General features: G+C 46.0%; 1 protein-coding gene across 1 annotated transcript; it reads left to right on the top strand.

Moving 5' to 3' along the window:
- The first annotated feature begins 69,029 nt into the window (after positions 1–69,029).
- On the top strand, positions 69,030–132,254 carry LOC144148171 (cytochrome P450 2C20-like). Its single transcript, XM_077679752.1, has 9 exons — positions 69,030–69,180; positions 79,170–79,413; positions 84,954–85,078; positions 89,305–89,411; positions 90,561–90,862; positions 107,033–107,148; positions 114,616–114,874; positions 126,216–126,406; positions 131,235–132,254. The coding sequence occupies exons 2-9, from the start codon at positions 79,190–79,192 to the stop codon at positions 131,423–131,425; spliced, it is 1,515 nt and encodes a 504-aa protein (XP_077535878.1). The 5' UTR covers positions 69,030–69,180; positions 79,170–79,189; the 3' UTR covers positions 131,426–132,254.
- The last annotated feature ends 11,925 nt before the right edge of the window (positions 132,255–144,179 follow it).

Raw genomic sequence — 144,179 nt, 5'->3', positions numbered from 1 at the left:
GAGACATAAAACCGCTTGTGAAAATAACTCCCTACATTACAATAACAGATAAAAATCTGGTTACAATTATGAATTTATACCCTATGGGTTGAGGGCGGCCCTGAGCAAATGTAAACCTTCAGCCTCAGGCGCAGATAAGGTTACATACTTCATGATACAACACCTACCACCAGACACACTTGTGAACAGTCCTACACCTATAAAATAAAATATGGCTTTCGGGGAAAATTCCAAAATCTTGGAGGGAGGCCATAGTAGTGGCTTTCCTGAAGGAAGGAAAGGACCCTATCTCTCCTGTCAGTTATTGTCCCTTTGCCCTGACAAGCTGTCTCTACCACCTCCTCGAGAAGACGATAAACAGGAGGCTCGTGTACTTTGTTGAGTACAATGCTCTTCTCGAGAGCTGCCGGGCTGGCTTCAGGGCGGGGCGATCTACAAATGACCAACTAGTTGCGCTAGAATATTACATTAAATATGCCTACCTACATAAGCAGTACTGTATGACAATATTCTTTGATATTGAAAAGGCGCATGATACTGCTTGGCCGTATGGTATCCTAAGCGATTTAAATTCCTTTGGCATGTCGGGTAACATGTTAAACACGCTTGCCAGTTACTTGTCTGAAAGAACGTTCCGCGTGCGAGTTAGAACGGCACTCCCTAAGGTACGTGTTCAGGGCTTGGCCGTACGGTATCCTCAGCGATTTGAAGTCCTTTGGCATGTCGGGTAACATGTTGAACACGCTTGCCAGCTACTTGTCTGAAAGAACGTTCGGCGTGCGACTTAAAACTGCACTCCCTAGGGTACATGTGCAGGACAATGGCGTGCGACAAGGTGGAGTTTTGAGCTGCACCCTTTTTATTGGGAAAATAAATTCTGTTAGGAAGGCGCTGCAACAATCGATTTCATGTTCAATCTATGTAGACGACGTTCAACTCTCCTTTAAATCCTGTAACTTGTCTGTCTGTCAGCGCCAAGTCTAGCTTGGTTTCTACAAGCTAGCCGGCTGGGCAGATAACAATGGTTTTAAATTTAATCCAGGAAAGTACGCTTGTGTTCTGTTTTCGTAGAGGCGTGGAATTCTGCCGGATCCAGACATTCAACGCCACGGTGTCTCGATTCCTTTCGAAAAGGAACACAATTTCGTTTGTCTTATCTTTGACGAAAAGCTCACATTCATCCCACACATAAACAACTAAAACATAAATGCTTAAACAATGACTGTCGTTAAGGTTCTCTCGCACATTTTTTTGGTGCTGACAAACAACTTCTTTTACGTGCTTTTATCAGCCTAATAGGTTCACGATTAGATTATGGTAGGGTTATCTATGGGTCAACCACTAAGCATCCCTCAGAATCTTGGACCCTGTGCTTGATCTAGGGCTTCGCTTGTCGTGTGGTGCCTTCCGGACTACTCCAGTTGAAAGCCTGTATGTAAAGTGGAACAAATGAAGCCTAGATTTTAAGCGAGCTTATACGGACCTGCTTTATGTTTTTAAAATCTCATCAATGCCTCACCATCCTTTTACATCAGTTCCTTATGATACATCCATATCTCAACTCCTTTCAAATCGTCCATCAATCTCTCCTCCATTCCCTTTCAGAGTAAGGAAGCAGCGTCACAACTTGATGTCATGTTTTCAGACACCATCGAAACGTCCTCTACTGAAGTTCTAGTACTGTGGCAGCTTCTCCCGGTATCATGTGGTGTATGTTTCAGAAGTGTTGAGAAAAACAGAGTGACTAGAAGCGTGATTGTGCAACATTTCTTGTCTCTGCAGCACAAATTTAAGTGTGCTGAATTTTACACGGACGCTTCAAAAACTGCCACAACTGTTTCGTGTGCTGCGCATGGTGGCACCTTTAATGTCTTTAAAACTATGAACAGAAAAACATGTATCTTTACGGCAGAGGCCTATGGAATACTTCTTGTAGCTAAACATGTTGTTCTAAATCGAATTCCCAAATCTGTGCTTTATGCTGATTCTTTAAGTGTTGTGCGTACATTATCCTCACAGAAGTCCAAAAACCTTGTGGTCAATGTTCTCATTAGTACTATTAAGTTCGGTGTATGCGTTAAACCTTGCTGTGACCGTGTGCTGGGTGCCAGGGAACTTTGACATTCCAGGTAATGAGACCGCAGACCGAATACTGCCGCTGCTGCACTTACAACTACAGCTGGCATAACAACAATAAACTACAGCGACCTCAAGTCGTACATTAAACAACACCTTCGCACGACATGGCAAGCACACCGGAATGAACAGACCGACAACAAACTGCACGTTATAAAGCCACTCTTGGGAGCATACTCCACTGACACAGACAACAGACACAATGAAGTTACCATGGCTCGATTACGGATAGGCCACACGCATGCAACACATTCCTACCTGCTCACGGGATCTCAAAGACCCCTGTGTAGCAGGTGTGGAGGCGGCCTATCCGTGATCCATGGGCTACTTCAGTGCAAAGCACTCCACACAACAGGACACAAACACTTCCCACAAATATAAGACAACGCATCCCTTTCACCCACCATATTTTTAGGAGACGAGCCCATGTTTACCATCAAGCGTTTTTTTAAGTTTCTTACTGATGTCAATTTTTTGCATCTCATCTTGTATCATGCATTATAACAACCTGGCCCTTTACACAAGTCATCTTCATAGCTTGTTTTTACTTAATTTAGTTTTACTGAAATGATTCGCTTTTACTTTCATTTCACTCAAATGAACTAACCATCCTTTGGCGCTCTTTGCCCTCAGTCAGCCTTTCACCACAACAATCCAAACATCATCATCATTACGTGACATTTATTTACACAGCGATGATTCATGGGCGGCTCCATTTGGTTGTTTATGCGTTTTATACGGTAAACCCTGGTAGGCGTAGCTTGTCCGCCTGCTGTGTGGCGGCGGGCGACGGGCGTAGTTTCGAATTCGAATGAAGGGTAACATGTGCCGCAGCAAGTGTGTCCAAAGGTTCCGTTTGGATGGATCTTGGGTAGTGTTGTTAACACTCGGCCCGATCGAAGTTGTGGCGAGTCCATAGCAGCGGCAATTTCGCAACACTGATAAACACCAAAATGGCCGGCGTTGTAGACTTGCGTGCTTCAGGGGCGGTACTCTAACACCTGTTCTACTGACACCACTCTCGCCGTTTCTGGCGGCAAATGCTGGGTCCTGCCTTGCCTGACGCATGCGCTCAGCGTTTAGGGCAACTAGTGCTTATGTAGTAACACTACCCCTGCCCAGCCTGACGCATCAGCTTGGCGTTTTGGGCAACTAGTGCTTGTGTAGTAACTCTAGCCCTGCCTAGCCTTCATAGATAATCTGCGAACAGTTTTTACTAGGAACGCAATGTCGTAAGTCCAATTGTTCACAGGCGCCTTATCATCCATATTATGGTTTCGATGCTTGCTTTGTGGTATACGCAAGTGAATTCTGAGCTCTATGCTGCATGCCTGATTACCCTGACGTGTGCGCTCGGCGTCTCAGGCAGTCATGCCTAGGGGTTTTTGCCCACGGAGATAAAACCGTTGGGAAGTAGAGGTATGCAGGTTTGCTGTAGAATGGTATATTACGGGCACGAAAAGGAAAATGAAAGCGCGTTTATTGGCAACTGCCGAAGTTGCTGCTATTAGGACAGTTTCTACAAACAAAGATGTCGCAACTTCACCTTCAAACACATTTAAGCCGATGGGGGTGTCATTACTGTTATTTGGACAAAAATGAGCTAATAAAGGCGTTGCATGGTGGGTTTACTAGTAATGGGGGGCGTACAAGTACTGCTTGCCATGATGTACCAGATTCAGCATTTCATTTGCCGGGGTTATGGAGTCGGTAATACCTATATTCACTTTTTGGATATGATGAGTATCTTATGTTCAAATGTACATCGACTTTTTAAGGTTGGTATATGCACCCATATGTATCAACATTTTTTCAATTCCGTCCTAGTCACTGATAGAGGTCTTTTAAGTGCTGTGAATTTAATTATGTCGTCTTTCTGTGTGTTCCTTGTGTTTCCGTTTGTGCCTAGTGGTTTCAGTGGAGCTTCTCTGTACTGAACTGAGTACAGAAAGCAGCCTGTCAAATATTTTGGGAAATATATTTAACTATCTACATCTCCCACTTTTCCATTCACTAATTTCAGAGCACGATATTCTCAACTTTTTTTACATGCTGTAGTTCCTGTGAATGCGCCTTGCTGGAACAATTAAAAACTACCAATCTAAAAAATCTCACTGCAAGGTTGAACGGTCATTAAAGCAATAAAGCAAGGGTCTTCCGTATAAGATAAAATCTGTTTAATTGTTTTCTTGTGCTGTCCCGGTAACCATGCCTAGATAAGTCAAAACGAGGCAGGGAGATAATCTTGTGAGCTTCAAAAATGTTGCACTTAGATGTGGATCGCAGACAGAAGGGCAGAAATGTTATATCGAAAATGTCCCATAGTACCGCTCTGCTCACTCTACATGACATGTGTTGCAGTGATTGAGTGGGCTATGCCATGCCATCCGGTATGCCCAAGTGCATTCCAAACACTGGGGTGAGGTATATGACGTGATTTTCGCGAAAATTCAACACACGCTGAAGTTGGAAGGGAGAATATCTGTTGCGCACACTGACTATGTAGATGAGTATAAAACTCTTCGTGATGAGTGCAAGGGCAAGCGAGGAAGTCCACGAGCATGACCGCAAAGAGATACTCAGGTTAAACAAACGTCTTTCGAGGGGAGACTGAACAGCTGTGAACTTTTGTGCTCTGTATGGGTTATAGGCATGGACCCAGTCATGAACGTCGGAGTTCATGCGAGGCCGGAGAAGGCGAGTCACAATTCACAGTGAGTTCTTGCGGAGCACGAATACCAGGATGGCCAACATTGTACAGGTAGTCAAGAAAGCTGCGACCACAGATTTCGAGTACGAACGGTTGTGGTTTTCTATTCTGGAAGCTGTACACCAGCTGCAGTTCACCGAGCTTCACGCCTTCCGTCTTGGGCGTAATGCGTGCAGCGTGAAGGCTCAGAAGCTGAGTGCTATATGCCTTCTAAAAGCCTACGTTCCGTAGGCATTCAAAACTTCGCAATTGAAGTTCTTAAACTGAGGCGGTTTTATTTCAAAAGCTAGTAAAGCTTTTTTATACAAACTTCTTCGAGCCATTTTTACACCTGCTAAATGTTTTCCTTCGACCAATAGACGTGAGCGCATTGACGACAGTCTGTTGAACGATGCCCTTTTGTTGCCTACTAGTTTTCCTACTATGGGGATACATATACTGTCAGTTTTCGGCCCCTTTACTTTGAAATCGGATAACAAGCAGTATTCTTCGGCAGCATTTGTAACAGAGACGAAAGGTACGGTGTAATGGCTGGAAATTTCCCGCTGACTTTCCAAACGTAAATTGTCTATCACACTGCAGCCAATATGCCATATTCATATGTCTCTTTTACGTAACTTCGCAAGTACGTGGCACAGTATTCCCGTTTTTTCCAGGAAAGCTAGGTTTTCTTGTTAAAGGATTACCAGTGCTAAGGTATTTGGTGCCTAGCTACGGTGTTTACGTGAACATCTTTTTCTGGGAACTGAAGCCGCAAAAGCAACAAATGCCCTTCATGTCGTCAATCCAAAAGCAAATTCTATTCCTACCCTGTCGTAAAAGTCCTTATTATTCGGCGAATAGGCAAGAACTCGATTCGCTCAGGTTGTTCAGAGTTGTCACGCGGCCTTTGTTATTCAGCTGTCAAGTTCTGAAACATTTTTTTGCAAGCTTAACGATGTAAATTGTTTCTGTGGCCGACACCTCAGCCATATTTTTACCCTTCAGTGTATTCACCCAGCATCCTTCGCAAGCAGCATACACTATTGGGCAAAATGAAGCAAAACAGGGACCAAATACGGGATTTATTCTTCGCAGACAACCGTTATCTTCAAGTGGAGCACCTGTGGCAGAGTGCTTGCCGTGTGCACAAATGCGGAATTAATGTTCGTCCCCGGCGATCTGTACGGAGTAACGCGTAGCCGAGACCCATGCAAAAATGTCTCTTTGCTGCGTCGCTAACCCCCTCTGATGGCGTCGTAGTTTTTTATTTCGCGTATATATCTTTGGAAGATTTTAGATTTCCAAAACACAAGCATTGCATTCAGTGGGTTCCTCACATAATGCCACGGGCGATAATATCAATGTAACATATAGGGGAAGGTGCCCATGGATAACCTAACCGAGAAGCGTTTGAACATCGCGCGCGCGATGCTCAAACGCTTCTCGGTGAGGTTATGTTTATACGCTGTGTTGCATAGACTTCTTGCGAGCTAATAACAGCCAATTCGGTTAAACCTGGATATAACGAAGTTGATAAAAATTCGCAATTTTTCGTTAAATGCAGGTTTTTGTTACATGCAGGTTTCGACGTAAGGCTTCCGTTAATGAAGCAGAAACAAAAATAAAATAGTAGACATCACGAATAGTCAACTCTGCCCTTAAGAGTTTATTTCAAAGTGAAAAATGATTGCTTTGCGCCTTCTGCTTTACCACGAAGTTATGCAGTACACGGCACTGCAAAGAATCAACGCCATCTACCCCCGTATTTGCAAACGTAACTTATATATCAATTTTGCCTTTTGAGACTCTTCGGTGCCTTATCCCATTTAAAGGCCCACCTATGTTGAAAGGGCGCCTTTTCGCGAACTTGATGATCTTTGCCGCACTCAAACTTTTTGTGAGGGTGCTAGCTGAGATGCGGTATCAGAAAACAACCTTGATCTTTCTTGCTGGCGGAGACGGCATCTGAAATGGCGAGCTTGTCTGGATCAGACAAAACTCTTCATGTTCTGGCAGCAGAACGCATCACCGACAAACTGATATCTCAGAAAGCGCGGAGACGTGCGACTAGACACCGACAGGCGGGCCTATTACCTAATCGACCCCACACTCACACTGGAAACGAGCGGCAGTTTGCGGGGGGGGGCAAAGTTCGCTAAACTATTGCATGTCTCCAGCCAATTTTCCAGAAGAAGTGGAAAAAAAAACTCCCAGGCATTTCCCCGAGGTTGAACATGGTTAAGTGCGAATGCACGGGGTGATGCTATGAGGGGGAGTAAAGTTAAAATCCGTTGGCATTCGCCCGTGAGCGCGTGCGAGCCGACCCACGGAGGTCTGGCAGTTTATCGCTGCATATATAGGGGGTACGCCGCGCCGAACGCGCCGAGCCAGGTGGCTGAGAGAGGAAGCGAGCGCAAGGGGAGAGGGACAGCGGCGCACGGCAGCTGCAGCCGAGCGAGGGGGAGAGGAGAGAGTGTGACGTCACGGTGGAGAGATAGGCGCGCGGCAGCCGCTGGGGAGAGGAGGCGCGCTGTGACGTCATACCATGACGTCACGGCGCGAGGAGCGGTGCGGGGATCGGCGCGCACCCGCGCAGCCACGGCGAGGAGGCGGAGCGAGGGCGGTCACGTGGTGAAGTGACGTAACCGCGCCGTTGCTACCGACGCTCCTCTCCGCTCCACGCCGTTGCTAGGGAGAGGAGGACTGCGGACGCCGCCGCCGCCGCCGCCGCCGCCGGCGGTGGAAGGTTTGGGGTCGCTTATAAAGTGCATTCGCACTTAAAACAATGGCTCATCAGCGTATAGCCGGTATTGAATAGCGTGGAATGCATGCATGCAACCGTGCGAGTGCGCCGCCATATCTGTGGCCAAGCGTCTCTTGCCAAGGCGACATTGCGCGTCCGGCCCCCAGATCAGGCACCCTTCTTCTCCACCATGCCTTCATGGCGGCCAGGCAGGCCACGGGTCGTGAGTGACCTTGGGTTGCATTCAAGGCGTGTGCGAGTGATTCGTTAGTCAATTGTGCCGCGATAGGGTTGTTTACGCGAAAAGTCACGATTCCGCTCATGACTGTAACAACCTGATCTGCAATTGAACCCCAGCCTCCGCGCACACCTACGAGCGAGTGCGAGTCGGCCGTGGCTCAAAAGTAGTCCGTTTGACAGCAGGAACTGCATCATTACCAAACTGTTGCCCTCTGAACGCAAAGTAATACCTCGACGCCAAGTGCTGTTGAGTGCAGCACAGTACGATCTACCAATCGCCAGACACGTAGGAAGTAGCCTCCGCAGATCGGCTGATTGCCAGCCGCCCCGCTCGAACGTCAGACGTGAGTTGTTTTGCTGGGTGTGAAACATTTAGCGCACGAGAAAGCCAGCGATAAATCGGTGTACGCGTGAACCATTTCTAAAAAAAAAGTATTCGGTTTTTTGTACTCAACCACGGTAGAGGGCACCTACCAGACATAAAGTAGTCGACATCCACGGTGGCAGCCAAATGCAGCGTCAGACTCATGCTGCTTATACGCGCCGTTCGCCGCCGTGGTTTCATCCTCCGTGGATTCGAGCGCGACCACTTAATGTCAGTGCGAATATTATTATATCTGTTGACGCCACTACCGATAATCGGGCTGAAACGCAGCAGACGATGTGCGCTGGTGTTTTTTTTTCCCTTAGAGATGCGGGCGCAAAGCGCATGCGCTGGCACGGTGGCCACCGGCATGGCGGTTTTCAGTGTTGTCAGGCGGAGAAATCGCCCGCTAAACTTTTCATTGAATACCGCCCAATTCCTTACATCAAGTTTACTCGTAGCCGTGCCTTCGTATCATATAAAATACACCAATATAATGAGCTCTTTTAGTAATAGGATCATACTTATACCATACACATCTTAGACACTAAAATGACAGCGAAGGACCATAAATATGATCTTGGCGCTCTTTGGCATTGGCTGCCCTTGCGCCATAAAAATCCACATACTACTACTACTACTACAATTTTCATTTCCCCAACTGATGATCCTGAAATCATTAACACTATCCTTTCATGAAAACCTAGCAGTGCTGCTGGTCCAGATGGTATAAAAGCGTGGCCAAACAAGTTAATTGCCCCTTTCATAGCAGTACCTTTGACTCACGCATGCAGTCATGTGTTTCACGGCGGTATACATCCGTGTGAGCTTAAAATTGGTCGAGTAACCGTACTGCACAAGGGTGGGGCAAGAAATGATTTCAACAATTACCGGCCAATTTCCGTCGTAGCATTTTTTCAAAAGTTTTAAAATTATTAATTCTTAAAAGGTTCACTGATTACGTAAACCGCTTCCAAATATTACACCACGACAATTTGGCTCTGTAAAGGGAAACTCTACGGAGCTGGCCGTACTTACAATCAAGGAAAAGCTTATTGAAAACATCGAAAAAAAGCTTTACACTATTGGAATATTCCTGAATATTAAAAAGGCATTTGATTCCGTAAATCACCGTATATTATTGAAAAAGTTAGAAAGTTATGGAATAAGGGAAATTGCTTAAAGCCACATTGAAAATTATCTCAGTAATCGTCAACAGTATGTAATGCTCGGTTAATATGCATCACAATATCAAAATATTACAAAAGGTGTCAGACAATGTTCGATTTTAGGACCTCTGTTTTTTTTGCTATACGTAAATGACATATGCCATATGCCGCAAACGGAAGATATAATACTATATGCAGACGACACTAACGTGTTTTTTACTGGGGATAACATGGGGGATCTTGAAATAGTAGCGAACGATTGGCTCAAGGAACTCTCCGCTTGGCTATTGACAAATGATCTTGAGCGAAATATAAAAAAAAAGCCGTTACGTATTTTTAGAGCTAGAAACAGTGCTTTAGATAAGAATCTTGAACTCTATTTTTCAAATGAAGGTATTAAATCTGTGAACAGTGTCAAATTTCTCATCGTGTATTTTCATAATTTTCTTACGTGGAACGAACATACTAATCAACTATTCCTGAAGCTATCTAAGGTTGCTGGCGCTCTATAGAAAATCCGGGATAAAATTCGCAAGAGTTTCAGGCTAACTGTGTATTACGCAATGTTTCAATCGCAATTTAATTACTGCCTTTTAGTCTCGGGCTGAACAAATCATTCTAATATTTTAAAGCAAACTATAACGCACAAAAAAGCTATTCAGGCTCTAGAAAATCTAAGTTCCGGACACAGTGCCAGACAGTTCAGAGACGCACATCAAATACTGAATATACAACAGCTACATATCTACAACTGTGCATTATATGTATACAAGGAAATGCGCACAAATTGTCATGAATTTGAGGAAACATATCTCTCAATAAAAGATAGTTTTCAATTCAGAAAAATAAACTACAGGTTACCCCGTATTAAAACAAACTATGTGTTGATGAGCACGCGTTATCTCATTCCTAAATTCCTAAATGACAATGCAGATATCGGTGACATTATCAAAACATGTCCTCCAAATTCCTTTAAAAGAATATTACGTGAATGCTGTTTTGCAAGATCTCTATATTGACTTATTTCATAAGTAAATTTAGCTATTGGCATCCTGCGTTGTTTATGTACCTTTCTTTCTTGTATAAATAATTTCCTCTGAATTTCGGTTCTTTGTAAATTTATATATATGTTGTTCTGTGATGACAAGTTGTGTCATGCTCACACTGTTACGCGAAGTGATGCGACTGCTTGAAAATTTGTTGTTTTTTGTTTGCTCAGTTGCCACTTGTTCTGAATTTTTCATTTTCACGTCTTGTCATTTTGTGCTGCTGCTGATGTCTCAAAGAGAGCAGGGTACTTATGTGTACACATAAGTCAGGTACTTATGTGTACCTTTTGTCCCCCGTACCCTTAGTCTTTCTTTGTGAAAAGAAACGTTTTTGTGAAAGAAAGAAAGAAAGAAAGAAAGAAAGAAAGAAAGAAAGAACAAAACAAGCAAGGGAGTGCTCAAGGTGGCTCCAAATATACAAGGAAACTTGTTTTAAACAAAGTGGTACGGTAGTTAAAAAGGAGAAGGGGCAATCTTGGGTGTCGGATCCGAATCGAAGGCTTCCTGATGACGAGATGACCGGCCATGCCTAAACCATCGGCATTTTTCTGTCTAGGGTAATAAATGCGGGACCAGTGAAGGTTTTGGAGCTTTCGACTTCGAAGCTTGAAAGAGACATCTGCTCAGCTTGTATGGATTCGTCACACATGCTATTTACAAAGGTGCATTAATTAAATACAAAAGCGATGCAAAATTATTCGCAGGATGCTCATGAGAATCCGCTGCTCTGCTATTGAGGGTATTTCCCTTCGGGGTGTTCCGTGAACAAAGTCAGTGGACAGACACAAAATCTGAGTTATTATCAGCATATAAATGACCAGATAGATTAAAAAGCAGGAGTGAAATTTATTGCTTTCTATTTCTTTTCGGGTCAGTGGTAGCTCTGCCACATTGAAACTATTGCCTGTGGGAGAAGCCAATGTTATCGGATGAACTCTTTCTAACGAAATTCCGAGGCAACTGGAGATTGTCTTCGCCGCTACACAATGTCGTGTATGGTATGCCACCCACAAAAAAGGACTCTAGAAAAGTAACGTCCAGGCTAGAGTGTTCTTTTTTGGTTCGCTTTCCTGGCTACCCTGCACTACGGGTGCGAAGGGTGAAACCCACCGATCTCTCGGCTGTCGGTGACAGGCAAAGCCAATTTTTACGCGCCAAGCATATCTCAGAAGCCTGCGCACGAACGCTTTCTACTGCTGGCGATTGCGTCACTAACCACAGGCGGAGTTCTAATGGGTAGTTCATCCTGCGCAGACCGCTGTCCTAAGGCACATACAGCAGTGGAAACCACAGAAGAAGCAACGTAAACCTACTGACACCGCCCTTGCAGAAAAGTTGTAAGCGGAATAGCTCGCCAATCGCTTCCTTACACTTGCTACTCTTAACAGCACCCTTTCAAAGTATTTGCAGAGCCTCGGTAAGCTAATGACACCCCGTAGAAGTGCTAACCACTCCGGCAGTTTACCTGCATTTTTAGGAGAATCTGCTGTGATGCCCCGTGCTGTGGAATCATGATATGTACGTCAAACAACTTTTCAGGAAATCGTAACGCTCATAACGACAAGAATAATAGAAAATTACTGAAAGCAGCACCATGCTTATCCGTTATCACAAATTCAGTACACTCATCAACGCTAACTTTTTAACTATTGAATCGGTACGCAGACAATATGAAGAAAATAAACTTGCGTGAAAAAAGTTTCACTCATTTCCAACCGGTTTTACCTCTGCTGAAACAAGATTGATTGATTGTGGGGGTTTAACGCGCCGACGCAACGCAGGCGATGAGGCGCGCCGTAGTGGAGGGCTCCGGATTAATTTTGACCACCTGGGGATCTTTATCGTGCGCCGAAATCTCGTACACACGGGCGTTTTTGCTTTTCGCCTCCATCAGAAAAGCGGCCACCGCGGCCGGGAATCGAACCCGCGACCTCGTGCTCAGCAGCGCAACGCCTTAGCCACTGAGCCACCGCGGCGGGTTGCTGAAACAAGAGAGCTGTGGTTCTGATGCGTTGTCACGAACGCCAAAAGGCGCTCGCCCTCAGACGGTGGTGCTGTCTCCACGCAAATTCTACTTTTACCCACTTGAAATCCGAAGCTGAATGTCAGCGCGGGAGGCTCTGTTCCTTCTCCCTCCCCCAACGGAAAAAAGAACAACAACCTCCTGCGATACCACGGTGCGGAGTTTCGGTGGGTTGTGGAACCGATTTCCGCGAGGCGGCCGGCCGGTCTCGGAACCTGCTTCTATCCCTGGGCATGGAGTAAGAACTCGAGAGGAGAGGGGACGACGATTCATGGGGCGCCCAGATAACGTTACCATGAGCTTTGGCCTATGTTAAGCTAGCGGCATCAGTTGCGAGAGAAGAAACTGCCCAGCTGCGTATTAAATCTTACCGCCATATGTCGTCTACCAGATGTTGCTACCCTCACCTTCACCGGCGTAGCTACGAAGCTCTGTGACCCGCGTTCGTTTTCCTTACGGCATTATCTGGTAGCTCCCCCGTGCTTGTAGCAATAGGCGCTTTGACCTCCTATAGATATTTCTACTCAGTGCCCCTGCGTCACGCACGACCGACAGCAGACGGACAAAAGTGGCTCGACCAACAAGCACTCCGCTGGTAAAATGTTTGGAATAACGTCACATCGCACAAATGCAGCTCTCTTCGTTTTTAACATTCATTGCAATTTTTACACCTTGTTACGAAGTGACGCCCGGTCCCTGGTTTGCGCTTACATCCCCATTTGCATTTATATCCACGTGTCTCGAATCGGTTCGAAGCATTACAACAAATCGTTGCAAATTCATTCATGACAAGAAGGAAGCTTCCTAGGTCCTCGACGTGTATTATATTCTGGATCTTCATTTTCGCTCCTCTGTTCCTTGGATTTCTGATGTCAATTAAAAAATCCGTTAGTGTAACCCGCTGGTGTGCTACCGCGGAATACCTTCCGCGGGATAACTCACCACGCAGTAATTGACCACCAAAACGATGCAGCTATCCCCCTGGTCCTTAACCGCAATCGAGAATGTCGGGGAATTTTGCTTTTTCGTCCTATAAGGACTCGTTTTCATTTCCAACTGTGAATAACTTTTGTTTTCCGTATGATATTGCCGCGAACCATACATTGGGTTTGTTTATTTGTGTTTTGCTTTTACCGCCCGGCTGCGCCGGTCTGTGTTATCTCTGCGCCAAGGGAAGCGCGCGTTCCATTTTTTCTTTCTGTGCCGCATGTGTTATCTGTTGTGATAGGGAGAGCATTCCGATCTAACGTGAACAGCCCAGAATAATCTTCTTGGATCTACTATGTTCTCGATGCGAATCGACGTTTCGAGAACCACGCGCGCCAAAAGATAAAAAGCCTGCAGTGCGGACGCCGGGGCATTCGATTCGACGACAGTCGCGTGTGCAAGTTACTTTGTCGACCGCTGTTTCGCCGCCTCTGTATTCTTTTGAGTTGTTAGGGGAGCACAAGTTCGCTCCAATAAACGTGTTTCTCATTCAACACAACTGCATCGTCCTTGTCTTCGTGACATCTGGTGGAGGAGCTGGGTACGCACCCTTCATGCCCACTACAACCTCGAAAAGCCGCCAAGCCAGTCCAACAAGAGCCAGCCGCCTGCAAGATTTACCGCCCGAGTTCGGTTTGATGCCAGAAGGGCCCAAGAAAAGGAACGCTGCAACCAACACCATGGTGCAAGAAACAACGTCGCCAATCGTCCTGCAGCAGCCCCGGGAACCGCCATCGTTCCGAGGAGCCCCCGCAGAAGACCCAGAAGAATGGTTGGAGAAACTGGAGCGCGTCCGGAAATTCAACAGGTGGGACGACGCAGAAACGTTCCGGCACGTTTTCTTTTACTTGGAAGATTCGGCTCGCACTTGGTCCGAGAACCACGAGAGCTCCTTGACAAACTGGGCTCAGTTCAAAAGCGAGTTTACTAAGACCTTCACTACCGTCGTGCGGAAAGAAACAGCCGCCATTTTGCTGGACACGCGCACGCAACACCCCAACGAAGGTGTCGTGATCGTTGAGGAGATGAAGCAGCTATTTCGCCGCGCGGACCCCGAAATGACGGAAGAAAAGAAGTTGCGCTTCTTAATGCGCGGAGTGAAGGAGGAACTGTTTGCTGGACTTGTCCGAAATCCGCCCAAAACCGTCGCCGAATTCGTGACCGAAGCCAGCACCATTGAGAAAGCCCTCGAAATTCGTGCTAAGCAGTATGACCGCAACTTTGTTGGCGCGGCCAATGCGAACGACTTTGGCAGCACGCGGATCCCGGCCGACAGCCTACGCGAGACTATCCGCGCAATAGTGAGAGAGGAGCTGCGGAAACTTCTCCCAACGCCGCCGCAGCCCCAAGTCGCTTCCCTCACCGACGTGATTAGAGAAGAAGTGCAACAAGCGTTGGGAACTTCTACGCCATCCGAGGTACCCCGAGAGCCACAAGCTATGACATACTCCGCGGCTGTTCGTCGACCCCGCCCTGCTCCAACACGCCGTCAAGAGGCCCCGCCGTACCGCCACCCATTGTCACCCGCCCGACCCCCGGTAGCCCGAAACCAGACGCCGAGGAAGACGGACGTATGGCGAACTCCCGATAACCGTCCTCTGTGCTACCACTGCGGAGAGGCCGACCACATTTACCGTCGCTGCCCATACAAGAGAGTCGGACTGCGTGGTTTCTCCGTCGACGCACCTCGCCCTCTCCCTGGCCAACGACCACGTGAGATCGACGAGTATCTATCTGAAACCAGCCGTGACCCAGCGCGTTTCAACCGTTCGCCGTCGCCCTACCCCTACCAATCGCCGAACCGCCGTAGCAACGCTGACTTCGCCCGTGGAAGGTCCCCCAGCCGACGCGGGGGAAACTAAAGGCGGCAACTTCTGGAGGTGAAGTCGCTCTACGGCGAAAAACTAGAAACCCTCCAACGACGCAAGGACGCGCTGAAGACAGTGATTCACGACATGCCCTCATCCCGACGACCCGACCTAACCCTAACGAGACTCCCGAACACGACGACAGCTACACGGCGCCACGCGTACCCGACCTGACCGAGACGTCCGTTGAGAAGACGACGACAACGACGATGCACAGTGCCCGACAATCAACACGTACAAGCAGAGATACGACGCCCCGACGAACCCGGAACTCGAGGACGACTGCATCTGACGTCAAGGTGTCCATCGACGGCTTTGACGTAGTCGCCCTCGTAGACACGGGAGCTGACTATTCGGTAATGAGCGGACCATTTGCGTCTAAACTGAAGAAAGTTATCACCAGATGGGACGGTCCGCACATACGCACAGCAGGAGGCCACCTCGTGACGCCAAGTGGAACGTGCACATCGCGCGTCACCATAGACGGCACAACGTACCCTGCGGCGTTCGTCGTTCTGCCTAACTGCTCACGCGACGTGATTCTCGGAATGGACTTTTTGACGGACAACGGCGCAATAATTGATCTGCACACCAAGTCGATAACATTTTCCTCCAATCACTCCGCGACGCCGCAGCCGAACCCCGATCACCATGCTGCTGTCAGGATCGCCGACGATCACATCACCCTGCCACCCCGCGCAAGCTTGGTGATCGCCGTCTTCTGTGAGGATGCTGCTTCTGACATCGACGCCATCGTAGAGAGTGATCGAAGGTTGCTTTTCGACCGCGGTGTCTCCGTCGCAAGAGGCATTGCGCACTTTAAGCAACGCCAATCTCACGTTTTGGTCACTAATTTCACCGAAGAGTACCAGCATTTAAACAAGGGAGCTGCAATTGCGTTCCTCGAAGAAACGCAAGAAGCAAGTGATGTGATCGCAGTCGCCGACTTTGAACGCACACCCGTAGAAACATTCAAGCTCCCGCAGCCATTCGACGTGAATCCGGCGCTACCGCAAGAACAACGGAAAAAATTATTGGCTTTGCTGCGTCGCTATCGCGAATGTTTTTCGTCGAGCGCAAAACTACGTCAGACCCCTCTAGCGAAGCACCGAATAATAACCGAAGATGGAGCCCGACCTACCCGACAGTCACCGCACCGTGTCTCTTCACACGAACGGGAAGCCATCCGGACTCAAGTTGACGACATGCTGAGCGATGACATTATACAGCCATCGAAAAGCCCCTGGGCTGCGACCGTCGTACTCGTAAAGAAAAAAAAGACGGCACATTAAGGTTTTGCGTTGACTACCGGCGACTGAACAAAATCACGAAAAAGGACGTGTACCCTCTCCCCCGAATCGACGACGCCCTCGACCACCTCTGCCACGCGAAGTACTTCTCATCGATGGACCTGAAGACCGGCTACTGGCAAATTGAAGTGGACGAGAGAGACCGAGAGAAGACTGCATTTACAACCCCAGACGGGCTATACGAGTTCAAGGTGATGCCGTTTGGGCTGTGCACAGCACCAGCGACGTTTCAAAGAGTCATGGACACTGTGCTAGCTGGCCTTAAGTGGCACACCTGGCTCGTATACCTCGACGACGTAGTGGTATTCGCCCGGACTTTCGACGAACACCTTGCAAGGTTGGAGTCTGTACTCGAGGCCATTCGTACGTCGGGGTTGACGCTGAAGCCTGAAAAGTGCCGTTTCGCATACGGGGAACTGAAGTTCTTGGGCCACGTCGTCAACGCCGCCGGAGTCCTACCTGACCCGGCAAAAACTTCAGCCATTGCGAACTTCCCAAGGCCGAAACACAAGAAGGGCGTGCGGAAATTTCTCGGGCTGTGCGCATACTACCGGCGCTTCGTCGCAAACTTCGCACGCATTGCAGAACCACTCACGCGCTTGACGAAAGATAGCACCCCTTTCAGCTGGGAAAACGACCAAGAAAAAGCATTCGGCGAGCTGCAAAAACGCCTGCAAAGCCCGCCCGTGCTCGCTCATTTCGACGGAAATGCCGAAACGGAAATGCATACGGACGCCAGTGGTATACGCTTGGGTGCCGTCCTTGTCCAAAAGCAAAGCGGCTGCGAAACGGTAATCGCCTATGCTAGCCGTGGTCTGTCGAAGGAGGAGAAAAACTATTCTGCCTCTGAGAAAGAGTGCCTGGCTATTATATGGGCGATTTCAAAATTTCGCCCATACGTGTATGGAAGGCCATTCAAGGTTGTAACAGACCACCATGCGCTGTGTTAACTCACCAATTTGAAGGACCCCTCTGGCCGTCGTGGGCGGCGGAGCTTGCGCCTGCAGGAGTTCGACGTTACAGTCGTTTTTTAATCCGGCAGGAAACACTCCGACGCCGACTGCCTGTCCCGCGCCCCCGTCGACCCACCACCACAAGACTCTGATGAAGACAGCGCGTTCTTCGGGATCGTGACGGAGAGCGACCTAGCGCCCAGCAACGTGCCGACCCCGACTTACGCGTCATAATCGAGTACCTCGAGGGATGCAACGTTGCCGTTCCTAGGACCTTCAAACGCAGCTTACCAGCATTCAGCCTGAGAAACTCCGTCCTTGTGAAGAAGAATTTCAGCCCCGGAACAAGAGCGAATTACCTTCTCGTCATCCCCGCGGACCTTCGTGACGAAATTTTGGAAGCGTGCCACGACGACCCGTCTTCCGGACATCTGGGCACAGCCCGCACTATTGGAAAAATCAAGGCGAGGTACTACTGGCCCGGCCTTACCTCTGACGTCACCCACTACGTCCGGAGCTGCCGTGACTGCCAGCGACGAAAAACGCCGCCGACAAGACCCGCCGGACTTCTGCAACCGATCGCCGCCCCATCGAGACCATTTCAACAGATTGGAATGGACCTTTTAGGCCCGTTCCCTCACGATCACAGAACAAGTGGATTGTCGTAGCGACAGACTACATGACGCGCTACGCAGAGACCACCGCTCTTCCGAGGGGGACTGCCCAAGAAGTGGCGAAGTTCTTTATAAGCCAAGTTGTGCTGCGACATGGAGCCCCGGAAGTCCTAATCACAGACCGTGGAACGGCATTTACTGCGGAGCTGATGCAAGGAGTATTACGCTACAGCAACACGGATCACCGAAGAACGACGGCGTACCACCCCCAAACGAACGGACTAACAGAACGTCTGAACAAGACAATCGCAGATATGCTGTCAATGTACGTTGACGTTGAACATAAGACTTGGGACGAAGTGCTCCCGTATGTCACGTTTGCGTACAACACGGCTATCCAGGAGACGACACAGCTGACGCCGTTCGAGCTTGTCTACGGTAGAAGGCCGACTACGATGCTCGACGCCATGCTTCCGCACGTAGAAGACGACGACCTCAACGCCGACGTCCACGGATATCTTCAACGTGCGGAGGAGGCCCGCCAGCTCGCTCGAATTCGTATAACGCACCAGCACCTGGTGAATGCGGGCCGCTACAACCTCCGACGCCGAGACGCCGAGTACCAACCAGGGGATCGTGTGTGGGTTTGGACTCCCATCCGACGACGCGGACTCAGTGAGAAGCTCCTGCGACGGTATTTCGGACCCTACCAGATTCTACGACGTGTTGGCCAACTTACCTACGAAGTGATCCCCGATGGTGACTCCGGCACATCACGACGACGCACGCGGCCTGAAGTCGTCCACGTGGTTCACTTAAAACCTTTCTACGGACGATGACGAACTTTTATTTTCATTTGTTCGGACTGTCGCTTATCTTAGCATCGGGTCGATGCACTCTTAGAGGGGGGGGGGGGGTAATGCCGCGAACCATACATTGGGTTTGTTTATTTGTGTTTTGCTTTTAGCGCCCGGCTGCGCCGGTCTGTGTTATCTCTGCGCCAAGGGAAGCGCGTGTTCCATTCTTTCTGTGCCGCATGTGTTATCTGTTGTGATAGGGAGAGCATTCCGATCTAACGTGAACAGCCCAGAATAATCTTCTTGGATCTACTATGTTCTCGATGCGAATCGACGTTTCGGGAACCACGCGCGCCAAAAGATAAAAAGCCTGCAGTGCGGGCGCCGGGGCATTCGATTCGACGACACTCGCCTGTGCAAGTCACTTTGTTGACCGCTGCTTCGCCGCCTCTGTATTCTTTTGAGTTGTTAGGGGAGCACAAGTTCGCTCCAATAAACGTGTTTCTCATTCAACACAACTGCATCGTCCTTGTCTTCGTGACAATATCGCAAAGGTCTATGCAGAATCGATATCATGGTTAAAATATACAGTTGGCGCAATATTTTACAATTTAACTTGGAAGGAATGGTTTGTCACTTTCATTTTGGGAGCAGACATTGCCCTTGGGTTCCGTGACCGGCAACTATGCCTTGCGCCCCAGCTCGTCAAGTGGTTTGCTAGCATTACCTCGAAAGACCAAAACCTGATGAGACCAAAGCAATAAATAACCTGCCTGAACATACGTCTTCAGCGACAAAAAGTAGGTACCACATCTTGCTGTTAAATTCATTCGCTCAAACTCGCATGATGTCAGCCCAGGCGAGAGGGACGGGCAGCCACCATCCCCAGCCCGATAACGTCAATGTACTATATCAAGTCTTCATCATAAAACGAAAGTCGTCTGTTAAGTACTTCCTGTTCTCAGCCGTATAGCAACTCTTACTTTCTTTTAAAAATCTTTCATTTGTAAGTCTGCGCACGGCAATAGATGATAAATGGACAAACATTTCACAAACGGATCGGAAATCCTTTTCTTATGCTGCTGATAAGCAGGACGGGGGTTGGATTTCAGCTCGCGGCAACCGCTTTTGTGATGGAGGAGAAAAGCGAAAACCCCAGTTTGTACGAGATTTCGGCGCACGTTAAAGATCCCCAGGTAGGCAACATTATTCCGTGGCCTTCCACTACGGCGCGCCTTATCACCTGCGTTGTGTCGGTGAGTTAAACCCTAAAATCAACGAATCAATCAATGAATCAATCAATCAATCAATCAACCAATCAATCCATCGGGACATCCCCTACAAGTTCTCCGCTTTAGTGCTAACACTGTGAACTTCGACTACCTTGCTCGGTGCAGCCATAACATAGCTCGACTTGCACACCTCCATTGCTGCGATTGCTTATTAATTAACTTTGGAGCAATTTTATTACTCATCTGTAGTGTTGAGGCGGATATTATGAAATGTATTCTTTGTACAAACTACCCAATATGTAAAGGGGGAAGGCTCTTTGTGATATAGAAATATAAAAAAAAATTAAAAAACTTTTTTCAGGCATGTTCCTATCACAACATTTATTGGGTTGAGAAGTAAGTCATGTTGGGCTCTGTTGGCGAATCCAACCCCGTTTCGCTAGAGTCAACCAGGGGGTAAGAAAATCAGAACGCACGCCAACAATAAAGCTTATGCTTCATGCTAACCAATAAGATAGACCTAGTGATCACGTTGTGGCCCTCAAGATGAAAAGGTGCGATAGATACCTGTGCTGAGGCCAGTGTCAGTAACTTTGGTATGAAAGTTATAGAAGGAGCAATTAAGAGATTTCTAAAATGCGCATCCGCTAGTAACCTAAATATCGTAAGGACACGAACAACTGACCAAATCTCAGAGAGAGAAAGAAAACTTTCTTTTGTACATTCTGGGTTACTCAGGTTACAGCTGCATCTTGCCGGTGACCTCGGCCGCTCGTTCCGTTAGATTGTTTTGAGCCTGCAGGTATGAGCTGCCCAGCGCCTCCGCCCACTCCTCGCCAATGGGTATTAAGGAAAAAGAAACCCTGGGGCAATTCCACATGACATGAGTGATGGTGTCGTGTGCACCACATGCAGAGAAATTTGGTGAGGGGTACTGAGTAGGATAAATTAAATTCAGCCTGGCGCGGCATGGTAGTGTGTAGGCAGCCGATGAGGTGGTGCGGCAGGGCCTACATTTATTTACTGTTGCGTTGCGGCGACAACATGGGCCCGAGAATGAGGGAGCACCGTGTTGCGTCATGTTGCGTCATGTTGCGTCATCATCTGAAGAACTGATGATGATGGGGCGCTGGTGTTGATGATGATGCCGCTACATGGCTCCGGTCCTAGCGCGCAATGCAGGAAGGAATAAAAGGCTCATGAAAGCCCGCGAAAAATGCATGAAGAGCGGCAGAAGGAGCTATGTACAAATGAACGCGAAAAATCTACTGCGTGGCAAACAGCCGGGCGTGGTTTAGAACCATGTACAGTTATGTGCGTCCGTATTCCCATAAAGTTTGGTGGACAGTCCAAGGTCGGCAAAGCGTCCGGGGCAATTAGTATCGTCGGGTGGCCTGCAGTGGGAGTTCCGGTGCGGTCGCAGGCGGTGGTGAGGCGACAACCGTGCAGGAACAATTAGAACTGCTGTCGAGCGAAGTAAAACGCCTTCGAAATAGAGCCGACCAATCCCGGCACGCAGCCTGCACAGGCAGCCACGGTGCGCCCGGTCTACAGCATGACCCTACAGGCAGTAATGGCAAAACCAGCGGAGGCGTTGTGTGCACGTCGTACCTCAGCCCTTGACAGGCTGCACCAGACGGCTGGGTGCTGCGTGTTGCCGACGCTCGAGGCGCTTTTCAGGGGCGAGTGGGTTTACGTGGCAAAGCGCGGAAAACGCGTCGATGAGCCTTGGAAGTATAGTTACTCGCCGGTCTGGTGTGGCGAGTCGTGATTATTCTCCGTAGAGCTCGTGTCAGCCCAGCAGCGGCTTTGACGGCTCGCTGATAGTGGCGTGCCCGGGTTAGCCGAACGCGTGGCTTACAGTGTTTGGTTCCTGGCTTTTGGAGTCGAGGACGATGAGGATGATGTACGATGCTTGCTGGCTTGCTGGCTTGCTGCAATTGTCCTCTAACTGGCAGGTGGTGACAGGAGGTCCTGGTGTATCGCGTGATGACTTAAATGAAGGGGTCACAGGAACCCCCTCGCAGGTGGTCGCAATGCCTGTGTCAGCAGCGACTTCGATTGGCCCCACAAGGCGTGCGCCCAAACATGGTAAGCTAAGTGCCGAAGTCGCCCCTTGGACCACAGAGGGCGCTTTTGCGAAAGGTGGCTAACGGGGTTACTTCAAAGGCCATCCTGGTGGTCTAGCAGGGCGTGTCGGCAGCGCAGCTGCGCGGGTGGACAGAGTGCTGGGGGGGTGGAAGGTAGAATCTACCGCAGGGGTGCCGTCCGTGAGGTATAAAGCGGCCATCGTTGTTGTGGCGTCGATGCTACTCTGCGACACCGTCGCGGTAGTCGCGCTGTTGCGAGGCGGGAGGACCGCGACAACAGTGGAGCGATGCTCCGTATCTGGCGCGGGTAGTTTATGGAACCGACCGGAGCGTCCAAGAAGCAAGGACCTGGGCTGGTCATAAGGGCGTGCTCCAGGTTCCGGCCAGCTGGAGGCCAGCGCGGTAGGCAGCAGCTCACGGGTGAGGACATAACGGTGCTGCTGCAACGTGACACCGTAGAGGTCGAAACAACACTCCATCTGGCAAAGCCACACCTTGGGGTTCTCGGGGAAGAACGGCGAGCGAGGTGACAATGCCGCCGTACTAAGCGAGAGTGTCAGCTTTCCGGGAGGCAAGTGGTTGGGTGCAGCGGGCTTGCAGGGGGGTCAAGGTGGTGGACGGATGTTCTGTGAAGGCGGGTAGTGATGGAACGTAGCATCGTCCTCTGGCCACAGGCTCATCGCAAGGACACAGGGAAGACTGCGAGCCGTTGGACGCACTTCCCGTTACAACACTTGGCGTGTCGTGCGAGGAGGCAACGACGTGGAGCGATGCCGAGTCATTACGGCAAGCAGGGCTCGTGCCGACACGTGCCATGACAAGGATCTCAAGGTCATGGTATGGTTGCTCTGTATAGTCTATGATGTCGATGCGCAGATCATGTGGAAGCAGGGCAGTGGCAACGTGGTATCGCTCAGCCTGCGAGTCGGTGCGCCGTAGCTAGAAGTGCGCCGCCATTTCACGGAACCAGGCTCCGGAATGGCGGTGCTCGAAGGCAGGGTAGGGGGGGAGAATGAATGGGAAGCGGGGCTCCATGCTGCCGATGTCCGGGTCACTAAATATGCATGCGGCCAAGGAGGCGGTGCGGCAGGGCCTACATTTATTTACAGTTGCGTGTGGACGACGACATGGGCCCGATAATTAGGGAGCGCCCGTGGAGTGCTGCCGAGCAGCGCGGAGGCCATGATGTTCTGTGTTGCGTTATCAACTGAAGAAATTGATGATGAAGGGGTGCTGGCATTGATGATGATGCCGCTACAAGTGTATTAGTTTGCATAAGGCGCCACAGTCGCTCCTCGGCTTGAGTCAGTTCTGGGTGAGCAGGCGGGTATCGACGGCGGGTAGGCGGTAATGCCGAGTGATATCGTGGAAACTCAGTAGCCTGTCACGAGCCGAATGGGCTCCATGGAGCGGGACAAGGCTATGTCCTGCTCGGATGGTAAGCTCTCGAGCTGCTGTGTTGACCGCTTCATTGCCCCCAAGCCCTGTGTGGGCAGGAGTCCCGATCAGCTCCATCTGGTAGGTTGGGGGATTTTGAAGGAGACGTTTGAGCGCCAGGGGAGAAGGGAGAAATACCCCCCTTGGAATGTTTTTGATGGCCGTTTTCGAATGAGAAATTATAATTGCCGGGGTCGGCCGATGTGATATAGTCTGCGCAATGGACGCCTCTTCCGCCGATGCCGCGTGGCGCGTACGTATGGTGAGGGAATTGATGGAGGGTGCCATATGGTCGTATATAGCCGTCACTGCATACGCTTTGTGATGTCTGTAACCTGCGTCTACGTATACCGTATTTGGCTTGATGGGTTACTTTTAGCCAACGCCCGTGCACGCTCTTCTATTCGCTTCTGATTATGCACTGGATGCATATTGCGCGGGAGTAGGCGCACACGTTGCAAGCCATGATTTTTGGTGGGAATGGGGACACGAGCGTCAATTTTCTTGGGCATTTTATGCCTAGCCTGTTCTTAAAATGTTGGCGATAGGTGTTTCCGACAGGCGGAAGAACTGTTTAAGCAGGTGAGCTTCGATTACCTCTTCCGCGGTATTATGAACGCAAAGCTGTTCCAGACGGACAGTGGAAGTACTTGGAGGTATCTGGAGAGCACTTTTATAAATTGTCAGAATCGGACAATTGATTTTAGATATACCAGCAGACACTAGCACAGTAAAGAAATGATAGACGCAAGAAATTGGCTGGCGATTACAATACTTCCTTAAGGGATACTTGGGCGCAGCAGCAGTGCGCTGAAGCAGCACTCACTCGTGGGTTCTCTCGACAACAGCGATGATGAGCCTATGCGACGGCGGCGCGAAGTCGTCTCACGAAGGGACCGCGAACTACGTCTTAAGCGAACGCGCATCATAGTCATGCGCACGCGCCCTCATGTTTTCGCCAAGTGTCGCGCCGTCGAGCGCCTCGTGCAGCACAGCATACTGCATTCACCTGTCCCCCACCGTACTCGTCATGAGACCGCTGGCTGGCGCCTCTACGGCAAACCTATTTCACTTCCGAGTTTCGCGACATCCTCCTCCTTTGCTTTCTTTCATCGTTCGCTTTTTTTTTCCTCTCGTCGGTACAGCCATCCTTCGCTCGGTCACGACGACAGCGACGTGGCTCAGCCAATGAACGGGGGGCGACAAAGGGCTGCACCCTAAAAGGAAGCATGGGTATCCAACAACGCAATGGCATCGTTGGAGAAGTGCCTATCTACCCATGTGAAATGACGGCGAGGAAGAAAATGGACTACGCCTCTGTCGAAACGACAATAAAGGGAGAACGCGGAGCCCTCCACAATCGCGTCGAACACCCAACAAATTAACAGAAAGGTGAGTGGATCACATTGGTAGGGAGTAAGACGTAAGTCTGTGTGCTCTATGTGGGAACACCTGCTCTTTATTGTAAGATATCTTATGGGGGTGGTATCCTACGCTGTCTAGTACGTTGCTGATACAGGCATTGCATGGCTTCCATAGCGCTCAGCCATCGTCGTTGTTAGAGGCTGCGGTGCATTTTGTGTATACGGTTGCTTGCCAAATCACCCGTCAACCAATTCTTACCAGCTTTGAATGGCACAATCGGATAGACGTCGGCTTTTGAACGCCAGGAACTCAGGTTCAATCCCAAGAACCACAAACGTTTTAACTTCTCTTTATATCACCCACGCCAACATTAAACATTTCACCCATCATCGCCAACATTAAAGTAAGTAGGCTTTCCTCAAGTGCTTCTTGGGTGGACTATATACAACATAAGGGAGAAGCTGTAAGCTTCTTTTTAATAAGACTACAATACCAAAAAGGCGACACGTCCTCCAAGTCGACCATAATGATTTTGGATTCAGCACGTCGTAAGAACTGTTTTATTATGCTTGTTTTTTAAGAACTGATTAGTTAAGGTTGTTTTGTTTTTCTGACCAACTTTTTCCTGGTAATATATTTCCTTTTCTTTTTTTGGTGTCTCCATTTCGAACACGCTGTTCCCTCAAGCCAAGACCCTTCTAGAAAAACAAAAGGTGTTCAGACGCGTGCGCATGAACCAGCGCCGAAATGTTGTGTACACGTATTATTCCCTTACAAAACGTGAGGCAGCAATGCAACTTCCACAGTGGCGATGCGACACAAATTTTGTCTGGGGCAGCATTAAACTAAGGACAGTTTTCGGGAGATGTATTTTGGAGACAATGGCGATGCGAATTATTTCACGCTGCACAAAATGCCTGTAAAATAGATACCGTGTCTTATATGGTTCATTATTTTTTCAGGCTCGTTTTTCTTCCTAGTGTCGCCTCCTATCCTAATTGCTATTGTATTCTTCTTTTTTGAAGATCAAAGGGTAGGTGAGTTGGTAAAATTAATAATACGGCAAGACGTAAATTTTAAAAAAGTTACCCTAATAGTACATGCAGTAACTACTTCATTCTTTAACAAAAATGAGTGTAGATGCTAGTTCGTAGCACCATGCCGGTTATGCATATTATTGTATACTTCGTCAACTTTTCAGCGCACGTATGAATGGGCGAGCACGTAAGCGACCACCGTATCTGTATGATAAAAGCATTGTGTTGTGCGATCGAAACCCTAACGTAATTGCGTTTTTTTATGAAACGGAGTAATATTTTGCTTATTATCAGTGCTGTTTCGTAACTCATGTAGGAATATCAACATGACCGGCTCGATGGCTCATACAACTTTTGGCTTTTTCTGTGGCACCGACGCTCTGCATATGCAAAAAAGAAGAGTGATAAAAAATTTCCCCTGTATTTTAGACTTACCGCGAAGCTTATGTGCACCACACTGTGCTATTCGCTTAAACCTGCCAAGTAACGTAATCAATGCTTGAAGCTGGTCTATGGCCTTCAATATAATAGTATATTGGGTTATCAACCGAGAAGAAGGCTTAAGGCCCCTACTTTGTACAAGGTTGCGGCGGAATTCCTCTAAATATAGGGTTTTGTAAAATTCCCTTGAATCAAGCTTTGTTACAGTCATTCGGTGTATTCTTTACACGCTCCGCAGAAATGTAATTTTATATTGCTGTTGACGCCAGTAGGAACGTTTGCAAACGATGAGCCTTTCCTGAATGGGACGCTGCAACATTTATTTTTTTTTTTGTTTTGTAAATATGCGATACTCTAAGAACATAATGAAGAAGCTCATTCAGTACTCAGAGTACGAAGCCGCAAAAATCTCAGATGGAAATTGCCGCTCTATGTTCATGAGATGTCGCTTAGAGTTGTTAAAAAAATTTTCTCTCAGCATTCCTTGCCCGCTTGGGTGAAGTCCCTCTCAATATATTGCGGCAGTTTGTCACCTTCCATTAAGTTGCAACCATAAAATGCCTTTATTGCTACTAAAGAAAAAAATCCCAAAAGCAGCGCAGAACCTGGAAGACCTATCTGCTCAAGAAGCAAATGAAGCGATGCCACGTTGGGCTGGCAATAATTACAGATTTCCCAGTGCTTTCAGGCACCATGGAAGGAGTGAAAGCCCTAATCAGCGTTGTTGCAGTGTCGTTTCACTTGAAATTTACCGATGGCGGAAGGTATTCAATGGTCTAGTTTCTGTGGAAGTTTGCAGCCGTGTTCCTATAAGAAGTGATTTGATTTGAATTTGGGAGATTCGTTCCAGACTTTTGGTTCATGTAGTACTCCATGAAAATTTAGAATCACCACTGACCCTTTGGGAATGAAGAACTCTTCAGTCACAACGTCTTTTGCACACCTGTGAAGAAGGTGTACGTAAACGACAAGGTAACGCAATTTTCTTAATATCGTAGCGCCCTTTTGGGGTTTTGTTTATTATGCTAAAACGTGAAAAAGATACAAAAAAGGGTACGTGCTTCTCTGTAAGAGGGATGGTCGTTGAAGCTTTTGGGTGCATACCACAGAAGTGACATCTTTCAGGAAAAACGTATTAGTAATTTTTTTTTCTATTGAGCCTTGATTGCCGTCACCTCTTAGAGAGCCAACATATAGATGTATAGCTCAATGTATAAATTATTTGTTTTGATTCGCGTGCTACTATTGTTGTGAATGCGTAGTAAGTACACACAAAGCGCAACGTTCGTTTTTTAGCATCTCGCACTGTAGAAGGCCACGTGTTTCAAAGACAGGTGGAGAGTTGCGTGTTTTTGGTCTCATTTGAATAACACATGAAAACATAGCCATGTAAGCATTAACTGAGATTTTTACTCATAACGTGTCCGTGTGTCGGATGGACCGTTCTTTGGTGGTGAATGTATACCACCACCTGCCAGGAACTGAACTTTTTTTTTCTTTTGATGAGCACACGGCGTGCTGCAGCTTCCAACCCAGCGCATATAAGATCCTAACATCGGGAATAACGAAACAAAATCTGGTTTATTTTTTTAGTTAATTTAAAGAGCTATCTGGAGCTAACCAAGGCAAAAACGCAGACTACAAGTCTCAAAACGTTTTCGTCTGGACAACTAAAGCGTACACCAAAGAGATCACGTCTGATGTTAGCTGTTTGTACAACCAGATTTGCACGTTACTATTTGGTATTTTTTTTATTTTAATACTCTTCTAGGCAACTTGATCTCGGCGCAGTATTCTTGAAGTATTTCGTACTTTAATTATACTTTTCTGAAGTGACTTGTAGTGAGTTGGTAGGCTGGTGCAAGTTAATGGATGACTTTCAAAGGTTGAAAACTAAGGAGTTGTCATAGCCTTGCCACTTTTTGCCATTCGTTCTTGTAGAAAAGGAAAACCCTATTTTTGAAAACTCTGTTCATATAATATTTTAAGAAATATCTGTTTCTTTCACCAAAAAGGGTTTCTTAAGTTGTCTTTCGGCGCCACTGTGTTACATTTCTGAGTGTTTGGAGCAGTTCACTGTTGCAGTTCACCTAAGAAATGCAACAGTGCATGGTTGCGTACATTGGAACGCTATCGAATCCAGATAGTAATGAGATTTATGGTTACGTGCTGATTAATCCCTTGAGAATATTTTGACGTGTGTGAGTCATGACAGGAAAGGTTTCTAAGCTCAGATCCAGGAGGTCGTGTCAGGCCACACGGCGATGTAGACAAGAATAGCATGCCAGCGGAGAGCCATGTTGCGGTACCCACTGAAGTCCGCGGTATCGTAAAAGTGTGCGCCACACCTTCAGGTTTGGAAAACGTGGTATAAAGAAGTCTTACGTCTTTCATACTTCAGTATAAGGCGCCCTCTATTTTCCTAAAAATGCGTCTTCCTAGCCATGCCTTTTTCTCTAGAGGTGAAGGCGACGTTAAGGGGACCGCTGTAAGCTTGGTCTTCTTAAGATGGCGTACCTACATTGAGTCTTGAACAGTGACGCAGGTTCATCTTTGGGGGGGAACCATTAGAGAGTTGCTCTAACTCTTGTCTTATTGAAGCTATCCCCAAATAAATTATATGACTATTAGCCGCTAAGACGACTACAGGATTACGCCGAGTTTCATTTTGCAGTGAAGTTGTAAATATTCTGGAATTCTTGTCTGCTTTCTATACATTGGTTTTTACAGAAAGAAAACCCGCAACCGCATGTTTGTCTAATAGAATAAGCTCTAGGTTGTTAAAGTTTCATTTAGCAAATTGCCTTCGAAGTTTGCTGAACAAAAAATTCCGAAGAAAAACGTGTTTTCTTTTGCGCTGACCTCGGACTACTACCGGGTCAAGCACAAGTTGAGAGTGGGCGCGGCAGGTGTGCTGGTGCTTCTGTACAAGTGGAAGGGCACTGTATTTTTGTTAAGGTCTAATAGCGCCCCATTCTTTGTTTGCAGACATGATCGGGCCTTGGCAGTCGGGGGGCAGCTTTGTTGGCCGGTGGCGGGATCACGCGCGTGCTAGCTACCTTGCTCACCATCCGTGGAGCACTGTACCTGGGATACCACGTGAATTACGAACAAGGATGCCGGTTCACGTACTATGATTAGTCTCTCACCGAAAACCTTTTCCGCGTGAACCCACTGTTCCGTTGACCCTGTTCGGACGTGCCCAGTGTGTTTGCGGTTGGTTGCCTCGGATATTGAGTCGTTGTTGTACAACTGGTGGTACCTTCTGCCGTCGGGCACGAGGAGATGTTTGTTAGTTGGCTTCGCGTTTCTCTTTTGGGACGTATGGTGGGTGTTGGTTGTCGGAATTAATTCGGCGGCCACAATGGCTGATATCTGAGTATGTGTACCGGAGGTTTCGGCAAGCGAGCGGAGCCTCCGTGCCCACCATGTGGGACGGTCGTGTTCTATCGCATAATATCCGTAATTAACCGGGCAATTAAGTTCTTCATTTGTAGGGGAAGCCGGAGTTTGTCAGCGGTGCATCAGTACTCTATCTCGTGCTAGTGTTCCGCTTCCGCTACGTTTCTAGTGGTGTGCCTTTTGGGACTTACGCTAGCAAAGCTACTTTGGTTTTTCTGTTATGTTGTTCGCTAGCCCAAACATTCCACTCAATAATGTTTGGTTATAGTACTGAGGTGGTTTGAACAGTTCTTTTCTGCCTGTTACACGTGATCAGCATGACCCGTCAATAAGGGGAGCTCCGTTGCATTCCTTTTTTGTGTATCTATTCTCTGCTGGGTATTTCAAAATACCAGAATAGAAAATGCTCGGCTAAGGAAACCTTATTGGTGGGTTACAATTTTATCTCTTCGGGTAAAAAACTGAAGCATGTGGGTTACAATTTTATCTTTTTTGGTAAAAGAATAAAGGATGTCTTTTTTTCCTTTCTTGGGGGAATAGAGCTAAAAAAATTTCGAATATTAGTTGGTGGTGCTCGAGCATCCGATCGATACGAACCCCGGGAGTCTGTAAAGCGATTATTACGCATCACCCCGCCGACTCACAGGCTCCTATATGATAGTACACCCTCCTCAAAAGGACGCTTTGGTGGTGGCCTAAACAAGGAAAAGGGACGATGAAATTGAGAGGCAGAATTTTAAACACGTTGAAATAGCCAATACATTGTACACCAACACAGACGGCAATCTCAACCAAACGAAAAAAAAAGACGGTGTTGTACCTATTTTAGGTTAGGGTACCTTGTTGCTGGGATTCGGAAAGTGGGGAGTCACGTATGCTATCAGGGACACACGCAAAAAATTGCGTCATGTTTGGAGAGCTAGTGGTCCTGTAGTGTAAGACGATGGTTAATTACACCTGACCCACCATTGTTTTTGCAGGATGCCACCTGCCCTGTCTAGTGGTATCAGGAATTTGAGGGCAGCACTTTCTGAAGTCACAGCTTCTTTTGTAGGAATCCACTTATACCAGCAGTTCACGCCGATCGGCACGTTTATAAAAAAATGTACATTTCTTTCCCTATAGTCACAACAACAATACCAAATCCTCTTCCGAAAGGGTAAAGTATTGATGAGAACGTCAATTTTAGAATAATGTAAAGGCAGTGGACAAAAACCAGGCCCACTACAGTTCAAACAATATGCATGCAGGCAACTAGTATTGTAAATTAGAGAACGTTGCTGCCTGGCACTAATATCCATATTTGAAAGGAAGAGGCAAACATCGAATCACTGCTTTCTTCATCAATGGCTTCGAATCACTGTACATATTGTGGTCGTAATGCACATATCGTATGCACCGTACGGTGGACCGGCACATTTGTGCCACGAATACAAAAGGAAAAAAATGTACACTAAAAATGCCGCAAACACTCCCGTCAGAAAAGCCACGCGAGAATTGCAGCGCATGCCGCGTGGTGGATGTAAATATTAGGGATATCAAAACAGTATCGCGGTGTAAACGTTCCCGCACGACCACAGCTTCCGGAAAGGGCCACAACAGCCCCTGTTGGTGGAATTGCCGTGCAGCGTCGTTTTCATCATTTATAATATGTCGTCACAATCACCGAATTTTAGCGGCTACGAGTATTTTAAACGGTTCCACGCTCCGCCGAAAGCCTCACGCGTTCGCCTAAGTACTGCCCCCTGCCAGCATTTTAACACATATTTACACGTTTGCTCCTTTTTGGGAAGCTGGTAGGATTTTGTTACATTTTGTCCAGCTGAAATCCAGAGCAGTTGTTCTCAAATTCTCTGGAGTCTTTTTACACGTGCGACCTCTATAGAGCCATATGGCACGGCCGCCCACCCAAGTATCGGCCTCAAACAAAATTGGGCAGAGAGCGCAGCGGCAAAGGCCGTGGCAGCCACAAAGCCGTACATCCGGTCGTATACAACAGCTGTGTTCGGGTTTCGAAAGCAACCGCCACCAAAAAGCAGCTGGTAAAAGAAAACAGTGTCCTGCCCCAGCTGTAACTTTCCTTTCTTTATAAAGCCATTAGTTGTTTTCAACGTCAGAGTGTGCGCGGTATTTTTAAAATAGCGCACACAGAATTTGCCTAATTTATTTCTTTGCTTTTTCCGAGTGGAAAAGCTATACAGATGGAAGCACGCGTTAACGTATATTGATAAGAAGTACTGAGGAAGTTAGTAAAATACATTTACAGTATTCACAGTTGAGACAGGGACAGAGCGCAAACCAGAATCTTCTCAAGTAAAGCGTCAGGAAGCCTCCGGCTTTATCATCATCTCTTAGCGGCCAGTCCGTAACATTACCCGCCAGGTCAGGGCGCTGTCCGGGGGCGGCGTGGCGTTGAGCAAGGCGAGCTGTAGCTATGGCAGGGCGTGAGCCGCACAGGCGTGTACATTGTCTACTTGCGGCTGGCCAGAAGAGTGTGGTACAGGGCCTCTTTTATAGGTCACGTCTGTAACTTCACGCATCACTGGACGAGGTCTATGGTAGCGAGGAAGAAGCTTCGTGGACCTGCCCGTGTTTGTGTCGCCGGTGTGTCTACAAAAGCACTAGGGACCCTGGACAAAACTCGACGTCACGGTGTCACCGGTTGTAGATGAGTTTGGTAGACGCCTGAGGTCAGGGACCGGAACATTGAGTTGGCCGCGCTACACTAGCGCCAATTTTTTGCTGTAGCGGCACAAAACGGAGTTGTGGACGGAAGACGTCTCGCCCACAACTGGCGGCATGTTTTCTTTTTTTGTTTTTTTTTTTTTGCGCGAGCGCGGTCTTCGCTCGCCCGGAGTTTTTCCCGCGGCATCAGGGACCAACTGTTATTATTACCTAATTTAAGTTAATTAGTGAATTATTGATTAGTCACAGGTTGGGTTAGAAGTCAAAGTGATGCTAGTAGGACTTGTGAGGTATCACATAAAAGGAATCGATGAGGGGAATCACGTGTGAAAAATTAAAAATCGCTTCCTATTTATACTCACGTGAGTCATGGGTAAGGTTAAAAGGAAAATTGATGCCCCTAGGGCTTGTGAGATATCAACCTAAAGGTCTCGATGAGGGGAATCGTGTAAGCAAGTTAAATATCTCTTCCTAGGTATAGTCATGAGATAGTCACGGGAGTCATGAATTGGGTTAAAACTGAAATTGATGCCACTAGGGCTTGTGAGGTATGAAATTAAACGTCTCGATGAGGGGAATCACATGGGACAAATTAAAAATTGCTTCTTGTTTATACGGTTATGTTATGTGGTGGTTGCAGAACCCTGCAGAGTCTGAGGTACGTTTACATGAAGCAAAGTCACTGGTCAAACAGAAATTACTGGGGCGTGACGTGTGGAGACCAATATTATTGTAGGGGCGTCCACCAGATATATGAAGGATTTCTTCAAGTGTTGAGAGAGGGCATTCCATTTTCCATACCCCCAAGTGTGTCTTGCACTGCCATGCGCCAAGTGTGCTGCCGTTAGGAAAGGTTCCGTTTCTGCTTGCTGGGCGACGTCCGCAAGCAGTAGCGCCACAAGCGCTGCGGCTCTCATAGTTTTATCCACGTTGGTACAGGTTTGTAACTGGAAAGGTTTCATGTTCTTTTACAACCCTTCGGTCATCGCGGAATGAATGATGTCTCCAAGAAGACTCATGTGGTCGCCGGAGCTGTGGTAACACCATCACCTTGATTAGCAGTGTAATTTTGCACTCGTTATATATTTCAGTGCTGTTGTATTGCCATCCTTTGTACTAAGAGTTAGAGATAAAATTGGCGGCTAATTTCGCAGCACTCCACAAAACAACGGATTTTGAAGCCAAGCCCGTGCTTATGTGCAGTCTTAAATTCTGCAAAAACTTGGTCCATCTCCTGACGCGCTTCATGTTGGAATCGTACAGGTTTACATCCGAATTGTCGCAGCACACGAGATTCCAAGATCAGCTCAGTCATTTCTCGACGATTCACACCTGGCAGGTGTTTAAACGAACTGTGCCTAAGGGTCTGTCAGCGGATAGTACAGCGTCCTGCTCCTTAATCATGGTGGGGGACAGTCGTCAGGCTGATGTAGACGATCGTCAGCTTTAAGGCGTCGTCTAATTCACATAAACGTGGAACTGGTTCACTGTAGCAAACCAGTATGCGGCACTTTGGAAAACCCGCTGGGCAAAGAATGCACTCTTCGCAGCGAGTGAAACGTGCACGCAACTTGGGGGCCTCTTTAACTATTTCTGGCAGGTGTTCTGGGTTTAGGGCTTGACACTCACCGTGTGGCACATAGTTTGCGTCTGATGTCAGGATAGACGCGCTAAAGAGGCGACTGTGTGGGTGATAGATGGGCGTTGAGGCGTTTTAGATTTTTGAGATCGGCCAAAACTATAAATTCAGATGATATTTCTTACTTCCACGTACCGAAACTGTTGTACAATGGTAGCAATCTAAATGAAAGGGACTAATTGAATGTGAACCCATGCAGAGAGAGAAAAATTAAACACGTGAAGTGCTCTATTATCCCATCCTGCCCCCCACCGCTCCACGTGTTTGCTATTAGCTCACCAACTTCTGTTGCCCAGGCCGCACAAACACGTGGAATGGCGAATTGCATTCCGGTAGGCCTCACACCGCATCTTTACACATTTTTCAGGTTCCTGAAAAGTAAGAGGGAAGACGATTTATGGAATTGAACAGGAGAATTGTTTTGCGCAGCTGAGTGCAGTTAGAGTTTAAGGAATCTCTGCACGATCATGAGTGAGCGTGACTCCCGAATGGTATTATGCTGATAATTTCCTGCTACAATTTTTTTCAATGGCCTTTAAACAAGAAATATTGAATCTTAACGACTACCTGGCAATATATGAGGGGGAACTGAAATTGGATTGTTTTCAAAAAAATGGTATGGTTTCATTCATGCTAGGTAAAAGTTAACCAATGTGCACAAACCCAGCCAGTGGTTCAGTTCAGTCGCTATGATGACTACTTTCCAGCCATTGGCCCAATATTGTTTTTCTCGCTGTTTATAACCCTTCCACCCATTGTTACCTTAAAATTCGTCAGTATGTCTTGCCCCAGTCGATCGCGTTTGTTTGGCGTAAATTTCCGGTGCATAGCTCGATGTGACTTCTAAGGAACCCGGCTGGTGGCATTGGTAGAAGCTTGGCACGAGGTGGCACTCGCAGCTGTGGGAACCAAAATCGAGCCTACCGCCACACCGACACAATCAATATTACTGTAATCACAAAGGTTGGCGACTACAGCACTTGAGTCATGCTCATTTTGGTGTTGGCGTGTTCTGGTAGAACTATTCATCGGGTGTTAATTCCTCTGAAAAACAAAAAACGGATAATTGTAGTATACAATATTCGCAGTTTGTGTAATTATGGAATTAAAGAACACGAACATATGTTATCTGGAGTGCTGGCGTTAACCATTTTCCAACAGTATTCAAAACTTAAATGAAGTGTAATATTAAATCCCGTATTGTTGGAATGCATGTTTAGGAAAACAAGGCGATGACAGCAACTACAAATTATACGTTTAAAAGATCAGGGTTTCGATTCCCACATTGTGGCCTCTGTCACAGTAAAAGAGGGAGCGAAAGAACGGGTAAGTTGGCTTAAGTACGGTTGATGAAGTTGGCCAGGCATGTTGAGTTGAATGGTGGCAGATTTCTAGCGTTCTAATTAGGTGTGCGCTTTGTCGTTTGGTTTTTATGTGGGCAGCTCTGGATACAAGCGTGACGGTGCATTAGTTTTTTTTGCGAAAACGCCGGCAGCAGATCACTTGATTGTGTGGAATGTGGGACACAGTGCAAAGCGTGGACGGTTGACGAGAGTTGCTTGTTGTTAACATCTTTTCCATGTGGCGGCCCGCGTTTCACAATCACACAAAAAATGTGGTTGATACCTCTTTCATAGGAATCGATAAAACACGAAAGTAAAATGTGCCTTCAGAGGAGAATTTGCTGTACATCCATATGAACTTTCGCATCGCTATTTATATTACGTCGGTATGGCACCGTTGGACGCATCAACGTTAGACACTGGACTGCACTCGCCAGAACATTGCAGGGGTATGTTGAGGTAAATGCTTCTTGACGTAGCAACAGGGTCCGTTCGATGAATTTCTCAATTACAGCGCACTTTTGTGTATACTGGCAAGCTATCGTCAACGTCGTACGAGTCGGGAGCATGTTGAACCTATCGCTTGCTTTAGACGAAAAGCCACTGACTCAACAGAAAAAGGGTACCTTCAGGATAGTCATTAAAGGAAGATTTATTGGGTATTTACGCCTGAGAGATATATGCCACTAACTGGTGAATTGGTGCAGTTTATATTTGACCCACATCTCAATGATTACAAATACAGTCCACTGCATGCATAAAAGCTCCCTCGTTCCCTCTAGCCATATCGAAGCTGTCGCATGGACGCTTGGACTACGGTATGTGCTCGCTAAAACTGAAAATGAGCATTATTGAACTGGAACTCACCGAAAGGACCCCTCGTTTTGTGAGTTACACCTCGTTAAGCCTCGTTTGGTGAGGCGTAGCTTACCGAAACGAGTCGCCATTGAGTGGAGGTCTTCGTAACACGTTTGGCCACATGGGAACCTTTACATACGCCCAGGAGACGACAAACAGGCGTTTCCGCTTTTCCTGTCTATTTGAACAGCAGCCACAGAACCCGCGATCAAACCCACGCCCTTGTGCTCGTCAGGAGAACGCCTTAGCCACACTTTCACCGCGGTGGTATCGCTAAAATATTTATGCGAGAAACCTCACGATTTCCGTTCCACTTCCTCCGCGGCCTGTAAGAGCAGCTGCCAAGTTATTCAGAAGTTGAGCGCAGACGTCTGCCCAATCACAATGTAAGAAACCAATGTATAGATGTAAACATTTTTCCGGAGATGAGGTATTTTTCTGCCTCGAAATAATAATTGCTTCCAATTGAAGAAATCGACAGGGGTCTGCGTGGTATTGTACTCGAGAAGAAGTGGTTGATGGTGAGTTGGTGAACAGCTGAGGTGTTTTCGCCACTAAAAAAGATGGACACAATACACGGGACAAGAAAAGTGTAACAATCAACGGGTTTATTGCATTGAGGTGCCACAACATCTATGGGCATAGGGGCACATACCACGCAAAGGAAAAAATAAAGAATTGCGAATGGCAAAAGTTCATTTCTCTTTAGGAGTGTGAAATAAGATGGTTCGTACCACTCATTCTTAGCGTCCTAAGAATTCTTGTCAAGATCAGCGCACAGATCACCTTGGCATGACTTTACCTTACACGTCGTGTCAACTCAATCCAGTATACCAATATCGTTTGTAAAATCGCCTTATTTGTCTCTAGTTTAGCGCATAAACGATGTCATCAAGTATTGTGGTTGGTTTCCCGTTCTCGCTGGCTTCCTAAAGCTGCTCACGGCTGTAGGAGGGCGTTGGTTGAGCGACAAAAATCGCGCCAGAAATCGTAGTGGCAGTGGCAGGAAGGACCGGCGCAGAGAAGGAAGCTTTCGAAGGTTGGAAGAAGGGGAGCGCCTGTAAATCGCAAAACGACGTGGGTTACCATATGGTGCTGAAGAGTCGTAATGTAGGCAAAGGTAACAAAGCGAAGAATCTGATTTCAGTTGGTGTGGTGTAGTCTTATATGCATGAAGAGCATGTCAGTGAGCATTCCAGAACTTCTTTTGGTGATGCTGTTATTTTAGGTGCGCAGCTTCAGAGTATTTACCAACAGTGCTTGCCTCTCGAAGCACTTCAGCGAGAATTTGGGGTATTAGGGCGATGTCACAGGGTCTTGAAAGGATGTCAGGTGCACAGTGCCGGTACGCTGCTTCGGAGAACTAAGTCACCAATTATTTGAGGCCATTCAGAAAGCAGGGTTAATGTTGTAGCCCACCTGGTGAAATATTTACAGCTCCCCAAGTTTAGCGGCACCTGTTTGGGTTGCATAAAGCGGCCCATACAGATGAATTCCCACTTATTCGCAAGGAAACTCGGATGAGGAGCCGATTATACCCTACTAGGTGGAGCATTACGGCGATAGCATTTCCGACACGATGATATGTGCTTTGTCACGTTTATTGAGAACCCAGTTTATGAAAAAAGCACACAGAATACTGTCTTAAATCTTCTAGTAAACCACAATCGATCTGTCACCTGCCTGAAGGTGGTTGTGAAGCTAGAGGACTGCATTTACGAGGTGAAATTTATTTAGCTTTCGCAGTTGGCGGCTATTGGGAGGTCGTACGCAGCATTCAAGTATGTACGTTACCTTGCGAATCGAACTGTCATCTCGCTAGCAGAGCTGTAGGCATATTTTGTCCCCAGTCATGGCGTAAGGAACGGGTGAGATGGGCAAGCCAGGCTGAATCGCCAACGAGTGAGTACAGGCATCTGCATCCAACTGGGACTCATGGAACTGTCACAATTGGCAAAACTGTGCTGCTGCAATTAAAAGTTTGAATTGCCAAGGTCATTTGGCTCGTGCTAGCACAATGCATCGTGATAGGAACCTACAGTGAAATGTCGTCTGTAAAAGTGAGGGCAGAACTTTTGGGTGGCTTAGAGACCCAGGACATTATTTTTCGTTATGATATAACTATTTTCAGCCCACCATTAGTAAACGATTAGCTTAGGTGACAACCTGCTCCTTCTGGTGAGAATCAAGTTAAAGGAATGTCATGCTGATGCCGTGACCACGTGCGTACGCGCCCAGTGTAGTTATGGCAGTAAATCTAAACTGGAAAAGCATAAGGATAGACGCCACACCGTGTTCGATGGTCTGAACACCGCCGCTCAATGGAAACAAGGTCTTGTTTCCATCGAGCGGCCGTGGCCTGAAAATGCCCTTTGTATTCTGTAATTCAATTAAAGTTGGTTAAAATGGAGAATGTGGTGAAAAGGTGGAGCAACTGTGGCAAACTTTTGTAATAACTTGGGGAAGTACGATCTCGGGTAATATGTAGAGGTTTTTCTGTTGCAGTGGAGGTAGAAAATTTGCAGCAGCCTTTGTCTTCTCAGCGCTAAGTGGCATTTCATTCTTGCTGGATATGTTTCGTAAACGTGCTATGCATTTGCTGATAAAAGTACGTATGTTTGTTCAGGTGCAGTCCTGAATTTGAAACACGCGTCTGTATTGTATTAGGCGTTACCATTGTTCTCTTAGTCAAATACACAAAATCCTCCACGCACTCCCTACTGATTATAAAAGGGTGCTTGTTGTTGATCACAAAAGCACGGTCCATGGCTTTGGGAGCAAAATAACTCATACGTGGTATTCAATGCGGCGAGAGCTTAGATCCCCGTTAAAACATATTACACGGCAGTACGAGAAGTCTCGGAAATCTAGGCTAGGTATTATGACGGGTCAATTCCAAATATTTACAAGGTGTTTATGAGCCTGGCTACATGACATCCATTCGCTCGTCTTAGATTGCGGGTCATGGCACTCAGGGCCAATGGCTACTGATGTCCTGAGATCTCAACCCCTTTCAAGGGCGACATTCCCGGTTTGGGCCGAGGCAAGGGGAGGGTGTTGATGAAATTTACAATTGCGATACACGGAGAATCGCTCACCACCAAGAGTTACGGTGATAGTCTTGTTTACGCTTGTCCCGAAAACATGGACGTCTTCATTAGCGACGAGCTGCCGAATGTTGTAGGAGCCAGTTGACACGAACGGGCTGGGGAGAGTGACATTTTCTTCTGGCCTTCGTACGGCTCTTTTTCGCTAGTCTTCAATTGCATGTCTTAGGTGGGGGACTCGGCGTTGGGGACATGGACGAGGTCTGGTCGCGCTGTGCGGTGGCAGCACGACATCGCCTGTGTGCCCTCGACCATACTACCATCGCCACAAAGACCGGAAGCCTGTCCAGGATGAAGATAACTCTAAAGTTCCACGAAATATGTGTGGTTGGATGACAATCGATGCGAACAATGGCTAGGAATGATGAGGGCTCTAATAACAGCGGAGGTGATTCGGAAATTGTAATTTTTCTGGTTCGCAGGTAAAACGACCAAGACATTGCCGAGCGCGGGCACGTGAGCGTGGACCTCGGGGAGACTGGCGGTAGTTAACAAAGCCAACAAATTTCCTAGCGTTCCTGTGAGCATGCTCCCAACAACCGGCCAGCGTCACCTGCACACGCATGTCAAGCCAACGATACCCACTTATGGAAAGTGGCCAAGGTTGCGGCAACCACCGGGCAGTTAACAAGAGCAAGGTAATGTCGAGCGCTTGTGTGTGCGGGCCCCGCGGGAACCGCCAAGCGGCCCCGGAACGCGTTTGTCAAGCCAAGCATAGGCAGGTAGGGAGATTGGCCGAGATTGCTGCAACCAACCTGCAGTTAAAACAACCATACAAATGCGAAGCGCTCGTGTGTGCCTGCCTCGCCACCACCACCCAGCATCCCCTGTGCATGCTTGTCGAGCCAAACATATCCACACAAAGAGACTGGCCAAGATTGCGGAGACCTACCAGCAGTGAAAAAAACAAGAAAATACATTGCGCTCGTGTGTGCGGGTCATGGCAATGGCCGCTCAGCCTCCCCGGAGCACGTTTCTCAAGCAAAGCACACCCACTGAGGTAGATTGGTCAGGATTGGCCAAAGATAGAACTTCAGTGTTCGCCGTAATCGTGGCAACCCTTGCTCGTAGTGAAAAAGACACGTCCTATATATATATATATATATAGTAAAAAATGGGTATAGCTTCTAACAAAACTGTTTATTGGTCGACGTTTCGATCGGATGCCGATCTTTCTCACGGGTCTTGAGAACGGGTCTTGAGAAAGATCGGCATCCGATCGAAACGTCGAACAATAAAAAGTTTTGTTAGAAGCTATACCCATTTGTTATTTTTTTTTACGGCAACCAAAGACAGCCCTTCTCGCAATCTATATATATATATATATATATATATATATATATATATATATATATATATATATATATATATATATATATATATATATATATATATATATATATATATATATATATAAGGTTAGTAGAGACAGAGACACACGAGAAAGACGTAGAAAATAGAAATAAGTTTACTGACGTTTCAGGAAGAAAGCAAGAAAGGAAGTCCTCTTCCTGACACGTCAGTAAACTTATTTCTATTTTCTAGGTCTTTCTCGTGTGTCTCTGTCTCTACTAACCTTATATTTATATATATATATATATATATATATATATATATATATATATATATATATATATATATATATATATATATATTGTTATAATATATATATATATATATATATATATATATATATATATATATATATATATATATATATATATATATATATATATATATATAGATTGCGAGAAGGGCTGTCTTTGGTTGCAGACTAAAGATATATCTAGATATTTATATATATATATTTATATATATACGTATAAATTGACTTTAGAAACACAAAACTCACACAAACCGCGAGAAAATGAGGTAAGCAGAGACAGATACACACAAGAAAAGCATTAAAGAAATAAAAGTGTATTGACGTTTCTCATCGGGAAACGTTGCTTTAATGCTTCCCTCGTGTGTCGCCGCCTCCACGTACCTTATATATATATAACCATTCCCCGCCTAATCAGTGCCCTTGAACAGCTGTGAGCGTACCCTGCGTGCCCCCCCACGCAGAGTGGCCTGAATTATGACCGCCGTACCACCGACAGACGAAGAGCCGAAGCAAGCCGCCGCAAATGTAACCAAATCCCAGTGTTTGTTATCCCATGGATCGCTGGCCGCGCGGCAAAGCTTCAGTACACCCCTCGGTTTCGCCGAAGTGGCGTCAAGACGAGAGAAGCTGCAGCCTTAACCAGGAGTAAAACAAAACCGAAAATCGGACAGCAAATTCGGAGTATGGCGCAAGGACCATGCGTCGACTGGGCAGGAAGTGCATGATAATTGACCGAATCGAAGATCTATGCCTGTGCCGCCATCTCATGTCCGTCTGCCTTCACCCACTTTTTGCCCCTTTTTCTTTCCTGCTGACTATTTTTACATTATTTATGAAGCACGCAGGCCTCAGTCTTGATTTTTATTTTGTGTTTGCTTGTGTGGCTCTTGTTATAGTGTTGTCGTGCTGCCTTTTCGTCCGTGTTCTTTACCCTTCCCTCACCGTCCACCTTTCCAGCCAATCGGAATGCCTCACTTGCTCAAACTGTTTGAAACAACCCTCACCGGCGACCTCTCCCAGAGGGACGACGGGAATGACCCTTCTTCTCAGGTATTTTTGTAAAAAGAAAAATGTGAGAAATTAAAATACAGCCCTGATTAAAGAATTTCTAACTCCGAAACTGTTTGCAACAAAAACGGGAAACGTGTCAGGCGACTTCTTTCACTATTTTTGTACCGGCCCATCGAACCTCATGATCTCTACATTTTACTATGGCTGCCAGCAAACCGGCGACTGAACGTGTGTCCCGGAGATTTCCCAAATTGAAGATCAAAACAACAATTGTTGGCGATTCACTTATCAGTTATGTCTTTAATCACTTCGACCCAAGCGATACGTCTGCACCGGGATTTGTGTCCTACGGCGGAGCGATGTTCTGTTATGTCCTTGCCACCCGGACTTATGTACTTGCCGCCCAGAGTTGAGACGCTGGTCCTACACGTGGGTACGGTAGACATTGCCCGGCGCGGATCGTCGGAAGCGGTGGCGGAATCTAGGTGAATGGTAGAGCGGATACGACAACGTCGCCCGGAGATGAAGACCATCCTTCTCAGCCTCCTCCTTCCCGCACCCCCCACCGTCGCAGAGGGGGTGCCAACCGGGACTTTGTTCGTTAGTTTAACGCGGAGGCCCGGCGCTACGCCCGGGAGGTTCCACAGATCTGCCGCGGAGGGGAACTGAGGCCCCGGATTTTCTACATAGACCATGGGGTCTTAGCACTTCCCCCTTGGCGCTTCCTCCCTGTCGACGGACTGCACGCGGTTTTCCAGGGCATGGAGGTCCTGGCACACGTCAAGGAACGCCTGCCCTGTCAGCGCCCGCGTTGGGCCTCCACACCTAGACTCACACAAGAAATGGACAACCGTGGCCAAGCGTCTCCCTTGGCCGCCCTGCCGCCCTGTCCACCATGCCCACCGTGCCCGCCGTGTCAAAAAGTCCACCTGTCCCACGCCTTCCCGAGCCGCGCCCGTCCCAAAACGCTGTTACATGACACGCCTGGCCACGCAGGCGTCGTCGCAACCACGCCGGAAGGCTGAGAATTTACTTGTAGTGGAGACAGGTACGGCTCGCCCGGATCATGCATGGTCCCCCTGGTTTTTCTCAATTAGGCAAATTATCGACAAACGTGTTCGTTTTGATTTGCATGCCGCTCACTCGGAAATGCAAACACGGCACCAAATGGCCTTCGTCTAGCCTGCACACCCTTGATGTGTACACTTAATCAGGAGTAAAGGCCGAATTGGGAGAAAGTGCTGTCCGAACCGCTGGTGGGGCTCACGGAGATTGTTTCCCAGCACAGCCGGAGACGGGCAACGGAATTTCTAGATGCCGAGATACTAGAGAGGTCGCAATCAAGTCTATCCCAGTTAGAAACTTAGAAACTTTGAGACGACCAAGAGGATAGAAATATCACAACAAAAAATCAAGAAATTGCCACGCGATAACCTTTCCCCTCACTTTTTAGTCAACCCCGTGCAACCAACCTATCCGGTAGGCGTCACCCCAGGCCCCAATGCCCCATCAACACAAAACAAACGAACGTGGTAAATCTGTCAAGCAAGAATCTGTCGTTATTCCCGGCGCAAGAAAAACTTCTCTCATAAGGTTTGACATTTTGTCCAGCCTCCGAAAATTTCTATGGGTTTCAACTTTATCCGGATCTAGACAAAATCGCACGTAATCTGCGTCTCCGGGAATACTTCCATGACCACCTAAACAAAAAAACACAACTTCTTGGTGCGTCAAACAAATCCTTGACACCACAAGACCAATGAGACCAGCACTTAGATATGTACATAGCGTCTGTACAGAAAGATTTTGTCCGGGCATATGCACTGCACCAAACCGTGCGCAACAATCTGTCAGTAGAAGAGCGAGCATCTTTAAATTCCCTACAAGTGGACAGCAGCATAATTATCCCATCAGCGGGCAAGGGTGGTGCCAATATTTTACTTGACAGGTCTGTATCATTGGAAGAGGGAATGCAACAACTAAGCGACCGACAATTGTATACCAAATGAACCAACAACATTATATGAAACTGAAATATACCACACCCTCAAATCTCTTCTCACTGAAGCTAATCTAACTGCCCCGATGATGGTAATTATGTCACCGGAAAACCCTGTTTCTGCTTGATTTCATTTGCTACCCAAAATACATAGGAGCAACTACCCGGGCAGACCCAATGTATGTAGTACCGGGATGGTGACAGAAAAAAATTCAAGCTTCAATTATTACATCATAAAGGACATCCCCCTACATTCCTGTCCCACATAAAAATACCAGCTGTTTTCTTCAGGAAATTGCTGGTATCGCCATCTCTTCAAGGTGTTTTCTGGTGACGCTGGACATGTGCTGACTGTACGCAAATATTCTCTACTCAGAAGGCATCGCCGCGACCATGGCAGCGTTTATTGGCTTAAATAACCCATCAATAGATATAGAGAGCGAAACTCTCGCAACCCTTCTAAACGTTGTACTAAAGAATCACCACTTCGAATTCGACGAAAAGCCCTTTCTTCAGATCAGTGGCACGGCGATGGGAACTAAGATGGCTCCAAATTACGCCAATATTTTTATGGCATCATTGGAAACTCCTATTGAGAAGCACCAACACAAACCACGGTTCTGCAGGCGTTTCCCAGATGATTTATTCATTGTATGGAACCACGACAAAGCGAGCATTCTCGACTTTGTTTCAAAATTTAACAATCAGGTTCCCCCACGACCTATCTCACGGTACTATCAACTTTTTGGATCTAGCCCTTCAGGTACATGGCACCTCACTCCTGGCCACCGTCTACAAAAAACCCACGGATCGCCAAGAGTACCTCCATTTTGACAGCAACCACCCACGACATTGCAAAGTTGGAATACCATTCTCGCAGGCATACAGATACCGCCGAGTCTGTTCTGAAGTCCCCGATTGTGACAGGAACTCGAAAAACCAAAAGAACAGCCTTCTGAATCAAAATTAAACAGAAAATATAATTTATTACGCAATCATTTTGGCCCGCCGAACAGACCACTAGTCAGCATTGTCAAAACCAAATAAATAAAAAGGAAAGCACCCCAAACTAACCTGGTATTAACATACGGTGCGAACATGCCAAAAGTAAACAACATACTCAGCAGGCCTTTTAATATCATCAGACAAAGTGAGCACCTGTCAGCGATCTTCCCCGAACCACCCCGCGTAGTGTATCGTAAAGACAAGAACTTAAAAGATATGATGTTAAGGCTAAAATTGGAGTCACGAATCAACCTTCAGGCTGCCACCCATGCGGCAAAACGCGCTGCAAAATTTGTCCCTCATCGCCCCAGCCGACACGGCAAAATGTACCTTTTCAAAATTGTCTTTCCGAATAAAAGAAAGCCTCGACTGTGATTCCAGTAACGTCGTATACAGACTGCACTATGAAATGTACGGCGAGGACTATATAGGCCAGACCGAGAATGCATTCCGGCTCAGATTCAACATACACAAATCCCACGTCACCTCACAGATGGATCTACCTTTCTCCAAACATATGCGCCTGCCGGACCATTTTATTGAGCATATAAGAATTACCAGAGTCCTTCAATGCTTTACTGGTCACGAAACTTCGGCGCTCACTTCATATAGGGACCGCGCGCGCCACTATAGGCGCCACCGCCGCACGAAGGTCATCCAGCCTCTGCGCGTGCGGCGCATTGGCCAGCTCTTTGAGTGCAAAAGCTCGCTGCTTTTGGTGTCTGCGCGCTGATTAAGTGTTTTTTGTTCGTAGTAGTTAGCGATGAATAGTCCAGTTATTGTGTTTATCACGTGCCTTCAATGGGGTTTTATTTTTCGAAGTAAGTTACCGTAGACTTCGGCCGCGAACGGCAACGGCTTATGTGTGCTCTGGCACAAGCGCTGCGCCGTCGTGTTTACGGATTTTAAATCTATATTGCTTCTTTTCTTAAAGCAAAGTTGTAAATACCACACATACGGTAGCTGTGTAGTCACGGACTGCTGCGGGCCTATCGATAATACAATAAAAAAACTGAAAGAAACCAAGTACGCGTCGTTCAGACTACGCTTAATGAATCCTTTGATTGCTCTGGAATGCACAGAGTTGTAAAAGAGATAGCCCAATAGTACTGTCGTTTCGATGAGTGGGTACATACTTGAGAACATCTAAAAATTCTGCAGAAACACGAAGGATCAAAAACGAAGAGATATATGTTGCACCATGTGTCTTTCTGCTTCCACGCTTTGCAATCCTTGCAAAAACAGGAAGCGAAAAAAGAACAATGAAACTGATTTTATCACACGCAACAAAAAATTTCAATGTTACGAAGGGAGACAAAAGAGTGTGATCCAGCGTACAAAAATTTATTTTTTCGCGCTGCGATGTGAAGCACACGGAGGAAACAGAATATTGCCACGCAGCCAAGAACGACGCAAAGCTGTTCTGAACGCAGCGAGCTAGCGATCTCCTCCACTGCAAAAGACTAGAATGAAACACAAACGTCGAAGAAGCAGTCCGCAGTGTGACGTGAACAGATGAACGTCTGAGCTCCGAGGTTTCGGACCAGGTGGTAGTCACCTCCCGAGGCCTCCAGGTCGCTGCGGCCCGGGTGGCAGCCGCCACCGCCCCATAAGGGGGAGCTATTTCAATAAATGTTATTTCTCTCTCTCTCTCTCTCTATCTCTCTCTCTCTCGATAAAGTGAGTTGCGCGGCGTTTGCTATGCATGCATTACTCTTGGAACGTTATTAATTTCAGATCCATGGAAATAGGTTCGAGAACATTGTCGAAGAAACAAAAAATAAAGTTATCGACAAGGTGGCACCCTTTCCATATCGAGCAATATTGCCCGACGGGACATACGACAAAAAGATCAAACGGGCGCTCCGGTTGAAACGCCAGATAAGAAACCGGAATCGGCCACGCGCGGTTACAAAACAAACAAAACGAACCCTAAGGGATAATTCGCGGAAATATGAAAAGTAAAAGCACAAGGACGTCCCAAAGCTTTTTTTACACGCGAGACTGAGCGCAAGGTAATACTAGTTTGCAAACAGGTAATGAAGCACCGATACTACCTGAATGACCTGACAAAATCCAGCATTAAGTTAGCCTTGTACAACTGTAGGTCCACGATGCTCTCAAAAGAGTACATTGCTTTTTTTCATTCTCACACACAGTGCATTCCCACACACTGTCACACACTTATAATCGAAGCTGAAATCTCCCGTTTCTTGCCTTGGAATGGCGCGCCTCCATTTCTCACGCAGCTCGCCATCGCTTGGTAAACAGAACAAGGAAAGATTTTCTGTTGTATCGTCGTACAAGGAACGACATCCCGGGACGCAACACGTGTTCGGCATCGTCGTTGCACTACTTAAGTCGCATCACAAGAGCGCGATATGCATGTTACATTTTTTTCCCGATGAAAACAAACACAACTTGCCGCGGCTCCGGCGTTCGAGCCAGCGCAACGCCGCCCGAGGAGCGACCTCAGTGAGAGGGTGGCGCCACCGCGCGGCGGCCAAACGCAGCATATGAAGCTCTCCCCCTGAGTTACGGAGGAGTTTCGTGACCAGTAAAGCATTGAAGGACTCTGGAATTACTCTCCCGCAGTCCGGCTTCCGCTCCTCCCTCGAACGCGGACAGAGGGAGTCCTACTTTATACATAAATTCCTGGCATTCACACAAGGCATCAATGAGGATCCGGGCCGGCTCTCATTCTTGCGGCAAAAAGCTGCGCCATAGGCGGAACTATCGGGGTCTTGCGGGTGGTAGAGGGGGTGAGTATGGAACCGGGATGTGTAAACAAAAAAAGACCAGGAAGAGAAAAGAAAACCCTGTTTAGGGACTAAGCCAAGCAAAACAAACGCAATAGAACCGCCCTCCCTCCCGTTCGGCAACCATTCCCCGCCTCATCAGTGAACTTGAAATGCTGTGAGCGCACCCCAAGGTCCTTAGGATGCATAGTGGCCTGAAATGGGACCGCTGTACCGCCGACCGACAAACAGCCGAAGACAGACAGACCGACAAAGGACTTTTATTTTCGGTCGTAGGGAACCACGTTGGGGCTGTAGTGGCAGGCCGCACCCACGTAGGGACAGGAAGGCCGTGGCCCTCCGCCCTTTTGCAGGCCCTCTGGACAGCCAGGAGTTGGACGGAGAGGTCGCCGCTTTTGAGGGCTCATGCCGCCGCAAACGTAACCAAATCCCAGTGTTACTTGTCCCATGGCTCGTTGGCCGCGCGGCAAAGCTTCGCTACACCCCTCGGTTTCGCCGAAGTGACGTCAATGCGAGAGCAGCTGTAGCCTTAACCAGGAGTAAAACTAAACCGAAAATTGGACAGCAAATTCGGAGAATGGCGCGGGGACCATGCGTCGACTGGGTGTGCCGTGCATGCAGTTTGACCGAGTCGAAGATGTATGCCTGTCCCGCCATCTAATGCCCGTCTCCCTTCACCCCCTTTTTTGCCCCTTTTGCTTTACCGCTGACTATTCTACATCATTTACGAAGCACGCAGTAGCCAGTCTTGATTTTGATTTTGTGTTTGCTTGTGTGGTTCTTCTTATCGTATTTTCGTGCTGCCTTTTCGTCCGTGTTCTTTCGCCTTCCCTCACCTTCCAACTTTCCAGCCAACTGGAATGCCGCACTTGCTCAAACTGTTTGAAACAACCCTCACTCGCGAGCTGTCCTGGAGCGATGATGGGAATGACCCTCCCTCACAGTCATTTTTGTATAAAGGCAAAATGCGAGCAATTAAAATACAGCCCTGAAGATGGAGTTTCTAATTCCGAAACTGTTGGCAACATAAACGGGAAACGTGTCAGTCGACTTCTTTCACAATTTTTATACTGGCCGATCGAACCTCAAGATCTCTCTCTCTATTTAAAAAAAAATGTTAACCTCACTAACCGTAGTAAGAAAAAAGAGCCTAACAACACCCCTATCCCTCCTTTGGCGTTGCAGACTGCCGTCCTATCTTTCTGTATTTCCTCAACGAGCCCCTTATTTCCTAACTATATATATATATATATATATATATATATATATATATATATATATATATATATATATATATATATATATATATATATATATATATATATAGAGAGAGGGGTAGAGATATCATGAGGTTCGATGGGCCAGCGTAAGAATAGTCAATGAAGTCGACTGACACCTTTCCCGTTTTTGTTGCCAACAGTTTTGGAGTTAGAAACTTCTTCAGGATTATATTTTATTTGCTTCCTTTTTGCCTTTATACAAAAATATTTTTGAGGGACGGTCGTTCCCCTCGTCAAATCGGGAGAGGTCGGTGGTTAGGGGTGTTTCAAACAGTCTGAGCAAGTGAGGCATTCCGATTGACTAGAAAGGTGGAAGATAACTCGGTCTTGATTTATATTTTGTGTTTGCTTGTGTGCTTCTTGTCATCGTGTTTTCATGCTGCCTTTTTGTCCGTGTTTTCTCCTCTGCCTTCACCACACATCACCTATATATATATATTAACCATAGTAAAAATGAAAAGAGCCTAACCACACCCCTATGCCTCCTTTGGCGTTGTAGACTGCTGACCTATCTTTCTGTATTTCCTCAACGAGCCCATCATTTCTTTACTATATATATTTATATATATATATATATATATATATATATAGAGAGAGAGAGAGAGAGAGAGAGAGAGAGATAGTGAGCGAAAGATAAAATACACAAATAGCGCTGAAATAGTAGAAGTAAAGAGTTGGATACACAGCAAAAAGAAAAACAAAGAAGGTTTACTCATGTAGCGGCCATGGGACTTGCTTTCGTCAGAGTATAGTTGCACGATTTTTCTGTCACAAACTGTCGGAACACATTTTTTATATAGCTTTGCGGAAAACTGGAGCACGAGCGAAAGATGTTTCGAAAACGCAGAGTATGCATGCAGTCGGGCTATGCCCAAGGTACAACAATAACAAGAAAAAAAGGAGAGCGAGACACAGAGAAATAGAGAAATAGATTTTATTAACAAGGCAGCTTTCAAGATATCACCACGTTGGGGCCAACATACGTGGCGTGGGCTGCAAGTTAAGACAGTGCGGAAGACTGTATAATCGCGGTTTCAAAAAAAGAATGCCAAACTATAGAATAAGGTATGCTGTGGGTGGGGAGACTTGTTCGGACAGATCCATACAGGCATGAACGAAAATTGTATTTTAGCTGTGGCCCCCGTGGATGGACAAAATAGTTACAGTGCACAAAAGAGCATTGCACGGTGAGCTAGCAACAGAAGAGGAAATAGGTAGGGTGCATAAATCACAAAGGGTTAAACGTTTTTAAGTGGTGGGCACAAATCGCATTGTTGATCCGCATTAGGCTAACAAAGCTGGTGTATTTGAAGAGTTTCGGCGAATTCTGATGGGAAACTAGGGGTTGGGATTAATAAAGAATGTGATAAAAATTATGAGGTCGACAATTTTAAATCAGGAATAAGCACGTTAGTTTTCCGTAACTTTCAATAATACCAAGCGTCGCTTACCCAAACTTATGAGATAAGATTCTCGAACCTCACGGTAGTGGTGGGTTTCGAAAGCGGATTTTAAAATTGTTGCTTTAAGATGTTCAAATGCATGACCGGGACTGTCCACATGTCTTTAGAGGGCAAATAAGAGCAACTTTTTGCGTGAGAGTGTTTAAATATTGAACCGTATTCGGAAGGGCGTTCCAGTTTGGCCGATGTATTGTTAGCTACAAACAGTGCAATCTAGAAGATATACGAATTAGCGGAGTCACAGCTAAAGTTACCTTTTATATTTAAAGTAGTAGCATGAAGCCGTGCTGGTGGCACGCTGTGTAGTGGTCAGGTGTGGGCATACTTTAAATCGAGGTTTATTACAGGCCATGCAACCCATAGTTTCCGGTCGGTTGATATGAATGTTGGTAAGAAATTCGCCTATATATTTATTACGCCTGTAGAAAACGCGTCGTCGTGACAGGAATGTTTTTTAAGCGTGCACTTTCAATTAGGATATTACGATGTTTTCTTAGTACGGTTGACACTCTTGGAGCAGAGGCTGGGTGGGTTAAAACTAATTTTGTTTGTGGGTTAGCGTTCGGGGCTTTTTTCCTAAAGATTTCGTTACGGTCTACTTGGTTGACACGCACTATAGTGTCGTCGATAACGTCTTCCGGGTATTTTTATTCATCAGGGTGGTCTTAAGTTCTCGGCAGTTCGAGTGAAAGTCGGCTTGGTTTGTGCAAATTCTTCTAAAACAGTGTGCTTGGCTGTATGGTATTGCTGTATTGCAGTGTCTGACATGGCTACTTTTAAAGGGCAAATACTGCAGCGTGTCTGTGGGTTTTCCATGCAGTTAAGTGTGAAGACGACCTTGGGTAAACCTTCTTTGGTATTGTTCTTGCTGTGCATCTGACTCTTTACACACACACACACACACACACACACACACACACACACACACACACACACACACACACACACACACACACACACACACACATATATATATATATATATATATATATATATATATATATATATATATATATATATATATATATATATATATATATATATATATATATATATATACATATATATATATATATATACGTTAGCGAAGTCAAATTGAAAAACATAACAACATCTATTCTAACGTTTAGACCGCCGGGGGCCGGTGTTTTTCATCTTTGAAAAAGACCGGCCTCTGGTCGAAATGTTAGAATAAATATTGTTATGTTTTTCAATGTGACTTCTCTATCGTACAGTTAACCTTATAGCCAGGAACCTTTTCTCTTAACAATATATATATATATACATATATATATAAAAATATATATATATATATATATATATATATATATATATATATATATATATATATATATATATCAGGGTGTCGAACCGAACCGAAAACCCGAACTGAACCGGTATTTTTGCCGGAACTGAACTGAAAAAAGAAATAACGGTCACCGGTTCATGCCGAAACGGTTCGACCCTCCGTTGTTGATACTACACAGTCAATGCGTTGATTGATTGATTGTGGGGGTTTAACGCGCCGACGCAACGCAGGCGATGAGGTGCGCCGTAGTGGAGGGCTCCGGATTAATTTTGACCACCTGGGGATCTTTAACGTGCGCCGAAATCTCGCACACACGGGCGTTTTTGCTTTTCGCCTCCATCAGAAAAGCGGCCGCCGCGGCCGGGAATCGAACCCGCGACCTCGTGCTCAGCAGCGCAACGCCTTAGCCACTGAGCCACCGCGGCGGGTTTGCATAGTCAATGCCATGTAGGCCTTTATATCTTTCACGTACTATTAACTTCTTTCCCGCTCGCGCACTTTCCCCTCCAGACAAGTGAACACTATCACTCTCTATGTAACAACAGAAAAAATAAATGAGCACCACTGTTGCAATGGTCTGTTGCTGCTGGAAGCGCGACTGTAGTGCAAGCTGACCAAACGAAATGCCATTCTCGGCAGCTTGCAGGGGATATAAAACGACTTTGCCCTTCCCTAGTTGCGGCTTTATTGGAGCAATCTGGCTGCAGGAGTGCTCCACTGCGCCACAGCAGAGGCCCACACCCGATGTGCGGAAACATTTTGCATTTCATAATTGTTTAAAAGGTCCGACACCAGCAAATTGTTAATACTTGACAATTGTGACCGCAGGAGCTGCTCAGTGGCTAAGCCGTTTGCTGCTGACTACAAGTGGCCTCGATCGCCCTTCCCCACGACCGTCTTTCTGAAATAGATGGAAATCGAGAACGATTGTGTATCGAGAGTTTGATCCACGTTTACTATCACTAGCTGGTTATAATAAGTCTGCCGGCCTGCAACATAAGCTGCGCCTCGGAGCAGAGATATAGCACGGGGCTATGAATGCGCCATTTTTAAAAATGTGTTCACATGAAAAAAGGCAAATAATGTTGTTTTAAAATAATGAGCAAAAAGTAAAACCAAACAAGTAAAAAACAGCACCAAAACGCGTATATTGCTCTATACGTTTCTTTTCCCTGCCTTTCACAAGCAAACGTGTCATCGATTCGAAGGAAGTGAGTTCCGTGGCCAATTTTTGAGGGCAGTACAGTTGACAAGTTCCGTTTTTTTACAGTTACACATATCAACAGATATGTCAGGGAAAACTGTTAAGGTGTGCACTTAATCCCTTCGCAAGAAATTTCAGACCTCGACCTTGTCCTGGAAGCAGACACGGTAATAAAGTAGATGACACGTGCAGAAAGAAAAGCACGCTGGTACCTCACACTGCCCCATTCACCTAGCGATCAAGTGAAGCCCGTGTTCCCTTTTTAATTTTATGCCCTACATGTTATCTATTTTTTAGGCAGAGCGCTTCGAGCGTCTACAGCCTAGAATAATCTTCGTTGATTTACAGTGTTCTGGATGAAATCTATGGTTCGAGAAACTCTCGCGCCAAAATATCAATGCAGGCAGGGCAAACGCCGCGCTATTCGATTCGTCGACACTAGCCTGCCCACGTCACTTTGTGACTGCTGCTTCGCTGCCTGTGTATACTTTCAGTTGTTAGGGGAGCACTAGTTCACTCCACAAATACACACACACGCACACACTCGTACACGCACAGGCACACGCGCGCGCAAACGCGCACGCACATGCGCACACGCGCGCACACACGCACGCACGCACGCACGCACGCACACACACACACACACAAATGTGATATATATATATATATATATATATATATATATATATATATATATACATATTCATATATATATATATATATAGGGGAATAGCAGTCACGACTCACGACGGTAGTTGATCGTGGGGCGTCGCGTAAGGCAACGGGCCGAGCGCAGGTCCAGCCGGTATGAGCTCGTGAGCATGAACATCCGAGTCGGGCCTTCGTCGTCTTCACGATAATCCTCGGGGCATACCCGAATGGGCAAATGGCGCTTCGGTATCTAATATTGTTGTGGAGCGTTAACTGTTCTTGTTACAATATATATATGTGTATATATATATATATATGTATATATATATATATATATATATATATATATATATATATATATATATATATATATATATATATATATATATATATATAAATTGTCGCGTACTATAAACACGGAGATGCTGAGCCGGGGTCCTCGAAGGAGACGGCGAGGTCAGGAGCCGGAGCCTTTTAGTGGGATACCTCGAGCCCAGGGTTTCAAGAGCGAGCGCCAGAGCTCTGAATGACGATGATCAGAGAGCACGCGCACTCAACCACTTCTTCGTCCTCGCAGTCGTCTCTTGGCGCCGGTGTTAAGAAACACGTGACATTTACCCCCCCCCCCTCCCCTTCCAAAAGGAGCATCGTCCCGATGCTTGTGTGGACATATAGACGACCAGCGCGGGTGTGTTATGTCCTTAAAAAAGAAGGTTTCATGCGCACTACGTGCACTACGTCCGGGCGCAAGGGACGCCGTCTCGTTGAAGTGCAGTCTTCAGGAACCACGGTGTAAGTGACGTCGCTAAGTAGTTGAAGGACCCGGTAGGGACCGAAGTACCGGTTTAGAAGCTTCTCCGACAGCCCTCAACGTCTTATAGGGGTCCACACCCATACACGGCCGCCAGGACCGAAAGCGGCATGCCTGTGGCGCGCGTTTTACTGGATAGAATCCTGCAGCTGCTGTTTTGTGATTCCATGGTACGCTAGCTGCCGCGCTTCTTCGGCTTTCTCGATGAAACTCTCGACGTTCTCGTCGCCCTCTCCGTCGCCGCATCGTGAGGCAGCATTGCATCAAGCCTGGTTTCTGCCTCGCGTCCATGGACAAGTGCAAACGTTGTCATGCGCGTTGTTTCCTGCCTGGCGGTATTATAAGAAATATCACATAAGATAAAATGTCGTCCCATCGTTTGTGTACCACATCAACGTACATTCTCAGCATGTAAGCAAGGGTTTTGTTCAACCGCTCGGTCAGGCCGTTCGTTTGCGGGTGGTAAGCGGTTGATTGCCCGTGGGAGGTACCTGTGAGGTTCGTTATGGCCCGTACAAGGTTGGCTTTAAACGCGTCTCCCCTGTCTGTAATAAGAATCGACGGAGCGCCGTGGCGAAGAACGATGCCTTGAATGAAATAGTTGAGCTTTGAATTTGACCCGCACGCAATTTGGCCCTTAGATCGCAGCGGCTTTGCTTTGACCCTTCCCCATTCACTTTCGCACAAAGAAAGCTTCGCATTCAATCATCGCCGTCGTACGGGGGAAGGCTGGAAGATTTTTCTATTTAATTTCGCACGTCCATGCACCCCACTCCAAATCCAAAGTGCTTCCACCGTATTGGAAATGCGTCTGTGCTGGACGACTCGAGCTGTTTAGCCTCTATTTGAGGCAACTAGTCGCGTGTTTTTTATTTCTTTACAAGGCACAAGATGATTTTTAAGTACTCTGCAAAAGAAACATCCCCCTCGCGAGGGGCACGATCAAATGCAGAACATTTCCGCGGGGGGCGCGCCTGCAAGTCGTATGGATTACGTATTGGTTGTTGTTGTAATTGTTGTCTTCCAGCGTAGACATTGTCGATGAAGTCAATGGTGAAACGTGAAACGTGCTGTGAACCCCCTGCCGCGGCTATGACGCAGCGTGGAGCGGCTATGACGCAACGTGGCGCGGCTATGACGCAACACAATCCAACACAATCCACTTTAATCCAATCCAATCCAAATCCAAACCAATCCAATCCAAGCCAAGCCAAGCAAAGCCAATCCAATTGAATCCAATCCAATGCCCCTCGCGAGAGAGTGTTATAGCGCCGAAATCGCGCCACCACACGAACGCGTGATGTTGACGTCACGATCACGCCACAGATGTTAGCGACCGGAGCGCGCGCGAACGACATATGTGGTTTAAGCGCGAACCGACCGCGGCGAGAGAACGCGATGCGAGCGCCCCCCCCCCTGTTCTTGCGCGCAAACCGACTGTTGCTCAGCGCGAACCCAAGGCGTCGAGAGAGGGTGTTGCGCGCGTCCCCACCTGTTGTGCGTCCGAACCGAACGCGGCGAGAGAGGGTGTTGCGAGTGGAGAGAAGGCGAGGAGGACGCGGGGGAGAGGGCACACCTGTGGCCGACGGTTGAATGAGTCAAGGATATAAGGCGCGTTCGTAACCTTCCGTTCTGTGTCGGCTTTGTGGCGCAGTGGGTAGAGCACCATGTACCTTGCATTCCGCCCGCAGAGTCGTGGGATCGAAACCTGGCGCCGGTAAGTATTATTTTTTTATATAGTGTAGGGGGAGCGATGCGGACTACGGGCGTCAACGCGGGTTACATCGTGAGTTACTGAAATGCTCTGCATTTAAAACTGGGCCACGGAGAGTGCTGTGCAGCGCTGAAGCGCTTTCGTTTCTGCGTACCGCGTTAAATAGTCGGCGGCGACAATTATCCATTTGTTGCCTGCTTCAGAGGTTGGAAAGGGTCCGAAGGAATCCATGCCTATCTACTCAAACGCCCTTTTCGGTACTTGAACCGGTTGCAGTAATCCAGCTGGTCGGCCCTGCGGAGTCTTGCGTCGTTGGCACTCACGGCACGTCCGTATGTACTGCTTCACGGTGGTGGCAAGGCTCGGCCAGTAATAATTATGTTTTATCCTGGACGTCGCCCGAGCGTAATTCAGGTGGCCAGCCGCTGGGTCGTCATGGCACGCCTGAGGTACTTCACTTTGGAGACACGTGGGGACAACGAGGAGGTAGTCCCTTCCGCAAGGAGCAAAGTTTCGCTTCTAAAGTATGTTGTTGCGCAAGCATAAGAACTTCAACCCGCGTGCGAAGGGCCTCGGAACGCTGCTATTCCGGCCTTGTAAAAAGTCGAAAAGAGGCCGCAAGTCCTCGTCCTCTATCTGTTGCTGAGACAAAGTGGTAGCGTCCAGCGCTCCGAGGAAGGCCGTGTCGTCATCGTCTTTATTGTCGGAGTGCTCGACTGGCGCTCGTTAAAGGCGGTCAGCGTCAGATTGTTGTTTTCCGGACCTACAAATCACGGTTAGGTCGAACTCCTGAAGTCGGGGGCACCAGCGAGCTAAACGTCCCGTGGGGTTCTTTAACTTGGCCATCCAACACAGGCAGTGGTGGTAGCTTACCACTTGGAAAGGGCGGCTGTAGAGGTAGGGACGAAATTTCATGACCGCACATACAATGGCCAGATATTCTTTTTCTGTTGCCGAATACTTGGTCTCCACCCAATAAAGGGTTCAGCTTGCATAAGCGACGACTCTGTCCATCCCGTCTTGCGACTGTACAAGTGCAGCTCCAAGACTTACGTTATTAGCGTCTGTATAGACCTTGGTCGCAGCTTCGTCGTCAAAGTGGGCGAGTACCGGCGGCTTTTGTAAGCGAAACCTGAGTTCATCAAAGGCAGCCTGGTGCTCCCCAGTCCAATGGAAGGTTACATCATTACGAGTGAGGGAGGTTAACGGGGCCACGATGTTTGAGAGGTTTTCTATAAACCTCCGGTAATAGGAACAAAGGTTTAGAAATCGTCTAACAGCCTTTTTGTCCGCAGGGGTCGGGAATTTGGTCACCGCTGCCATTTTGTGAGGATCGGGCTTGACGCCGGCGTGGCTGACAACATGGCCCTAGAAAAGTAGCCCCTGGTATCCAAAATGACATTTTTTCTGCTTTCAGCGTGAGACCGGCCGATCGAATGGCGTGAAGAACGGAAGATAGCCGTCACAAATGTTCCTCAAATGTGGGTGCACACACGACGACATCATCGAGATTAACCAAGCACGTCTGCCACTTCAAGTGAGATAAAACAGTGTCCATCATCCTTTGAAATGTGGCAGGTGCGGAACACAGCCCAAAAGGGAGAACCTTAAACTCATAAAGACCATCTCGTGTTATGAAGGCGGTCTTCTCGCGGTCGCGCTCATCAACCTCAATATGCCAATACCCACTTTTTAAATCCATCGATGAAAAGTAATGGGGATGACGAAGCCTCTCGAGGGAGTCGTCGATCCGCGGCAGCGGGTACACGTCCTTTTTTGTGCCTTGGTTCAGCTTCCTGTAATCTACGCAGAATCGCTATGTCCCATCCTTTTTCCTTACCAAAACCACGGGGAACGCCCATGGACTCCGAGATGGCTGGATGACGTTGTCTCGCAACATCTGTTCTACTTGGCTTCGGGTGGAGTCGCGCTCCTTGGTAGATACACTATACGGGTTTTGGCGAATAGGTGTCACCGCGTCGGCAGGATTGATGCGATGCTTCTTCAGTGGTGTTTGACGTACAGCACACGATGACGAAAAACAGCCTTTGAAGCTCATCAACAACTCACGAAGGGCTCGTTGCTCCGCGTGCGGTAGGCTTGAACTGATGTCAAGGATAGGATCGGGAGCGCCTTCGCCAGGTTCAGTGCCTTCTTATACAAAACAGTCATCGTTGCCCGCGATTTCATCGAAGTAAGCAACGGTGGAACCCTTAGCGACGTGACGGGGTTCGTTGACAAAAGTGGTCAGCAATAATTCCACACGGCCCTCGGTGAGGTGCAGCATGCCTCGAGCAACTGCGATGTCGTGATCTAGCAAGAGGGCGTCCTTGCGCTCGGCGATACCATCGACGGTACAGCGAACATCACACATTACAGAAACTATCCTTCAGGATCGCGGCGGTATGTTCACATCATCGTGGATAACACGCAACGGCGCACGGCCTACTCCATGTTGTGGACGGCGATTGCTGGCGGGGACCATAATGGAGCTCTCCCCTACGTCAATTACAGCGTTGTGCTCACATAAGAAGTCCATTCCTACAAATAAATCCCTGCAGCACTCGGGGAGGACGACAAAACTTGCAACAAACTCGGTTTCGCCTATACGAATCCTGGCAGTACATTTGCCCACAGGCGTCATCAGGCGACCACCAGCCGACTAATCTTAGGCGAACAGCGAGTGTTTGGCTAATTACGGAGTAGTCCGCACCAGTGTCGACTAACGCAGTTACTTGGTGCTCATCTATGGAGATTAAAATGTCCGCGCTGCCAATTTCACCGATACGTATTCTGCTCGCCGTGCGGTCAGATGGCGACGTCATGGCTCCTGTCGGCGCAATCGTGGGTGCTGTCGGCAAGGTCGCGTGTTCTGCTGGGCACGCTGCATGTTTGGTCGACGAGGTCATCGTGTGTTGTATCGGCGAGGTCGTGTCTTGGTTCGCGAAGGTCTTGCAAAGACCTGCCGGTAGCAACCTTGCCTCCTGAGGTAGCGGCGATTAGTTTCCCCGCCCAGGGCTAGGGGATCTTCCACGCGGCGGTCAGGTGACGAGCCGCTGGATGGTGACTGTGAACGTCGGAGGATCGGCGGGGGAGGTGACTGCGAACGCCGGAAAATGGGTGCGGGACTTTGTCTGGCAGCAAGGTACGCTTCAATTTCCGCAGGTCTTTGGCCAAAGCGAGGTCGTGAGACGGCGGGTGAAAACCCGCGATGCCCAATTTCACGGTACGGGCAACGGCGGGAGACGTGGCCTGCTTCGCCACAATGATAGCACAGTGGCTGGTGGTTGTCATCGCGCCAAACGTCCGTCTTGCGCACCTGCGTTCCATACAAATTCTGTTGTTGGGACCGAGAGTACATGATGGAATCTGCTCTCTGGAGTCCGGGGTCGGTTCGAGACGCCAGGGGCGCCAGTGGCATGTGCGCTATGGGCAGCTGGCGACCAAGAGCTGTTACATACCTCGCCCGTGGCGGGTGTACTTGCTGGTCCGCGATCGAAAGCGCTTGTCGGATCTATTGGCGAACCACATCAGCAACTGAGGCAGGCGCAGTTCCAGCCCTCCAATGCCACTCAATTGCAGCTGTTCTCGGACAATTGAGCAGATGATGTCTCGAAGGATTGTGTCGCTGGCCATGCTTGTTAGGGCGCCAGTAGTACCGGACGAAGTGCCGCCCACGTGATTGAACTGCCGGCCTCTCTCTTGCAGGGTTCACTCGATGGCTGTTACCTCCCTGACGAAGTCTTTCACTGGGCGAGGAGGGTTTCGTACGTGACCTGCAAAGAGCTGTTAGTTAACGCCGTGCACAGGTAGCGCAGCTTCCTCGGCTCCGACATTTCAGGGTCAGCCCTCTTGAACAACCGCGCCATGTCCTCCGTAAACATAGTCACGGTTTTATTGGGTTTCTGGATCCGCGAATTCAACAGCCGCTGTGCATGGTCCCGACGGTCTGTGGTGGCGAAACGTTCTAGAAGCTCCTGCCGGAATTCTTCCCAAGTAGACAACCTCGCCTCGCGGTTCTCTGCGTCCTTGCACCATGTCAGAGCGCGTAATAGACCCCAAGCAGCTTTTGACGAGCGTCCCACTGGTTGAACGATGCGGCCGGCTCAAACTGCTCCAGCCAGTCCTCGACGTCCTCAAACACCTCACCGTGAAAGTTGGCCGGAGTACGTGGCTGTTGGAGAGTTACCTGTGAAGTAAGTTTTTGCGCCGTTACTTGAGGATGTAAAGCCTGACGTCTAGGTGCGATGAAGTCAAGGTACCCGCACTCTGGAGACAGTCCGCGTTGACGACGACTAGCCCGATGGGCAGGTGTGTGGACAGGACGAGGCCGTTCCGGGCTGGCCGAAGGGGTCCTTGGCATGGGGTAGTCGTACCGAGCAACCTCCACCAGTGTCGCGTACTATTAACACGTAGATGCTGAGCCGGGGTTCTTGAAGGAGACGACCATGTCAGTACAAGCAGGCGGAGCCTTTTGTATGATAGCTCCAGCCCAGGGTTCCTAGCGCGAGCGCCAGAGCTCTGAATGACGATGATCATAGCGGCCGCGCACTTAACCACTTCTTCGTCCGCACAGTTGGCTCTTGGGCTCGGTGCTAAGAATTACGTGACAATATATATATATATATATATATATATATATATATATATATATATATATATATATATATATATATATATATATATATATATATATATATATATATATATATATATATATATATATATATATATATATATATATTTGAGGGTGAGCGAACGTGAGCGGGTGCCTTGATGCTCGTTTGAGGTTTGTACCGCCTATGCAGAAGCACAAAAATGGGAAACAAATGAAATAAACACTACATTACGCGTTAAAACACCAAGGGGACTTAAAAATTGAATGAGGATATTTCCGCTGCTACATTTTTGAGAGCACGTATAGAGAACAACATGTCCGGGCTAGCATTCACTCCAGCCTGTACGGTATTGAACTTGTGAATACTGTAGGATTTGTGTTGTTCGCGTCCTCTTGTACTAAAAAGCCCTCTCTGCAAAAGCGTCGTATTAAGGGCACCGAATGGGTGGTTTTCGGAGTTAATACGGTGGGGCACTGGTAGATGTGGCCGCAAAACAACATGTCACGGTGGTTATTAAAGTGCATGCAGAATTCTCTGTCAGTCTGACAAACGTATTGAATGCCGCAAACACCAGACTCTAGAATGTTAAGCCCTTTCGAAGAGTCGTATTCAAGTTTTACGTGAATGAGTTGTTTGGAATGAGCGCTGGTGCTTTCTGCCATGGAGGTTGTCTGCATGTGTTTACATACGCGGCACCGAGGCTTCCGCATGGTTGACACCCACTTTTTGGTCTCCTCTCAGTCTTGGCTTGAAAAGGTAATCTTTAATATTTTGGGGTGCCTGTATACGACCTGAGGATGTTTGGGGAAGGTTTTTGAAAGCCGTTCACTTAGTTGTAGCATGTTGAAGTGGGCTGTAAAACTTTTATTTGTGTTGAGGGATGGACCCCCTGCCGTAAGAACAAGGTTGTTTTGACCCTTCTGGTAGAGTTCTTTGTGGTGTAGCAACTCTTGGCGATCAAGATTGCCAGCTTTGCAAACAGCTTCGTAGAGTGTTGGAAGGGGGGGTGTTATTTGGCGAGTATATCCGCACGTTTTCAGCGTTTGCTTCAGGGATCTTGGTGCGGGGACAATTTCTCCTAAATCGGGAGGGCTGTGAGTATTGGATACTGGTTTTTCGGTGGAGCCGATGACCACTGTCAAACTGCAGCTATTGCTACTTATCGATTGGTTTTTTGTACACGGTAAAGATCGATTCCCGTTCATCTGCATATATGTGCACGTGGGTAAATTACTCTTCGTGGCTGAATAGGTGTAATTCGGCCTTTGTTCGGCCTTGTTGAAATATTCTATGTAGCCGGTTTATTACCCCTCCGTTCCTGTTTAAAATAGGATACATCGTCCGAAAAGCGTTTGCAAAAACATGGGTTCATTTTACGGGCTGATAGAAATTTTGTTTCCAGATCGTTTATGACTATATTAGCTTAGTTGGGTAACATTGGAATTCCCATTGCAGTGCTGTTTCTTTGTATGTAATATTGGTTTTGGAATTCAAAGCTGTTTAGCCTGTTTAGCTCCAGCACTTGCTTGGTTTGAGGTTTCACCAACTTGTGTACTTGAAGAATCACCATCTCGATGCACGGTATAGGACTCAACCAAGGCGTTAATCCCATCTCGGCGAGATATTATTGGGTACAGAGAAATTCGATCAAGAGGGGCACGGAATGCGCCATCAGGGATTTTTATGCTGCTAATTCTTCGTAAAAAGTGGTTAGTGTTACAAAGGTACGCCGAAAGGGTTCCTGGTATTTTTAATTACCGGAGTCTATGTAGCTCGATATTGGTTTGGTGAGAGTGCCTTGCCCGCAATTATTATTCTACCAGGGTTCTCTTCTTTATGAATTTTAGGCAGCATGTAGGACGTTCCTGGCGTTGTGTGTTTGTGAAAAGTGCTTTACAGAGGCGTGGATCTGTTTCCCCAGTTCTGACAAGATTACTTAGTGTGGTTGTTATTATATCCTCATGTTTAGGAGTTGAACCTGCGTCAAGCCTTTGAAATCTGTGTGATTTAACTGATGATGGCCCTCTCTAAAGTAGTTCAGTTTATTTATTTATTTATTTATTTATTTATTTATTAATACTGTAACCCTCACTTGAGGGTCATTACAGGGAGGAATACAAACAAAACAAAAAAGCAATACACAATGACAAAACAGACATTAGGTTTCGTGCTGCCGGTAGTACAATTCTAGCGAACACTCAAACGCTTTGACATTTGAACTAGTAACAGCGTACTCTGGAAGTCTATTCCACACTTCTATGCTATAAGGAAAAAGAGAATTCTTAAAGCCATCTAGACGCGCCCAATAAGGCCTGAATGGGTGACTATGTTTCAACCGAGCTCCTCGTTTGGGTGCAGGTTGTATGTATGTGTCTTTATTTATTTTCATTTCGCCTCTTATAATTTGAAACAGGAGTTTTAACCTTTGCTTTTCGCGGTGCACTTGCAGGGGTTCTAGCGTACATGATTTTAACAGATTTGTGACGGATTCTGTCCTCCGGTACCGCGAGCAAATGAAGCGCACTGCTACCTTTTGAATTTTTTCTAGTTTATCTCTCAGTGACTGCTGATGAGGACTCCATACAGAAGACGCATACTCCAAAATAGGGCGAACAAATGTCTTATATGAAACTAATTTGACATCTCTAGGGGCATGTTCGAGTTTTTTCCTCAAGTAAAACAACTTTCTGTAGGCGTTTGAACACACCTCCTCAACATTAGTGTGCCACCCCAAATCGCTGGTAATAGTCACCCCCAGGTATTTAATGCTGTCTGTTCTGGTAAGAAAGTTATTTCCGATTTTATAATCATATGCGAGTACAGATTTCTTCTTGGTTATATGGGTGAACGTAGTCTTTGAAAAGTTAATTTCCATCCCCCACTGGGCGCACCAATCATGCAAGGCTTGCAGACAGCGATTAATTTTGATTTGGTCGTTTGTGTTAGTTACAGGAGCGTAAATTAAACAATCGTCTGCAAAAAGTTTGATTTTAACCGGGCTTTCGACAACTGCGGAAATATCATTTATAAAAATTAAAAACAACAAAGGACCCAGAACAGACCCCTGTGGGACACCGGACAGTACTTCCAATGAACTAGATGTGCAATCATCTACACGTACTTTTTGTTGACGGTTCTTTAAATACGCGGCTATCCAATTTAGTATATCTGAGCTAAGTCCTAGTTGCTGAAGCTTAAAAATTTATTTGTTATAAGGAACCTTATCAAACGCCTTGGCGAAATCTACACAAATGACGTCTATTTGTTGTCGAGCTTCGAATGATAAATAAAAATCATGAACTGTTTCTATCAGTTGAGTAACAGTTGACAACGCCTTCCTGAATCCGTGTTGATGGAGATAAAAAAACTCTTTTGATTCAAGAAAAATAATAATGTGCCTTGCTATGAAATGTTCTATGATTTTGCAACACACAGAGGTCAGTGAAATGGGGCGATAATTGTTCACATGAAGCCGATTGCCAGCTTTGTATATAGGCTTTACAATCGCAGTGCGCCAGTCTTGCGGTAATGAGGACGTTTCCAGAGATTTTCTGAAAATGATTGTTAAATAAAAGGACGACCATTCGGCATACCGTCGTAAGAATTCACTGGGAATTTCATCTGGTCCGTTTGCTATTTTAGTGTCAAGCCCTAGCAAGTGACTGAACACCCCTTCCTGCATAATAGAAAAGGGCTCCATTGCGCAGGCGCGCGGGCAAGCCTGGTCAGCATCCACCTGATCGGTTTCATCTCTAGTGAAGACCGACTGAAAGAACTGGTTGAAAGAATTGGCTATCTGCAGTTTTTGCCACACTGTTTCGGATCCAATTTTTATCTGTTTAATTTCTTCTTTTTTATTTCTCAAGTGAAGCCAAAATTTTTGCGGGGAACACTTAATGAAGTCAGCAAGGGTTTCGGTATAAAACTTTCGTTTGGATTCTTTTAATGCCGTCTTTAACTGACCACGCAAATGTACGATTATTACTGAGTTGGTTTTGTTTTTCCGCATGCGTTTTATTTTTCGTTTGATATGGACGATCTCCCGGGTTATCCACGGACTACGCTGTTTCGTTTTCTTTTTACGAGTTGGAACAAATTTATCTGTGCAATGCTTTACAATGCTTTTGAAACGTTGCCATAACTCTTCTACGGATTCTGAGACAGAAGCAAGTTCAAACTCATGAAGGGGCAGTTCTAGATAATCAAGTATAGACGTGTCATCGGCCCGTGCAAAATTTTTAATCTGAACCGGGATAAATGGCCGCTTCTGCGGCTTTGCGTCTAGTTGGATATTAACAGTTATCAGCTTGTGGTCCGATATTCCCTCTTCAACCGATAAAGTACTATGAGTCACTCTGCGTGATAGGAACACTAAATCAAGCAATGTTTCTGAATTAGCAGTTACTCGCGTATTTTCTTTTACAATCTGTGTTAAGTTATGAGATAACATTATTTCCAACATTTTATCACCACTCAGAGTATCTATGTGTCCAGGTGTGGCACTTTCCCAATTTATATGCGGTAAATTAAAATCGCCAGTCAGTATCAACCTCGTGTTGCCATTCTGAAATTTGCACAAGAAACTGTTCAGTTGGTCTAGGAAATCAGGCGCGGTACCAGGGGGCCTGTAAATTGCTCCGACAATAAAAACCACTTTTTCGACAAATATTTTGCACCAAACCGTATCGGAGAGTGAGCAATCAATTCTTTCTGTCGTAATAGGCGACTTCACAAGAATGGCCACGCCACCACCACGTGAATCCCTATCCCACCTGTGTACAAAATATCCGGGGGGAATAATACAATGGTCGGGAATTGAAGGGGTCAACCATGTCTCGGTTATGACAGCAATTTGTGGGCTTTCAAGTTCCGTGACCTTATTTACAATGCTGCGAGCATTCAGTACAAGCAGGCGTAGCTATGCTTTTGGCGCAGAAGTGGAAGGGGAAGTGTTTGACGCAGATGCGGCATTCGAGCGGGTAGCAGCGGCAGCTCTACCATCCCTCTTGCCTTTGCTGTTCGAAATCACACAACGCTCATTCTTGTTCTGATCCCAAGTGTAGAGCTTATCGTTTATTTTGAGCTTATCGTGATTCAGAGAAACCTTCAAACCGCTATCACGCTCAGCAGCCGCACTTTGCCATAACTTCCTCCGCACTACCACTGTTTCACTCGCATAGTCATTACTAATTCTTATGGAACTTCCCTTCAGCTTCGGACAATTTTTCATCACACGCTCCTTTTCCCGGTAGTCATAGAATCTCATGATGACTGGCCTAACCTTATTAAGTATTACAATCCCTCCTCCTTCATCGGTAGGTTTTATGACAATATCTGTTCGATAACCCAGTGCCTCAAGTGCTTTGCGCTCTTCTTACGTTCCGGTACTTCCCATGCATGGTTAACCAGCTAGTTTCCCCTTACTAGGCGGTAGATCCTCCGTCGGCCAATTCATGGCGCACTCCTGACAACTCGCCGTTGGCTTAGAGGTCACAGTTGCAGTGAGTGTGTCAGGTTTGTACTACCGCGACTGCCACGTCTATGGTAAATGTCTTATTACTTGCTGATTATCGGCCAAACCACTCTACCCTCTAGCCGCTTCAAAGCCAACGTCAAGTTCACTTCAGTCTCATGTAACCGGACATATCGTACTCGCTGTTGACCCTTCCCGACTCGCCGTGCACTTGCGCCGGCAGATTTAGGTTCAAAAACAAGAGACCTAGGAAACTAGTGACCGCAGTTCCAGATGCAAAAACTGATCTTATTTCGAAATGCTGAAGTCCTCCTCTGACCATTTGTAATGTGATTGAGTTCACCGCCAAAAACGTCGCCTCCCTAGCTCTCACAGACGCAGGAGCCGCAGTTTTTTTATAAACCTTTTTCTTTCGTTACAAAAAAGGGCAGCCCGCCTTTCTTGTCTCAATTTTTGTTATGCAAAACGTCCCAAACGTAAACCACTTGCCACATGCTCTCCGCAAGTTATAATACCGAATAATATTCACTTCATGCAACTCAGTTGGGCCATTTCCTTTCACGACATCATCCTCAGCTTGGAATCTCTGTCAAGATATCATGCCTTCATTCATTGCACTCGAGCTGAAATCGAACATTGCTCCCCTCCAGAAACCTTACTGAAAAAACTCACTTCGCGTAGGCGTATACTGACATTTCGCCCACCCCGTGCATTTTGTGTACGTTTGTTCCCGCGTCTTCTCGCAGTTATCGGACACTATAGTCTTGTTTATGCCGTTACTCTCCTCTCTTTTCGAAAATCCCTAGCTATGCATTTAGCGGTTCTTTAAATATTATCAGTCATGACTTCGAATGTTGTTGGTAAAATGTCATCATGCCCTGATACCTTATTTCACGGTGACGATCCTGCAGAGGCTCTCCTCGAGGTCGATGTTGCCGAGACTCCTCCGGAGACGTATCTGCGCTATCTCAACTCTCGCCTAGAATCGGTCACCGATTTATTTCTACGCTCTATTGGTAACGCCTTCAAACCGAGTCATTAAGTCGCGCTCCCTACCATGCTTCCCTGTTAGGAAATAGTTTCACCGACAGGAACATTTCTTGGATAGTAGAGGCAATATTTCCACAAAATTAACAGTGGTTCACATGCCCACTAAGGCAGAGGCCATAAAGTGTCACCTAATAACAGGCAATTGGACGAACAAGACGACATAAGGCGGACACTGTGAATATATGGCGGACACCGTAAACCGCATCGTTTTGTGACCTCCGACCAGTACCCGGTATTTGGCTGTGTTTTTATGAGAAAAAGGAACGCTCTTTTTGCGTGTCGTGGACTACCGGCGCCTGAACAAAATCACTTAAAGATACCTATCTGGTAGCTCCAACAGATGAAGCCCTTGGTTCGCCGCGCGTTGTTGAATCCTCCACCTCATTACACTTACGTTCAAGCTATTGGCAGGTACTACCAAAGCAGAACCGGATCATCCTAAAACAGTATCTGTTACACCTGACAGGCTTTATTATTAGAACTACATGCTTTTTGTACTTTGTAATTCGACATCGACCTTCGAAATGATGATGTTTCAAACGCTACATTCGGCTGAAAAGCGGCATTTAGGACACCACTTGAATGACTTCGTTCCGTCTGGTGTATCGTAGTATTGCTCCGACTACACCAGGTTGCATGCTGCCCACTCACGAGTACTAAGAAACTGGTTTCGACGTTTTCGTCCAAAGGCTGAAGGAGAACTTCGGCTGACGTGACAACGTATCGAGCATCAAAAACGCGCTGAGGCCAGTAACTATAAAAAACATAAGTGACAAGGTGTCCTACAAGCACGGAAACACGGTGTAAATTGGACCCTTCAGTGTGGACGCGCGGTTGTTCAGCTAAATTTATATTCAGGCAATTCGGATCAATTACAGTCCTTCGCGGCCTTAGAAAAATCACTTAGAAACTCACACCACACTGCTAGAAACACCACTCACAACGCTAGCCAGGCGCAAAGTCATAAACGTGGTTAAATTGACGTACTACTAAAGAGAAACCAAGAAATGCTGGCATGCAAAACGTACTAAGGATGCGGACGTTCGGCTTTTCACTGCAGTAAGTTTGATTTTAGTACTTGATTGTGACATGTGAGGTTACTCCTGGTGGGGGTCCTCAGCAATACCTCCGCATACATTCTATAAATCGGACTGCAAAAAAAGGACCTCTTCGAGTCGAGACTCGATGCAAGGCTGAAGAAAAATACTTGACCAATTTTCATTGTTGTTCCGACTAAACAAGAAAATAATTGTCTCGAAAGAGGTTCTATTCTTGATTTATTTTTTTCTGCAGTTATATTACAGAAAGCGTTAAACGGAAACCACTGTCTTTTATTCATGCATCATCTGTTATAACAGCGCAAAACTTCCGAGATGTGTTCTGTTTGCGAACACAGATGGCTTGTTTTAAAACGGCCTCATGCGTATGCATTTCCGGTTACGCAGCTATGTGCTCGGCCATGGAACGTTTTTAGCGCTGTGGGTGGGAAATAAACAGCCGCAGATCTGCTACGTCGGCTGAAGGATAAAAGCGGCTGATGATTTTAGCTGCAATGTAATCTACTGCTCGCTTGTACCTCCAAATTTCACTACCGAAGACAGGTCCGGCGTTTCCTTCAACAAAGTCATTTCTGCGTGTTCTTGAGGTAGGTTACGCAAAAGACGCCTCTATTTGCTTCTATTTTGGCAGTCGATGCGAAAGTCAGGTAATGGTACACAAAACTACACCATCAACAAAAATACTGCCAAACTCGTTCGTGAAGTCCCAGCTGTTCGGCCTGTAGAATAAAAATTGCGTTATCTAAACAACGTGCGGATACGTCACGACTGCTCTAAGCAGTTTTTTCTTGCAGGATATTGCATCCGGAATATAGTTTTTTTTCTCTCTGTTGCAGCATTTATAGTGAGATTAACTATAAGCAGTATACTTAACTTAGGATTGTCGTAACAGACGTTCATTTTTTCTTTCATTAGTTGCGTGCCTATGCTCTTGGTGCTGGAAATACACAGGAAGTGTTATTTCGTTCCAATGAACGTGTAAGGCTAATCAGTATTTCTTTCGTATGCGCGTATTGGGCCATACAATATACAAACTTACTTTTGAAAGTTTCTGACCAAACTTATAACAATGAGATGTTTTAGTAACTAACATTCATAGCGAATAAAGTTTAATATCGCGCGCTATTAGGTTTTAAGAATACCTGGTACGTAATTATGTTGTAAAGAAAGGCGATAAAAGCGTTTCCAATCATCTAGTAGGCTTTTGAGGGTGAATAAAATGTAAATGGCTGGTGTTAGTAAATTAGGATAATGCTAAGGAAGCTAGCAATGCTTCGTCGTGACGCTAGTAAAAAAAAAGATTTATATAAAACGTAGCCTGGACATTGATTTTTGAGGGCCACAACGCTGCTTTCGCATTTACGTCGGACATGGTTAGAACAGACAGTCACGTATACGATTTAATGTTGGTGATTGGGCAGAGAAATTTGTTTGGACAATCAATTTAAAAATACCGTATGTTTTTTGTGGATTCATCAGTAGCGATGTCTAGAAATTATATAACTACCATAATAGTAATTCTAGAAGCCAAACCCAAATCTACGCTACAATTCGGAGTACGATTACGTCTTAGGTAATATTGGTTATTAGCAGTATAGTTATTCAGCAGCTTTTATATGGTAAACATCTGTTTTTTCGAATGACAGCACCGAAAGAAAACGATATCTTAGGCGGTAAGGAAATAAGAAAGAAAAAAATATGGTAGCAGTCATTAGTAGTCATGGCGAATTAATAGTTTAAATGCTTAGCGTTTTAACGTATCCGTAGTTCCTATCTTTGACGAAGCGCAGTTTAAAGCTCGCTTCCTTTTCTCGTTTTCACGGCCCTTTGAAATCCATTCCTGATTTTTTTTCTTTCTGGCTGCGGAGTGATATGCTGTGACTTAAATTGCCAAAATAACACCTAAATAAAAGGTTAGCCTTTGACACAAATTTAACGCGATATGGTGAAGCAGGAACCACCCTATTTCTTTGGTTCAAATAAAATGCAAAATACTTTTTTCAGTTGCAAGTCTGTACAGAGCATCAGTACCGGCCCCAAGGGTCTCCTCTCGAGAGCGGAAGAAATAATAGCCAAGAGTTAAACGTTAACACCTTTCGAAAGACTTCTAGAAATATACCTGCTAGGATGATCGTGGATGAAACCTATTTCAAACCGCTTGATTCTGAACTAAAACACACACAAAAGCAGCGAGCCTACTGTGAAATCAGCACGCGGCCTGAATATGCTGCTCCACCAGGAGCACAGCAGTCAAGAGTGAACCTGAACGTCCAGCCGCGCTAAATTGGACGCAGTGCGGAACACCCTATTTGCAGGATTGTAATGTGCACCTATTAAAATAGGCGTTCAAAAACTTGTGCGCGCTGGAATGAGACGCAAAATTCAACTACCTCAAAACCGAAAAGACCAATTCGAAACCGAAGCGAAACGGCTCTGTGAATTTTGAAGCATGACTGGAGCTGCGCTCAAAAAACGGAACCAGAGAAGAGAATACACACACCCGAGTGTGTGTCCTCTTCTCTGGTCCCGTGTTTTGTGCACAGTTGCAGTCATGGAGCATCTTTAGCCCGGCTTTCCACTGTGCTTCCGAATGATGAAGGTTTCATTTAAACGGAAAGTAATCATCTTGCCGGAAAGGGAAGATTACCCAACGGCGTGACGTGCATAGGGAGCAAGGAGTAGTGGGTTCACGACTAGTGAAGACAAGCGGACCATATTTTTCAGTGCGCAGCTTCAAGGAAACGCTTTTGCTGCCGGTAGCGTGTGCCGATTTATGACAAAACAACTTTTTGTACGATGTCGAGGCGTCCGTTAATGGCAATATATCGTGTGCGTGGTATAATTGGCGGCGTGTTTTGCTCTTTTTTTGTGGTTAGATGTTGAAATATTCAACAGAACGGTAGAATCCTGCATATACGGTGGCTTCTCGCCAGGCGCCGTAGCGGTCACCAGGAAGACCAGCGGCTACAAGCGGAACGAAATACCAGAATTCCTCATTATCGGTTTAGCTTTGATATCTTAAATGTGCCTAAATGATTCGGTGTGCGTTTTTTCCGTCCCTCTGACGGCTGAAAACCCTTTGCCTGCATGTAAAGAAAGATTAGTTGTCGTAAAAGGGAAGTTAAAACTCAATAAATACACAAGCAAGTGTTCCAATGTATTAGTGGTGTCACGGGAGACACGATGGGCAATTACTATGCATTAGGCTATTGAGCAAATCACTTAAGTATTGCATAGCAATATTAAATAAACAATCATCAGTCCAGGGTTCAGCAATCGGTACCAAAGCCTGATAGTTGATTTGTCGGCGTGTACATACATTTCTCGAATTTTGTCAAAGCTTTAAATTCGGTTGCACGCGTTTGAGGTAACTTGATACTTCGATTTTTTCGAGTTTGTACGCAATCTTGATTTTTACTCTTCGTACTTTTCTTGGTGACCCCAGGAGGGTGGAACGTAATACTAGAAACACGAAAGTCCACGCATCTTACAAGACAGGTTGACATGACTTCGCAAATTATGAAAAGGCTTGTCATCGTACTTTACGAAGACCGCTTTTACCAGTTCAGTTGTGGAGTGTTATTGTGCGGATTGCTGGCCGAGGGAAAAAAAACAATTCAGGGAAGCTTGCACTCAATCGCAAGAATTTAATGGCGAAGAAGTTGTAGGTTAACATTGCAAGACACGTAGTGAAATTTAAGTACCATTGTTTAGGTATCTGGGTTCTAGTAATCGTCGTCATAAACATAGAAGACGCCGTCGTCTTTTCTGCGGCGAGTGATGAATGCAAAGTCAACCTGAACGTTTAACACTTCTACCAGATCTTCGACATTGCCTCTGAGCAGTGGTTTCGGGATGAGCAATTGATCTCGGGAAGGATTGGGACACTCGTAGCCATGTCTTCATTTATACATAATGGCTTTTAGAGAATGCGGCAGCCGCAGTGACCTCTTCCAGGCAGACTGTCCTTTCTTGTTTTGCATTAGCCGTGTAGTTGTGTTTACGTGCGCGGTAGCGCTTGACGAAAGCGGTGTAGGTTTTTAGGCTTGAAGACCCTTAAGGGCCGTGGCGGCCCCGCCTCATGTCGTCACGTTATCTCATGTCGTCGTAGCTTTATACATTCACGGTATTAAAACACCGAGACACTCGTTGTCCGACACCTCACGCTAGAAAGTTTTATATCCGTGGGAAAAACACGTATTAAAAGTACACACCGGACACTTGTTTTCCAACGCCTTGCTCTAGAACACATCGTGCTTCGCAGACAGGACACTTACAGCAAAGCTGTATACCTCAATCCCAATGGTGTCATCTCCGTGCGTAAAAACGCCAAGGCGCCAATAATACATTTTTTGACCGCATGCTTTGCCCCTCCTTATGTATCACGTAACAGTTTTATCTCCGTAGGAAAAACGCCAAGACCCCAAGAATACACCTTCACACTGCATGCTTCTGCCCCGGTCTAGGTTTCAGGTTAGTGAAGATCGCGCGAGGTTTTTTTTTTTTTTTTTGCTAAAGGCACCGCTCGCACACGATGGGCATTTTCTCGCTCCTTGGGGTTTTTGCTAGTTTTTTTAAGCCTCTGCGTGTGCCGGGGGTGTTCGGCGGTCGCCTTGGGCAAGTGGCTCACGAGAGTTCTTCATTTTCTTGATATTTGTTTTCCAGCAAACGGTGTACTTGAGTCTTGTTACGTGCGCCAACAGGGTGGTTTTAAATACTGCACTTAGCGTTAAGGCCCCCCAGTCTTGAAAGACCCGTGGAACAGAACCGCATTGAAAGAAGGGAAACGTCGGCTAGAGCGCAATTGTGTCCTGGCTAGAAAGGGTCCGGCAAACGAGGGACGTGTGGCGGCCATTAATATAGGACAGTAATATGCATTCTACGCAGTAGGATCAACAGTTGCGACTGTTTCAGATGATACATGGTGGTGAAAGAGAGCAGCATTTAATAGACACAAGCAGGAGAAAATAGGCTGGACGAGCGCTCTCAACTGTAATTATTTTATTTGAAACAAGAGAACACGGTTATATACAATTCTATTCAGATGGAATTCGTGTTTTGTTTTTACGTAAACCGGCCAAAATACGACCTAAAATTCACTAGAATGCTGGTACCACCCTAGATTGCTGTCAATATAAAATATTATGTTCGAGCTGTTAGGCTTGAGCGGCACATCTACCACGAAGGCCATTTATGTTTACGGCTTCATCAGCTAGCGCTCAAGCTCACTACCTGTTTTGCAGCATTATAGTGATATCACATCTGGGCACGCAAGCATACATGGTGAAGTGCGCGGTGAACCCGCAGAATATGTGTATACGTGTCTTCGTTTTTTGTAAGTTGATTGCTGTACACGTTTGCTTTTCCTCTTCTGTGGGTGTCAGTTAAAACCTGCGCCGTTTCGCCACTCTGTGAGTGTACTATGCCCAGAAGCAACAAGCGCAAAAAACTCGTGGCGGCCACAAGAGACGAGCAGAGTAGTGGTATCGTTGCTGGAAACAAGCGTCGCGTGAAACAGGTGTTTTACAGACGCCGACTACGTACACATGCAGCCAGGAGAATCTCAGCTTTTGGTGGCAGCTATGTTCTCCGGCTCTAGGTGTGCAAACAGCGGATGCAAAAGCTAAATAGCGTTAACCGAATGAAGACGCAATAACAGACTGCATTCACATTGGTGTATCTGTTTATTGCAGATCATTTTGAGTGTCCAGCGTACGCACCCACGGGTGTAAAGGCACTGCTGTGGCGCATTGTAGCCATTTACACCGAACCAGCTAAGATGCTTAAGATGTAACCTTGAGGTTTGAATAATATTGCGGCTTTACGATTACTTATTCCACATTTTTAAAGCAAAGCTTTTTACCTCTACCCCCAAAGGGTTCTTTCACGACCATTGGTGTCAACAGAAAACTCCCGCGAACAAATCAAAGAAGATACTGGCACCGCCAGGAATCAAACCTGTAGCTAATATAGTAACGAAGCGTCAGCCCGTTGTCTTACCGATTTGCACTCATCAAGCACATGCGCGGGTTTATGCAATGCGTTCTCGCTGAATGCCACGTGATAGCGTCACGCGACCTCTCGCGCGGCTGTGCCCTCCACCCACGGCACGTGTAGCGGCCGTGTCCGCACCTTGAGAATACGCTAGGACCTGCAAAAATTAAAAGAAGCTCACACAAACACACGCAATCTCGCTTCTAGTGCGCCTGTACGCTAAAGCCTGTGGCTTCCAGTGTTCACCTAAAAATTCAGAGCTCCTCGTCGTCCGCCCTCACGCCAAACGACACATCGAGGAAGGTACTCAAATACTCTTTGATGACCAGACCATCACTCCAAGCCCTGTCATCAAGATCCTGGGCCTACATCTCCACTCCAACACAAAGAATTATGACCCTTGCAGCACCTCAAACACAGCATTAACCAAATCCTAAACATTATCAGGCGACTTGCCCCGATGAAGCGAGGCCGAAAACAAGCCGATACGTTTCGATTAATCAAGCTTTTGTCCTCTAGAGAATTACTTACGTCACCCCCTATCTTCTTCTCGGCAAGGAGGACATAAAGATGGTAGATTTGATGAATATAAATACGGTTAGTCAGGCCATTGGTCTTCCCGTGAGCGCACCCACGGAGAAGATACTTAGGATCGGGATCCTATACACGGTGGAAGAGCTGATAGATGGCCATCTTTCTTCAATCATACGCTCCGATTGCGCATAACTGTACCGGGTCGCCGCATGCTTTACCAGATTGGCTGGCAGCACAAAATGTCACTCCGCGTGATGTACTCTCAGACTCTTGGCGGCAAGAACCAAGATTTTTACCTAGAAATACGAACCCCTCACACCACGAGGGTCGCCGACAAGCACGGGCCCAAGCGCTCAACACAGCCCCCGGCGTGTATCATGCAGTTATCTACACAGACGCCTCCCAACATCGAGGGCAGCAGTCCGCCACGTCGTGGCTACCACCAGAAGCAACCTCCTGTTGTGTTCCTCACTCAAGACCCAAGACATGACGGCAGCAGAAGAGGCCCCCATTGCCTTGGCTCTCGCTCAACCATGGGTTCAGAAGGTAGTCACCGATTCCCAACAAGCCTAGGAAAATTACCAGGGAGGGTGGTTATTCCGAGCTGCACTGCGTGTGCTAAAGAACACTACCCAACCGGTTCCATTCACCTCATCTAGGCGCCTGCTCACGCTTCCATTGAGGGCAACGAGTACGCCCACCAAGAGGCTTGCACTTTTACCACCCGTGCTATGGAGCTGCACGAGGACAGTCACCCGCTTGTCTCGTTCGGGGACATAACCAAGCATTATTGCCTTCTGAGATAGACCCTACCTTCGCCTCACCCTGACCTTTCCATAGAACAACTACCCTAAGGCTCATACAATCGGGCTCCTTCCCACACGTGACGCGTCTTCACTTAATGCATGTGAATCATTACGACGCTGAAGGTAAATTTTGCTCGGAAGTTGGAAGACTCTGCCACCTAATCGGGGTGGGTGACTTTAGCCCTCAGCACCCTCCTCTCTTTTTTCGTCAACTACCGAACAATAGCAATGGAAGATGCTGCTGTCCAGCCCCTCTCTACCTACCAAGCTTCAGCTGGTGGACAGAGCACAGGCGGCGCGGACTGAATATGGGCTACAGTGAAGAAGGAACCACTTCCCTAGGCCGCATTCTGTACCGTTGACAAATTTGAATAGAAGTATTTCCCCTCCGCCGTCTCTGCGGCCGATCTAATCGCCTCCGTCCGCGATGGCAGAGACTGAGACGTGAGATCGTGTAACACCGGGTTTGAGCTTTAATTTTAGAAAAAAAGAGTTTCCACTCCTGTACTACACCGACACAACTCAACCAACCACCGTTCATGCATCATACGTTAATTTAACCTTACCAGGAATATCTCTTTAAAGTAATAGAGGGTGTGGTTACGTGCGTTTCTTTTCTCTCTGGTTTCACCATTTGTAGAGTGACGTGAGTGAATTTAAGTGTTGTCGCATGGGTAATCGCTCTAGGGGCCGTGTACAGCTTTGCTTTCCATTCACATTCACACTGTGGATTGGCGCTACTTTTTTATCTTGTACTGGTTGCACATTCCTACGCTCGTCATTTGGAAATAAAACGCATTCAAGAATCCTCTACGGTTGTAGATTTCTACGCTCGTCACATGGAAACAAAGCGCAGTCAAGAAGTCATTGAATGCGGCAAGTCTATTGGTTCCGTGCGGGTTATTTCAGAGCAAAATGTGCATGACATTCATGCTACGTTGCTCCACCGGAAACTCGATTCGTTAGACAGGATCATTATGCCGGCACCAAATGCTTTCTCAAACATCTTATTTCTACGCCTAGGGGGAGGGGGTAGCATCACTTGCCCCGTCACGGACAAATGACTGTAAAATGGTGGAAGCCGATAGCATACCCAAAGCGAAAAAGAAAATAAATCGGCCGGGGAATGAAAACCTGGTGCTCCAAAATATGGATCCAACATGCGTACATGCGCCATCGCCGAGCATTGGTTTTAGCGAAGAAATATGTCGGCACTGATCATTGCGCTAAAGGATTTGATTTAGAAACATGTGTCAGAGAGGTGTAATTAGGCGTCCAGGAGTAATTTGGGCATGCTAATTACAGAAGCAGCAACGCACGTTTGCGCTTTAAGTGAATACAATGAGCTCACAAGGGTGAATTAGAGTGCAAATGAGACGAAGAAAATAATCTTTGTGTGTAGGTGAGCGCAGCACTTTAAGGAATCAGAATAGAAAAAATAAAATAAAAAATAAATGGTCCTGAAAGGGAAAATGATGACGCTAATAAAATACCAAAATCGCACCAACGTGGGCCTTCAAGGGTTGACTTGAAACAAGACAATTACAAGCGGGCCAAAAACATATTTACGCTATTGCGGATATGCCAAATCGCCCGAATGGTAGCAAAAAATTACACCACCTTCCCACGTGGGAACCCTGAGGAGATGCAAAGCCGTGCAAACTCGTGCAAAATCGAGATGCTTTGCATCTCCTCAAGGTTCCCACGTGGGAAGATGTAATTTTTTTTTGCTTTTCGCCTCCATCAGAAAAGCGGCCGCCACGGCCGAGAATCGAACCCGTGACCTCGTGCTCAGCAGCGGAACGCCTTAGCCACTGAACCACCGCGGCGGGTCACTGCCAGAATAGTTGGCGTCCTTTGTCAGCTCATCGAACGGCACAGACCGAAGCAGCTACTGAAGGGAGGGAGCAGCGGCGCGGACCTGGTTTATCTGAAGTGGCGAGGACGAGGGTAAAAGAGGAACATCGTGCACAGCTGTTGCGGAGAGTGAGAGTGACGTTATAACAGCTGGCGTGGAGAGGGGGAGTGGAAGAGCAGTGCATTCAGGTGGTGTGGACAGGAGGAGGACAGAGAGGGACGTTATTAACGCTGGCGTGCAGAGGAGGAGAGGTGCGGATGGACGCCGGACGTACAACGAACATAGCCCCGAGCAAGAGATACTTTGCATCTAAAACAAGTAAACGACGCAACGCAAAACACCTTATACCTCTCTGGTGACGAAGGCATTACCACTGCAGCAGGTGACACAATCTCTACAGGCATTCATTACACATACAGGCTCGCACGGCGTTGAATAAAATGAATTTTTTTCGAAATCCCACCCTCGAGCAGCCCTTAGTTGTGCCTTGAATATTCGTATCAAGCCTTTTCATTTGCCGTTCAAAGGGCATCTCACAAAAATGAAGATATGTTGCCAGAAAATAAAGAACAAAACGTTACCAACAAATTCTGGGGCATCTACTTTGCTTGAGTGATAGGATTGTTAAACATTAGGGCAGTGAGAATTGGTACATCGACCGCAACCGGGAGCCGTCGCTTGAACCTTTGCTTCCAATTAGCGGGTGTGAGATTGTTGGAATTGTGGATATATAGGTTTAAAATGAAAGAAATAGAAAAAAAGACCCGGACAGAAATCATAAACGGTAGCTGTCACCATCACTGACTTATCCCTGGAGGAATTCTGAATAAAATTGGGAAGTCTTTTCTAAAAGACTGGGGCCAATGTTATTGAAGCATTATACCACCTGCATGACGGGCCCAATATAACGGTAAATAACACCCTGAGAAGCCACTTTGGACACTTTCACAGGAGGAGAGTTAAGGGCACCTCGAAAACAACGTTGCATTGGCCTAGACGTTGAAAAGTCCTATGGTCACTTGCCTCTTACGGAGCGTCTGCGGCTTCAATTCCCATTTTTCTCGTATTTCCTTCGGCTTAAGTAGACCAAGTAGAATTTTGCGGCGATCCTCTAATCGCAACGTCGTCTTCCTTGTGTGACACATAAGGTTTTCGCTTTACAGGAATATTAACAGTGATCGATACTTTTGCCCTTTGCACAAACGTTTGTTTCAATTCAGCTGCTTGAAGCAGAAAGCAAGAAAACTTACGATTGCTCATACTATTCCCGTACATTTTCTGAATAACGTGCTTCTCAAGTACTCAGGAGAACACATAACAGGAGCGTCCACAAAATATCCAAACTGTGCTTGGGGTATGGCAACATGCGATTTTTTATTTGCAGTGACTTCTTCAGTGAGCACCATGACATGGAATTTGGTTTTCGTAACGTGTGCACTAGCGGCTATGGGGTGGCTGCTTGTTTTGCTTCTTGGAAAAAAGGCACTATTCCGGCGAATCCCCCCGGGCGCACGACTTCCACCCATGCCTCCGAAAAACAGCGTATGGGGCCATGTTGAGATACTGCACCCCGACTTTCACCAAAAGAAGGCTTTTGAATGGTCCAAGGCGTACGGACCGGTTTTCCGGTGAGCAAATTTATCATCTCAAAGATGTATCTGAAAATATTTTTTTTCTCGCCACTGATATTATAAAGGTAGTGGTACGCAAGGCCGTATCTTCTCTTTTTACAGGTAATACTTGAAAAATGATATTTATATTTAAAACAGCAGACTTTTTATTGTTTTTTGGCATGGAGAAGGTAGCGAAATCGCGAAACTAGACTTTTGGTTCTAATAAACTATATTTGAGAAAGGTAAAACGAGTGTACTAAAAAACAATAAGGAAGATTTGAAGCCAACACTTCTAACTGCATATGCGTGATCTCGCCCTGCCGTTTGTCTTTTTGTTTAAGTACCACTATACACGTTCCCCACACCAGGAAAGAAACGTTTTAAATACGTTTGCCGCTGTGCTAGGGCTTCAGTAGAAACTGAAACCAATGTTTTCTGGACTAAAGACACAGCTGAAATGTGTGAAATGTGGGATATTACTCAGTGCTTGGTTAGGATTAGTATAAACCCCCCTTTTTCCACCGTTTGTGTTACTTTGTGCCCACCAAACTGAATTAGAGAGTTGTTTCCCTAAATTCTTACATATACTTAAGCATTAGGAGCACGTGCAATAATTTTTCAATCATGGTTATGATTTGGGTACGCCCACGAACCAGTCGCTCATTTGTACATTGTGGTGTTGGAAAAAAAAGTAGTGTAAGTGTTGGCGATGAAGAAAACCTCTACAGGAAGCGCTTTGAATTATTTGCACTCCTAACGTAACTTCGAAACCACGCACAATAGTATTGGTGGTTCACTGCCTTGTCGTTGCTCATTCTACGTAGGTTTATGCGTGAAATGGTCGGATTTGCTCGGTTGGTACAAAACAGCCACACTCAAGTCTTTATCCGTCTGTGAGGAGTTGGCCGAGACCATACCAGACGTGCCCGTGGGCCTCTTGCTCCACCAGCCGGTTTCATGCATTCTTTGAGCGGGTACAGCGGGTTCAGTAGGGTCTCTTTATAAAAAGTGGCTTCACATTTCGGGCGAGCTGACCGCATAATTGCTAATCCTTTGTCAAAGGCACTTTGAGGGCTGGAATATGCCGCTCACAATTATGGTATGTAAACACTACTCACACCTCTACCCACAGTAGGCTGTCCACTACCTAAAAAAGCATAACAGTGATGTCACAAGCGATCTACCCTTTCTACCTTTATGCTACTAAATCCAACAGCTTCAAATTTACATACAAGCTGTAAAGCTGCCTCCCTAGAGTCCTAGAATATACTCTATAAGTACCCTGTCTTCCTGGTCCATGGCCATATTGGTGCTGGCCACGATGGCTTAATCTATGTGTTTCTGCCGTATGCCAGTCCTCCTTGTGGATCAACACTCTCTTTTCGATTTGTCTGAGGACTCTTTGATTTGTCTGAGGACCTCCAATGTCATAACTCCCCGTTTTCAAAACAATCCTTCTTGCCTCACCTCCTTTTCAATCTCAGTGAAGGTATATCTTGGTGCGTGTCCCCGCTAGCAATTACTCCGCATATTTACGAACCGAATACCCCATCAAACGCAGTTTCTTGCATCACATTTTCTTTCGTAGTCAACGTGTCTCTAGACAATACGGCCACAAGGAATTCAGAAGGGCATCATAGGCAAGCAATCGATAGGAAAACAAAACACAAAAGTTTAGTGTACGTTGTGTTAAGAAACTTGCAAAACACGTGCTTGTGAGTAAAAACTGTCAGCCGTTCGTTGATACGCACGATTCATACGCCACGCGCCTCAGCACAGTTTTGATGTGCCTAGCTTAATGCTGGGCGCGCAGAAGCGTACGGCATTTTCATGAGCCCGTCCGTGCAGTATTAACGTGCGGTTTATCAGTGAACGTGGTGTATTGCGGTGACTTTTGATATTTGATTAGACCTCGACGAAAGGCTCCCCGCACATAAATTCTCCGCGAAAACTATGATCCTTGGCATGCGTCCTCTCTTTACAACACTTTACGCAAAACGTTTTGTTCCGCTCATCCAAAAAGGTACTGATGAATTGCCCATATTTTGATAAAATATAGAACGCTTGATAGAATAAACAGGTTGGAATAATTCGGTGAAGCCAAATAATTTTTCGGTTTCGCCAACTTAGTCGTTTCAGAGCTAATTTGATGTTCATGATAAGCCTATAAATATTCCTTAGGTTCATTGAGTTTCGAAACCAACGTAGGTCAGCTGCTACCAAAGGCAACGTCGCCGCTGTGGTTATGAGTAAGGTAGGATAAAGAGCAATGTTATCTACACTTTGCCCTAAATACCTCCGGGGTGCACCTGCTAGCTCGACAAGCTTTAAGAATATTGTACTCGATGCAGTTGTAGTCTCTGCTATGATAAAATACACGATTTTGAATAGCTCTAGTCGTGAGGAAAAACGCATTTTTAATACCCTGCGAAGACAATACGGAGGCCATACGCATCGCTCATTCTGAGAATTTGTGTATGCTACGAGTTAAGCATACTTTTTTTGCGTGTGTCAAAACTGAGCAAACCGTGGACGTTCAGGGGTACTACAGATGGTTTTTACTGCAAAACGTGTGCGCTGTTTTTCTTTTAAAAAGTACCTTACAAAGTTATTATTCAGCACACAAGTGGGCGCTGTCATTGGAATGCTACAGTCATATGGCGAAAACGTGGCCAAGTGCGCGGTTCTGCTGTCAACGTTAAAGGGACACCGAAGGAAATTTCTCAAGCTCCCGTTTTTGCTTGCACTGCGTAGACTGGCTCAAATTAGCACACTTTTCATCGTTTATCCGGTGGACAAGTCGGTAATTATTTTACAAAGAGCGAAAGAAGAAAAACTAACATGCGCGGTTTGCGGAGGCCCCACCAACTAAAGGCTGTGACGACTGGAGTGGACGCACTGTGATTAGACGATTTCCAAGGTTAGCATTCAAACAAGTTTCGGTTTCGGTTCCGTAAAACACCATGCTTGACATACCACGCCATCGTTGGATGGGAATTCTCGATATCTCAGTAATCGTCGTACCGCGTTTCGGCCACGACGTCGGCTGTAAAATGCATAACATAAGCCTGTCAGGACGGCTTCGAATCGTAGCAATCACTAGCCGACGCCTACGCAGTGGATGAACGCCCTCCGCGTACACGCGTACGCTCAAATGCCATGCGCTTTTCCCCCATATTTGGAGCTTGCCTCACTCATGCCTGTATCCTAAAAAGCGTGTTCGCACCATGCCAAGGGTCTGTTGATTGTGGCCTGTGCCCACTGCCCACAAGCCGTCGGTGCTTATGGTCCCAGCACGCCAACGAGAACTCGCTAGCACGTCAGTGTCAGCCTGCGCGCGTTTTGTGAACTAGTTCGTGGAGCAGTGAACGTTACGGCCAGAAAAAAGATGAACCCAGAAATAAAAACATCGGCCGAAAACGAAAACGTCAACTCGGGGATTCGAACATGTGACTTGCAAAACACCTGCTCTAACATTTCTAGCGCTCCAGACCCCTCGGCCACGGGGTGAGCTCTTCTGACCTCGGAAATGTAAGGTAAATAATGTATAACCAGTTTACACTTTTATTTAGTTTTAGAATTTAAAACAGTTTAGGTGACTATTTGTTGTAGCGCGCTCGTGCAGTAAGCGTCGCCAAAGTTTCCACAATATCTCACGTGTAGCAATTGCATTTCTGAGACGGAAAAGCGTTCGCAGATGCGTAGTCGTGCTGCTGACCGCTGTGCTTGTTCGCCCAGCGCAAAAAAGTGGTTCCTGCACCCTAGTTTTACGCTGTACGGTAAAAGTATCAATTGATTTTATTTTTTAAAGTAGGGAAACGCACATTCTTTCATTCACAAAGGTGTTCTGGTTTCGTTTCAACTGATGGAACGAATTGCAGCGACCCGTTGGCGGCCCGTCGGCTACCGGCGGACGAAACGTTGGGCCGACTGATTCGGTGGGAAGGTCGGCGAGCCGTGCAGTAGCACAGCCAATTTCCAGATCCTCTCCTCCTGACGTCACAGGAAAACGCCACAGAAAATGGGCGAGGGTGCAGAGAGGAGGACAGCATTTTCGTATTGATTTTTTTACTACATAAATTCGCGTAAACGCGCTCAGAGTGGTCGAAACAGGGCCTAGGGACTCCGGACTACAATTAGCGCTCCTAATCTCGTAATATTTACAAATCACTTCAATGTCCCTTCTAATAGGTTGCACTGACGTAGCTGGTAGCTCTCATGTTGGTGGACGCGTGCGCGATGGAAAGGTGTGCACTTATCAATTGCTCTCATGGCGAACACCGCTGAATAGTGGTGAACCAGAAAGGAATGTTGGGCGTCAAGTGCACGCCAAGTATAATATTGGTGCCAGTGTGAAATGTATGTTCGCCAGTTTTTCAGACACAAGTACCTAAGTGTTGGCAGCTTTTGGCACATCTCCATGTTCGAAAACATATTTTCTGTAGTTAACACGTCAAATTTAAACCTGAGCAGGCAGCGGACCGGCGTTTAGGGCTCCGGAAATATATAACCCTTACGAGATCTTTGAGGTGCTCCAAAAACTGAGCGCATGGACGTTTTCGCTTTTCGTCTCCATTCTTAAACCAGCCACCGCGGTCGCAATAGAACCCGCCTGAACGCGCTCAGCAACACAACGCCTTAGCCACAACGCCATCGCGGTGGGTAACAAGTGCAGGTTCTGTCTCGATGCAAAATACTAGGCGTGTTATTACGTTTTGAGAATGCTGGCAGTTATTGTAAAGACTATCTTCAAAAAGAAAACCGGTATATTCATAGCGTTCACCGTTGTGGGGGTTGTCACTGACATGATACATTTGTGATTGTTGGATAAAAATTACCACTTACGCCATTCTTCAGCAGCTTGATACATGTCAACATTATCATACGGACACAAGTGCCCGCAAAACCCACGCTGAACCCATTTTGTATTGGTGATACCACACCAGTGAAAGTCACAAATGATAAGAGCAGCAGATTTGTCACATTTTGTTCAGGTTTCCTATTGCACACACGGGCTTTTTTAAGAATTTTCGTAAATGTTTTTAGGTCGAAATCCTTCCGCTCGGGATTGTGATAGCAACCAACGTCTGGTTATCGTGGCGCGCAACATATGGAGGCTGCGGTGTTTGAAAATAATAAACTGTGTTCGTACGCGAAGAAAGCAACTCCCTGGTTTGGGCCACACTGCAATTCCACTACGCCACGTCATGAAGTTGCTCACGGTAGTGGACGGAGCAGAACAGATAGAGGCCACCGACAACTTTTTCTGCAGAAGCTGTGGCGTAAAATGGCGCCCCTCCGCATGTCCAAGTCATTCGCTTCAAATGAGTCAGGTACTACTAAACCGAAAAATTATAGTATGTCCTTACGTAGCTGTGAAGTTTGCTAAGTGCCGCGAAGGAAAGGATAATGCTTTCTCTTTCAAGGCACGTTAGCAGACTTTGGTGACGCTAGGAACTTTTTTCTTGAGGGCTACCTAAGTTTGACTGTTTATGATATCTTGATAACCGCCACAGGAATATCAATATGGCCGCGCCCTTATGGTCTTCCCACAGGCTGAAGTTGAACTTCTACAACATCGTGATCTTGAGCAGCTTTGAAGCTGTACAAAAATTCTTGAACACCAAGGAGCTGCTGAATAGATCGCACTGCTTTCTTCCAGCTCGCGACTACTATACAGGTAAGTTAGATCGTAGTGGCCCTTTTAGTGCGCGTCTTTATTCCTGACAACGGAAATGTCGTTTCTTCGGAAAATCAGCTCGTACACGGAACACGGTAGTTCACAAAAAATAGCCCTCTATATGCCATCTTTGGCTGGTCAACAAGACACGTTTCGGTACCGTAATATCACTGACTGTTCAAGTCATCTTTTATGATTTTCCTATTCACATGCGACGCGGCTTAGCTTGCATCCGCTACGCAACAACACAGCCGCTATTACAGTGATAGGGAGAAGAACCAACGCTTCGCCGTAGTGCGTAGTACTTTCCGCGTGAAGTAGATGCGAATTTTCACACACGGGTATTTATTTCACTGCCTAAACCATCCAACCAATAGTGGTTACGTCTACGAACGACAGGGTTGTGCAGGTGCATATTTAGGTCCAGCTCAAGTGCTTCTGGCTCCTGTCATTGGCCACGTAGCACCTTATTATGTTGATCTACGGGTCGTCCTGCAACCGCTGCAAAAATGTCGGGGACACTAGGCGTTCTTGCAAAATTAATGCGTTTTATTTGCATTGAAAAGTAAACGCACTGACGATAACCTTGCGGAAAAGCTACTTCCAACGAAAATTGTCAGATGCACAACTTCACAAAAGTACCACATCTGAAGTGAGAGGTACAAGATGAAGCACGACGTTTTCGACCCAATTCCAGCTATGATGTTCAGCGATGTGTTTTCAAAATACCCATCACCTTTTTTTTGCAAATGTAGGGTCAGCTACCACTGTAGGTCGCTTACGGGCGGCGTGATAATCTTTGAATGTTTTACTTACGTGCATACATAGCGAAAGGCTGTGTATCTCATCTTTCTCTTCCAACCACTTGTTGTGAAGAGATTTCGCCTCGATTATTAAGGGGCCACCCTAAACAACCTCAAAAGCCGTATCCCGACCAGGGAGAAAGAAACCTAACATTTTTGTAAATATACCTCGAAACTCCTTTTCATGGCGCGCTGGAGAAATCATCTCTACATGAGTCAAAGAGCGGGAAAGCGCCGTAGGGGGCCCCAAGCAGGAGACAAGATAACGCAGATTTAGTTGGTCGCGCCTTTATTTAGGCCCTTGATTTGTCAATAATGCATCAGCAGCCATGGCCCTTCTGATAATTTCCCAAAGATGAGAATGCAAGAAAGCTAAATCGGGGGAAGTCTAAAGACAAGCATCACGCTACCAGGAGCACACGCTCGGGAACAAAGATCCTGTTCTGGTACTAGGACCCGGCGCCGACAGCGAAACCTCACCAGTCCGTTCCTTTTCGTGCTTGGTGGAGCAAGACCAGAACGGAACTTTGGGGTGGCTCGTGCCATCGACCATGTAGTGATCCGTATATTCGACGCCGCACACTGTCTCCGGCCATTATGTTTTGGGCCTGCCGTTGTTCCAAAGAGTTTATCCCCAAATGTGCCGCCACTGCTGGCGGTGGGTGCCTCTAGAAGCAAATAAAAGAGTTCGCTTACGACATATCGGTTACACACCCGGATCACTGCCTTCTCATTAGCATTGCTTTGCTACTAATTTAGTAGTGATGACTTGATTAAAAATAGGCTGGATTCGTAACATTTGTCTCTGTGGAGTTATCGCAGTTTCCACATTTTAATTGTGACTACATTTTTTACGTCTTAATATGTGGAACTGTTTGTTGTTACCTGTTATTACACCTTATGTAATGATTCCGTTTTCTGACATTAAAATTTCTTTTTTGTTGTACCATCTCGTCATCATCACCATCTTCTCTTTTTGCTTGTTAAAAAACTCGTTTTAAACAATTTTCTCACGAACCAACTTCATGGCCACCAGAATATCTAAATGTGCGGGAGTTCTTTCCCGGCGGCTACGTAATTGAGCGCGTCCAAACGAACTATCTTTCTTCTGCTATGCAGTATTTATTTTGTCTAATGCTTACCAACGTAACGTCTGCCCATCTGCTTTGTTGCTTGTATAAACTCTTTGTGTTTACTAGTAAGCCACCATCTGTGAGTTAGGGTTTCTGGAGGGCCTCTTCCATTATCTACCGGCCGTTTGCCTTCTGGTTTATTTCCTGACATTCTAGTTCAAGGTTTCCGCGTAGATTACTCAACGTAGGTTTGAGCGCGCTGAAAGCCATTTCGTAATCGAGGGTCGGAATACAGTTGTTAACAAATGTATCGACAACTGCCAGAATGGCAGTTGTACTGCGCCTTTAATCAGTAGGTGGCACTGCGCCTTAAATCAGTGTAGTCGTCGTAAGACCTGCCACCAAACTTCGAGTTGATCGCTTGTATTACTGCTTATAATAGGCTTACTTGCATATGCACAAAAACTACCAAGAAATTGCCTTCAGTATCAACCAAAATAACTTATGTGGCGTTCTTTGAACGGATGTTATACACGACTACACAAGAATTGAAGTGAAAAGCTTCAGAGCCCTATGGGATGTTAATAAACACCCAGTCATTAAATAAAGACAACCACCTATAGGGCAAGCCACTTGACAAAGAGCGACTTATTACCAAAACCGAAGCTCTTGTTCGAAGCCTCGTCTGAGATTGACATTCTGACAGAAACATGCGTAGATTTTGGGGCATCTGGGATGTTAGAACTGTGGAGTTGAAGGCACGGAGTAAAACAGTGACCTCCTAGCTTGCATCATTTTAAAGCGACGCTTTTGCGCGGCGGCCTGTGGTTTCGCGTCGCGATTGCCATCGTTGCAACCGAGACAACTAAAAAGACACAGAAGCTACAGCGACCAGGAAACCACAGAATGAATGCGTGGCAAAAGTGTGAGGCAAGGGCGATATGCTGAAAGCTTCAACCACGAGAAAGCTTCGCGTTCAACCTTTGGTGTCGTTAGTCGGAGGGGTGCATGATTTTATTTTTGGGATACATATTTCAAGAATGTATAAAGTTTACTTATCCAAAGTTTTATGATGAATGCTCATTTGAAGTTGCACGTAAACAACAAGTCAAAGCTGCCTGCAGCCTCACGAAAAGTATCCCGTGTCCTCCATGATGATTCAGATGACCCCGAATAATAAATGGCTGACCAACCGACGTACCCTGTTTCAATTCTTCTCTGGGAATATAATGTTTTGTTACGACCGTAAACACCCATGTCATAATGTCTTCCGCGTTGAAGTAAAGAGCAGCCCATAGTGCACTGTATTTTTCACTCAGAGTTTTAGGATATATAACGGCTGTTGATAACAGCTTCCTTTTTATACTTTCCCCCACAATCTACGAGCGATGTCAACTCACATGGCAATAGCTCCACCAAAATAGCTCCAGCGGCTTTTGGTACGCAAAATGGTTACCATAGCACAGCTTAACAAGTTCTTCAGTGTAGTAAGAAATATTATTGCTAATTATCAGCACCTGCTGCAAACTCAAGCTTTTTAACACCACTACTGAGTGATTAAAAGTAAAATATTAAATATTAGAAACCCTCTAGGGAGTAACTTCTTAGCACTAATTTTAAGTCTATGGCTGCATAGGACAACCTTGCGTGAGTTCATAAGGTAATAATAAAAATAAAAGGTTCAGGAAAACAAGTAAATGTCATGGCGTGTTGTATACGACGCTGCATCGTCTTACAGAAATATTACACGAGTAAAGGCGACCGCTTTTTTGGGCATTATGTTTCTTCAAGTTTCGCATCTCACTCACTTGAGTGACTCCTCCAGGGTTGGTAATCCAGCCCAAGGCGGGGTTAGAACGAGAGCAAAACCAAAAAGTACTGCACAAAATTGTTCAAGTAAATATATCCTAATTAAGTTTAAATAACATAAAAACCGGGCAATCGACCGAAATTATGGTGTAAGGGCACGCAAGCAGCAAACAGTCAACTTAGGGCACGGTTGGATGGACGGTCATTGGGTTCATGTTGTGGCCCGTAGGTGGGTGGTAGCGGTTTGGCTTTTCTGGGTGACACTACCGCTGGTTGAACACTCTGCCACTGCTGATGAGGTCCCCCGAGCACGACCGGGCCCTGTGTAACGTGCATTAAAACCACCACAGCTCTTTCTATCTACCAATCAGTCCGTTTCTGATAGACATTGACAGATGGCAGTGCTAGAGGAAGTGGAGCGTTTCAAATGGTAGACGACATACCCCACAGTTCACAAGGAAGCATCTGTTAAATCTAGAAGATAGAGGAATAGCAAAAACGTGGCTTTTCTGAACGAACACGCGTCTGTCGCACCATGCAGGAGTCGGCTCCCTGAATGGAATTCCATGGATGGCCAACAGGAAGTTCTGTTTGAACATGCTGCGTCACGTCGGGTCTGTAAAAACTGGCATAGAAGATAACATGATGGTGAGACCATACTCTAAAAAAATTCTGTTCAAAGAGACCTTAAAACTACTGTGATGAGCAGTGGTGCAGTCGTTCCGAGAGGTAATCATGACATTATATTTGATTAAGTATGAATAATGGAAAAAAAGGTCGCTGACTTTACAACGTCTGTTAATATTTCGGATGCTAAACTTGAGCAATATTAGCCTGAGGGTTACGATTCCTTTCCGAAAAAGCACCAACAAATAATTGCTTATAATAAGTTCCTTAGAAATTTTTCTGTTCCTTTTTTGTGTATCGATCAGTTATTCAGGGTGACAGGAATATGTGGTGGTAAAAATGAAATAAGCCTGACGCATAAAAACGAGAACTTACGTGTACACAAAAAGGCAAATTTGTTGAGACACCAGCGACCAGTTAGAGAAGTTTATATGGCCAAATACAAAGCTTTGTATGAGTGGTATAGGATATGATACGCAATGTGGTGATACCCACTACAATATCCTGTAAAAATATGAGTTCATTGGTAGCACCTTTTAACGATGGCGTGTTCTATGATAAAGTAGTTATCGGCATCCAACTTTCTTTTTCTTACAAAACCCCGTTATCGTTTTCGATTCAGTAAGCAAAAAATGGTAGAATTTTTAAATAACCATATTTCGACGTTTACTTGTGTCTGAACAAGGGAATACCGCGCTTTAATCAAACGCACTTCATAATACCAGCTCGTCGTGTTTATAAATTTCGGCATCAAAGTCTCGAAAACACGTACAATTCAAAATTACGGTTCGAGTACTGCAATCAACTAATCGCTCGCATTAAAAAAAATCTAGCAAATACTCTCTGCCATTCGGACATAATTACAAACATTTCGTGGCGAAACAAATGGACTAGGAGCGAACCTTCAAGAAACCCCTTAAACGCAATTATTACCCACTCCACACCTCCAGGCACTCGTGCAGTGCGGATTCTATTCGATGATGGTCCCCACAATTACAAGCAAAATGTCCTCGCAATTCGTTATGGAGATATGATGCACATAGTGCAGAAAAGATAATAACGTGGGAAGAGCAGACGAAAACGTTCCAATGCCGTAATAGATGAGCCAGGTAAAATTTCTGATACGCTTGGGCTCTTACTTTTGTATTTTTGCCGTCGTACCCCTAACAGGAAGAGTTTCGACATCTCTCCGAGAAAATATCCAATACAAACGCTGAGCCCATTCACGTAGGCCAATTTGTGACGCAATCCATCGTGAACAACATCGCCTCACTGGTCTACGGAGTGTTGCCACCCGACCACCCCTCTCGCTTCGAGCTTCAGCGCATTATGAAGCAGCTAAGCAACGTGATAACCACTGGCCCAATGTTCCAGTTTACTCCTCCCTCACTACGACGTCTTGAATATCATCTGCAATGTACCAGAAATGGCCGCCTCAACACTGCTATGGTGGACCTTGAAGATTTCTCAATGTAAGGACTGAATATACACAGCGGTACCTTCCCGCTACTCGTAAAGTATCTGATGTGTGTTCGCTTCATCAAAAACGCCAAATTTACGCTCACAATGCGGGAAACTGTAGTCTTGCGTCAGTCGGCGGGAACATACTGCACGGCCTAATTAGGCGCATCCTGCATGTGTTTGTTGTTTCGCCTTGCTTTTGTTGCTTTGCCAATTGAATAGAGTGGAAATAAGCACATGCGAAATTTTCCCTCCCAATTTATCGCGGATAAATAATGCAGCACATTTAGAAAGAGGGAAAGCTCTTTATTGGAGGAAAGCAGAGAGGTTTGCCGGCATGTTAATGCCTACTTGCTACTCTGCGGGGTGGGAAGGAGGAATAAAGTTGCAATAGGAAGTAACGTGGAAGGGACAGAAGAAAGAAGGAAATAAAAGAAGTAAAAAGGTGGGAAAAACAGGAAGTGGTGTGTGGATTGGGGACGGTGAGTGCGACACGTAAAACGTCTGTACACGGTTGCACAGCGAAACAATGTTATGGCCCTATGTCATCTCAGCGACAGCGATGTCATTGAGCTATTCAAATAATGCGATTAGCACTTTACGCTGAGATGAAGGAGATGGCCATGGTTGAAGAAATGCTTTTTAAAGTTAGGGAACTATGGTTCAGGCGCTCTATCTTCTGTGCGAGGTTGTTTTTTGCTTGACCGTATGTAGGGCACTCCAGTAAAATATGCTCGACAGATTCCGGTAAACCGCAGTTTTCGCGATGCGGTTTCCAGGTTAGGGCAAGGCGACACCGGTAGGTATTTGTAAGCGTTACGTTGGGGCGTAATCAATGGAGCAAAGTCTCTAGCCGACCTGGAAGTCGCTCCGGTAACCTCAGCGACTTAGTTGGATCTACATGAAGCAGGACTGGGTGCTGGTTTTTCCGGAGAGACCAGAAGGTGCTTCTTTCCCTGAAAACAAGCTCCTTCGCTAGTTTTAAGGCATCGTGCTTCGTGAAGAAAATGTTCCTCACGTTCCAAAGTCGTAATCCTTTCTTGGCAGCCTCATCGGCTGTTTCGTTGCCTATGATGCCGAAGCGTGCAGGCATCATCTGCAGTATCACGCGGTACCCGGCGTCGCAGACTAGGCTATCTATGTAGGACATATTCACGGGATATATGTTCGTGAATGCTGATGTAGCTTGCACGTCGAAGATTACCCACTGCGCTGGCTGCTGGCGGATAATGTAGCGAAGTGCTTGTTTGATGGCATGAAGCTCAGCAGATGTGGAAGGCGTTGGGCACTCAAGACGGTAAGAAATGCCTTGACCGGTTGATGAAATGAAGTGTACAGAAGAAGTGCAGTCAGGCCTAGATAAGCAATCAGTAAAAATGCGGGTCAATTGAGAGTATTGGCTGCTTATATGGGCAAGTGTTAATTGAAGGAGGCAAATGTTCGTCATAACTTTTTATGGTGAGCCCAGGTATGCTTAATTTTATGCATTTGGGTGGTAGAGTCCAAGGTGGGTAATCAGATGGCATGATTTCACGTCGTTGAGTAGGTAGCAATATGTTTTTAATTATAGTTTCTGCGAACATCGAAATTTTGTTTCATTGTACAATACCTGCCAATAATTTGGATATTGCGTGCAGCGTATGCCCCAAGTATATTCGAAATATTTTCTGCATTATAAGAGTATATAAAGGCAAGCAACCAGCTTCTACCACAGTGCCAACACACGACGATCTCTTAGGGAGGCCGAGACAGGTACGGAGACAGTTATTCGTGGCTGCATTAAGCTGCTTTGTAAGTACATGCCATGTGAGCGACAGTCGTAGCAGAAGAGGCAGGATGTAGCCCAGCAAGCCGTATGCATAAGCCTTGCAGAGTAGCACTATGGATCTACATTCGCTGCCCCATCGACTTCCGGCAAGGCACCGAATACCTTGTCGCACCGCAGAGATACGAGTACGCAATCGCGTTGCCTCCGGCGCCTAGGATAGGTTTTAATCCACGATGCTCCCAAGGTATTTTTGGGTTCGTACGTATTGCAGACAAGCACCGCCAAGGATTAGAGGGTATTGGCTCATCCCCTTGCGGGGGAATGCCATGGCAACGCTTTCCTCGGCAGAAAGGCGGATACTCTTGTACGCAAGGTACGCAGACACATTGCTCAAAGTTTCTGTAGTCGCTGTTGCGTTGTACAACGTGACTTTGCCGCGCACCAAATGCAGATGTCATCCGCATAAAGTATGACCTTGACACCGCGAGGGAGCACACGCTTTAGGTGGATAAGCGTAAGGTTGAATAAAAAAGCACTTACAACGGCTCCTTGAGGCACTCCTTTCTGTATACTGGGCTAGGAAGTAGCGCCTTCTGGCGTCCTCATGAAAATTTCACATCCTTTGAGGTAGCTCACAATCCAGGCGTACAGCCTTCCACCAAGAACAAAGACAGCTAAGGATTCTAGAAATACAGTATGCAAGATTGAAATAAATGCTGACTGTATGTCCAGAAATACTACCGTCGGTATGTGTTCACTTTGTATTTCTTCCAGTGAAGCGACGAGAGCAATTATGCTGTCAATAGCGGAGCTGTTTTTCCGGAAGCCATTCATTTTAGCTGGGGAAAGGTTTCTGCTTTCCAAGTACCACGTAGTTCTCTTAAATATGTTTTTTCCGTGATTTCGCAAATGTAGCTTCGTAAGGCCGGAGTGAATCGAATCTAGTCGGTTGCTTGCCAGGTTTTAGAATTGCAGTGATTTTACCGATTTTCAATTCTGTCAGGACACTACCACAGAGCCAGGTTGAGTTGTAGTATTCCAGAAAGCGAAGGCCGAAATGGTGAGACGGATGGGGAATCGCTTCGTAATGTGTGTATTCATGACCTGCAGAATAACGTTTCTTGACATTAAAGATGGCCATGTCTAGCTCTTGAATAGAAAACGGAAGGTCCATTGCGGCACTAGCGTTTGGTGGCGCTACGTCGGGAACGCATTGAGGGAATATTTGAGGCACGGAAACTGTAGATATGAGTAGAAAATACTCCTCAGCAGCTGCTTTTGTGATATGCCTTTGTGCAACATCAGCGCCTTGAAAGGATACAGTTGCTGGTTGTCACTGCGCATACCTTTTATAATGCGCCATATGTTCGCTAATGGTTCGTGGACATCTAATCTAGTGCAAAAATCACGCCACCGGTCCTGGTTTAGCTTTTCTTTATAATGTCTCACGTGTCTTCGCGATTTGCGTGCCTGCCGCAAGTTCTCTAAGTTTTCATTACCTCGCGCTTTACGCTCAGCGGGTCTACGGATGGCATGCAGCCGTGCATATTCGCGATCGGTCCTAATATCTACGCGCTTCCTAACGACGATCGATGACTCTGTCAGACAATTACCCACAGTTGGTATTATGTCATTTTCGTTAGTTGCTGCGGTTATTCCCACGTCAGTGAGGTTTTCAAAGGCTTCCCAATCTTTGCACTTGACATTGCGTTTAGATCGACGCACAATGTCACGAAACAAAAAGGCTTGAATGGGTGTCAAATAAACAGAAGTTCGGGGGCATACCTAAGTTATCTTACGTGTGAAAGTGGGAATTAATTGTATTTTATGGCTACCTATGCCATCCAATAAATTAATAGTATCGCTGCAAGGATTGTGTTCTCTACCGTTGCAATAGCGTCTTATTGACGAGGAGCATATATGTCCGCAGTGTAATTCAAGAAGAGCTGCTAGTCATCTTGGCTGCAGCGAGCGCTGATCCATATGCTCCTATACGAGGATTGTTGTGTTTATTTGCATCACCTTTAGGTGCGTACTTCCGCTGGCGATCCCGTTTCACGGCTGCTTCATAGGTAGAAGCTCTTCATGACATCGTACTAAAGAATGTACGGGCATACACATACATTTACAGTAGTACAATTGTCGTTTTATTAGCCTCTTAATTATCCTTTTCCGAATGCGAAGTTTTTCTTGTGTTGCTATCACTGACGGCTGCGGCCAATCGGCCTTACTGACAACACCTACGGTATTAGGTACTCCGGTATTGCTACTCCGTTGCACGGTCAAGGTATATATTAAGGCCTCCGGTGGTGTGATTGTGTCATTTTATTATGATCCTTAAGATAATTTCTTTTTGTGTGGTTTGCATCATCGCTCTGTTACTATGACAAAACGGGTAATCCACCCGCTTAGCCATTCGTAAACGCTCTCACACAAAACACGCATTGCATTTTCCGTAATTAGCATGCAAGAAAGACTTTTGGAGAGCTCCAGGTTTGCAGTGCTTTGACGGTGACCTCCCTTTCTCATATCCGCGGTGCCTTTTGTGTTGCTTAGCTTTTACTTTGCTTAGATTTTGTTCCAAGTTTTGTGTTCCTCTGATTGAGGGTATTGGTGGACAAACACGGCGGGGGGTATTTTTCTCACCGTTTTTTTGCAAGTTCGCCCCAGAAACCATCGTTCATTCCCTACTTTAGTAAGCCTTTCTTGCTCCTTTAGTAATTAGTTTGCTTCGAATATTCGTGTGAGCCTCGACACATCTCCCACTCACGTTTCTAAGTGGGAGGCCACAACGCAGTTTCTAGGTCGTCCTTTCATGAGGTATTCACCCCAAGATCGAACACAGTCGGCCCCTGGCGGCGGCGGGACGAACCGCTCCTAGTGTTGATGGCCCTCTCGCATCGTCTGCTCGATCACGTTGCGCGCGGCGCAAAACGCGTGCTGCGCACAATGAAACAACAAATATGTGTACTTGTTTGGCAGTAAGCAAGGGCACAGTTACCTCCGCTTGCGCATTTCCTCTAGAAACGCAATAATAAGCGGCCGTTGCGCGATAATGGGGTGGTTTAATTCCACGAAACATCTTCGCCGTGGTGAAACTTCTTCAACGTGTTTAAACATCGCTTCGACACATTGTACTTTCCTTATTGATGAGTGCAGTCGTCTTCGGTTTCGGTAACGTCGAAGGGTGCTTTTAGAAAGTGGTATAGTGGTTATTTAAAGGATAAAAGTTTGATACACGAAACGGGTAAGAAGCTACAAGACCTGTGCATACCCGTGCATTTGCCACAGCCTTGTAAAATTGCGCTGTGTCGTTGTGGAGAGAGGAAACAAACAAAGACAATTACACTGCACACGACCCGTTCTCTATCGCCCATACTATACTTGGGACGCATATTACATCCGCAACCACCTGTGTGATCGAATTCTCCCCTTCTTTTTCGAAAATAAATACCATTTTTTGGGCAGTCGTTGCTCATACAATGTTGATAATTTTACGTATTAATTAAAATACTTTCTGTGGGTGAGTAAGAGTATTTCGGGGGTGTTTCCCGCAGTTGTGAGTTCGAGCCTGTCCTTGGGCATTTCGAGAGTGACTTTAAATACCACATTTTCAAATCACAAGATGAATATTCTTGTCCAAAAATGTGCTTCACTCAGCATAACCGAATGCCTATCATGGTCAGGTCTTAACCCCGTAAGGACGACCTAAGTTTAAAGAAGAAGGAAAAATTGCGTATGAAGTGCACGTTGTTGCCCACATGTGTGGTGAGTGTGTGCCACGACTCGCTGGATTTTTTTCCCAACGGTGCTCGTTTTAAATACCGTTTTGAAGAAGGCCAGCCACAATTCCTGGGCAATCTCGGGCCAAAAGGTGGGTTATTCAGATTTCAAAATACTGGCGTGTGCTTGTTGAAGTACTGCTTTTTCACCGCTACGCACCACGATGCCTCGCGTTCTACCAATTCCAAGTAATGCTGATCGCCAATGTTTGGTTTTTCCGGTTATTTCGTTTCTCTCTTCGCTACGTTCGAATATTGGCAACACCCCTCCTGCACCCCCATACAGAAAACGGAAAGCACACAAAACTCTTATCCTTGACTTTTTCAACCAATCCTCAAGAAATAAATGCCAACACAAAAGCGAGGTTCAGTTTACAGCTCAAAGCGGTTACCGGGAACCCGTTGCGCTATTTCGTAACGAGAAATAAAACGGAATGTTTTACTACATCTCCAACCGGGCAACTTCATTTGCCATCTTTAAGGTTCGTAAGCGACATTACGCAAGAATGCAAACACATCTCACTGTTCTAGGCACCTGCTGTATTTCAAAAGGAACGCAAATGGTCAACAGTGCACCCGTAACCGAAACTCTGTGCTCACTGTGAGGTCCCAGAAGCTTGGTTTACACACTGTAGACCTGCCTGTCACTTTGCAAGTCTAGCTAAACAGGAGATATTGATTGTACTGCGCGTGTTAGCAATTTAATTCGCAAGTTCACTTGCGACGAAAGGCTTAAATAAGTGATCCGACACAGTTATCATCGATCCTGCCTTCTCAGTGGTTAAAATTTCATTTAACTAAAGCTGCGTGCAAAATTCCTGTTAGAACGGTTGCATTTATATCGCTGCGATGGGTAAAATTTAATAGTTTTATGTTGCGTTTCAAACACAAAAATATCATTGTAACTCTTAGAAAAAAAATTTCGGGGCAGCGAAGTGATGTTACCATTTCATGGCATCCCACAAATGAAAGAAAGCGTCATGTTACCAGTCAAAGCGATTGAAACTGCTGTTGTAAACTGAATTACGGAGATTGAGGCCTCCTAATTTGTTTCTATTTATGATTTTATTGAAGGCTCAAAGCCATAGTCTGGAAAGATCGAGGTTGCTACGAGCCACGGAGTACACGTTCCTTGTCATTATTGCGGTAGTTCTGAGATTCCCGATGGGTCGCCGCTTTTTTGGCGTAATAATGCAAACATATTGCCGCCGTCATGCTATACATTGAACGTTGAGGAACCGAACTATAGCATACCACTCTTGTGTGCGCCTTTTACATACGGTGCAAGAAAGGCACGAAACGCGCCCACAGTGTGCATTCTCCCGGGCCGCTCAGCGGAGCATCCGCACTAGCAGCTCCACGCTGTCGCCACCTACATGTCGATCTCGCGGCGAATACCCAAAGTCAGACTACGTAGGACGGCAGTTAATATTGTATCCCCACGTTAATTTTCACCACCTTTCCTTTAGGTGATTTGCAGACAGTAAATGTAGCGGAGATTTCACATTACGCCACATCGCAGTGACTGGCGTAGTTAAAGGCCAAACCTCAGATAATTTGTTCTATCTCCAGAAATTACCATTCACATTTAATGCATCACATTCTTTTCCAAGTACCCTAAGCGCCAACGGTGAAACGGCCTGCACTTTTTTTCGCTAAAATACTTCTTTAATAATTTTTTATTCATTAAAACAGAGCAAAGGAAACCCTATTGTGCGGAATATACAAACGCAACCCGCGAAAATACAAAAAATACCAAATAATAAGAGTGAAAGGACGAAATCAACCATAAGTATTTTATACGTCGAACAAAAGGAAAACCGGCAAAATGAAAAGCGCTGAAAACTACGATAACACTAGTGAAATGGCATGAATCTTTGAACGCCCTAGATATGCACGAAACTGCAAATGCAATCGACTTCAGAGCGTAAGCGGAAATAATACGCGCAACAGAAAAAACACAACAAAAAGGGGGGAGCAACTTGCGAGGAAATTAAATAAACCAAACATATGCACTTGACATGCCACCCCCCCCACCCCCAAAAAAATGACGAAATTAAAATTTACGAAAAGCACCAAGAGAAAAAAAAACGTAAAAATAAATCGGGAGAACTGGCGAACCGCAAACTAAGCAGAATGGCTCTGGTCTGCTGGTATGTACATCTTCGATGGTTGATTGATTGATTGTGGGGTTTAACGCGCCGACGCAACGCAGGCGATGAGGCGCGCCGTAGTGGAGGGCTCCGGAATAATTTTGACCACCTGGGGATCTTTAACGTGCGCCGAAATCTCGTACACACGGGCGTTTTTGCTTTTCGCCTCCATCAGAAAAGCGGCCTCCGCGGCCGGGAATCGAACCCGCGACCTCGTGCTCAGCAGCGCAACGCCTTAGCCACTGAGCCACCGCGGCGGGTACATCTTCGATGGGAATCAGCTTGAATAATAAAGAACACAAAGGAAGGGGAAGCTACAAGCACAGCAATGTTTCTTAAATTTCCCTCTTTCTATGTGTTCATTATTATCCAAGCTTATTCCCACCGCAAATTAGGTGTTTTTACAAAATGAATGATGGAGCAGTTAGCATATTTATTCGTTATGACTGCGTAAGCGACGATAATTTGCATGGCGAAACAAAAAAAAGGCAATATACGAGAAATAGGAGCGTGAGCACAGATTTATTTGGTCAACACTAATTGCCAAACCATTCAGTGGTCTTCTATTCTGGGAAGAAACCTAACCAGCAAAGCCGGGCGCAGTGCCAGAACCGCATAAAACAAAACACGTTTGGGACTTCCTATTAGGCATACCTTCCAGCTAATTACCCGAATGAAACTTGGCAGCAATATGGTTGTGTTCTAGGGGACGCAATTAGAGCTCTGTTCGTTTCCCTCCCGTAGTAGCCGAAGTAATATACAGAAGACAGGTATGTTAGAATATTTACAACTTCTTTGAACCTACGTCTTCATAAGGCGTATATGCAAATCTGCATATTGTACAATCATCTAACGGGTAACTTTAAGAAAAAGTGGGGGGATAGTGTGGAGAAAATTTAAGTTGCAGCATTTTCGGTTTAAAGTCTGCGGATACGGCGATGTGTTGACAGCAGACGGGTAATCTGTAACGTTAATAACTTTGGAATGAACTAATTATGACAACCTAACAAGAAACCTCGTAATGATAAAATCATATTAGCGAGCCATTGCCATGTAATATGTGTTGAGAGAGATCCGAGAAAGCACGAGCTAGGGCCGTTTTCTGTAACCATACTCTTTTCGTGGACGGCTATGTGTTTGCAGACAAACAAAATCCCTTAACGTTCACAACTCCCCTTCCAACTTTGTAATTAGTACAAGCGCATCAATCTTCGAGAAATACAAGAGTCGTTTAGCGGTCAATTTTGTATAATGTTTTGCCAGATATCTACATTCGGTTGAGAGCTGCAGAGAACTCCCTTTAGCTCTGGAGCAAAAATTTCTTATTCTACGGGCGCACGTTTGGTTGTCAACGAACCATATGCAGCTTTGCTGTAAATAAAACGATAGCGCAGGAACTGCCTGAATGAAAAACATGTTTTACACATCCCTTTGATACAACGAAGACCAAAATAGTAAAGCCCCTAAAATATTCTAAAAACCTTAATAAAAATGAGAAAACGGAAGAGACGTGTTAAGCCATGCATTTGCAGAAATAGAAAATATGAGGATTTTGTTTTTTTTAATATGCTGAGTCAACCTTAAGTGAACTTGAGAAAAAAGTGAGTAGTTTGTTACTAACGTAAATACAAAGCTGGGAAAGCTATTGCAACGTATGTTTTACATGTTAGCTAGGGGAAGATTATGGCCACAAGAAAGTAAAAAGTATGACGTGAATTGGAGTGTTATTGGAATGCTAGGTTTGGATTTACTCTTATTGAATTTTAACACACCAGTTGAATCCGGATTCTTAGGAAAATATACTGTAAATTTTAAATTCACTTTCAAGAATGCTGCGGTGGAGTTTTGACGGAAAAATCCATTCAGCATATCCAACAGTGCTTCAAGAACAGTAGAACAATACATTAAGAGCCGGTCAGTCCTCTTGGCAGCATGAACGGCTGTTTTCGAATTTTTCCGTAGTATAATTTTGTTTGGTGCGCCTGAAGGCCCTCTCGTAGTGAGCAAGCTCTTGATTGCCTTACCAAAAATACCTCAAACGCTTCACAAGAAGGCTGGTCATATCTTCTTGTTCACCTTAAGTGTGGCTCATACACACAGAGCGAGGGAGGGGGGGGGGGCGGAGATTTGCCAGGGCTTGTAAGGGGCAGCGATTTAGTTAAATACTAAAACGGTAAATGAAGGTATGGTATAATGAACATGGTATAAAGATGAAGTATGGTATAAAGATGAAGGTATAATGAACACTTATAGATTGCATGCTTCGCCTATCGCCAGGTATCGTGTTAGTGGAGATAATGAATGATTTTTTTTTTCAACGGAAATTTTTAGTGTTGTGAAGAATGGGAAATTGAAAGCCGAAATGAACAGAATTAGAGCACGATATGGCACCTAGGGATAAGTGACGAAACTTTTATCGCTGCAAAGCGGGAAAGCAGTGTGTCGCCGTGTTGGTCAGCCCTACGTGCGGAAGCAGAGTAAATAGTGCAACGTAAAACTTGCAATCTCTTGCACTTCCGTGAGAGTCACGGCGACACTTTCCGTTCTGAGCATGTGCATTCGTCATCCGTGAAGGCTCTACGTGCGCGAAGCTCCTACGTACGTGAAACTAAAACTGTCTAATAAAATTGTTATTGAGGAAGAAGATCAATATATAACTAGTGTTTCCTTTGTTCTTTTAGTAAAATAAATGTTTGTGAGTTTTGCGGCAAGACATCCTGAAAACCAGTTGAAAACAAAGTTTTAACCACAAAATACACACCAGCATAGAGAGAGGGACCCTTGCGCTAGTGGCTCCAGCGCTACGTCTTCAGAGTGCCAAAACATGGAGCGCCAGCAGTGGGAACACGACAAAATTCAAATCCACAGAATTTCTATAGATGCACGGACACAGGTTAGGAAAAGCGTTAGAGCTGGTGGATAAGAGAGGAGAGGCCGCGACGTGGCAGTTCCAGCAGAAGACTATAATCTTTAGGCGACGTTGGTAGCGACACGAGCAGAAGCGCGCCAATTTTTCGTAGATTCTCTGTACATCACAACGACGGGTAAAGACGTGTTTCTCTTCGGCTACTTAAAGGAGCCATGAAGAGAAAATACAACTTCGTTTAATTTGAAAGAACGAGAATTGAGTATCTCGCTCAGCTCCATTAGAGCCACAAAAGATGTTTTTTTAACGAAGAAAAACAAGAAGTATTTAAAAACTTTCAAATTTTGCGCCACAGTGACGTGTTATGAGCAAGAATGACGTCATTCTGGCCAACAATAAAACATAATTTTCAGTGCGTTAACTGCACGTTAGCATTCAAGTGATGGGGTCAAATGGAACTATAGGCCCCATTACAAACGTCCAGTCATGTGTCGTCGCGACGGGTCAGTTAGGCGGCCTCCAATTGCACAAACAAGGTTCCGTGACGTCATAGAAAAGTTGCGGGAAATTGGCTAGGGGGTCGCGACTGCTTCAAACGTTATCTTATTATCTACGTTATTTTTTCCAACATTGCGATGGTATTGGTATCATTGTTATCGGGACTAGGCAGTCTTTCAATAAACCCAACTTGTATTTTGTCTTTATGGCTCCTTTAAACGTCCGAAGGCTAGCCTGTCTATATTTCTGTCTTTCGATTAAGACGCCCAGCCAGATGTTACAAAAAAGTTCTTCAACGAGAAGTCTATATAGGCAAAACATTTCTGAACTACTTAATCTGGTTGCAGTGTTCATGCTTGTTGAAATTAATGTTAAAAAAAGAAAACATCAGGTACATTTAAGCCCAAACATGAATACATAAAGTAGTTTTCAGCGTTCTTGTAAAGAAAATACATTGCTCCTTGAATTTTCTGTAGGAAATAAAAAAAAATACCCTATAAAAAATGGTTCACCCGAAAATATGCACTGCGCTTGCCGCGACCATTTCATGTGGCTTATAGAAAGTCCTACAGTAACAAAAGGTTGCAGTAGACGGCGAGCGAGCAGGGAAACGCAGCGAAGTTGAATTGAGTCGATAAAAAGTTTCGTCCCTTTATACTGGGAGCCGCGACGCCGGAAAGGGAGACGGTTAAATGTTGGCGTAAATGAAAACACAGGCATTTTTGTTGAGGGATCGACAGAAGAATATCTTCTTTTGACGACAATTGCTCTTAAGTGAACTGATACGAGGCCAATTTTTTTTCGTACCTCGCGCGTTCCAATAAGCATAAAGAATTAATGCTTTCCACCCACAACCGTAAAATAAGAAAACCAATAAACAGAAGTGAAATCACGAAACACGCCACTTATGCACCTCTCCCAATGAACGAAGGCAAATGTATAAAATCCTTAGGTAGACAATGAAAACAAAAATGTGAGGAAAAAAACACAGTCGCACGGTACGCCTTGCAAATGCACAGAACTACAGCGCACTCGCCTTTATTCTCGCTAGGTTAGGACCAATTCTCGCATATGCCGAACAACGTGGGGACGTTTGTTTGGTTTTCCATAGACCCAATGCAAAAGGAAATTTCGCATAAGACGAACAGCTGTCCACGTACTCTTCCGTTAAGACGAAAAACGTTCGGGGTGACCAGGACTGCTGGCGGTTCTGGGTAGCGAACATGGCAGTCTTCGCAGCGTGCAGCGCTGCATTCACATGACCAGAGAAAAAAAAGCAACACAAAACCCTAGCGCGAAGCTAATTCACACAACGAAAGAAGGAAGGGGAAAGAAAACAAGATACGCGAGTAGAGCTACCACTGCTTCCATCCTTCAACCCGCGGAGCGAGGGGCAAAGCAAAGTAAAAAGACCGAAGGCAGTTTTCTGGCCGATCGGCTCTGCAGTGCAGAGGCGCAGTACTAGAACAATAAAAAAGTAAAAAAGGCGACGGCGGAGGCTTCCTATTCACAAACAAAGCAGCTCTCCTGACCAATGCCGTTTTACGGGAGCGTGTGAGCTCGCGTCTGTTCTATTCTGGATTCCCTCCGCGTCACCGCCGAGAAATGGAAAAGTTGTTTTTCGGTCTATGCCACGTTGTCGCTTGAGGTAGGGGATGTACTTGAACGGAATATAACCATGCAGGAGCACTTGAAGACAGTCTTCTATTAGGTTGCGGACTCAAATAAATGAGTTCTTTTGTCTTTTTCCTACATTGTAAGTCTCCTTATGTCACCCTCTTGAAGCAAGATATTTGAAAAGCACCTGGCAGTGTTGCCATTCTTTTTGAAAGGGGGAGGCGGAGGTTCTTAAAGTCTGGTAAGACGTACAAACCCTCATGGTCCCTTCGACTTCCACATAACGGGAGTTCATTGGGCAATATTGGTAACTTTAAGTACGTAATCATAATATAGTGTAAGAGGTGGTGAAACGCATGGAATAAAAACAATAATCCAATAAAACAACCCAAAACATATGCTACTCTTATGGAAACTCAAATCAAATCAAAGCAAATCAAATCTTTATGTGGACATACATACACATGCCCACAAGGCACTGCAAGGGCAACGCCTCTGTTTCCGCATAGAACAGCAGAGTACAAATATATTGTCAATCAACACGACGCATTCCATCTTAACAAAAATGTAACAAATACGCAGAGATATCTACATGGTGTGTGTTGGTAAATGAAACCATTAGTAATGGGGGGAATAGACGGAACAAATAAATTATGCAAATCGTAGTAACAATAGGTATTGAGTTCGTTGAGTCAGCGGCATTCACAGTATTACAACTCAGCAACATTTTAATATCCTTTCTGAAATTATGCACCTTTTTTTTTTCTAAAATGGGCTTCTTCGACCACAAAGTGATCTGTGGGAGTCAAAATATTTTTTTTTCTATTGTCAGAATGCAAAACTTTATTCAGCGACTTCATCCCGCTCATGTAATAGTCGACAGGCTGTAGGTCACTTCTTAGCTGAAATATGATTCAGTAAACAGCGAAAAGTCATATTTAATTTTCCCATAGATCAAAACTGCCAAGAAAAATTGTATAGTTATGAAAAAGTTCATACATAGAAAACGCGGACATATTGCTTTGCGTATCGTGTTTTGGGTTCTCTACAGTTTTTCAAGATTTTCTTCTGGCATCCGAAAAAGTAATTGCATAAAAGCTAAAATGAAGAGAAGCCACGTATGACTACTGGCCATTTCTTTAATATTCTCTAGTTTCCCCACTTTTTGTTTTAGCATTTTACAGGTTTTTGGACGTGACAGTACGCACGGGATCAAATGCAGGGCGTCCTGCATTTTACCGCATATTTAAAAATAGATCAACAATTTTTAAAATGACATTATCAGGAGGGTGGCGGGTTATAACCTGCATTACGGAACCATTTTACGAGGGATCTGTAGAGCAGGGGCATCTGTACAATCGTCATTGTTAACATCGTGCTTGGGAAGTGCGTGTGTTAATATGGCGACGGGGAATATTAACTCAGCTCAGAAATGGTCATGCCAGAAGCAGAGTGCGTATGGTTGCGTGTCCGGGCAGACGCAACATTGAAGAAATTAAAGTGAGCAGGGCGAGTTCATTGCGTAGTCGTCTCAAAATATAACCTGGAGTGTGCACAGCTACTAGAATGCCACAAACGCTGGAGAGCTCAACTGGTTTAGCGACGCCGAAAAGTTCACGTTGGGAAGGAGCCGTAGAGTTTCATCAGTAGTGCGATGACATAGAGATGACGTGAAAAAAACAGTCTGCTGAACGGAGAAAGGGGGGGGGGCGGTAATTTCAAAATGATATATTTTGCGTGACAAATTCGGCAAGGCCGATTTTAGCGATTTCAGCGAACGTGCGATAGCAGCAAGAAAACGCAAAGCGCACGTCCTCACCTTGGGTAAAGCGGCGGCACAAGCCAGTGTGACCGTGCATGCGTCGCTTCCAGCCGCTGTATTGAACTTGGTGAAGAGCTGCGGTGCTGTTGCATTTTCAAAGGACATCCTAATGAAGGGAACGGTGCGTGCCTTCTACAAAGACCAGGAGATATTTTTACAAAATTCCTAGCCCCTACCTAAAATTGCATCGCCAAGCACCAGAGCACAAACTGGGTTTTGAACGGCTTTGGGGAAATCGGGAATAAACAGAAAGAATAAAAAAACAGGAACTATTTTTTTCTCTGCTGTCGGGAGCAGATGGAAACGCCAGAAAAACGAATCGGAAGGACAGCTGATGGTGGTGGTTGGTCAAGAAGCGCTCGATCGCTGATTGCAGCTCTTTGATTAGGCGGCGTGGCAGGAGTGTCACAGTCTGTGCGACCCACGTAGTGCTTCTAGCTAACGTGTTTTGCACGCCTCGAGCGTGAGAAATAGTTGGTGACTTTTTTTCCAGACGTCCTTTAGTGTGGAACGCTCTAACGTAGAGGGAAAATGTAGCCTCAAAAGGAAGCTTCTTTACGACTATTCCGTAATGAATCCACGATGATAGATGAGTATTCTGAAAGGGGTTCTCGGCCATGTTTCTGTTACAAAATTTTGATAGTGTGTAAATACCCCAACTTCAGTGCACAAATGTCTAGCTGCAAATACCTATAAATATAGAAATATTATTTAGGGTGCAACTTCTTTTCACAACGCACAGAATGGTTCAAACTGCCTTAGAAAAAAGCGTTAACGTTCCCGTATTACGCAAAAAAAGCTTCTTTCACAAAAGAGCGTGTGACATTTTCGCGTGAAAAATTGCAGTGCTCAGAAAACAAACTGGTGCGCGTCATTCTCGCGGATTTTATATTGAGTGGCAATGGTTAGGTGTACATGTAAACGTGTTAATAAAACAGCGGCATACTTACAACGTTGCTAATTTAAGTGCCGAGGAGGGGCTCGCTCCATAGAAAGAAAAAGGAATAATTTGTAGACGGTCTTTATCCACCTACAAACACTCAGGCAGTTCGCCTAGATAATTTATATATTTCTAAAGGATAAATAGACTTAAAATTACGATATTATGAATCCATCGCTTATGTCTTCTTTCGGGATTTCGCAAAAAAACTGAACATAGAATAGAATACTAAGGGCTAAAGGGTTTTTGTAGGTAGTGCATAAATTGACCGATCACGTGAATTTAGAGAAACACTAGGTTTGCAAGGACTTCAGTAATATCTGTGTAATGAATAAGTAATTGTTTCTTTAAAACAGTTTCCGGAAATTCAGGGTTTTTACGAAGTAAAATTTCTCTGAAATACGCGCACACGTTATTCCAGAGTGAAAACTGATCAGTTTGTGAAAATAATAAATTCCTTATGTCAACCACACTCCAGGACAGACCGTTTATTTGGAAAAAAAATATCACAGTAAATTTCATCACGTATCATAGCGGAAAATGCCCAAAAACAGCGAATGTTATATAGTTTTTTTTAGCTTGAGTATCACCTGTTTACCGAAAACTTTTTGCTCATTATCTCAAATACCAAAATTAGACTGGGAATTTCATTAATTGAGTACGTAACATACTAGGATTAGCGTTTTGTTTCTGTTTTTGTTGCTTTGGCCCTTACTTCCACATCCAAAATTGCAGAACGCAGGTAGAAGTTCGCAGAGCTGCATTTTCTCAAGACGGCATGAACGACTTCATTCCGAGCTACTTGGAGAAAATGGAACATGAAAAACACCATTCTGATGCGTCCTTTACCCGTGAGCTCTACTTCCATTGAATTATTCTAAAATCAGCAAAAATAAGGGGGCGAAGCGAATTTCCTAGTGTATTCTTTATTTGTGCCATTACAGATCATCTTCTAATTATATCATAGTATAAATGAAAACAGTGCAATGTATTTTTTTCCATCGTGTGTAGGTATTTGTTTGCGTCGCAAAAGTGTTGACTGCGAAGAAAGTTTATTTTACTGATATGAGGACCTGGGACTCCGATTGTGAAACACTTTCTCGGTAGAACGCACAAGTTCTTCACCATAGATAACAACAATTATCTAAAACAAACCCCATAAATAGTATAACTAGTTATTCGTCGCACATTAGTAAAGCTACAAACATCCACAAGAATCAAGAATTTTGCGGACGTGGGCGCAGTTTATTCTAACAAATGTTTTTTCCCTCTTCAGTAATATCGGGAATCCTAATTTCAATAACCAGTCAGCAAACACCAACCACAGTACCCCGATTTCCAAAGCAAATAATGTTTTTAAGCCAATTAATCTATGGTATAAAACAGACGAGCCTACTAATGTTGCTACACCTAAATACTGAAGGTTTGACATTACATGTATTTCATCCTAGTTTTTAAATGTAGTTAAATTAAAAACCAACCCAAAGGTCACCAATACATTCCCACTTATAGCAATACGTGGGCGTGCCAATTGATTGTTTCCGGAAGAAAAGCGTTTTGTATAGGCTTTGGGTTTAGTTTATTGCCTATTTTCGTTGTTGCTAACAGTCTGCATCGAACGTTTTCAAGGCTTTCTGCTAGTTACTGCAAGCTGACGAATTTTTCATGCGAGACTATCTTAAATACTAAAACCATATTCTAACGCTACAGGGGCAGGAAACAACGCAATCATACGTCCTAAAATGGCATCAACATGAGTGATTTACTTGTTGCTAAAGGCACCTGGCACTCGAGTTTGCCGGGCGACTGCAGCGCCAGCCGCAGCCGACAAATCTGGGTGCCAACCGCCTTCAGCACCCTCAACCATGCCTTCGCAAAGGCGTCTAGCATAACGTTATTAGCATAGCTTCAAAATACTGTACGATGGCAGAAAGAAATGTTCTATAAGGTAGAAGCCTCGAAATAACACGGCGCTAACGGGATAATATGGCCTTCCTGCCGAGCCGCAGGCCGGCAGACTGCGAAGGTTGATTTGATGGCTTTGCACTTCCTCGCAGATTGTTCTGTTTTTTTGCAGGCACGAAGCCGTAGTTACTGCATTGGTTACTGCATTTCAAAATAGAGTAAGTGCACTGACTACGTGCTGCTGTGAAATACGAGATGGTGGTTATATGGTTGGTTAGCAGACTGTAAGTACGCTTAAGTGCGCAGTATATTTGTCCACAACAAAAACTCTCAAACGCAGTTTTCACAGCGTAAACTATCACCCAGCCGTTCCCCTCTTCAGTGCATCTGTTATTTCTTGTGGCTATCGCAGTATTTAATGGAGGCAACCACATGTGGGCAGACCCTTTGGGCGTTGCCGTTCCTAAATGCTTCTTCAGCTATTGAATATTATTACGTATTACTAGCTTCTATTGCAGAATGAACTCTGGAAGACTATTGTCTAATCCACTGAAGGGGTAGAAAAATACAGAAAACATCAGCTTCAATACAAAGTTTGAAATCCGGAAAACGCAGGACCAAAGGTTCGCCTTTTAACTGTTTTTTATTCAGTTTAGAGCGTTAGCTGCTAATTGCAGGTAATAAAAGTGATACAATCAGTTTCTTACACACTCCCCTTGACAGAGCCGTCAGAGTGTAGACCAAAAATGTCGCTAGACATGATTATTCCACACAAATTTCAATATGATCATTGGGTATCCCCCTTAACCTTCTTCTTCTTCTCCCCTTTCTGATTTCCTCATCTAAAAAAAGGTTCTTTAGTACCCTTCTCGCGAAGAGTTTCGTTTTTTCGCGGCTTTTTTTATACAGCTGGCGTGCAGGGTTGCATGAAGGAACCCGTAAAGTTTACTAATGGAAGGTCGAACGTAGACAAAAAGCTATGAATTTTTGTGTATCCGTAAGGCCAGAGAGGGTGATATCAGCCGAGCGGTGCTCCAACAGAAGGAAACACAGAGCCATGAAACGAAGACACGGTGTGCCCGACACAAGCCCTTGTAATGTTTTGATTACGAAATCAGATTTGGATTTTTACTTCCAGAGACGTGGTACTCGATGGTGCGTTCCATTCATTAACGTCACCACTTCTAATACACGACAACAAGTGTGAATTTTATACTCGTGCATATGCCAAGCACCATATTCAAATCGGAACACTATGTAAGGCCATTGTTGCTCAGTCACTAGGTCTGCAGTCAACAACCTATTTTGACAAGGTACTCGCATGGATCGGATCACGCGCGGGAACATCCGCATCGTCTGATGTGGTATTTGCAAACGAATCATCCTGTGTAGGGGAATTTAAATCAGAAATGCACAGTTTCTTTTGAATCAGAACACGCAGATCATGAGAAACTTCAGCCGTCCAGTGAGCCACTCAGAACGGATCGTTCATTGAAGTGAAGCGGTTAATTGGAACGGCTCAGCGGTTCATTGACCTGTGTTAACCATAATCTAAATCATTGCCTAATTTCAGTTCGGGAACTTTTCCTTGTTATGATAACCTTTCTTTTGTCACATCATCCGGTGTATTTGTACAGAAAAAATTGGCTTTACCGTCATTACAAAGGCTTTTATGCGTCTGTGATATTTCAAGATGACTCTCGGTCGACATATAAAAAAACTAAATTTTTTGTCAATCTTTTAGCTCACGAACGCGCTCTCTACTAGCGAGTGGCGAAGCCAGAAAAAATAATTCTGGAACACACCATACAAGAATCCAATTTTAACACATGAAATGTAAATTGTGGTTTATGAACAACACTTTGCTCAGTTTATCCGAACCGAGATGGGTCCGCTTTTTGGCACCGATAATAGATGACGCCAAAGTTGCACCCAAGACACTGCTGGGTAAGCCGATGGAACGTGCTGACACATTCGGGAACGTGCCGATACGATTGGTCCAGAGCCATCTGGTTCATCACGGTTCTATGATCGAGCGAGCAGCCGCGTACGTTGGGCCGCGGTTGTTTGGGAAAGCCGCTCTGCCAAAGAACCCCCTCGAGCCTTGAGCGGAGCACCGCCGCTGAACTGTGCGGCTCAAGAACATCCACCTCGTTCAAAACTCGGGGTATAGCTGAGCGCACAAATATAACCCTGGTGAATGGTAGAGGTCACAGTGGTTTATTTTCTTGTTACTTTCAAAATGCAGACGCAGTTCGTACACTGATGCCATTGCGGCCTTCCGATCTGTCATTCACCGCCACCGTCGCCGCGGTCTCAACCGCCGTTCCCAAAGATTGCCTCAGCATATCCGGCTCCGCGAAGAGCAGCTCAGAAGAGCAGAAGAACGGCTCAAAAGATCCGGCTCTCCTGTCTCGGGCTGTATGCTCACACGACAGGAGGCGCTGAAGGAATTTGGAAAATTATCCCCACCCGGCCCGGCAGGGCAATTGCTTTCCTGTACAGATAACAGATGGCGCGAAACGCGCCTCAAAGAGCCGATTCATTTGACCCCGTCTTCGGCCACGGCCGGGCTGTAGGAGCGGTGGGCGCGCAGTTTCATACGGCCTGCGCTTCGGGTATAGTTCCCACCTTTCACCGCCGCTAGTTTGTGGCGCTTCGGACCAACCCTTGCCAGTTGACCCACAGCACGGGCGGGGTAGAGGAGCGGTGCGCGCGGATTTGCCGCTGCCCTAGCCCTGCCGTGGCTACAGGTGATACCTGCCAGTGTTAATTTACATGGGCGTTCTTAAAATAGTTGATTCCTTACCCCCTTCTGAATTTTCGGTCTATTAGGGACAAACAGCCTAACATTATCATTCGGAAGCGCCGAATCAAACATTTGAAAGAAACATTTCAACGCGGGGCGCATGACGAAAAATATGCGAGGTCTTCATATCTTATCAGCGACTGTATTATATGAAAATGGTGAGACAGCCAAATAAACACGGCACTTTCCGTGACTGAAATATCATTTCTTATTTTTTTATTTTTCCTTTCGGATGATGTCTTGGTTTGCACACGCACAGGGCACGACCAGTGACGCGAATGATTTCCCGTCGAGGGAGATAGGGTTATCGCTTAGCTAAACGTGATTCTGCTATTCACGCTCCGGTCGGGCTGAGCGGCCCGCCGGCAGCGAAGCGCGCTGTCAAAAACACACAGCTGCTCGGCCAGAAGCGATGCGTCGACTAACAGAAAGGCGGGTTGGAAGGGCAGAGGGTTGGTTCGGAGCGCCCCCACTGTAAAGAATCTGCTGTATTGGTTCCTTCTTGGGTGCGCAGGCCGTATGAAAGTGCGCGCTCGCCGCTGCTCCAGTCCGGCCGTGCTTCGGCTTAGTTGGCTTTCTTCCTCCATGGTTGGCTCTGCTGTTGCTCGCCCCATTCGACACGGATCACTGAGCGGGCGAGAAGTGGCTCCCTCTCTGCAAAAGAACCGCCGCTAACTTTTACTGAGCTCGCGTTTTCTTTTAAGAGCGGGTGAGCCGCGGCTCAACTTCTCTGCAGAAAAAGCGGGTAAAAAGATCCGGATCGCTCCTGAGCGACGCATCTCCAGTTTGTACTCTGGAATTCACGTAATTTGTTTCGACCTTCCATGCCATAGGCGAGGTTAATCGTAAAAACCCGCATTTATTCTCACGCACTGTGTGGTGTAATTCATGTAGAAAATTGGAATTAATTTTAAACATAAAGGGGTTTTTAATATGATTCACCGGGGGGCCGAGAAAGGAGCGCGCCTCAGTGACGGATGTTTTGGCGCGCAGTGACCGATGGTGGCGGTGGGTGTCGCTGGATCCTTGTCGCCCTCTGGGTTGTGACCAGTGCGTATGCCTACTGTATCCCCCTCCTACTAGTAGACGGGATGCCCTTAAATATTAATTCTGGGAAATAACAAGAGTTGCTTACATACACAGTGAAAAATCTGTCAGGAGTTAAACAAAGGGGGAATTTTGATATACTCAAATTTTTAGACATGCTGACATTTTTTTTGGCCGCTTCAAATAAACTGTACATTTTTATTCCGAAATACAAAAAAAGCCGGATGACTTGCATGCAGCCTGAGAAAAACTGTTAGCACTATTAATCCCGAAATACCACTTATTCTTTACTGAATGTGAAGATTACGGAGCAAAATTTTTACGATACATAAGCTAACTCAGCTTCCTCTTACAGATGGACAATGGCAAAGGATGTAGCCATTCAGGCATATTTCTTGCAGAAATCCCCGCATCATGAGTGTTTACTTTTACATGCTACAATGCCAAGACATTTAATGTACTGAAATTTTTTTATTACTAAGCCAAGAATATTGTCCTTGTTTCGCACACAGTACAAATTTGCGAGAAATGAATGTGAGCAAAGTCAGGCATTGCTTGTTTTGGGCGTCGTGCGATTGAACGTAGACGAGACGTGAAAATATTGTGCGTAAAAATTTCGAAGTACAAAGATGCACTCTGCCACTTTTTTGTGTATGTGTTTTAGACACACACTGAACGAAAATATTTTTTTTGCCGGAACACTTTTCCTGAGGAGCTTTCTCTGACTGGTTCTCACTCCCTGCCCTGTTCTTATGTTTTGTTTTTTCTTCGTTGAGAGTCATATGGCAGTGAGCACTACGATACTCTGTAGTACGTCTTATGGTTTTTATGCATGAATACCTCGCAACGAAAAGTTAGAGTGGTTACAAAATGCTTCTCAAAGGTTTAATATAATACACATCTGGTATTTGGGATGTCCAGTGAATTTGACAATTAATAGGTGTGCTCTAAACAATGAGCTTTAAGGAAGAGCGGCGGCTCCTAAATGAAAAAAACCTAAAATGAAATGAGTTTCCTTAGTCACTTGAGAGTGGACAAAGCTGCGTTGCTGAGGCCATTACGAAGTTAACTCGATGAATAAATTTCCTCTCCGTTTGTAGTCTGCAATCCACTGTAATAATTTTTTGTTCGTATCTATTCCGTATAAAATGGGGAACGCGCATGCAGCATTGTAAAAGGAGATGTGTCGGAAGTGGCAGGGAGTGAAAAAAAATTGGGCCCATCTCCCCGCGAGGGGGACTCGGTAAATGCGTCGCATAGGGGGTTGGTGTATTGCGTTAACGTTTAGTGTTTGGGGAGTTGGTGGTAGTGAATGCGTTGTATCAGCAGCTTTTTGACGTAGTTTGAATGAGTCAAGGATATAAGGCGCGTTCGTAGCCTCCCATTCTGTGTCGGCTTTGTGGCGCAGTGGGAAGAGCACCATGTACATTGCGTTCTGCCCGCAGGGTCGAGGGATCGAAACCAGGCGCCGGACAGTATTTTTTTTTATATAGTGTAGCGGGAGAGGTGCGGACTACGACTACGGACGTCAACGCGGGTGACATCGTGAGTTACTCAAATGTTCTGCATCTAAAAAAATAATTGGCCAGTGTACCAAAACCAGGCGCCGGGTAGTATTTTCTTTTATATAGTGTAGGGGGAGGGGTGCAGACTACGACTACGGACGTCAACGCGGGTGACATCGTGAGTTACTGAAATGCTCTGCATCTAAAAAAATAATTGGCGAGTGTACCAAGCTTTCCCATTTTTCCCAAAATGGAACGCGTCCGCACGCGCTAGAACCGGTGGCAGACGCCTTCGCGATCTGGATGTCTTTAGCCTGAGCTGTCCATGCTCTCCCTGGAGTCGAGGACGCACGCGAATGTTTTTCTTTTCGTTCTTTTTTTTTGCAAGCGCCACGGGAATGCCTGGATGACACAGGGCGCTCGTCGTGAGGCGCGTGCACACGTGCGCCGTAAATGGCGGGATTTATATGACCCCGTTTTCTGATTACTCCGCACACCGCGCACATTACGGCCAAGAGCAGCCGCTTCGCTGTTAAAAGGCAGCAGGATCCTCGGCAGTAATAGAGGGCGGGCTCGCAGTCCGAATTACCTCAGAAGTGGCCCTGAAAAGGTTGGAGCAGGAAAACAACAATGAAATATTTTCCATGCCGTGCTGCGCTTTAACACCTGAAATTCTACGCTTTGCGATAAAACTGATACAACGATTCCATGCCGTTAAAGAAGCACTTTCTCAAAAACATGGCTTTGATATACATCTTTAGAAAAACCTAATTACAAGCCACCGAAATAATTTTATTCTTGTCAAATGGAAGGGACACGTTATGTCTCACAGCTGAACAACCGGTGTCTTACACGTCCTGAGGTAACGTTCTTTAAGGTGAGGCACCCCAGAAAAAATTCTAAACTGGGCTATTTGAGGCTTCTTTCCTCTCAGCTCCCTCATGCCAAATAATTTTTCTTTAATCTCACTCCCATCACCAAACTAACGGTGTAGCCATGCGTACTAAGCTATCAATAATGATGAGTTTTGGTTTACGGGACTTTGCACGCAGATCGCTACCTAGTGGGTACACTAACCGGAATCCTGATTGGTGGAACGTTCACCACTACCGCTGCAGTGCAAATGCACTTGGTGAACTTTGCCAGTAGCGCAGAGACCATCCAAGCCCGGGTGCAGAAGGAGATCGACGAAGTCATTGGACAAGACCGCCGCCCTACTTGGGAAGACAGGAGGCGCATGCCCTTCACCATGGCATGCATGTGGGAGCTCGAGCGGTGGAAGCCACCTTCAGTGTTTGGAGCCGCCAGAGAGTAAGCACGCACACAAAAAACGTCCGCAAATTCCATCGGGAGCAACAGTGTGGAAAGAAACGCTATGACTGTGAAACCCCGGATGACGTTTGCGGAAGAAAAACAACCATTAAGATCGTTCTACAAACATCACCTTCACGACCCGTTTAGGGCCAACCGCACGCGCTTCAAAAGGAGTTTGGATATACAACTGCAATACTAGGTGGGACGTTCAATGCGCTATCAATGCGATGCATCAGAAGTGTAACTTCGATGTTCTGTTCACCACTGTAAACAGAATCACGCTTGCCTGATCTCGAAGACTGGGAGTAACGTCGCCCGATGTGTCACAGTCTGAGCGCCTGATGGGCGTCATATGTAATTATTGGGAAAGAAAATATAAGCGCCTGAAATTATTTTAAATATCAAAGGAAGAGGTATAGAGTGATGCCTTCTCCGGAAGTAACGGCCACCCTGGATACCTAACAAGCTACACTAGAAAGGTCCAGCTATGTTAGGAAGGCTCTGAGGAACAGAAAGCACTGCCTCACCAATGAAACATCAATGGAACAAAAGTGTTCCTGCGTATAACGGTTCCAACGGTGAGAGTTTGAGCAGACGATCTTGGTGGACCAGCTGTTTTTACAATGAATGGTTACAACATTCTTATATTTAACGTATCGCATAATAAATAGAAATGACACGTACAGAATTCTGGCAAGTCCTTAAGCTTGCTTTTTCCCCTTGTATGGATCGGTAGTAAGCACAGTAATTAAAATCTCACAAGTTATCTCGAATATACAAAGTACGCTTTTAAAGAACGTGTACTCCAAGTCCCACTGGGTAGTTACTAGAAAAAAGCAGCGGGTCTGCCTTGCGCCATTTACATAAACATACTACTGCTATGCTTTGCTTGTCGACGGCCCGAATAGCAAGATCTATTATTGCAGATGATATATCAGACGGCATTGCTATTCGGTTTTATTAGCTAATTGACGTTTTGCGGTTACTGCTGCTTTAGGGGCGAAGCACCTTAGGGCCGAGGCTTGTCCGTCCCGCGTCCGTTCGGTGTCCGTGCTCATGGCACAGCACCGTGTAAATCGAAACATCTGGGAACAAAAGGTTCACAAAAAATCAACAAGAACCAAATAAAACGTTCATAAAAGGGTAGAGAGAGAGACAGAGAGGCGCACAGCACCGTGTAAATTGAAACATTTCTGAACAAAAAAGTCACAAAAAGTTCACAAAATAAAACAAAAAGTTCACAAAAGGTTAGAGTGAGACAGAGGCAGACAGAGACCGCAGTGGTGCAAATTCGTATACAAGCACGTTCCAGACCACATATTATTTCTCTCCCCTGAATAAAAACAAATGTAAGGCGTGGCATGCGGCGGCTCATCCTTTAAGCAGACAAAAAGCTACCCCGGAATACAGCGACGAAACGGCAAAAACTCCAAGCGTACCCGGAGTTGAGTGCTCGGGAAGCAGTGGCTCAATGGCAACGCCGACTACAAGCTACCCGGAGTATATACTGTACACACGCGTTGTCACTCATTTACATACGTGAGTGGGCAATGTCACGGGTGATTTAAGGTAAGAACGATCCCCACCCTACTGACATGTTCTGTATGTATGGAATTATAGGTATGCGGAGTTTAAACGGAGTATCATGCCCCCAAACACCCCTAAAGTAACTGTTAGTTTAATAAACAGGGAAGTCATAGTCGTTCACACAATAAGAACGTTTGTCACAGATTTCGTGTTTTTATTTTCACTAATAAGCAAAATCGCGCTCCGCATGTTTTCCGTACACTCCGTATATACGGAAGTCATACGGACAGGGATTTGGAGGTTCTAGTAATTTTGCAGACATAAAATCAGCGTCCAATTTTTCGATAAGTATGCAGTATTTCATTTTCATGTGTTTCTAAAAATATTCCCTGTTTTGTGGCAGCGTTGTGTCATTTTAAGAAAGTACTCCGTATGCCCATATTTCCGTATATACGGAACCTTTCAGGAGGGCAGTGATTCGCCTACTCGCCATGATTCACTTCATGATGATGCGTGAATTTTTTTGTATCACGTTTACAGGAATTGAGGTTTTATGCGACCTTTCCTTGTTTTGAAATGCCCATTAGATGCAGTGGAAAGGTTTTTAACCTTTTTCGACAGTATATAGGCCCCGACGGGGAAACAACTTGCTGATTTAGCGATTTTTTACCGGCGGCTTCGTCGATCACAGCTAGAGTGACTGTGGTATGTTTGCATGTGGGCTTTTGCTATTAGGTTAAGCAAAATGCCCTAGCGAGCTAATGAAACTTCCCAAACTATCGGATCAGCCCGGCGATAAGGCCTCTAATTTGCCATTCTGTCAAGGAAGTTAACCAGGTTTGTTTTATTTGCCTTGAAAGTAAGTAAGCCAGCGTCTCAGCTTACTCCTTCAGAACAGCGCCTATAGAAAGCCAAATCGAAGAATGTTGGCTCACTATCACTGCAGGCGCGTGCGCAAACGCCGTCTGCAGGAAACGTCTCTTGCTCTCTCACTCTTTTCGTCAGACTCTGTGAGCGAAACCCACGCAGGTGTGTAGTGCTGCTTGCTCCGGAAGTCACTACCACTCTGGATTTCTAAGGTGCTATACTAAAGAGGTCCAACCATGCTGAAAAAGCTTTTAGGAACACGAACCGCACTCCTTGAACAGATCCGGATGTGGCCACTATGAAAAATGTTCCTGCATTTCTGCAGCTGTCTCATTCCACGAGGGCGATTTCTCGTACAAGCCGGGAGACCTTCCTTAGTGGCGTAGAGTACACGAGCACAAGAGCCGAGCGCCAGGACGGGGAGTCGTTTGCGCCTATTTTAGCGGCAGGTCCCCGGTGCCACCAAACCACACAAATGTATATGTTAATTTTTACAGCCACTGTGGACGCTCAAATCTGTCACCCCCTGTGGCAGGACACATCGGCAGGCTCTTGCAGCCCCGGAAATGCAGCGACGCGGACTGATGGCCGGGATACGTGCCAGATGGACAAGGGTCAGGGATCATTCACGAGGGTTTAGGCAGCTTTGCAGGCGTAAATTCCAATTTCGAGGTTCCGCACACGACAAGGGGCCCCTTTATCCATAAAGAAACCGGTCGGTGCTCGGATGAACTTCGATTTGTACTCGGTACCTAATACGAGGCGAGCGCCAAACCTCTAAGCCATAGCTGCGGTTACCGCCCCCTCCCATCACTGACCAACTAAACTCTCGGTTCTCTGCCCCCAGCAGCTGTAGAACACCTAACCACGGCGGCGGACCGTACTGCGATGGAGCAGAGGGTGTAAGAATCTCTTGTTCCGTGCAGGCTGCCTTCGGAAGTTGAAGCTGGCAACGTTCTATGCACGCACCCGCTCGTTGGAGCGAAGCTGAGCTCTATATTAGGGGGGAGCGCACACACTTTATAGGATGAAGCGAAGTTAGAAGAACAGGAGAAGGCTTCATGGAGCCCACTGGCGGGCACTACCTGGGCTACAGTGCTAACGCACGAGGAGAAACAACGCGAAGTAGATTTTCATTCCACCGAGAAATAGCAGGGAACGTGAAAGCGTTTTCTGCATTTGCGAGCAATTCGCGCTGTTGTGATCAAACCAAAGAAGCGGCACAGGTCAAATATAGTTTAGGATTATGCGCCAAAGACAAGCTATGATGATGAAGCCGTAGACAGGTTTTACAACGACTTCTCAATCAGAAATGAATACGGCAACAACACAGTTCACGATTGTGATAGCGTAGAGTTTAGCGCAAATCTGGGTAAAATGCAAAAGGGAGAAAGGTCATTGCGAAACTTCGGAATAGACAATCACAACTGCCAAGGAGTTGCGCTGGTGCGATTAGCAGAAATAAATAACCCGACATTGATACATACATTACTCTACAAAGTAATACAAAATGTACATAAAAAAGTCCCATTCGTACAACAACAAAAAAAAAAGACTGAATCTTAGGTGATAACCCAGGTATTGCGCACGATGTATAGGTCCTAGTAAAGATTCCAGTGGGATGGGTAAATGCATGCGAACATGCCCCCCCCCCCCCATGTTCTGCATGGTAGGTGAACAATCACAAGGAAATACAGAAAGCTGGTGAAAACTAAGAAACCCTACATGCGGCCAGTCAGAGCCAGATCACAGGAATGAACATAACTCTTCAAAACAAAATAGCGCTTCTAAACGAGCAGCCCAAGGTCGGGATAGAATGGCTAAATAAGAACCTAACAACGCCAATCACAGAATAAGAAGCAGACATGAGAGAAGGACATGTAGGGAAGAAACTAAAAAAAACTAACCAAAGAAACGAAGGAACTAAATTTTAAATATATGAACACAAATGTGTTAAGTATGGCGGATCAGATCGAATTAGTCTAACTGCTGAACTTGTTAACAGAAGTAAAACAAACGACATTCGTGCGTATAACATGGCAGTGATCGAGGATACGCTGCAAATAGGGGGATGCTTGAAAACAGCTAAGAGGAAGGTAGCCATCACAAAAGAAGGATGTAGACATTCAGACACGAGAAGGATAAGATTACGATTAACTTGGGCAAGATGATGAAGGCACCCGAACGATTCTACACCAGGCTGTACGCCAGCGACGGCAGACCAGGCGAAACTACTGAGCCTAGAGGCTTAACCTTCGAAGTCCCGCTAGTAACCGAAGACGAAGTAGGGAAGGCTATAAAAGGCATGAAAATCGGTAAACCTGCAGGTGACGACGGCATATCCGTGGATATTTTGAAGGAGAAAGGAGATATTGTACTCGAAAAGCCTCCGGTACTATTTTCTGTATGCTGCAAGAGAAAAAAAGTGTCCAGATTATGGAAAAACGCCAAACATTCCTGATTCGTTAGAAGGGAAATGCCAAGGAGCACGTTTATCATAGACTTCATACTACGGGATAACGCTAGCGTGGTGCAGGAGTTGGAAGTGCTCGGAAGGGTAATGTGTAGTGACAACCGTATCGTAAGATCTGGAATTAGGCTATCTTTCAGGAGCGAAAGTAACAAGCTAGGTGTAGAGAAGGTGATCAATAAGCTAAGAGTAAGAAGAAAAGTTAAAGAATACGCGATAGCAATGCAGAACCGATAGCCAGCTCTAACCTAGGCAGCAGAGTTTACGAAACAGAGACAGCGGCAATCGCACATTATCACGGATTGTGCAGTAGAATTCTGAGGAACGAGCCCTAGACAGGATACTTGTATAAATGTTCCCAAGAGATGAAAGATTTCCTTAGAAAATGGCATAGCATGATAATAATCTCCACTCCAGCTGACGGAATAGAACTAGTCGAGCTTTCGAAGTTAATCGATAAGCCTAAGACAGCTGACATACGGAAGTATAATTTGGAGAGGATTGAGCATGCTGTAAAGAACGCAGGCAGCATGAAAGCAGTGAAGACCGATATAGACATGGGGAAAAACACATGAATGCACTCAAACACAAGGTAGGCAATGTTCTCACAAATAGTGATAAAATCGGTATAGTAGCCGAGGAGTTCTATAGGGATCTGTAGAGTAGCCGTGACATACAAGCTAATACCTTACGATGAAAGTAGTTCAGCGGAGATAGACATCCTACCAGGAACGACAGAAGAGGTAAAGAAGGCTTTGAAAAAACTGCAAGGGGGCAAAGCATCTGGTCAGGATCAGATAACAGTAGACCTCTTGAAGGATGGCGGGAAAATAGTACTAGAAGAACTGGTAAACCTGTATAAGAAATGCCTAATGACCGCGATTGTACCGGAACATTGGGAGAACGCGAGCATCATCCTAATACAAAAGAAAGGTGACCTGAAGGACTAAAAAAATTTCAAGCGGATAATATTACTGTCAGTCAACTACAAGGTACTTACTATGGTAATCGTTAACAGAATTTTTACCCCCTTAGATTTCAGTCATCCTAAGGAACAAGCAGGGTTTTGCCAAGGCTATCCAACTATGAACGCTCTTTACAGGGTCAATCAGGTGATACAGAATTGCGCGGAGTATATTAAACTCTTGTACATAGCCTTCAAAGATTTTGGGAAAACATTTGTCTCGGTCAAAACCTCAGCCGTCATGCAGCCATTATGGAAACAGTGTGTAGACGAGGATTACTTAAAGGGACACTGAAGTGATTTGTAAACATTGCGGGATTACTAGCGCAAATTGTAGTCCGGACACCATAGTCCATGTTTCGACCCTCTGAGCTTGTTTACGCGATTACGCGAATTTATTTAGTAGAAAAATCAATTAAAATGCTGTCCTCCTCTCTGCACCTGCGCCAATTCTCTGTGGCGTTTTCATGTGACGTCAGGAGCAGATGAGCTGGCAATTGGCTGCGCTACTGCACGGCTCGCCGACCTTCCGACACAGTCAATCGGCTCAGCGTTTAGTCCGCGGGCCGCCGACGGGTCGTCGCAATTGGAACACTCAGTTGAAACTAAGCCACAACACATTTGTGAAAACAACACAGTGCCTTTCTTTGCTTTGTTAGTTTGTACACTATATCAAGCTCCAAGTCCGGGTCGCTCCACATAAGCGCTACGCAAGTGCACGTGCAAAGCTCCTCTGACTGGTGCCCTAGAACGAACCTCTAAGGCGACTTGAAGGCGGGAGAAGAGTCAGCGAAGTCAATATAGGTACTAAGGAAATAAAATCTACTAAAAAGTTTACGGTACAGCGTAAAACGAGGGAGCAGGATATACTTTTTCGCGCTGGGTGAACAACCACAGCGCTCAGCAGCATGACCACACATCTGCGAACGCTTTTCCGTCTAAGAAATGCGATTGCTAGACGTGAGATATTGCGGAAGTTTGGGGGACGCTTACCCGCAGGAGCGCTATACAACAAATAGTCACCTAAGGTACTTGAAATGCTAAAAATAAGTAAAAGTGTAAACTAGTTATACATTACATACCTTATAATCCAACATTTTCAGCGCTGGCTCGTGGCCCAGTGGTCTGATGCGGTAGAATTATTGTTTTGCAAGGCGCAAGTTCGAATCCCCGAGTGTACATGCTTTTTTTGAAGTTGATTTTTTCGTTTGCGGCTGATCTTTTTAAACTGGGTTCGCCATTTGTGGGCCGTAACGTTCACTGCTCCACGGGCGAGTTAGCAGAACGCGCGCAGACTGACACTGACGCGTTAGCGAGTTCTCGTGGGCGTGCTGTTGCCTCAAGCACCGACTGCTTGCGGGCAGTGGGCACAGGCCAGAATCAGCAGACCCTTGGCCTGGTGCGAACACGGTTTTTACAATGCAGGCATGAGTGAGGCAAGCTCCGAATATGCGGGCAAAGCGCATGAAATTTGAGCGTCTGCGGTTACGCGGAGGCCGGTCACCCACTTGGTAGGCCTGGGCTAGTGATTGCTACGATTCGAAGCCGTCCTGGGAGTCTTATCTCAGACATTTTACAGCCGGCAACATGACAGAAGCGTGGTATGACGATTACTCAGATATCGAGAATTCCCATCTAGCAAGGCCGCCGGATGTCAAGCATGTTGTTTTAAAGAACCGAAACCGAAATTTGTTTGAATGCTAACCTTGTATCTCGTCCAGTCAAGGTGCATGTCCTCTTGTCGTCACAGCATTTAGTTGGTGCGGCCGCCACAGACAACGCATGGTAGTTTTTTTTTGTTTCCCGCTTTATAAAATAGTTACCGACGTTTCAACCGGGTAAACGATAAAAAGTGTGGTAATTCGAACCAGTCTACCCAGTGCCAGCAAAACAAGGAGCTTGAAAAATTCACTTCAGTGTCCCTTTAAGGATACTAGAGGATATCCACAGTGGGTCCACCGCTACGATTGTCGTCCTTAAGGAGAGCAGCAAAATACCAATAAGAAAAGGGTCAACAAGGAGACACAAACTCTCCAATCTTATTCCCAGCATGTTTACAAGAGGTCTTCGGAACATTGAAATGGGAACAGCTGAACGTAAGAGTGAATGAAGAATACCTCAGTAACCTCAGATTTGCTGATGACGTCGTCCTGCTATGTAACTCGGGGACGCATGGCAAAGCATGATTACCGCACTAGACAAGCAGAGCAGAATTGTGGGGGTGAAAATTAATATGCAGAAAACTATAGTAATGCCTAATAACCTCGGGAGAGCACAGCATTTTGAGATAGGGGCGAGGCGGTGGTAGGGGCAAGCGGATATATCTATTTAGGGCAATGCGCGAACACGGATCCCAAACATGAGACAGAGATAATTAAAAGAATAGGAATAAAGCGGAGTGCATTCTGCAGGCTTTTTGAGATAATGATTGGCAGCCTACCTTTGGCTTCAACGAAGAAACTGTATAACAGCTGCACCTTACCTGTACTCACCTACGGGGCTTAAAATTGTAGGCTCACTAAAAGAATTCAAATGAAATTGAGAATGGCTCAGCGACCAATGAAACGGAAGATGATAGGCCTAAAAACAACAGATAAGGAGAGAGCGGAGTGGGTCAGGAAACAAACGCGTGTTAAGCCCATATTAATAGAAATAAGGAATAAAACATGGGTGGGGACAGGTCATTTAATGAGAATGCAAGAAAACCATAGGTCAATAAGGGTAGCAAAGGTAATACCTAGAGAAGGCAAGCGAGGAGGGGCAGCAGAAAGTTTGATGGGTAGATGAGATCAAGAAGTTTGCGGGGATAAATTTGTCCCAGTTACAGGACGGGGATATTTGGAGATCAATTGGAGAGCCTTTGCCCTGCAGTGGGCGTAGATAAGCTGATGATGACGATAATGATGAGAATGGTGACTGAGGACCGCAAGAGTAGCAGACCCATCAGCCTTCTCTCAGTTGTTTACAAGCTGTTAATCAAAGTTATTGTTCGCCGCACAGGTGACAGCCTCGATTTCCAAAACCCCAGAGAGCAGGCTAGGCTTAGGGGAGGGTATCAACTATCGCTCGCATCCATGTCGTCAACCAACTGTTAGAAAAATCGGTTCAGTAAACCCCTTTACGTGGCATTTAAAGATTATGCGAAAATGTGTGGTTCCGTACTTTCCCCAGGCGCTCGGGAGACATTGAAAGACCAGGAAATAGGCAAGATCTACATAAGACGTCTAGAAGACAAATATAAGGACTGCATGTACAAGATAACCCTCCACAAGCAAAGCGACAAATTCCCGACACGAAGGGAGTAAGACAATGCGATACGATATCGTGAAAACTGTTCGGAGCATGTCTCGATGTGTAATCTAAAAAGCGTTACTGGGAAAACAGAGGGTAAAAGATAAACAGGGAATGGATGAACCATTTCAGGATTTCGGAGAAAATATTCTTAAGCAAAATGGAGAGGCGAGGTAGTTGGTTCGCAAATTCCATGAGTGAAACTTAAGCGCAAATTTTTTTTTTTCACAGGGACGAGAAAGAGAAAAAGCGCCTGTGTCGTTCCCTTTCTCGCCCCTGTGAAAAAAAAATTTTGCGCTTAAGTTTCACTCATGGAAAATATTCTTGCTGAGTAAGACTGCAGAATACCGGCACACAAAGCTTGATTATCTACAATCAGAAAGCACGGCCGTTGGGAATAAAAATAAATATCCATTAACCGAAAGTGATGAGAAATAAGCATACCGAAAACATCCCTTCAACTTTGGATGCGAAACGCTAGAAAAAGTAAAGACTACCTCAGGCACGGTTATTGCCGACCTCACCGACGAGAGAGAATTCCGACGTAGAGTAGGTATTGGTTTGGGAGTCCTCGGCGAGTCCTCGGTGAGCCCTCCCAATTAATGAAAAGTAAGCTGAAACTTGGCCCGTTACTAGACATGAAGAAGGCAAACTAAGGTCGGGTCAACGGGCCATGGAACGAATAATGTTAGGAGTACCAATTCTGCACAGGGAACGAGCGACCTGGGTCAGAGAACAACCTGAATCACCGCTGAAACAAAAGAAAAAAAGAAATGAACTTGGGCTGGCCATGTACTGAGACGAACCGTCAACCGGTGGACAGTTAGAGTAAAAGAGGGAATGCCAAGTGAAAAGTCTAGTAGAAGGGGCGGGTTATTAACTCGATGAAAGGATGACAGTAACAAAAATCGGGGGTAGCTGTGAACTGGAGCAGCGCAGGAGAGGAGTGGTGAGAGTTCAACGAGAGAGTCCGTCGTCCTCCAGTGTACGTGAGCAGTCTTATGACAATAATGATGATGAATCTGTCTGCCTTCACATAATGATATTCCTACCCACAAAATATACTTGTAGGCATACTCTCTGTAGCATATTCAAATTTACTGGAGTCTCATTCGGCCTCGTATAATCTGATATTAATAATTTATTTTGGTTATATATATTGTTAATATCTACAAACAAAGAAAATTTGCGCACAGGTCAGGAGACAGCACCTTGCACAATGAGTGTTTGGAGTGGTCTGCCAAAATACTGAGTGTAAAAAGAACAATTAAACCGCTGGCAACACATTGCAGTAGGCTTGCTGGAAGCTGTCTTCAAATGAGAATGTATAACTAAGGACGTTCCTTATAAGTAACTGCCCTGATTCGAACGCACAACCTTTCACGTTTTAGGTCCGCAATCAAAATCCTGACGTTCGAAAAAATTAACATATTCTGGATAATAATTAGACTTACGGACGTCAAACAATGCTGAGGTTTAAATATTGTGCACTTCTGTTAAAGCCAACGTCTAAATTGTCTGCCCGATCACTGCAACAGTAAAGTCCAGTCCGCTAAATATAAATAAATTTCTTAAAAGCAGATCTTTCTAAATGCAAAATTTCAAACGTATACGTTCTATCTACTAGTAAGAGCAAGAACGAGCGTATTTGCAACAGTTGATTAGTGCGAGTACCATCTCTTCTGAAATTGGGAATTCCTGTTATTTAGATAAGTTTGGGAAGAAAACGTTGGCCGCGTGTTTTTTTAACTGCTTGGATTGTATTATGGGGGCGACTAATTAAGACTGCGTACTGCGCTAACGCACGCGCAGCGACCCTAAATCAGGCCATAGTGCTGTTGTGCACGCACCCGTGAAGATTTACAGCGAGCCGTAACATTGCAGTAATGTTAATAGGAATCAGTCTTAAACTAAGCATCTCTGAGTGAAACCTACCCTTCAGTTGTTTCTAACGTTACACGGTAGTAGTTTCCTTTTTAATATAGGCAAATAATAGAATGGGCTGAGTGTACAATGTTGCAGCTTCAGAAACAGCGAAATGTGGGCGAAAAAACAAGGTGGGTATTTTCGTTGTGCCACAATTTTGTTTTTTACGCCTCCCTAACAGACTTGTAATAAACCCCCGGTATAGTTTGTTGTTTCCTAATATGCATCCTGTACCCACGTACTCCCTGTGGCGTTATCAATGTTTAGAGAATGCTTTTCTCTGAAATTTTCAGGTGCTCTGCAGACGTTGTTATTGACGGGTTTTTCATACCACGAGGCACAGTTGTTCTTACAAACATCTGGGCAGTCCATCATGATCCAGCCTTTTGGAAGGAGCCGAAAAAATTTCTTCCCAGTCGCTTTCTAAACGAAGATGGCTCTGTCTTGATGCGCAAACCTGAATTCCTGATTCCATTCAGCACCGGTACGTTTCTAGTATTTTGTAGCAGCTATTTCAAAGTACACAATACCAATATTTGCAATCAGTACACACGAATTTTCTGTAGGGTATACTGAATATTTTCTGAATACGTAGGCACATTAATACAAAAAACTGAAAAAAGGGATTTTATGGTACGGTTAACAAACGCGGTTTGATCTGCAAACCGCGTTAAACTTTCTAGAACCAATAACATAGTCCTTCGGCTAGAGAAGTGCGCTAATGTAATAGAAGTATTTGCGGTGTAAGAGGATAGTTGTCAGTAACTTAACAAACAATTAGACTTTTTATGGCTATTGGTCGAGTCTGCAAAGCACTATCATTGTCCGTCTTCTCTTTCTTTAAATCCATCTCTCCTCACAGAGACAAACAGATTTGGTTATACCCTTTTCAAGAGCGCATCTTCCCGGTGTCGTTGGATAGGAAAAGTGCAATGCGTTACTCTGGAAGTGCCAGCTGGAATCCCAGTGACAAAAGCAGGGTTTAAAACACATCGCATACACCACGTTAAGACGTAAACATCGGCAGGATGCCGAACGCACTGTGTCCGGTAGTACCTCCTACTTGACGTCACTGATACTACGCAGTATTCTATACGGCAAAAATAGCGCTTAAGGAGCGTTTCGCAAAGCCCGTGAAGCCGCACGGTTGTCCATACCCAAACCTTATCTCCTTGACTATACTCTACGTCACGTCCGCGAAAAAAGTAGGGAGCGGTGTCGACTGGCTGTTCAATGGTAATTCGGGTTCTGGCTACTTGCCGGGCTATCTATGTGCGCTGAAATACTAGTTGAGCGTCCTCGTGGGCATAATCACTGGGAAGGATGGGCAACCACCGCGAATTATTTGAAATGGGGAAAACCCTGTTGTATCATGGACGGCAGTATTGCACGCGAAGGTAACAAATGCTAAAAGCTCATCTCATGTTCGATGCTCCAAGGCGACTTACTTTGCCATAATATATGTAATAATCTTGTTTGGCGCTCTGTCAGCCCATTGTTTGTGGATGGTATGCCATAGTGCTGCGATGACTGGTGTGACTTAGGCACAGTTTGTGTTCCGTTTGTTGAGCTGTAAACGCACTACCCCGGTAGGTGAATAAATCCTCTGGGGCACCATGTCGTAGAACGGCGTGCTGGATAAAGAAAGCAGCTACTGCCGTTGTGGTTGCGGATGGAAGGGCACTGGTTTCGACTTATCTGGTCAGATAATTCGTTGCCACAACTATCCAGCGGTTACGTGCATTTGGTAAAGGAAATGGACCTAGCAAATACATTTCCACTTGCTGGAACGGCATCATCGGTGGTTCATTGGGATGTAGAAGTCTGGAACAGCACTTTGGGAGCCTCTTTCGCAGCTGGTATTCTCAGTGTGTTCTGGTGTAATAACGCAAAGCTTAGGGAAGATGAGGTTAATAATACTTTTGCCTTAGTCTCGCTAGAGTACAGCTATAATAAAGGTGTCCCGAAGTTGCTTCATTGTTCCAACTGTAAAGAATGTCCTTGGGTATGTTGCAGGGCACGACAAGTACCCACTACTGGCCGTTAACCACAAAGTTCTTCTTGCAAAGTACATTGCCGCGAACAGTGAGCGCGGTGCGTTTGAAGGCTCTAGGGACTGCTCTTGATTGGCTGCCTAAGTAGGCGAGCACGTCCTGGAACTCCGGATCACTCCGTCGACGTATCCCCACGTCCGCTATGATGAATGCTTCCAAGAAGGCGTCATATTCGTCGTCGTTAACTGACTGCACCCATGCCATGGAATCGCGAGAGAGGCAGACGGCGTCACTGTGCCTGCGTCCAGACTACGACGCCATATTGTGGCGTTCAATTCTTGTAGCTCCAAGCTCAACAATACTAGCCGGCCAGACGGTTTCTTGAGGGTGGCAAGCCAGCATAAGCAGCTATGGTTAGTGGCCATGCCGAACAGGCGCCCATAAAGATAGTGGCGGAACGTAGTGATAGCCCAAATGACGGCGAGACACTCTTTTTCAGTAGTGGAGTAATTGCTTTCCGCGCGAACGTGGCACGCGTATGCAATAACTCCATCAGCGCCATCCTAGTGTTGATTGTACTACTGCTTCAAGCCCCTTGTTGCTAGCATCAGTGTGAATTTCTGTCACTGCCTTCTGGTCGAAGTGCCCCAAAACAGATATGGTCTGTCGCGCTCTTTTGACTTCTTCCACTGTCCGTTGTTGCCCATGGGTCCGTTCAAATGGAACGTCTTCCTTCGTGAGGAAGTTTAGTGGGGCGGCAATGTGCGAGAAGTTTATAACAAAACGCTGGTAGTAGGCGAAGGCACAGGAGCCTTCAGATTGTCATCTTGTCCGATGGTTTCGGGAAAGTCTCAGTGCCGCGGGCTTCTCAGGGTCAACGCGCACTCCTTCATTTCTGACGACATGGCCAAGAAATTTGAGCTGGTGGTAAAAAAAGCGGCATTTTTGGGGATTTGGTGTCAGCCAGCGTTTTCAGATATTCAAGTATGGCTCTTTGACGGCGTAAGTGCTCCGTAAAAGTACAAGCAAAAATAACCACGTCGTCATAGTAAAGAAGACATCTCTCCGTGTCAGGCGTGCGATAGCCGTGTCAATGACGCGTTGAAATATTTCCAGCACTGTACGAAGCCCAAAGAGCATCACTTTGATTTCATACAGCTGGTCTGGTGTAAAAAATGCAATCTTCTGTCTGCCCAGCCAGCAACGATTGGTCAATAGCTGCTTTTTAGTCAATAGATGAGAAGTAACGAGTATGGCGCAGTCGACCAAGCGTTTCATCAATGCTTGAGAGGAGGTCAATATCTTTTTTCACGATTTCCGGCTGTGGCGGCCGCTTTTGTGATGGACGCGAAAACCAAAAACGTACGTGACGAGATTTCGGTGCACGTAAAGATCCCCAGGCGGTCAAAATTAATCCAGAGCCCTCCACTACGGCGCGCCTCATCGCCTGCGTTGCGCCGGCGCGTCAAACCATACAATCAATCAATCAACGTCCTTTTTAGTTGCTTCGTTTTATTGGTGGTAACCCATTTCAAGCGGTAATGTTTGAATTTTCTACAAGGCCAAGGGGACTGTCCACCGTTTAGTGACGTCGCCCACGGGCATGTTGTGAATCTGCTCCTGGATAAATTCAATGCATGCGTCTGTGTGTGTGTGTGCGTGTGCGTGTGCGTGTGTGTGCGTGTGCGCGTCCGTGTTAGTGTGTGTGCGTGAGCGTGTGTTTGCGTGTGTGTGTGTGTGGGTCAGTGTGCGTGTGTGTGTCGTGTGCGTGTGGGTATGCGCGCGCGCATGCCCGTGTGTGTGTGTGTGTGTGTGCGTGTACGTGTGCGTGTGAGTTTGTGAGTGTGTGTGTGTATACATGAAATTTGTAAACAAAGAAAGCTCCACAAGAGCGCGTAAAAATGTTGGTGTTGATAACAATATCAACAGCTATAGATTTTATTGCGTTTCCTACGTATGTTATAGAATGAAAGCAAATCATTGCGTCTGTAGTAGTGTTTGTGTTCGCTTTGAGGATGCGAGGAACAGTTGAAGAAGTGTGGAATCAGTTGTTAATGTTTATGCAATAGGTTCAGGCATTAGCACATCGAACTTCTGGTCGACAGAGCCCAGTATACAGGCGAGATTTTAAAGCCGATGCGATGGTTTTAGGGTTCGCGTAACGAGCGAAAGGGCGGATGAAGATGGGTTTCCTAAGATGCACTTTTAAAATTTCATGAGAATAATAAATTGAAAAATACAAAGTGTTCCTTTTAAGTCACGTAATTTTCTGGATGACGCTTTGACGGATGTTGATATGAGGTAATCAGGAATCGCTAACACGTCTCTGAACCTTCGTTCCTGCGTTCCTTCAGAGCCACACACTCTGGTAACGTGTTTCGCCGATTCTATACTAGTTAGCTAAACAGGTCAGCTTGTTGATGATTCGTAAGAAATAAACCGAACTGTCTGATAGTGGCAAAGCATGTATAACGCGTTAAGGTGAAACAGAAAATTACTATCATTATTCGGGCTTTTTTATCGAGCCCAACGATGCCATTGGAGTCAAACTGACAATTTCAATATACCCTCCTGTAATGTGCAGTACCCCTTGTCACCGCATTCTTACGCACTGTGTTATATCGAAGCTTTCTATGCGTCTCCGGTGGCTACCGACCAGATACCCAAACGCGCTACAGGAAATCTAACTTTACACAATGTGTCTCACTAAAAATTATGACGACGATCAACGAAGGCACATCAAGCGGCTCTAGACAAAACGCCTTCCATGGTCACAATGGAAAATTGGTCCCTCGCTTTAATTAAGATGGCGGTGTCTACGCGGTTGCGCCATTCGGAGACTGTCAAAGCAGTTAGGATTTTGGACTTTTAATTAGACTGAAATATCATAGGAAAAAGCTTCGCGTTTAAGCATCATTTTATTAGGAATTGGGCTTTGATTTTGTTTAACGAGAAAGCAATGGCTACCTTAGGAGGAAAAAAATCCGGCCTCTAGCGTAAAATAAAATGCCATATAAAATAGACGAATGCAAAAAAATCTAAAATATTGGAGTTGAAAAAAACCTGGGCACACATGTGTCTTCAACAGAAGGCAACCCTTTCCTTACGGAATACTACCATAGCATGACGCCCAAACACCACTCCAACCATGAGATTCTGTGTGTTAGCAAACTCTTTATCTTCTGACCTTAGACTTGTAAGCCTGAGGCTGCTCACTGCTCTTCTGTTTTATTTACATCAAGTATATTTATCGTTGTTTGTCAGTTTGCTACTACGTAGTAATATTTCCTGTGCGTTATTTTTACAAATCTTTTTTAGGTCGTCGATCCTGTCCCGGTGAAACGTTCGCTTCCATGCAAACATTTTTAATGGTGACACGCCTGCTGCAACAGTTTCAAGTTCTGCTAAGTGATCCAAGAGATATCAGTCTGGTCTCTGATGATGTGCTCCCACAGAAAATCCATCAAATCAAGCTGCGGTTTGTCGAACGCCATCATACCCACATATAAGTTGGCACGGAAAATCGAAAAACTTTGCGCCACGTGTTTAATCTCATGATGACAGAGAAATGAAAAAGATTGTCATAAAAGGACACCTCAAAATTTGAAAACGCATAGTTTAGAGGTACCAAACATTTACTATTTGGCCTTGTTTTTTCCTAAACCGGCTGAAACCGAACAGAAAGCAATCAGCTAGACATTTAGGAAAACTTATGCATTTCAGTCTATCATTGCTTACCGACACCCAATCAGTTGTAAATGTTGATCAGGTTATAGGCAAACCACCGCTAAGAAAAGTTTCCGCCAGTCTTCAAAAATACAAATCGAGACCACGCTTTGCTATGCTTGAAGCGAAATTCAGACCGCCAAAAATAGCCAAATGATGCTTGTACAAAAAGATCGAGATATTACCAGTAGATTTTTTAAAGCGACGCTACAAGTTGGGCCGTGAACTGATGTTTCCTCTTTTACGCACGTTTTGACTGCGTGTAAAAAGAGATTTATATACCGGTGAGAGTAGAGAACAACCATTTCTAGAGGCATTATTCCCAACTACGTCCCGGTGTCAAGAAACAAAATAGTTTCGCCGGACACGACTTGTTAAAATTATATCTCAGTAACATTGGGACGGTACCCTAGGCTACTCTCCAAAGTAATGTAGACAAATACTTTGCCATAAATACCAAATAAATTGGAGGGAGGTCGTGGTTTTTAATCCCATCGAAGGAGCCTGTTTTACAAAATTTCACTGTTTCATATCCAAAATAAAGCGTGTTTTATTGTAAAAGTAGATGAATTTCTACCCCTTTGCGTAATTTGGTGTTCTTTATTTCAGCGATGATTTTCTGGTTATATTGAATGAGTCGCATTTCAAGTTTACTTGGCTGCACACATAGCCATGCCCTCGGTTCTGCAAGTTTTGGTGTCAAGGTAGCCTAATAGAGTTCAACGCTGGTGGACCGCTTGAGTCGCGCACCCTGCGACAAATAGCAGGTAATCTTCATTGCGAGCTCACCGGCTGGCGCTGGCTACCACATCCACGCGCCCGAATGTATATGATTGTAACATATATACGGAAAAACGTTTAGGGGAACACAGCATCCCGGCAGCCTTGTTCTGGAGGTCGTGGCTTAGGGGCCGCAACTGTGAACCTGAATGTCTATATTTATTTTCAATGTGAAACGATTAAACGAACTCTACACAGAAAAGGGACAAATGTCTTCCCCTTTGCCTTACTTGGGGTTCTTTGCTGCTGCCTTTTTTCCTCTGTTCTTTTTACGAGCCTATCTTTTCCAGCTCGGATTCCCTGCACGCCAAGCAAGAACCTTGGTTCTGGCAGTCTTGGCGCTATAGTTATTTCAAGACTGGTTTAACACTCTCAACACTTCGAAGGCGCGGGAGTCGCGTATCTGGTTTTGAAAAGAAGAACCCCTTAAACGGTAGTTATCGCCGTGGTGCTCGTCCCCATCCCATGGGTAGATAAAAATAATGTAACAATAAATATAAAAAAAAATGTCGAGGGAGCACAGCCTCCTTGGCACCCCATTTCTGGAGTTGGTAGGTTTGGGTTGCACTCGGAAAGCATGTTTTCCTCTAATTTATTTTTAATTTGAACTAACAACAAACCTAAACAAAAAACCCATGAATTCAACTCTATTTGCAATCATCGGTGTTCTTTACTGCTAGAGTGTGTTTCTGTATTCATTCAATGAGCCCCTCATTTCCTATTTTTTTGCTGCACTTATAGAGATGGTCTCGATTCTGGCATCCTGTTGCATAGGTAGCTTAAGAAGGTTCGACTCTTCTTCACCACTGCGGACATTTTGAAGATGCTTAAGTCATGGCCCCAGGGATAAAAGAAATGTACCTTTCATCTCGATCTTTCGGAGAGGCTCTGGTTACCATCCCTAAGTTCAGCAAAGAATTGTCTTAAATAAAATTCCCGAGAAAGTGATGGGGAGCACAGCCTCCCTGTGCCTCGAATGGGGCACTATCCTTGTTCAAGTTGACGGTATTGGCGACACTCAGGAACCAGAACACCCATGCATAAGCTGTGGACAACCTGGGAAATATGTTGAAAGGTGGAAGGCTCGACCAGTGGCCGTCGGAGCCTTGGTAAACCCCTCGCTGATGGCCTCTCCGTTTAAAACCTGGCAGTGACCTCAGGGCCTCATGAACCATTAGGGCACATGCAGTGGAGAAAGTACTCAGGTTCACTACTTTTCCTCTGCCGTAGAAAAAACAGTAAACAATCTTCTTAACACCATTGACTGCTAAAAGGGGGCCACACCGGAGTATCATTTTAACCTCTTCTAGCCATCAGTTTTCCAAAACGTAATAACTACCATTTTCTTGGTAATTCAATTGCCTGAAAATGAGAACTCTCTTGTCTTGCAGTCTGGGTTCCTCACCTCAAAGATTTTAAAGAGCACAACGTCGTTGTAGTGCACAACCAAAATCAAGCCACAAGACCAGTTTTTTAAATCAATCTGGAGGTAAGGGCAAATTTGGAGAGCAGGGTCACACTCCACCGGAGCATCAAGAGCCCGCAGGGTGTGCTCTCTGAGACAGATTGAAAAACGAGACAGAGGCCGATGTTCTTCAAGCCCTGAGAAATCAGGAAGTGACGACGGCAGTTGGGCGCATTTGCATGCCGAGAGATAATATTAAAATACCCTAAAGCACATGATCCTCTACTTTTACCCCTCCACTCTTCCGGTCTGTATCAGTGCAGGCTTCATCCGTGTGCTTTGTCCGACAGCCCCATCTGGAAACTGCGCCATGTTTCGCCTATCAGCGCCTCAGGCACAGTAATAACTCGTGTCAGGGCGAACCAACCTGCACAAAACCACCCAATATGACCACGTGGAAGTTATTGTATTTCACAACAGTTTTACAGAATGAAGTGTGAGGGATCACACATGGCCTAGTCTTGTACCCGTGAAAAGGTTCAGCTAGGCAACGAAATTATTGAAATTGAGATAACCGAAGCCTTCCTTTTTGGGGGGATTCAGAAGCGGTTCACCTCTTTCCCCCTGGGAAGCACGCCGATGCAGCCTCGCGGGGGTCGTAGCGGCACCTAGTTTCAGCGGCGATCCAGGTCAGCAAGGGATCTGGGTGCATCCCTGGCCCCAATGAATCGCCGCCTCCAGCCACACCCGTCACCACACGGCTTGCCAAGATGGCTGCAGCTGTAGTGACAGCATTCTCCTCCGGGAGGAATGCAGCTCCCATATTTTCCCCTCCACCGGTGTGATGCTCACCTGGGGTCAAGTAGGACGCCGCACCCTCCCAAGCAAGCCGCTCGAATCACCCGTGGCGCTCCTGACGCCATCGGCACCGCAGTGGCTGGAAAGACAATAAACACCTAGAAGGGTGCACAGTAGAAGAAGTCCGACCCTTCGGACTTCTTCTAGTGGACGACGTGCATGGACGACGTGTATAGTGGACGACGTGCATAGTGGACGACGTGCAAAGAGTCGGTACAAAGATTGATGGTTGTCAAGTCTTCATTGAAAGCGGCTGCACACAGTAGGGCGTCGTGTATAGCCTGCAATTCCAGCACGATTGGGGTGCATGCGGCAGAGGCGTAGGGAATTCGGCCTCGGATGCTGGAATGAGTGTGGCTGGTCCACACTGTGACACCATGCGTTCCTTTGCCTGAAGCGTTGGTGTAGATGAGGCATTGATCGCCTGGTCCCGGGTTATTTGGGAGGGCAGAGAGTGTACTTTACCTTCTATGGTCCGCCTTCTCTACAGATGGCTAGTCTTGTTGGAGGTTATAATCGTATAACCCCAGTGTGGAAGCTCATCCTGACTTTCCGGAGGAGCCAAGGTGCCTGGGTTGAAGTGGTCGTACAGTGCATGGCCGTTCTGCAGACATGCATACTTTGACACTCGCAGAGCTCGGCGTTGATTTATGAGCTCGTCAGTAGTGTTGAGCTGAGCTTTTCCTGAAGGACCGGTATCGGCGTGATGCGAGAGAGACTCATGATGGCCCGCATGGCTTCTCTATTAATAGCTTCCAGTTTAGCATGTTGAGACATGGTAAAACGCTGAAACTGGGCTTCATAAACCAATCGTGGTTAAAGCACAGCGCACGCCAGCCTCCAAGCGGCCTCAGTTCTTGCACCACCCGATTATGGCACAATGCGTCCGATTAAGCGAATGGTGTTTCATCCACCACGTTAGATCAGGAGAATTTGTAGTAGTCGTGCGGGTAGGCGTGAAAGGAGCGTTGAGAAGCTGACTCGCCGCGTCGAGAAAGGTCTCGTAAATTTTTGTGCCATAGCGTGAGGTCGTTGCGTATCCCCAGTCTATGTATGGTGCAATAAAATCACCACCACCAAGAATTGGGACGCCCGGGTACGCTCTCCCTAAATTAGAAAACCAGCCAAGAAGTATACGGGCGGATGGCGCAGGGCGTATACAGATCGAGACGAGTATAACCGTACCTCCCGGAAGACGAACATGAACAGCAACTACTTCCTGGTTGGTTACAAGCATTAAGGTGTATCTGTGTATGTGGGTATTTAGCAAATACATACACGGCAGCCTTGCCGCGATGGGCATCCGTGGCATTCTTGCGCCCATCTGGTATAGTTGGAAAACGATACCCCAAAAAGGCAGTTAGTGGGTGCAATGCATTATGTTCCTGCATGGGCCGTGCCCATATCCATAGCTTACCTTATTGCACTCGGAATTTCAGTTCTCCGATCTTGTTTGCGAGGCCCCGGCGATTCCATTGTAGGATGTCTGGGTGAGTTGACGTTGAGAGTTTTGCGCTATCCCGAGTTTGCTGCTCTCTAGGGACTGCTACCCCCATTGTGCGAGGAGGGGTGATACAAAGTCCAGGAGCGTCAAAAGAGCCGGGGCTATCGGAGATGAAAGGGCAGCAAGGAGGATGCGCGCAGCCTCAATGAGAGAGGACACCACACTTAACACAGGCCCCCAGTGTTTCGATGGTCTTTTGGTTCAAGCTGATGTTGCAGTGAAGCTCGGCGAGCACAGGCTGAAGACCGTGTAGTTGCAGTCGTAGCCGGTGCTATCACAGACATCCCTGTAGATGCGGGTGGTTCCGTGTGCCTGGGGATAGGATCATGCTTACCTGCTGGAGAGCGCTCTGCCACTGCTGGGGCAGCAGGGGGCGGCTGCTTTGGCTTGTGCTCAAGAACCGGTAAGGCCGCACAGTCCTCCTCGGCGTTCCTGAAGATTGCACCCGCAGTTTGCTTGGTCCAAGCTTCCTTGCGCCCTGGGCTATACCCTAGCATTAAAGCCGATTTCGCTGACTTGTAGTCAGTGTTGTTAGCAGACTTGAGATTAAAAAAGCCTTTGGATCACGCCTGGCTCAGAACTGAGCAGATGTGGATTCGGGCGTTTTGCTGCCGTTCGGGCAGCAAACCTTTCCAGCGGAAAAGCCCGTACCATCATGGCTGCCACCGCACCGGGAACATCGGAAGGAACGTTTACACACTTCATAAGTGTGCCCAAAGCTCTGGCAATTTTTGCACTGCCTGGGTGTTGCGACATATTCGCACCCGATAGCGCGTGTATCCGGTGTTTACGTGATGGGGTATTGTTTCCGTGCCACATACAACCTGGACAATATCTGATGTTTTCCGGAGTCTGCGGGCAGAATTTACTGGCACCCTTGTCTAGAAACTCCCACTCCGCAGTTGCTGGGCCTTGGCTCATACGCCTGCATTTTGATGCCCGCAATACTAGAAACCTTCAAGAGGCGCTCGGTGGGATCAGCATTGCGCGTGTCGATGGCGAGAAGGTTCAGCCGAGAGTTGGGACGTAGTTGTGGCACGCCGCCTGGAGCCAAAGATTCAAATCCCGCTTTCAGAACGAGGGGATTGTAACGCGTGATTATTTTCCAGGAATAGAGAGGCTTTACGACCACGACAACCCCGTGTCTAAGAGGGCTGGGGACTGCACTCATATCAAGAGGGCTACAGGAATGTTTAGAGGCACGGTGGTGCTTCTCAGGTGCAGCGGGCTGAAACGACTGGGACTTTTCATCCTGAGATGCGTTTTCGTTTCCATATACGATGGTCCCAGAAGTCGAGTTAGTGATGTCTGAAAAATCATCCATGTCGTCCGGCAGAGGCTGCTCGGAAGAGACCACAGGAGCACTCATTTGCCCAGGAGGAAGCGGCGTCCTGGAGGATGCAGGATCGGTGCTGCAGATGCTGGAAGCGGCCGGTGGGCCTGACAAGGGAGCAACAATGGAGGCAGCAATGATTCCAGGCTCCGTGGCAGGGCCTAGTGGGTCACCCGACGGTTGCCCAAGAAGTGTTGTTGGCGACGGCAAACACACGGCCGCATCCGTCGCAATTTTGTGTATAGAGGCTTAAGTATGCTCCACGCGTCCTTAACACACGTGCACGTCGAGGAGGCGAACCAGCTCCTCACGGCTCACATCCTTCACATCGCCTGAGAGTCCATCACGAGATCATCCTGTGCCACTAGCCGCCCATGGAAGCCTTGCTGGAATGAAGACTGCAAGCGGCCATGAGAGACCCAGAACAAAACATGATGTTTCCTTTCCAAACACCCAACAACCTATAACCTCGTATCCTTCCAAAGGCCAAAGTCTCTATTCAATCGTATGCGCTGTGGTGCAAAACAGAGATTTGGCACGCCTTTTATGCATCAATCAAATCATTGACCCGCACACGCGAGGTACGGGTACGAATACGAAAATGCAAAGACACAGACACAAGGTCCGCCACTGGGCTGCACAAATACACAATGCTAAACAAGATTTGCAGTTACGTGTAAAAATAATTTTTCGCTTGAGGGTTTTTAGTGTACACTCTCTGGTGAACGTTGCACGCTCTCGGGTGCAGAAGGCGACGCAATATGCAGGTTGCCTGTAGTAAATGCGAACTCTTTTGAAAAAAAACCTTACACCATATACTTCAGAATAAGATGTTTAGGCGACTTGCCGTTTCTTGAAATCATGCAAGATTGCAGTGGGTTTATGCCACGTCTAGCTCAATGTCAAACACTTGCTAACAGGGCAGGCAATAACGGGGTTAAAGTGAACCCTGCAATAAATACTTGAGTCGTGTTCTCCAGGAGGCATGAGATCACACCAGAACCTGACATTAGGCTTACTGGTTGTCGACTCCTCTGAGAAAGGAACACAAATATTAAGGCGTAGTGTTTCATCAAAAACGCACACTTGTTTCACTCATTAAACAAACTAAACATCAAGGCCTAAAACCAGTAAACATTCTCAACATCTTATTACGCCAGTCTTACGGAGCATACGAACAATGCCTGCTTTGAAATTTTATTACCCTTGTGGGTTCGTGCTACGACTACGGCAGTGTTGTCTATAGGTCCACCTGTAAATCTGCATTAAATGTTGCATCAAGTAGCGTACCTAGGGCTCTATCTCGCATTTGAAGCTCTCCGCACAAACCCTTTCCAACGCCAATATTTTGAGTGTGACAAAAAGGAACTGGAACACCATCGAAATTACATCAACGTTTAAACGTGTCAGTTTTGATACATCCATGTTAAAGCTATTCTTCAACTGTATATCTTTGTATACGACATTTTCGCACACAGCAAAAGATGAAGTGTCTGCACTTGCTATCTCCCTTCTAGACACCTTTGAGACCTCTTGTACCCACCCGTTGCCGCCATGGCAGCTCTGCCCCGTGTCAAAAGATTTCTCCTTCGTAAATTTTATAAGAGCCGACTGCCAACAAAGCCGAATTTCTGGCACTTCTTGTCTTAGCATTATAAATATGAAGATGTAAATATTACAGTTGTGCATAAAAAACCTCTGGTACACTTTCTTGTGCTGCTCCTGGGCCAAACTGTTCCTCCTCAAGAACCATGAGCGTTCACACGACAATTTTCTCAGCAGAAGTATACGACATTTTACTTGTTTCTACAACACAATCTTCAACATCAAAGTCCTAATTGAATCATCTTTAGGGATTAATACGTCTTTATGCGCTCATTGTCATTTCAGAGGCCCCAGGAAAGTGACATAGTCAATTTTGTTTTTCACACCATTATGTCTGTTTACGCCCAAAAACTTGAACTGGTCCTGTGCAAGGTTTTGGAGAACGCGGCAGTCGGTGGAAACAACATGGCTGATGAGAGAGCCGCTGCTGCTGCAGCACTCAAGAACACACTGGACATAACAACTGTGCCCTACACTAACCTCAAGCCACACATCAGGAAACAACTTCGTGAAACATGACAACCAGGCTTGAGTGAGCAAACAGATAACACAAAACACGAAACAGAACCACACATAAGACGACAAGTGGCACACCCAACACATTCACTGGAGTCGCCTTATGTATGTTACTGATGCGCCATAAACATGCAACATACTTACACCTTCTCGCAGGATCGCCAACACCCCTCTGCAGTACGCGTGGAGAACGCCTATCCACTATTCTAATTCTAACAAATTGTAAGGCACTCCACAGACCAGGAAATAAACACTTTCCAGAACTCTACCAAAAACATATTCGACCCAACCCTTGTATTTTGTCGCTAACGATCACTTGTCTACCTTCAGGCGTCGATCTAACAATTAAAAAAAAGGTACTTTGTATAAACTCATATAGAATCCCGAAAAATTACAATTTGGCTCCATACACCTAATAATGTTCGCATTACCATACGACTTATTTCCTGACCCACTTTAAGGTGCAGTGTCGTCAAGAACAGCCACCCTTAGAGGTAGCATCATTATCATTCACACACTAACCTTATGAAGTCTAAAAGGGTCATGGTATGGGCCTGTTGGTGTTGCATAATTGGAACTGAAAGCGCAAATTGTAGCGCTCGTCCTGTTTTCCCCTTTCATTTCCGTGTCTAATTTGCTCTTTCAGTTCCAACTAACCTTATGATCGTCAGCGGTGCTTAGCCCCCATCGTCAGCTGTGCTACGGGACATTGGAGATGGAACACTGAATGCGTGGGCAGCCGCACGTCTTCACCATTCAAAGTTCTGGCCGGACCTATGCACAAGCAATAAATGAAGGAAGCCACCCCCACTTAAACGAGTCCACAGATCGTTCCTACAAATTTTTGTACCTGTTGTGGTACGTTCAATATTTTGGGTCTTGTTTGCGCTCAGTAGATCTTGCGCCATTAATCAACATTATTGTGAGGACTGGCGTCCCACGAGTGGGAAAAAACCCGGACGACGGCGCAGAGCAGTTGCCTCGAGAAGAAGAAGATGGTGATCGGGCCAATTTTCCTTAGAGGGTGTGTACCAGCGAGGGGAGGAACATCATCACGGAGGGCTGGGCTGGGAAGCTGAGCGAGCGGCGGAGGTTCCGCAGGGCAGCTGGGCAAAAACGACGGGCAGGCGGTTCGAGGCTTTCGTGGCTTTCGAGGTTCGTGGTCGCTCCAGTGGGGTGATTTCTACGGGCCTGTGAAACGGAAGACCGACGTCGCCGTTCGGGAAGCTGTTAGATCGCCGCGACATCCCCGGGAGCCACAGTTCCGAGGCAAGGCCTAGCGAGCGGAGCCAGCAGTGTATGACTCAGCGGAACCGCGACCGGTCCGGCGTCTTCCAAAACCCTGCGGCGAGGACGTCGACGCCGTGGCGACTGAGCGCCATCACTGTGGGACAGAGCCGTGAGCGTGGCGCTGTCTTTTTTTCCCCCGCTTCTCTCCCTAAATCTAGTGGGTCGGACCTGTTTATATTTTTTTTATTTCGCCTGTGTGCGCGTTCCGTCCCCAATATATTCAGTGTTGAATTTTCTGTTCAAGACCATGGCGTCAATTTTCTTGTGATCTTCCTCCGCGAGTCACACACCCGTCTGCTTAACCCCAACGTCCTCACAATTATCATTGTCTTCATTATCAATCTTACAGCCTTGTTGGTAACCTGTTTTTGGACGTCGTTGGTTCGAGACAAACCTGATCAGTACGTTGTAAGGGCAAAGCGCCTTAGGGGCTCGAGCAGTTGGCTTCTCCTGTCATCGTCTCATGTCGTCACGGTAGATCAAGTAATGCACGGTAAAAAAAGAAGTTCTTGACAGATAAATCTGGTTCAAAATGAACTAACATGATTTAAACTAAATTAAAATAGGGGGATTTATAAAGATTTAATTGCAATATTAACAAAAATTGTTCAATTCCTTCTCGAAGTTGGTTTGAAATCACAGGTTTTGTCTTGTAAAGCCTACTTATAGTAGGCTGTTGCGTATGGCACGAAAACAACTAACGGCTTGCCAGTCTCTCACTGCTTAACAGTTTAAATCCGGTTCAACGCAATGACTCAAATCTGATTCAACGCAACCAATTCAACGGCTCCTACAAGCGCGCGATTGCTCCTCCCCTCGTCGCTTCTCCGGCACCGAATCCGCACGCGCCGCGTGGCAAGAGAGAGACTTACAATCTTCGAATACACTTATACACTACATGCTTCACCCTTCCTCAGATTTCAAGTTCGGGGAGATGGTCTGGTTTTTTGTAGCCAACGCTACACTCCGGTACCTCGGCTCTCTTCCCGGGGAAACCAGTTTTGACTTTGAGAGCTAGAGGAGAAACCACATTCCCGTCCGCACGCGCCGCACAGAGTAGCAGGCCCATGGAGGGGAGTGGTAGGCGGCAAAGGGGAGATAGTCTTATTCTGGGATGAAAACCGCGTGAGCTTAAACAAGGACAAAGGAAGTGGAAGGCAAGGACCACCGCTGGTTTAAAGACGAAAGTTTAATATCTAAAAGGGTGAATGCAAGCGCGTAACATAAAACAATAAAAAGTACTGCGCATTAGCAAAACACGTTTCCAAATGACACGGTGATAAGGCAACTAGATAGATACCGCCTGCAGTCAAAGCCCATGTAGGTATGCAATCTCTTTGGGGTGAAGACACACGCATGTTTGGCTGACACATTTGTCTACTCGTTCTGCTATTTGGAATTCTTTCATAATTTCACGGGGCATTTGTTCACGGTGGCGAAATGAAAAGTCAGTGGCAGGAAAATTAGGTTTACATCCACGCAACTTAGTACAATGTGAAGAGGGATTAGTTTAAATCATGTTAGTTCATTTTGAACCAGATTTAGCTGTCAAGAATTTTTTTTACCGTCCATTACAACTTGATCTACCGTGACGACATGAGACAATGACAGGAGAAGCCAACTGCTCGAGCCCCTAAGACGCTTTGCCCTTACAACGTACTGATCAGGTTTGTCTCGAACCAACGACGTCCAAAAACAGGTTACCAACAAGGCTGTAGGATTGATAATGAAGACAATGATAATTGTGAGGACGTTGGGGTTAAGCATACGGGTGTGTGACTCGCGGAGGAAGATCACAAGGAAATTATCAGCTGCACTGGCAAGGATCAAGGCGGCCGAACAGCGTGGGTAACCACGGATCAGCAACGCGCCTGCGCCGACAGAGTCGAGTCAGCTGACACCGGATGCAGCAGCTACTTAAGGACGACGGAGGACGATGGTGCACCACAGCAGCGGGCGACTCAGGCACGGTCACTGCCGAACACGCACTGAATGCGTCCTGTGTGATTGTTACAGGTACGTCGATTTTAATTTCGGTTTCGAAGTGCACTGAGTCGTCCGCTGCTGCTTGGGGGGACAATGGCCGATAAACCGCCTTCTACAATCAAAGAGCTGGCAAAAGTACTTCAGGATATGAGTGCTAGGATGGAAACTTTAGGCAGGCTAGAACTTGACATAGGAACCGTCAAGGAGTCTATTAAGTGTGTGCGCGACACTTTTAACGACATACAGCGTAGCTTGGAGACTGTCTGCTCTGACTTGAAGGAGCTGCGGTCGGACCACGAGGTTCTTAAGAAGGAAAACAAGAAACTGAAAGAGGAACTAGCCGCCACGAAAACTGACGTCATTGAACTCAAACAGTACAGCCGGCTAAACAACCTTGAAATTAGAGGTATTCCGTTTGTTGCAAACGAGAAATTAGAAGAACACGTGCAGACGTTGACAGCTAAGCTGGGTATCAGTGTGGAAAAGTCGGAGATCGATCTGATCCATCGGGTGCCTTCCAAGGACAAAGCTAAGCCAAACATTTTGATTAAGTTCGTGTCTCGCTCATCGCGTAACAAAGTTCTAAGAAGAACAGGGTTACTACGTCAGACTTCGGCTTCCAGGAGACTGACGCTGTGTACATAAATGAGCATTTGTGCCCAGAAAAAAAAGTTCTGCTTGCAAAGGCAACAAGTTTGAACAAAGAAAAACAGTGGAAGTTCTCTTGGGTACAGCAAGGAAGGATTCTGGCGCGAAAAACCGAAAACTCTCCTATCGTTCACATAGCCTCTGAAGACGACTTGGCAAAGATTGTGTAGGCGTAGCGCCTGTCAAGCCGAGAAATGACGACATCACTTGAACACTTAAACGATAAATACAGTACTAGCTACAACATAGCAATTCTGCATTGCAATATCCGCAGTGTTAATAAAAATATGAATAGCCTTCAGGTGCTTCTACGGGAACACAAATTTGCTTATGATGTGATTGCGTTGACAGAAACATGGCTCCAGCCTAGCCAGGTTGTAAATATTCCAGGATATAATGTAGCGTCCCTTTCCAGGCCAACACAAACGAGGGGAGGGGGCGTGATAATATATATAAAAGAAAACTTGCAATTCAACACATGTACCCACCTAACCAACCAAGTACCCTCTGAATACGACATGCTGTTCGTTGAGCTAGGCGTAGGGTTAACAATTGGCGTGTTATATCGTTCACCAAACTCGCGGCTTCCTTCTTTCTTGGAAAAATTAGAAG

This window comes from Haemaphysalis longicornis, unplaced genomic scaffold (assembly GCF_048455015.1).
Source record: "Haemaphysalis longicornis isolate Haplotype H1 unplaced genomic scaffold, Haemaphysalis longicornis Haplotype H1 scaffold_8, whole genome shotgun sequence".
NCBI classification, from domain to species: Eukaryota; Metazoa; Arthropoda; class Arachnida; order Ixodida; family Ixodidae; genus Haemaphysalis; species Haemaphysalis longicornis.
Note: the sequence above shows the minus strand (reverse complement) of the source record. Positions and strands in the feature narration are given on the sequence as shown.

Coding starts and splice junctions, on each gene's coding strand:
- LOC144148171 (XM_077679752.1), top strand. CDS start 79,190: ATGACATGGAATTTGGTTTTCGTAACGTGTGCACTAGCGGCTATGGGG. Junction 89,412..90,560: donor GCATAGAAGATAACATGATG/GTGAGACCATAC, acceptor TACCCCTAACAG/GAAGAGTTTCGACATCTCTC. Junction 114,875..126,215: donor GTGTTTGGAGCCGCCAGAGA/GTAAGCACGCAC, acceptor TGAAATTTTCAG/GTGCTCTGCAGACGTTGTTA.